The following is a 144,179-nucleotide window of genomic DNA, read 5'->3' as shown; positions in this document are numbered from 1 at the left end:
ACATTTTCATTGCTTCCAAGTGTTGGCTATGGTAAATATTGTTGGAGTGCAGGATTGCCAGGCTGTGACTTTTCGATTCTCATTTTCTCAGGTGATAGGCCCAGCAGTGGGTGTGATTGATTGACTGGTAGCACCGTGTTTCCCTTTTCAAAGCACCTTCTTTGTGTTTTCATTAGTGGCTCTTACCACGTCCCCCTTAGAATCCAGGGTACGCATTTCTCCACAATCGCTTCAGCATTTATTGTTTGCAGCATTTATGCTAATGGCCCTTCTGGCTGCTGTGAGCTGATAGGTTTTTGTAATTTGGGTTTGCATGTCTTTGAAAATTCGTAAAACTCATCATTTTTCTCCACCGTTTTCTTTTCTGTTAAAAAAAAGGAAACAATTGGGAGTACAATAGAACTCTTGAAATTGTGTTCTTGGAAGGTTGCCGTCTTTTGAAATTTTTGGTCGATTTTCCACCCCAGAATTTTTTTAGAAAACAGGTGTCTTTTAGCGAACTGCAAGTTTGGTGAATATTTAGTGACCTTTAGCAATGGGTTTAAATCTGCTGTTGTGGGAAGTGGCCTCAAGCAGGCAGCATATCTCCATTCCCATATCTGGGTACTAGGGCAGCAGAGCCTTTCTGGAGGTCGTGTTCCTAGTTTGTAAATTACATTGGAATGTGCATGGAGAAAGCCCCATAAGTTTATGTCTCATTATTTCTTCTTGGTTTTAAAATTTTTTTTAATTGGGGTAAAGCTTAGAATATTGTTTGTCCTAGGTGTACACCATCTGGTTCGTTTGTACATTATATATGTCTATTCAATTACAGATCCTCTTCCCATGTAAAATGTTACTGAGGGTTCCGCAGACCTCCCTTGTTATATGGTTGGTCTTTTTGAGATATGTATATAATATGTGTTTGTATACATATAGTAACACTAATCTTAATTTATCCATTCCCCCCACCTTTCCTTTTAGATGAGCATAGTTTGTTTTCTAAGTCTGTGAGTGTCTTTCTCTGTGGAAATATGTTCCTTTGTGTCAGTTATTAGATAACGCCTATAAGTGATATCATAGAATATAGGTCTTTTGCTTTCCTACTTACCTCATGTTTTGTGATTATCTCCAGACTCATTTGTGGTGCCTCAGAGAGCAGTGGTTCATTGTTTTCCATGGCTATTATTCCATTGTGTACATGGACCACTTCTTCTTTATCCATTTACATGTTGTTGGACATTTTGATTGCTTCACTGTCTTGGATATTGTGAATAAGGCTGCACTGCAACTTTTGCGGCCGGTGTCTTCTCGATTCTTGTCTTCTCAAGTGAGAGGTCCATTGGTGCGCCTGCTGGAGTGAATGGTACCTCCATTTTTACTTTTAAACACAGCTCCTTTCTGTTCTCATTATTGGCTGTTACCCCTTTACGTCTCACCAGCAGGTAGAGGGTACACAGTTCCCTAAAACCCCTTCAGCATTTATTGTTTGTAGACTTTTTGCTCATGGTCCGTCGACTGGTGTAAGTTGAAACTTTTTGTAGATTAGATTGCATGGGTCTAACACTCCCTGAGGTTGAGCTTTTATCCATTTTCCTTTTTTTTAAAAGAGCGTGAGTAAAACTTAACTCTTCATACTCTCTTCTTGAAACATTTGCCTGTTTTGAATTGTTTTGTCCATTCCTTCCTTCAGCACAATTTTTTAGGGCAGGTGTCCTTTACAGCCCTGAGTCCTTGGGAATGTTAAGTGACCATTAGCTGTGAGTTTAAAGCTGTTCTTGCAGGAAACGGCCACAAGGTGGCAGCATTTCCCCTTTACCATATTTGGTTACTAGGGAAACAGAGCCTTAATGGTAGTGCTGTTGTAGGTTGTAAATTAGAATGGAATGTGCCAGGGAAAAGCCCTTTAAGGTTATGTCTCTTTACTTCTTGTTCATATTTGTAGTTTACTTTTTATTTTTTATCCCAGTAAATATGATTACAATGGTTTGTTTGTTCTAGGTGTGCAAGATGTGGTTCTTTCACACATATACATGTATCTATTCTTCCTCGCATCCTTTTCCCATGTAGGTTATGACACAATGTTGAGTAGTCTTCTCCTGGTCTTCCGTACGTCTTTGGTGGTTATATATTTCACATGTTTTGTATATCTCTGTTAACCCCAATGTGGCAATGTATCCAATCCTCATCCCTTTCTATTTGGTGAACCATAAGTTTTTTAATGAATCTGTGATTGCCTTTCTCTGTGGCAATATATTCATTGGTATCAATTTTTAAATAACTCTTAAAAGTGATATGATAGGATATGTGTCTTTTGCTTTCTCACTTACTACACGTGGCGTGATTACGTCTAGACTCATCTATGGTGCTGCAAACGGCATTGTTTCATTTTTTTCACTAGCGAATATTCCATCTGTACATGGAGGAGTTCTTCTTTGTCCATCCATCTGTTGGTGGACTTTTCGGTTACTTCCATATCTTGGCTATTGTAATACTGTGCAGTGCAGATTTGCCTGCCTGTGTCTTTCCAATTCTCTCTTCTTAGGTTTTACGTCGAGGAGTGGGCCTGCTGGATCATATAGTAGCTCAATGTTTACCTTTTAAGGCACCTCCATTCTGTTCTCATTCGTGGCCCTTTCCAAGTTACGTCCCCTTTGAAGTTGAGGGTATGCATTTCTCCACAACACCTTCAGCATTTATTGTTTGTAGTTTTCTTGCTGATGGTTATTCTGACAAGTGTGAGCTGATACCTCTCTGTGGTTGAATTCGAATGTGCCACATAATCTGTTGAAATTGAGCTTTAAGGCATGTCCTTTTCTATGTTTCAAGCTGTGATTACCCCTTAGTTCTTCAAAGTGTTCTCTTTAAGTATGTGTCATATTTTGAAATGTTTTGGCCTTTACCTCCCTCAAGACATTTTGAGGGCCTGTTTCATTTACAGTTCTGCAGTACTTGTTCCTATGAAGTGACCATTAGCACAGGCTTTAAAGCTGCTTTTGCAGGTAACTGCCAGAGGGCGGCAGCCTTTCTAGGTCCCCCACCCTGGTAACTAGGGAAAAGCCCTTGCGGCCTGTGGTGTTTCTCGGTTATAAATTAGAGTGGAGTGTGCCCGGACAAACCCACACAAGCTGATGTCTCCTTACTTTTGTTGGATTTTTACATTTAATTTTTATTTTTTATTGGAGTAATTTTCCACTGTGTACGTGGACCACTTCTACTTTGTGCATTCCTCGGTTGATGGACATTTTCATTGCTTCCAAGTGTTGGCTATGGTAAATATTGTTGGAGTGCAGGATTGCCAGCCTGTGACTTTTTGATTCTCATTTTCTCAGGTGATAGGCCCAGCAGTGGGTGTGATTGATTGACTGGAAGCACCGTGTTACCCTTTTCAAAGCACCTTCTTTGTGTTTTCATTAGTGGCTCTTACCACGTCCCCCTTAGAATCCAGGGTACGCATTTCTCCACAATCGCTTCAGCATTTATTGTTTGCAGCATTTATGCTAATGGCCCTTCTGGCTGCTGTGAGCTGATAGGTTTTTGTAATTTGGGTTTGCATGTCTTTGAAAATTCGTAAAACTCATCATTTTTCTCCACCGTTTTCTTTTCTGTTAAAAAAAAGGAAACAATTGGGAGTACAATAGAACTCTTGAAATTGTGTTCTTGGAAGGTTGCCCTCTTTTGAAATTTTTGGTCGATTTTCCACCCCAGAATTTTTTTAGAAAGCAGGTGTCTTTTAGCGAACTGCAAGTTTGGTGAATATTTAGTGACCTTTAGCAATGGGTTTAAATCTGCTGTTGTGGGAAGTGGCCTCAAGCAGGCAGCATATCTCCATTCCCATATCTGGGTACTAGGGCAGCAGAGCCTTTCTGGAAGTCGTGTTCCTAGTTTGTAAATTACATTGGAATGTGCATGGAGAAAGCCCCATAAGTATATGTCTCATTATTTCTTCTTGGTTTTAAAATTTTTTTTTAATTGGGGTAAAGCTTAGAATATTGTTTGTCCTAGGTGTACACCATCTGGTTCGTTTGTACATTATAGATGTCTATTCAAGTACAGATCGTCTTCCCATGTAAAATGTTACTGACGGTTCCGCAGACCTCCCTTGCTATATGGTTGGTCTTTTTGAGATATGGATATAATATGTGTTTGTATACATATAGTAACACTAATCTTAATTTATCCATTCCCCCCACCTTTCCTTTTAGATGAGCATAGTTGGTTTTCTAAGTCTGTGAGTGTCTTTCTCTGTGGAAATATGTTCCTTTGTGTCAGTTATTAGATAACGCCTATAAGTGATATCATAGAATATAGGTCTTTTGCTTTCCGACTTACCTCATGTTTCGTGATTATCTCCAGACTCATTTGTGGTGCCTCAGAGAGCAGTGGTTCATTGTTTTCCATGGCTATTATTCCATTGTGTACATGAACCACTTCTTCTTTATCCATTCACCTGTTGTTGGACATTTTGATTGCTCCACTGTCTTGGCTATTGTGAATAAGGCTGCACTGCAGCTTTTGCGGCCTGTGTCTTCTCGATTCTTGTCTTCTCAGGTGAGAGGTCCAATGGTGCGCCTGCTTCATTGAATGGTGCCTGCAGTTATACTTTTAAACACAGCTCCTTTCTGTTCTCATTATTGGCTGTTACCCCTTGACGTCTCACCAGCAGGTAGAGTGTACACAGTTCTCTAAAACCCCTTCAGCATTTATTGTTTGTTGACTTTTTGCTGATGGTAAGTCAACTGGTGTAAGTTGAAACTTTTTGTAGATTAGATTGCATGGGTCTAACACTCCCTGAGGTTGAGCTTTTATCCATTTTCATTTTTTTTACAAGAGCATGAGTAAAACTTAACTCTTCATACTCGCTTCTTGAAACATTTGCCTGTTTTGAATTGTTTTGTCCATTCCTTCCTTCAGCACAATTTTTTAGGGCAGGTGTCCTTTACAGCCCTGAGTCCTTGGGAATGTTAAGTGACCATTAGCTGTGAGTTTAAAGCTGCTCTTGGAGGAAACGGCCACAAGGTGGCAGCATTGCCCCTTTACCATATTTGGTTACTAGGGAAACAGAGCCTTAATGGAAGTGGTGTTGTAGGTTGTAATTTAGAATGGAATGTGCCAGGGAAAAGCCCTTTAAGTTTATGTCTCATTACTTCTTGTTCATATTTGTAGTTTACTTTTTATTTTTTATCCCAGTAAATATGATTACAATGGTTTGTTTGTTCTATTTGTGCAAGATGTGGTTCTTTCACACATATACATGGAACTATTCTTCCTCGCATCCTTTTCCCATGTAGGTTATGACACAATGTTGAGTAGTCTTCTCCTGGTCTTCCGTACGTCTTTGGTGGTTATATATTTCACATGGTTTGTATATCTCTGTTAACCCCAATGTGGCAATGTATCCAATCCTCATCCCTTTCTATTTGGTGAACCATAAGTTTTTTAATGAATCTGTGATTGCCTTTCTCTGTGGAAATATCTTCATTGGTATCAATTTTTAAGTAACTCTTAAAAGTGATATGATAGGATATGTGTCTTTTGCTTTCTCACTTACTACACGTGGCGTGGTTATGTCTAGACTCATCTATGGTGCTGCAAACGGCATTGTTTCATTTTTTTCACTAGCGAATATTCCATCTGTACATGGAGGAGTTCTTCTTTGTCCATCCATCTGTTGGTGGACTTTTCGGTTACTTCCATATCTTGGCTATTGTAATACTGTGCAGTGCAGATTTGCCTGCCTGTGTCTTTCCAATTCTCTCTTCTTAGGTTTTACGTCGAGGAGTGGGCCTGCTGGATCATATAGTAGCTCAATGTTTACCTTTTAAAGCACCTGCATTCTGTTCTCATTCGTGGCCCTTTCCAGGTTACGTCCCCTTTGAAGTTGAGGGTATGCATTTCTCCACAACACCTTCAGCATTTAGTGTTTGTAGTTTTCTTGCTGATGGTTATTCTGACAAGTGTGAGCTGATACCTCTCTGTGGTTGAATTCGAATGTGCCACATAATCTGTTGAAATTGAGCTTTAAGGCATGTCCTTTTCTATTTTTCAAGCTGTGATTACCCCTTAGTTCTTCAAAGTGTTCTCTTTAAGTATGTGTCATATTTTGAAATGTTTTGGCCTTTACCTCCCTCAAGACATTTTGAGGGCCTGTTTCATTTACAGTTCTGCAGTACTTGTTCCTATGAAGTGACCATTAGCACAGGCTTTAAAGCTGCTTTTGCAGGTAACTGCCAGAGGGCGGCAGCCTTTCTAGGTCCCCCACCCTGGTAACTAGGGAAAAGCCCTTGCGGCCTGTGGTGTTTCTCGGTTATAAATTAGAGTGGAGTGTGCCCGGACAAACCCACACAAGCTGATGTCTCCTTACTTTTGTTGGATTTTTACATTTAATTTTTATTTTTTATTGGAGTAATTTTCCACTGTGTACGTGGACCACTTCTACTTTGTGCATTCCTCGGTTGATGGACATTTTCATTGCTTCCAAGTGTTGGCTATGGTAAATATTGTTGGAGTGCAGGATTGCCAGCCTGAGACTTTTCGATTCTCATTTTCTCAGGTGATAGGCCCAGCAGTGGGTTTGACTGATTGACTGGTAGCACCGTGTTTCCCTTTTCAAAGCACCTTCTTTGTGTTTTCATTAGTGGCTCTTACCACGTCCCCCTTAGAATCCAGGGTACGCATTTCTCCACAATCGCTTCAGCATTTATTGTTTGCAGCATTTATGCTAATGGCCCTTCTGGCTGCTGTGAGCTGATAGGTTTTTGTAATTTGGGTTTGCATGTCTTTGAAAATTCGTAAAACTCATCATTTTTCTCCACCGTTTTCTTTTCTGTTAAAAAAAAGGAAACAATTGGGAGTACAATAGAACTCTTGAAATTGTGTTCTTGGAAGGTTGCCCTCTTTTGAAATTTTTGGTCGATTTCCACCCCAGAATTTTTTTAGAAAGCAGGTGTCTTTTAGCGAACTGCAAGTTTGGTGAATATTTAGTGACCTTTAGCAATGGGTTTAAATCTGCTGTTGTGGGAAGTGGCCTCAAGCAGGCAGCATATCTCCATTCCCATATCTGGGTACTAGGGCAGCAGAGCCTTTCTGGAAGTCGTGTTCCTAGTTTGTAAATTACATTGGAATGTGCATGGAGAAAGCCCCATAAGTTTATGTCTCATTATTTCTTCTTGGTTTTAAATTTTTTTTTTTAATTGGGGTAAAGCTTAGAATATTGTTTGTCCTAGGTGTACACAATCTGGTTCGTTTGTACATTATATATGTCTTTTCAAGTACAGATCCTCTTCCCATGTAAAATGTTACTGAGGGTTCCGCAGACCTCCCTTGCTATATGGTTGGTCTTTTTGAGATATGTATATAATATGTGTTTGTATACATATAGTAACACTAATCTTAATTTATCCATTCCCCCCACCTTTCCTTTTAGATGAGCATAGTTGGTTTTCTAAGTCTGTGAGTGTCTATCTCTGTGGAAATATGTTCCTTTGTGTCAGTTATTAGAAAACGCCTATAAGTGATATCATAGAATATAGGTCTTTTGCTTTCCGACTTACCTCATGTTTTGTGATTATCTCCAGACTCATTTGTGGTGCCTCAGAGAGCAGTGGTTCATTGTTTTCCATGGCTATTATTCCATTGTGTACATGAACCACTTCTTCTTTATCCATTCACCTGTTGTTGGACATTTTGATTGCTCCACTGTCTTGGCTATTGTGAATAAGGCTGCACTGCAGCTTTTGCGGCCTGTGTCTTCTCGATTCTTGTCTTCTCAGGTGAGAGGTCCAATGGTGCGCCTGCTGCATTGAATGGTGCCTGCAGTTATACTTTTAAACACAGCTCCTTTCTGTTCTCATTATTGGCTGTTACCCCTTCACGTCTCACCAGCAGGTAGCGTGTACACAGTTCTCTAAAACCCCTTCAGCATTTATTGTTTGTTGACTTTTTGCTGATGGTAAGTCAACTGGTGTAAGTTGAAACTTTTTGTAGATTAGATTGCATGGGTCTAACACTCCCTGAGGTTGAGCTTTTATCCATTTTCCTTTTTTTATAAGAGCGTGAGTAAAACTTAACTCTTCATACTCGCTTCTTGAAACATTTGCCTGTTTTGAATTGTTTTGTCCATTCCTTCCTTCAGCACAATTTTTTAGGGCAGGTGTCCTTTACAGCCCTGAGTCCTTGGGAATGTTAAGTGACCATTAGCTGTGAGTTTAAAGCTGCTCTTGGAGGAAACGGCCACAAGGTGGCAGCATTGCCCCTTTACCATATTTGGTTACTAGGGAAACAGAGCCTTAATGGAAGTGGTGTTGTAGGTTGTAATTTAGAATGGAATGTGCCAGGGAAAAGCCCTTTAAGTTTATGTCTCATTACTTCTTGTTCATATTTGTAGTTTACTTTTTATTTTTTATCCCAGTAAATATGATTACAATGGTTTGTTTGTTCTATTTGTGCAAGATGTGGTTCTTTCACACATATACATGGAACTATTCTTCCTCGCATCCTTTTCCCATGTAGGTTATGACACAATGTTGAGTAGTCTTCTCCTGGTCTTCCGTACGTCTTTGGTGGTTATATATTTCACATGGTTTGTATATCTCTGTTAACCCCAATGTGGCAATGTATCCAATCCTCATCCCTTTCTATTTGGTGAACCATAAGTTTTTTAATGAATCTGTGATTGCCTTTCTCTGTGGAAATATCTTCACTGGTATCAATTTTTAAGTAACTCTTAAATATGATATGATAGGATATGTGTCTTTTGCTTTCTCACTTACTACACGTGGCGTGATTACGTCTAGACTCATCTATGGTGCTGCAAACGGCATTGTTTCATTTTTTTCACTAGCGAATATTCCATCTGTACATGGAGGAGTTCTTCTTTGTCCATCCATCTGTTGGTGGACTTTTCGGTTACTTCCATATCTTGGCTATTGTAATACTGTGCAGTGCAGATTTGCCTGCCTGTGTCTTTCCAATTCTCTCTTCTTAGGTTTTACGTCGAGGAGTGGGCCTGCTGGATCATATAGTAGCTCAATGTTTACCTTTTAAGGCACCTCCATTCTGTTCTCATTCGTGGCCCTTTCCAAGTTACGTCCCCTTTGAAGTTGAGGGTATGCATTTCTCCACAACACCTTCAGCATTTATTGTTTGTAGTTTTCTTGCTGATGGTTATTCTGACAAGTGTGAGCTGATACCTCTCTGTGGTTGAATTCGAATGTGCCACATAATCTGTTGAAATTGAGCTTTAAGGCATGTCCTTTTCTATGTTTCAAGCTGTGATTACCCCTTAGTTCTTCAAAGTGTTCTCTTTAAGTATGTGTCATATTTTGAAATGTTTTGGCCTTTACCTCCCTCAAGACATTTTGAGGGCCTGTTTCATTTACATTTCTGCAGTACTTGTTCCTATGAAGTGACCATTAGCACAGGCTTTAAAGCTGCTTTTGCAGGTAACTGCCAGAGGGCGGCAGCCTTTCTATGTCCCCCACCCTGGTAACTAGGGAAAAGCCCTTGCGGCCTGTGGTGTTTCTCGGTTATAAATTAGAGTGGAGTGTGCCCGGACAAACCCACACAAGCTGATGTCTCCTTACTTTTGTTGGATTTTTACATTTAATTTTTATTTTTTATTGGAGTAAGTTTCCACTGTGTACGTGGACCACTTCTACTTTGTGCATTCCTCGGTTGATGGACATTTTCATTGCTTCCAAGTGTTGGCTATGGTAAATATTGTTGGAGTGCAGGATTGCCAGCCTGTGACTTTTTGATTCTCATTTTCTCAGGTGATAGGCCCAGCAGTGGGTGTGATTGATTGACTGGAAGCACCGTGTTACCCTTTTCAAAGCACCTTCTTTGTGTTTTCATTAGTGGCTCTTACCACGTCCCCCTTAGAATCCAGGGTACGCATTTCTCCACAATCGCTTCAGCATTTATTGTTTGCAGCATTTATGCTAATGGCCCTTCTGGCTGCTGTGAGCTGATAGGTTTTTGTAATTTGGGTTTGCATGTCTTTGAAAATTCGTAAAACTCATCATTTTTCTCCACCGTTTTCTTTTCTGTTAAAAAAAAGGAAACAATTGGGAGTACAATAGAACTCTTGAAATTGTGTTCTTGGAAGGTTGCCCTCTTTTGAAATTTTTGGTCGATTTTCCACTCCAGAATTTTTTTAGAAAGCAGGTGTCTTTTAGCGAACTGCAAGTTTGGTGAATATTTAGTGACCTTTAGCAATGGGTTTAAATCTGCTGTTGTGGGAAGTGGCCTCAAGCAGGCAGCATATCTCCATTCCCATATCTGGGTACTAGGGCAGCAGAGCCTTTCTGGAAGTCGTGTTCCTAGTTTGTAAATTACATTGGAATGTGCATGGAGAAAGCCCCATAAGTATATGTCTCATTATTTCTTCTTGGTTTTAAAATTTTTTTTTAATTGGGGTAAAGCTTAGAATATTGTTTGTCCTAGGTGTACACCATCTGGTTCGTTTGTACATTATAGATGTCTATTCAAGTACAGATCGTCTTCCCATGTAAAATGTTACTGACGGTTCCGCAGACCTCCCTTGCTATATGGTTGGTCTTTTTGAGATATGGATATAATATGTGTTTGTATACATATAGTAACACTAATCTTAATTTATCCATTCCCCCCACCTTTCCTTTTAGATGAGCATAGTTGGTTTTCTAAGTCTGTGAGTGTCTTTCTCTGTGGAAATATGTTCCTTTGTGTCAGTTATTAGATAACGCCTATAAGTGATATCATAGAATATAGGTCTTTTGCTTTCCGACTTACCTCATGTTTCGTGATTATCTCCAGACTCATTTGTGGTGCCTCAGAGAGCAGTGGTTCATTGTTTTCCATGGCTATTATTCCATTGTGTACATGGACCACTTCTTCTTTATCCATTCACCTGTTGTTGGACATTTTGATTGCTCCACTGTCTTGGCTATTGTGAATAAGGCTGCACTGCAGCTTTTGCGGCCTGTGTCTTCTCGATTCTTGTCTTCTCAGGTGAGAGGTCCAATGGTGCGCCTGCTGCATTGAATGGTGCCTGCAGTTTTACTTTTAAACACAGCTCCTTTCTGTTCTCATTATTGGCTGTTACCCCTTCACGTCTCACCAGCAGGTAGCGTGTACACAGTTCTCTAAAACCCCTTCAGCATTTATTGTTTGTTGACTTTTTGCTGATGGTAAGTCAACTGGTGTAAGTTGAAACTTTTTGTAGATTAGATTGCATGGGTCTAACACTCCCTGAGGTTGAGCTTTTATCCATTTTCCTTTTTTTTTAAAAGAGCGTGAGTAAAACTTAACTCTTCATACTCTCTTCTTGAAACATTTGCCTGTTTTGAATTGTTTTGTCCATTCCCTCCTTCAGCACAATTTTTTTAGGGCAGGTGTCCTTTACAGCCCTGAGTCCTTGGGAATGTTAAGTGACCATTAGCTGTGAGTTTAAAGCTGTTCTTGCAGGAAACGGCCACAAGGTGGCAGCATTTCCCCTTTACCATATTTGGTTACTAGGGAAACAGAGCCTTAATGGAAGTGGTGTTGTAGGTTGTAAATTAGAATGGAATGTGCCAGGGAAAAGCCCTTTAAGTTTATGTCTCATTACTTCTTGTTCATATTTGTAGTTTACTTTTTATTTTTTATCCCAGTAAATATGATTACAATGGTTTGTTTGTTCTAGGTGTGCAAGATGTGGTTCTTTCACACATATACATGTAACTATTCTTCCTCGCATCCTTTTCCCATGTAGGTTATGACACAATGTTGAGTAGTCTTCTCCTGGTCTTCCGTACGTCTTTGGTGGTTATATATTTCACATGGTTTGTATATCTCTGTTAACCCCAATGTGGCAATGTATCCAATCCTCATCCCTTTCTATTTGGTGAACCATAAGTTTTTTAATGAATCTGTGATTGCCTTTCTCTGTGGAAATATCTTCACTGGTATCAATTTTTAAGTAACTCTTAAATATGATATGATAGGATATGTGTCTTTTGCTTTCTCACTTACTACACGTGGCGTGATTACGTCTAGACTCATCTATGGTGCTGCAAACGGCATTGTTTCATTTTTTTCACTAGCGAATATTCCATCTGTACATGGAGGAGTTCTTCTTTGTCCACCCATCTGTTGGTGGACTTTTTGGTTACTTCCATATCTTGGCTATTGTAATACTGTGCAGTGCAGATTTGCCTGCCTGTGTCTTTCCAATTCTCTCTTCTTAGGTTTTACGTCGAGGAGTGGGCCTGCTGGATCATATAGTAGCTCAATGTTTACCTTTTTAAGGCACCTCCATTCTGTTCTCATTCGTGGCCCTTTCCAAGTTATGTCCCCTTTGAAGTTGAGGGTATGCATTTCTCCACAACACTTTCAGCATTTACTGTTTGTAGTTTTCTTGCTGATGGTTATTCTGACAAGTGTGAGCTGATACCTCTCTGTGGTTGAATTCGAATGTGCCACATAATCTGTTGAAATTGAGCTTTAAGGCATGTCCTTTTCTATTTTTCAAGCTGTGATTACCCCTTAGTTCTTCAAAGTGTTCTCTTTAAGTATGTGTCATATTTTGAAATGTTTTGGCCTTTACCTCCCTCAAGACATTTTGAGGGCCTGTTTCATTTACAGTTCTGCAGTACTTGTTCCTATGAAGTGACCATTAGCACAGGCTTTAAAGCTGCTTTTGCAGGTAACTGCCAGAGGGCGGCAGCCTTTCTAGGTCCCCCACCCTGGTAACTAGGGAAAAGCCCTTGCGGCCTGTGGTGTTTCTCGGTTATAAATTAGAGTGGAGTGTGCCCGGACAAACCCACACCAGCTGATGTCTCCTTACTTTTGTTGGATTTTTACATTTAATTTTTATTTTTTATTGGAGTAATTTTCCACTGTGTACGTGGACCACTTCTACTTTGTGCATTCCTCGGTTGATGGACATTTTCTTTGCTTCCAAGTGTTGGCTATGGTAAATATTGTTGGAGTGCAGGATTGCCAGCCTGTGACTTTTCGATTCTCATTTTCTCAGGTGATAGGCCCAGCAGTGGGTGTGATTGATTGACTGGTAGCACCGTGTTTCCCTTTTCAAAGCACCTTCTTTGTGTTTTCATTAGTGGCTCTTACCACGTCCCCCTTAGAATCCAGGGTACGCATTTCTCCACAATCGCTTCAGCATTTATTGTTTGCAGCATTTATGCTAATGGCCCTTCTGGCTGCTGTGAGCTGATAGGTTTTTGTAATTTGGGTTTGCATGTCTTTGAAAATTCGTAAAACTCATCATTTTTCTCCACCGTTTTCTTTTCTGTTAAAAAAAAGGAAACAATTGGGAGTACAATAGAACTCTTGAAATTGTGTTCTTGGAAGGTTGCCCTCTTTTGAAATTTTTGGTCGATTTCCACCCCAGAATTTTTTTAGAAAGCAGGTGTCTTTTAGCGAACTGCAAGTTTGGTGAATATTTAGTGACCTTTAGCAATGGGTTTAAATCTGCTGTTGTGGGAAGTGGCCTCAAGCAGGCAGCATATCTCCATTCCCATATCTGGGTACTAGGGCAGCAGAGCCTTTCTGGAAGTCGTGTTCCTAGTTTGTAAATTACATTGGAATGTGCATGGAGAAAGCCCCATAAGTTTATGTCTCATTATTTCTTCTTGGTTTTAAATTTTTTTTTTTAATTGGGGTAAAGCTTAGAATATTGTTTGTCCTAGGTGTACACAATCTGGTTCGTTTGTACATTATATATGTCTCTTCAAGTACAGATCCTCTTCCCATGTAAAATGTTACTGAGGGTTCCGCAGACCTCCCTTGCTATATGGTTGGTCTTTTTGAGATATGTATATAATATGTGTTTGTATACATATAGTAACACTAATCTTAATTTATCCATTCCCCCCACCTTTCCTTTTAGATGAGCATAGTTGGTTTTCTAAGTCTGTGAGTGTCTTTCTCTGTGGAAATATGTTCCTTTGTGTCAGTTATTAGAAAACGCCTATAAGTGATATCATAGAATATAGGTCTTTTGCTTTCCGACTTACCTCATGTTTCGTGATTATCTCCAGACTCATTTGTGGTGCCTCAGAGAGCAGTGGTTCATTGTTTTCCATGGCTATTATTCCATTGTGTACATGAACCACTTCTTCTTTATCCATTCACCTGTTGTTGGACATTTTGATTGCTCCACTGTCTTGGCTATTGTGAATAAGGCTGCACTGCAGCTTTTGCGGCCTGTGTCTTCTCGATTCTTGTCTTCTCAGGTGAGAGGTCCAATGGTGCGCCTGCTGCATTGAATGGTGCCTGCAGTTATACTTTTAAACACAGCTCCTTTCTGTTCTCATTATTGGCTGTTACCCCTTCACGTCTCACCAGCAGGTAGCGTGTACACAGTTCTCTAAAACCCCTTCAGCATTTATTGTTTGTTGACTTTTTGCTGATGGTAAGTCAACTGGTGTAAGTTGAAACTTTTTGTAGATTAGATTGCATGGGTCTAACACTCCCTGAGGTTGAGCTTTTATCCATTTTCCTTTTTTTATAAGAGCGTGAGTAAAACTTAACTCTTCATACTCGCTTCTTGAAACATTTGCCTGTTTTGAATTGTTTTGTCCATTCCTTCCTTCAGCACAATTTTTTAGGGCAGGTGTCCTTTACAGCCCTGAGTCCTTGGGAATGTTAAGTGACCATTAGCTGTGAGTTTAAAGCTGCTCTTGGAGGAAACGGCCACAAGGTGGCAGCATTGCCCCTTTACCATATTTGGTTACTAGGGAAACAGAGCCTTAATGGAAGTGGTGTTGTAGGTTGTAATTTAGAATGGAATGTGCCAGGGAAAAGCCCTTTAAGTTTATGTCTCATTACTTCTTGTTCATATTTGTAGTTTACTTTTTATTTTTTATCCCAGTAAATATGATTACAATGGTTTGTTTGTTCTAGGTGTGCAAGATGTGGTTCTTTCACACATATACATGTAACTATTCTTCCTCGCATCCTTTTCCCATGTAGGTTATGACACAATGTTGAGTAGTCTTCTCCTGGTCTTCCGTACGTCTTTGGTGGTTATATATTTCACATGGTTTGTATATCTCTGTTAACCCCAATGTGGCAATGTATCCAATCCTCATCCCTTTCTATTTGGTGAACCATAAGTTTTTTAATGAATCTGTGATTGCCTTTCTCTGTGGAAATATCTTCACTGGTATCAATTTTTAAGTAACTCTTAAATATGATATGATAGGATATGTGTCTTTTGCTTTCTCACTTACTACACGTGGCGTGATTACGTCTAGACTCATCTATGGTGCTGCAAACGGCATTGTTTCATTTTTTTCACTAGCGAATATTCCATCTGTACATGGAGGAGTTCTTCTTTGTCCATCCATCTGTTGGTGGACTTTTCGGTTACTTCCATATCTTGGCTATTGTAATACTGTGCAGTGCAGATTTGCCTGCCTGTGTCTTTCCAATTCTCTCTTCTTAAGTTTTACGTCGAGGAGTGGGCCTGCTGGATCATATAGTAGCTCAATGTTTACCTTTTAAGGCACCTCCATTCTGTTCTCATTCGTGGCCCTTTCCAAGTTACGTCCCCTTTGAAGTTGAGGGTATGCATTTCTCCACAACACCTTCAGCATTTATTGTTTGTAGTTTTCTTGCTGATGGTTATTCTGACAAGTGTGAGCTGATACCTCTCTGTGGTTGAATTCGAATGTGCCACATAATCTGTTGAAATTGAGCTTTAAGGCATGTCCTTTTCTATGTTTCAAGCTGTGATTACCCCTTAGTTCTTCAAAGTGTTCTCTTTAAGTATGTGTCATATTTTGAAATGTTTTGGCCTTTACCTCCCTCAAGACATTTTGAGGGCCTGTTTCATTTACAGTTCTGCAGTACTTGTTCCTATGAAGTGACCATTAGCACAGGCTTTAAAGCTGCTTTTGCAGGTAACTGCCAGAGGGCGGCAGCCTTTCTAGGTCCCCCACCCTGGTAACTAGGGAAAAGCCCTTGCGGCCTGTGGTGTTTCTCGGTTATAAATTAGAGTGGAGTGTGCCCGGACAAACCCACACCAGCTGATGTCTCCTTACTTTTGTTGGATTTTTACATTTAATTTTTATTTTTTATTGGAGTAATTTTCCACTGTGTACGTGGACCACTTCTACTTTGTGCATTCCTCGGTTGATGGACATTTTCATTGCTTCCAAGTGTTGGCTATGGTAAATATTGTTGGAGTGCAGGATTGCCAGCCTGTGACTTTTCGATTCTCATTTTCTCAGGTGATAGGCCCAGCAGTGGGTGTGACTGATTGACTGGTAGCACCGTGTTTCCCTTTTCAAAGCACCTTCTTTGTGTTTTCATTAGTGGCTCTTACCACGTCCCCCTTAGAATCCAGGGTACGCATTTCTCCACAATCGCTTCAGCATTTATTGTTTGCAGCATTTATGCTAATGGCCCTTCTGGCTGCTGTGAGCTGATAGGTTTTTGTAATTTGGGTTTGCATGTCTTTGAAAATTCGTAAAACTCATCATTTTTCTCCACCGTTTTCTTTTCTGTTAAAAAAAAGGAAACAATTGGGAGTACAATAGAACTCTTGAAATTGTGTTCTTGGAAGGTTGCCCTCTTTTGAAATTTTTGGTCGATTTTCCACTCCAGAATTTTTTTAGAAAGCAGGTGTCTTTTAGCGAACTGCAAGTTTGGTGAATATTTAGTGACCTTTAGCAATGGGTTTAAATCTGCTGTTGTGGGAAGTGGCCTCAAGCAGGCAGCATATCTCCATTCCCATATCTGGGTACTAGGGCAGCAGAGCCTTTCTGGAAGTCGTGTTCCTAGTTTGTAAATTACATTGGAATGTGCATGGAGAAAGCCCCATAAGTATATGTCTCATTATTTCTTCTTGGTTTTAAAATTTTTTTTTAATTGGGGTAAAGCTTAGAATATTGTTTGTCCTAGGTGTACACCATCTGGTTCGTTTGTACATTATAGATGTCTATTCAAGTACAGATCGTCTTCCCATGTAAAATGTTACTGACGGTTCCGCAGACCTCCCTTGCTATATGGTTGGTCTTTTTGAGATATGGATATAATATGTGTTTGTATACATATAGTAACACTAATCTTAATTTATCCATTCCCCCCACCTTTCCTTTTAGATGAGCATAGTTGGTTTTCTAAGTCTGTGAGTGTCTTTCTCTGTGGAAATATGTTCCTTTGTGTCAGTTATTAGATAACGCCTATAAGTGATATCATAGAATATAGGTCTTTTGCTTTCCGACTTACCTCATGTTTCGTGATTATCTCCAGACTCATTTGTGGTGCCTCAGAGAGCAGTGGTTCATTGTTTTCCATGGCTATTATTCCATTGTGTACATGGACCACTTCTTCTTTATCCATTCACCTGTTGTTGGACATTTTGATTGCTCCACTGTCTTGGCTATTGTGAATAAGGCTGCACTGCAGCTTTTGCGGCCTGTGTCTTCTCGATTCTTGTCTTCTCAGGTGAGAGGTCCAATGGTGCGCCTGCTGCATTGAATGGTGCCTGCAGTTTTACTTTTAAACACAGCTCCTTTCTGTTCTCATTATTGGCTGTTACCCCTTCACGTCTCACCAGCAGGTAGCGTGTACACAGTTCTCTAAAACCCCTTCAGCATTTATTGTTTGTTGACTTTTTGCTGATGGTAAGTCAACTGGTGTAAGTTGAAACTTTTTGTAGATTAGATTGCATGGGTCTAACACTCCCTGAGGTTGAGCTTTTATCCATTTTCCTTTTTTTTTAAAAGAGCGTGAGTAAAACTTAACTCTTCATACTCTCTTCTTGAAACATTTGCCTGTTTTGAATTGTTTTGTCCATTCCCTCCTTCAGCACAATTTTTTTAGGGCAGGTGTCCTTTACAGCCCTGAGTCCTTGGGAATGTTAAGTGACCATTAGCTGTGAGTTTAAAGCTGTTCTTGCAGGAAACGGCCACAAGGTGGCAGCATTTCCCCTTTACCATATTTGGTTACTAGGGAAACAGAGCCTTAATGGAAGTGGTGTTGTAGGTTGTAAATTAGAATGGAATGTGCCAGGGAAAAGCCCTTTAAGTTTATGTCTCATTACTTCTTGTTCATATTTGTAGTTTACTTTTTATTTTTTATCCCAGTAAATATGATTACAATGGTTTGTTTGTTCTAGGTGTGCAAGATGTGGTTCTTTCACACATATACATGTAACTATTCTTCCTCGCATCCTTTTCCCATGTAGGTTATGACACAATGTTGAGTAGTCTTCTCCTGGTCTTCCGTACGTCTTTGGTGGTTATATATTTCACATGGTTTGTATATCTCTGTTAACCCCAATGTGGCAATGTATCCAATCCTCATCCCTTTCTATTTGGTGAACCATAAGTTTTTTAATGAATCTGTGATTGCCTTTCTCTGTGGAAATATCTTCACTGGTATCAATTTTTAAGTAACTCTTAAATATGATATGATAGGATATGTGTCTTTTGCTTTCTCACTTACTACACGTGGCGTGATTACGTCTAGACTCATCTATGGTGCTGCAAACGGCATTGTTTCATTTTTTTCACTAGCGAATATTCCATCTGTACATGGAGGAGTTCTTCTTTGTCCACCCATCTGTTGGTGGACTTTTTGGTTACTTCCATATCTTGGCTATTGTAATACTGTGCAGTGCAGATTTGCCTGCCTGTGTCTTTCCAATTCTCTCTTCTTAGGTTTTACGTCGAGGAGTGGGCCTGCTGGATCATATAGTAGCTCAATGTTTACCTTTTTAAGGCACCTCCATTCTGTTCTCATTCGTGGCCCTTTCCAAGTTACGTCCCCTTTGAAGTTGAGGGTATGCATTTCTCCACAACACTTTCAGCATTTACTGTTTGTAGTTTTCTTGCTGATGGTTATTCTGACAAGTGTGAGCTGATACCTCTCTGTGGTTGAATTCGAATGTGCCACATAATCTGTTGAAATTGAGCTTTAAGGCATGTCCTTTTCTATTTTTCAAGCTGTGATTACCCCTTAGTTCTTCAAAGTGTTCTCTTTAAGTATGTGTCATATTTTGAAATGTTTTGGCCTTTACCTCCCTCAAGACATTTTGAGGGCCTGTTTCATTTACAGTTCTGCAGTACTTGTTCCTATGAAGTGACCATTAGCACAGGCTTTAAAGCTGCTTTTGCAGGTAACTGCCAGAGGGCGGCAGCCTTTCTAGGTCCCCCACCCTGGTAACTAGGGAAAAGCCCTTGCGGCCTGTGGTGTTTCTCGGTTATAAATTAGAGTGGAGTGTGCCCGGACAAACCCACACAAGCTGATGTCTCCTTACTTTTGTTGGATTTTTACATTTAATTTTTATTTTTTATTGGAGTAATTTTCCACTGTGTACGTGGACCACTTCTACTTTGTGCATTCCTCGGTTGATGGACATTTTCATTGCTTCCAAGTGTTGGCTATGGTAAATATTGTTGGAGTGCAGGATTGCCAGCCTGTGACTTTTCGATTCTCATTTTCTCAGGTGATAGGCCCAGCAGTGGGTGTGACTGATTGACTGGTAGCACCGTGTTTCCCTTTTCAAAGCACCTTCTTTGTGTTTTCATTAGTGGCTCTTACCACGTCCCCCTTAGAATCCAGGGTACGCATTTCTCCACAATCGCCTCAGCATTTATTGTTTGCAGCATTTATGCTAATGGCCCTTCTGGCTGCTGTGAGCTGATAGGTTTTTGTAATTTGGGTTTGCATGTCTTTGAAAATTCGTAAAACTCATCATTTTTCTCCACCGTTTTCTTTTCTGTTAAAAAAAAGGAAACAATTGGGAGTACAATAGAACTCTTGAAATTGTGTTCTTGGAAGGTTGCCCTCTTTTGAAATTTTTGGTCGATTTCCACCCCAGAATTTTTTTAGAAAGCAGGTGTCTTTTAGCGAACTGCAAGTTTGGTGAATATTTAGTGACCTTTAGCAATGGGTTTAAATCTGCTGTTGTGGGAAGTGGCCTCAAGCAGGCAGCATATCTCCATTCCCATATCTGGGTACTAGGGCAGCAGAGCCTTTCTGGAAGTCGTGTTCCTAGTTTGTAAATTACATTGGAATGTGCATGGAGAAAGCCCCATAAGTTTATGTCTCATTATTTCTTCTTGGTTTTAAAATTTTTTTTTAATTGGGGTAAAGCTTAGAATATTGTTTGTCCTAGGTGTACACCATCTGGTTCGTTTGTACATTATAGATGTCTATTCAAGTACAGATCGTCTTCCCATGTAAAATGTTACTGACGGTTCCGCAGACCTCCCTTGCTATATGGTTGGTCTTTTTGAGATATGGATATAATATGTGTTTGTATACATATAGTAACACTAATCTTAATTTATCCATTACCCCCACCTTTCCTTTTAGATTAGCATAGTTGGTTTTCTAAGTCTGTGAGTGTCTTTCTCTGTGGAAATATGTTCCTTTGTGTCAGTTATTAGAAAACGCCTATAAGTGATATCATAGAATATAGGTCTTTTGCTTTCCGACTTACCTCATGTTTCGTGATTATCTCCAGACTCATTTGTGGTGCCTCAGAGAGCAGTGGTTCATTGTTTTCCATGGCTATTATTCCATTGTGTACATGAACCACTTCTTCTTTATCCATTCACCTGTTGTTGGACATTTTGATTGCTCCACTGTCTTGGCTATTGTGAATAAGGCTGCACTGCAGCTTTTGCGGCCTGTGTCTTCTCGATTCTTGTCTTCTCAGGTGAGAGGTCCAATGGTGCGCCTGCTGCATTGAATGGTGCCTGCAGTTATACTTTTAAACACAGCTCCTTTCTGTTCTCATTATTGGCTGTTACCCCTTCACGTCTCACCAGCAGGTAGCGTGTACACAGTTCTCTAAAACCCCTTCAGCATTTATTGTTTGTTGACTTTTTGCTGATGGTAAGTCAACTGGTGTAAGTTGAAACTTTTTGTAGATTAGATTGCATGGGTCTAACACTCCCTGAGGTTGAGCTTTTATCCATTTTCCTTTTTTTATAAGAGCGTGAGTAAAACTTAACTCTTCATACTCGCTTCTTGAAACATTTGCCTGTTTTGAATTGTTTTGTCCATTCCTTCCTTCAGCACAATTTTTTAGGGCAGGTGTCCTTTACAGCCCTGAGTCCTTGGGAATGTTAAGTGACCATTAGCTGTGAGTTTAAAGCTGCTCTTGGAGGAAACGGCCACAAGGTGGCAGCATTGCCCCTTTACCATATTTGGTTACTAGGGAAACAGAGCCTTAATGGAAGTGGTGTTGTAGGTTGTAATTTAGAATGGAATGTGCCAGGGAAAAGCCCTTTAAGTTTATGTCTCATTACTTCTTGTTCATATTTGTAGTTTACTTTTTATTTTTTATCCCAGTAAATATGATTACAATGGTTTGTTTGTTCTAGGTGTGCAAGATGTGGTTCTTTCACACATATACATGTAACTATTCTTCCTCGCATCCTTTTCCCATGTAGGTTATGACACAATGTTGAGTAGTCTTCTCCTGGTCTTCCGTACGTCTTTGGTGGTTATATATTTCACATGGTTTGTATATCTCTGTTAACCCCAATGTGGCAATGTATCCAATCCTCATCCCTTTCTATTTGGTGAACCATAAGTTTTTTAATGAATCTGTGATTGCCTTTCTCTGTGGAAATATCTTCACTGGTATCAATTTTTAAGTAACTCTTAAATATGATATGATAGGATATGTGTCTTTTGCTTTCTCACTTACTACACGTGGCGTGATTACGTCTAGACTCATCTATGGTGCTGCAAATGGCATTGTTTCATTTTTTTCACTAGCGAATATTCCATCTGTACATGGAGGAGTTCTTCTTTGTCCATCCATCTGTTGGTGGACTTTTCGGTTACTTCCATATCTTGGCTATTGTAATACTGTGCAGTGCAGATTTGCCTGCCTGTGTCTTTCCAATTCTCTCTTCTTAGGTTTTACGTCGAGGAGTGGGCCTGCTGGATCATATAGTAGCTCAATGTTTACCTTTTAAGGCACCTCCATTCTGTTCTCATTCGTGGCCCTTTCCAAGTTACGTCCCCTTTGAAGTTGAGGGTATGCATTTCTCCACAACACCTTCAGCATTTATTGTTTGTAGTTTTCTTGCTGATGGTTATTCTGACAAGTGTGAGCTGATACCTCTCTGTGGTTGAATTCGAATGTGCCACATAATCTGTTGAAATTGAGCTTTAAGGCATGTCCTTTTCTATGTTTCAAGCTGTGATTACCCCTTAGTTCTTCAAAGTGTTCTCTTTAAGTATGTGTCATATTTTGAAATGTTTTGGCCTTTACCTCCCTCAAGACATTTTGAGGGCCTGTTTCATTTACATTTCTGCAGTACTTGTTCCTATGAAGTGACCATTAGCACAGGCTTTAAAGCTGCTTTTGCAGGTAACTGCCAGAGGGCGGCAGCCTTTCTATGTCCCCCACCCTGGTAACTAGGGAAAAGCCCTTGCGGCCTGTGGTGTTTCTCGGTTATAAATTAGAGTGGAGTGTGCCCGGACAAACCCACACAAGCTGATGTCTCCTTACTTTTGTTGGATTTTTACATTTAATTTTTATTTTTTATTGGAGTAAGTTTCCACTGTGTACGTGGACCACTTCTACTTTGTGCATTCCTCGGTTGATGGACATTTTCATTGCTTCCAAGTGTTGGCTATGGTAAATATTGTTGGAGTGCAGGATTGCCAGCCTGTGACTTTTTGATTCTCATTTTCTCAGGTGATAGGCCCAGCAGTGGGTGTGATTGATTGACTGGAAGCACCGTGTTACCCTTTTCAAAGCACCTTCTTTGTGTTTTCATTAGTGGCTCTTACCACGTCCCCCTTAGAATCCAGGGTACGCATTTCTCCACAATCGCTTCAGCATTTATTGTTTGCAGCATTTATGCTAATGGCCCTTCTGGCTGCTGTGAGCTGATAGGTTTTTGTAATTTGGGTTTGCATGTCTTTGAAAATTCGTAAAACTCATCATTTTTCTCCACCGTTTTCTTTTCTGTTAAAAAAAAGGAAACAATTGGGAGTACAATAGAACTCTTGAAATTGTGTTCTTGGAAGGTTGCCCTCTTTTGAAATTTTTGGTCGATTTTCCACTCCAGAATTTTTTTAGAAAGCAGGTGTCTTTTAGCGAACTGCAAGTTTGGTGAATATTTAGTGACCTTTAGCAATGGGTTTAAATCTGCTGTTGTGGGAAGTGGCCTCAAGCAGGCAGCATATCTCCATTCCCATATCTGGGTACTAGGGCAGCAGAGCCTTTCTGGAAGTCGTGTTCCTAGTTTGTAAATTACATTGGAATGTGCATGGAGAAAGCCCCATAAGTATATGTCTCATTATTTCTTCTTGGTTTTAAAATTTTTTTTTAATTGGGGTAAAGCTTAGAATATTGTTTGTCCTAGGTGTACACCATCTGGTTCGTTTGTACATTATAGATGTCTATTCAAGTACAGATCGTCTTCCCATGTAAAATGTTACTGACGGTTCCGCAGACCTCCCTTGCTATATGGTTGGTCTTTTTGAGATATGGATATAATATGTGTTTGTATACATATAGTAACACTAATCTTAATTTATCCATTCCCCCCACCTTTCCTTTTAGATGAGCATAGTTGGTTTTCTAAGTCTGTGAGTGTCTTTCTCTGTGGAAATATGTTCCTTTGTGTCAGTTATTAGATAACGCCTATAAGTGATATCATAGAATATAGGTCTTTTGCTTTCCGACTTACCTCATGTTTCGTGATTATCTCCAGACTCATTTGTGGTGCCTCAGAGAGCAGTGGTTCATTGTTTTCCATGGCTATTATTCCATTGTGTACATGGACCACTTCTTCTTTATCCATTCACCTGTTGTTGGACATTTTGATTGCTCCACTGTCTTGGCTATTGTGAATAAGGCTGCACTGCAGCTTTTGCGGCCTGTGTCTTCTCGATTCTTGTCTTCTCAGGTGAGAGGTCCAATGGTGCGCCTGCTGCATTGAATGGTGCCTGCAGTTTTACTTTTAAACACAGCTCCTTTCTGTTCTCATTATTGGCTGTTACCCCTTCACGTCTCACCAGCAGGTAGCGTGTACACAGTTCTCTAAAACCCCTTCAGCATTTATTGTTTGTTGACTTTTTGCTGATGGTAAGTCAACTGGTGTAAGTTGAAACTTTTTGTAGATTAGATTGCATGGGTCTAACACTCCCTGAGGTTGAGCTTTTATCCATTTTCCTTTTTTTTTAAAAGAGCGTGAGTAAAACTTAACTCTTCATACTCTCTTCTTGAAACATTTGCCTGTTTTGAATTGTTTTGTCCATTCCCTCCTTCAGCACAATTTTTTTAGGGCAGGTGTCCTTTACAGCCCTGAGTCCTTGGGAATGTTAAGTGACCATTAGCTGTGAGTTTAAAGCTGTTCTTGCAGGAAACGGCCACAAGGTGGCAGCATTTCCCCTTTACCATATTTGGTTACTAGGGAAACAGAGCCTTAATGGAAGTGGTGTTGTAGGTTGTAATTTAGAATGGAATGTGCCAGGGAAAAGCCCTTTAAGTTTATGTCTCATTACTTCTTGTTCATATTTGTAGTTTACTTTTTATTTTTTATCCCAGTAAATATGATTACAATGGTTTGTTTGTTCTAGGTGTGCAAGATGTGGTTCTTTCACACATATACATGTAACTATTCTTCCTCGCATCCTTTTCCCATGTAGGTTATGACACAATGTTGAGTAGTCTTCTCCTGGTCTTCCGTACGTCTTTGGTGGTTATATATTTCACATGGTTTGTATATCTCTGTTAACCCCAATGTGGCAATGTATCCAATCCTCATCCCTTTCTATTTGGTGAACCATAAGTTTTTTAATGAATCTGTGATTGCCTTTCTCTGTGGAAATATCTTCACTGGTATCAATTTTTAAGTAACTCTTAAATATGATATGATAGGATATGTGTCTTTTGCTTTCTCACTTACTACACGTGGCGTGATTACGTCTAGACTCATCTATGGTGCTGCAAACGGCATTGTTTCATTTTTTTCACTAGCGAATATTCCATCTGTACATGGAGGAGTTCTTCTTTGTCCACCCATCTGTTGGTGGACTTTTTGGTTACTTCCATATCTTGGCTATTGTAATACTGTGCAGTGCAGATTTGCCTGCCTGTGTCTTTCCAATTCTCTCTTCTTAGGTTTTACGTCGAGGAGTGGGCCTGCTGGATCATATAGTAGCTCAATGTTTACCTTTTTAAGGCACCTCCATTCTGTTCTCATTCGTGGCCCTTTCCAAGTTATGTCCCCTTTGAAGTTGAGGGTATGCATTTCTCCACAACACTTTCAGCATTTACTGTTTGTAGTTTTCTTGCTGATGGTTATTCTGACAAGTGTGAGCTGATACCTCTCTGTGGTTGAATTCGAATGTGCCACATAATCTGTTGAAATTGAGCTTTAAGGCATGTCCTTTTCTATTTTTCAAGCTGTGATTACCCCTTAGTTCTTCAAAGTGTTCTCTTTAAGTATGTGTCATATTTTGAAATGTTTTGGCCTTTACCTCCCTCAAGACATTTTGAGGGCCTGTTTCATTTACAGTTCTGCAGTACTTGTTCCTATGAAGTGACCATTAGCACAGGCTTTAAAGCTGCTTTTGCAGGTAACTGCCAGAGGGCGGCAGCCTTTCTAGGTCCCCCACCCTGGTAACTAGGGAAAAGCCCTTGCGGCCTGTGGTGTTTCTCGGTTATAAATTAGAGTGGAGTGTGCCCGGACAAACCCACACCAGCTGATGTCTCCTTACTTTTGTTGGATTTTTACATTTAATTTTTATTTTTTATTGGAGTAATTTTCCACTGTGTACGTGGACCACTTCTACTTTGTGCATTCCTCGGTTGATGGACATTTTCTTTGCTTCCAAGTGTTGGCTATGGTAAATATTGTTGGAGTGCAGGATTGCCAGCCTGTGACTTTTCGATTCTCATTTTCTCAGGTGATAGGCCCAGCAGTGGGTGTGATTGATTGACTGGTAGCACCGTGTTTCCCTTTTCAAAGCACCTTCTTTGTGTTTTCATTAGTGGCTCTTACCACGTCCCCCTTAGAATCCAGGGTACGCATTTCTCCACAATCGCTTCAGCATTTATTGTTTGCAGCATTTATGCTAATGGCCCTTCTGGCTGCTGTGAGCTGATAGGTTTTTGTAATTTGGGTTTGCATGTCTTTGAAAATTCGTAAAACTCATCATTTTTCTCCACCGTTTTCTTTTCTGTTAAAAAAAAGGAAACAATTGGGAGTACAATAGAACTCTTGAAATTGTGTTCTTGGAAGGTTGCCCTCTTTTGAAATTTTTGGTCGATTTCCACCCCAGAATTTTTTTAGAAAGCAGGTGTCTTTTAGCGAACTGCAAGTTTGGTGAATATTTAGTGACCTTTAGCAATGGGTTTAAATCTGCTGTTGTGGGAAGTGGCCTCAAGCAGGCAGCATATCTCCATTCCCATATCTGGGTACTAGGGCAGCAGAGCCTTTCTGGAAGTCGTGTTCCTAGTTTGTAAATTACATTGGAATGTGCATGGAGAAAGCCCCATAAGTTTATGTCTCATTATTTCTTCTTGGTTTTAAATTTTTTTTTTTAATTGGGGTAAAGCTTAGAATATTGTTTGTCCTAGGTGTACACAATCTGGTTCGTTTGTACATTATATATGTCTCTTCAAGTACAGATCCTCTTCCCATGTAAAATGTTACTGAGGGTTCCGCAGACCTCCCTTGCTATATGGTTGGTCTTTTTGAGATATGTATATAATATGTGTTTGTATACATATAGTAACACTAATCTTAATTTATCCATTCCCCCCACCTTTCCTTTTAGATGAGCATAGTTGGTTTTCTAAGTCTGTGAGTGTCTTTCTCTGTGGAAATATGTTCCTTTGTGTCAGTTATTAGAAAACGCCTATAAGTGATATCATAGAATATAGGTCTTTTGCTTTCCGACTTACCTCATGTTTCGTGATTATCTCCAGACTCATTTGTGGTGCCTCAGAGAGCAGTGGTTCATTGTTTTCCATGCCTATTATTCCATTGTGTACATGAACCACTTCTTCTTTATCCATTCACCTGTTGTTGGACATTTTGATTGCTCCACTGTCTTGGCTATTGTGAATAAGGCTGCACTGCAGCTTTTGCGGCCTGTGTCTTCTCGATTCTTGTCTTCTCAGGTGAGAGGTCCAATGGTGCGCCTGCTGCATTGAATGGTGCCTGCAGTTATACTTTTAAACACAGCTCCTTTCTGTTCTCATTATTGGCTGTTACCCCTTCACGTCTCACCAGCAGGTAGCGTGTACACAGTTCTCTAAAACCCCTTCAGCATTTATTGTTTGTTGACTTTTTGCTGATGGTAAGTCAACTGGTGTAAGTTGAAACTTTTTGTAGATTAGATTGCATGGGTCTAACACTCCCTGAGGTTGAGCTTTTATCCATTTTCCTTTTTTTATAAGAGCGTGAGTAAAACTTAACTCTTCATACTCGCTTCTTGAAACATTTGCCTGTTTTGAATTGTTTTGTCCATTCCTTCCTTCAGCACAATTTTTTAGGGCAGGTGTCCTTTACAGCCCTGAGTCCTTGGGAATGTTAAGTGACCATTAGCTGTGAGTTTAAAGCTGCTCTTGGAGGAAACGGCCACAAGGTGGCAGCATTGCCCCTTTACCATATTTGGTTACTAGGGAAACAGAGCCTTAATGGAAGTGGTGTTGTAGGTTGTAATTTAGAATGGAATGTGCCAGGGAAAAGCCCTTTAAGTTTATGTCTCATTACTTCTTGTTCATATTTGTAGTTTACTTTTTATTTTTTATCCCAGTAAATATGATTACAATGGTTTGTTTGTTCTATTTGTGCAAGATGTGGTTCTTTCACACATATACATGGAACTATTCTTCCTCGCATCCTTTTCCCATGTAGGTTATGACACAATGTTGAGTAGTCTTCTCCTGGTCTTCCGTACGTCTTTGGTGGTTATATATTTCACATGGTTTGTATATCTCTGTTAACCCCAATGTGGCAATGTATCCAATCCTCATCCCTTTCTATTTGGTGAACCATAAGTTTTTTAATGAATCTGTGATTGCCTTTCTCTGTGGAAATATCTTCACTGGTATCAATTTTTAAGTAACTCTTAAATATGATATGATAGGATATGTGTCTTTTGCTTTCTCACTTACTACACGTGGCGTGATTACGTCTAGACTCATCTATGGTGCTGCAAACGGCATTGTTTCATTTTTTTCACTAGCGAATATTCCATCTGTACATGGAGGAGTTCTTCTTTGTCCATCCATCTGTTGGTGGACTTTTCGGTTACTTCCATATCTTGGCTATTGTAATACTGTGCAGTGCAGATTTGCCTGCCTGTGTCTTTCCAATTCTCTCTTCTTAAGTTTTACGTCGAGGAGTGGGCCTGCTGGATCATATAGTAGCTCAATGTTTACCTTTTAAGGCACCTCCATTCTGTTCTCATTCGTGGCCCTTTCCAAGTTACGTCCCCTTTGAAGTTGAGGGTATGCATTTCTCCACAACACCTTCAGCATTTATTGTTTGTAGTTTTCTTGCTGATGGTTATTCTGACAAGTGTGAGCTGATACCTCTCTGTGGTTGAATTCGAATGTGCCACATAATCTGTTGAAATTGAGCTTTAAGGCATGTCCTTTTCTATGTTTCAAGCTGTGATTACCCCTTAGTTCTTCAAAGTGTTCTCTTTAAGTATGTGTCATATTTTGAAATGTTTTGGCCTTTACCTCCCTCAAGACATTTTGAGGGCCTGTTTCATTTACAGTTCTGCAGTACTTGTTCCTATGAAGTGACCATTAGCACAGGCTTTAAAGCTGCTTTTGCAGGTAACTGCCAGAGGGCGGCAGCCTTTCTAGGTCCCCCACCCTGGTAACTAGGGAAAAGCCCTTGCGGCCTGTGGTGTTTCTCGGTTATAAATTAGAGTGGAGTGTGCCCGGACAAACCCACACCAGCTGATGTCTCCTTACTTTTGTTGGATTTTTACATTTAATTTTTATTTTTTATTGGAGTAATTTTCCACTGTGTACGTGGACCACTTCTACTTTGTGCATTCCTCGGTTGATGGACATTTTCATTGCTTCCAAGTGTTGGCTATGGTAAATATTGTTGGAGTGCAGGATTGCCAGCCTGTGACTTTTCGATTCTCATTTTCTCAGGTGATAGGCCCAGCAGTGGGTGTGACTGATTGACTGGTAGCACCGTGTTTCCCTTTTCAAAGCACCTTCTTTGTGTTTTCATTAGTGGCTCTTACCACGTCCCCCTTAGAATCCAGGGTACGCATTTCTCCACAATCGCTTCAGCATTTATTGTTTGCAGCATTTATGCTAATGGCCCTTCTGGCTGCTGTGAGCTGATAGGTTTTTGTAATTTGGGTTTGCATGTCTTTGAAAATTCGTAAAACTCATCATTTTTCTCCACCGTTTTCTTTTCTGTTAAAAAAAAGGAAACAATTGGGAGTACAATAGAACTCTTGAAATTGTGTTCTTGGAAGGTTGCCCTCTTTTGAAATTTTTGGTCGATTTCCACCCCAGAATTTTTTTAGAAAGCAGGTGTCTTTTAGCGAACTGCAAGTTTGGTGAATATTTAGTGACCTTTAGCAATGGGTTTAAATCTGCTGTTGTGGGAAGTGGCCTCAAGCAGGCAGCATATCTCCATTCCCATATCTGGGTACTAGGGCAGCAGAGCCTTTCTGGAAGTCGTGTTCCTAGTTTGTAAATTACATTGGAATGTGCATGGAGAAAGCCCCATAAGTTTATGTCTCATTATTTCTTCTTGGTTTTAAATTTTTTTTTTTAATTGGGGTAAAGCTTAGAATATTGTTTGTCCTAGGTGTACACAATCTGGTTCGTTTGTACATTATATATGTCTCTTCAAGTACAGATCCTCTTCCCATGTAAAATGTTACTGAGGGTTCCGCAGACCTCCCTTGCTATATGGTTGGTCTTTTTGAGATATGTATATAATATGTGTTTGTATACATATAGTAACACTAATCTTAATTTATCCATTCCCCCCACCTTTCCTTTTAGATGAGCATAGTTGGTTTTCTAAGTCTGTGAGTGTCTTTCTCTGTGGAAATATGTTCCTTTGTGTCAGTTATTAGAAAACGCCTATAAGTGATATCATAGAATATAGGTCTTTTGCTTTCCGACTTACCTCATGTTTCGTGATTATCTCCAGACTCATTTGTGGTGCCTCAGAGAGCAGTGGTTCATTGTTTTCCATGGCTATTATTCCATTGTGTACATGAACCACTTCTTCTTTATCCATTCACCTGTTGTTGGACATTTTGATTGCTCCACTGTCTTGGCTATTGTGAATAAGGCTGCACTGCAGCTTTTGCGGCCTGTGTCTTCTCGATTCTTGTCTTCTCAGGTGAGAGGTCCAATGGTGCGCCTGCTGCATTGAATGGTGCCTGCAGTTATACTTTTAAACACAGCTCCTTTCTGTTCTCATTATTGGCTGTTACCCCTTCACGTCTCACCAGCAGGTAGCGTGTACACAGTTCTCTAAAACCCCTTCAGCATTTATTGTTTGTTGACTTTTTGCTGATGGTAAGTCAACTGGTGTAAGTTGAAACTTTTTGTAGATTAGATTGCATGGGTCTAACACTCCCTGAGGTTGAGCTTTTATCCATTTTCCTTTTTTTATAAGAGCGTGAGTAAAACTTAACTCTTCATACTCGCTTCTTGAAACATTTGCCTGTTTTGAATTGTTTTGTCCATTCCTTCCTTCAGCACAATTTTTTAGGGCAGGTGTCCTTTACAGCCCTGAGTCCTTGGGAATGTTAAGTGACCATTAGCTGTGAGTTTAAAGCTGCTCTTGGAGGAAACGGCCACAAGGTGGCAGCATTGCCCCTTTACCATATTTGGTTACTAGGGAAACAGAGCCTTAATGGAAGTGGTGTTGTAGGTTGTAATTTAGAATGGAATGTGCCAGGGAAAAGCCCTTTAAGTTTATGTCTCATTACTTCTTGTTCATATTTGTAGTTTACTTTTTATTTTTTATCCCAGTAAATATGATTACAATGGTTTGTTTGTTCTATTTGTGCAAGATGTGGTTCTTTCACACATATACATGGAACTATTCTTCCTCGCATCCTTTTCCCATGTAGGTTATGACACAATGTTGAGTAGTCTTCTCCTGGTCTTCCGTACGTCTTTGGTGGTTATATATTTCACATGGTTTGTATATCTCTGTTAACCCCAATGTGGCAATGTATCCAATCCTCATCCCTTTCTATTTGGTGAACCATAAGTTTTTTAATGAATCTGTGATTGCCTTTCTCTGTGGAAATATCTTCACTGGTATCAATTTTTAAGTAACTCTTAAATATGATATGATAGGATATGTGTCTTTTGCTTTCTCACTTACTACACGTGGCGTGATTACGTCTAGACTCATCTATGGTGCTGCAAACGGCATTGTTTCATTTTTTTCACTAGCGAATATTCCATCTGTACATGGAGGAGTTCTTCTTTGTCCACCCATCTGTTGGTGGACTTTTTGGTTACTTCCATATCTTGGCTATTGTAATACTGTGCAGTGCAGATTTGCCTGCCTGTGTCTTTCCAATTCTCTCTTCTTAGGTTTTACGTCGAGGAGTGGGCCTGCTGGATCATATAGTAGCTCAATGTTTACCTTTTTAAGGCACCTCCATTCTGTTCTCATTCGTGGCCCTTTCCAAGTTACGTCCCCTTTGAAGTTGAGGGTATGCATTTCTCCACAACACTTTCAGCATTTACTGTTTGTAGTTTTCTTGCTGATGGTTATTCTGACAAGTGTGAGCTGATACCTCTCTGTGGTTGAATTCGAATGTGCCACATAATCTGTTGAAATTGAGCTTTAAGGCATGTCCTTTTCTATTTTTCAAGCTGTGATTACCCCTTAGTTCTTCAAAGTGTTCTCTTTAAGTATGTGTCATATTTTGAAATGTTTTGGCCTTTACCTCCCTCAAGACATTTTGAGGGCCTGTTTCATTTACAGTTCTGCAGTACTTGTTCCTATGAAGTGACCATTAGCACAGGCTTTAAAGCTGCTTTTGCAGGTAACTGCCAGAGGGCGGCAGCCTTTCTAGGTCCCCCACCCTGGTAACTAGGGAAAAGCCCTTGCGGCCTGTGGTGTTTCTCGGTTATAAATTAGAGTGGAGTGTGCCCGGACAAACCCACACAAGCTGATGTCTCCTTACTTTTGTTGGATTTTTACATTTAATTTTTATTTTTTATTGGAGTAATTTTCCACTGTGTACGTGGACCACTTCTACTTTGTGCATTCCTCGGTTGATGGACATTTTCATTGCTTCCAAGTGTTGGCTATGGTAAATATTGTTGGAGTGCAGGATTGCCAGCCTGTGACTTTTCGATTCTCATTTTCTCAGGTGATAGGCCCAGCAGTGGGTGTGACTGATTGACTGGTAGCACCGTGTTTCCCTTTTCAAAGCACCTTCTTTGTGTTTTCATTAGTGGCTCTTACCACGTCCCCCTTAGAATCCAGGGTACGCATTTCTCCACAATCGCCTCAGCATTTATTGTTTGCAGCATTTATGCTAATGGCCCTTCTGGCTGCTGTGAGCTGATAGGTTTTTGTAATTTGGGTTTGCATGTCTTTGAAAATTCGTAAAACTCATCATTTTTCTCCACCGTTTTCTTTTCTGTTAAAAAAAAGGAAACAATTGGGAGTACAATAGAACTCTTGAAATTGTGTTCTTGGAAGGTTGCCCTCTTTTGAAATTTTTGGTCGATTTCCACCCCAGAATTTTTTTAGAAAGCAGGTGTCTTTTAGCGAACTGCAAGTTTGGTGAATATTTAGTGACCTTTAGCAATGGGTTTAAATCTGCTGTTGTGGGAAGTGGCCTCAAGCAGGCAGCATATCTCCATTCCCATATCTGGGTACTAGGGCAGCAGAGCCTTTCTGGAAGTCGTGTTCCTAGTTTGTAAATTACATTGGAATGTGCATGGAGAAAGCCCCATAAGTTTATGTCTCATTATTTCTTCTTGGTTTTAAAATTTTTTTTTAATTGGGGTAAAGCTTAGAATATTGTTTGTCCTAGGTGTACACCATCTGGTTCGTTTGTACATTATAGATGTCTATTCAAGTACAGATCGTCTTCCCATGTAAAATGTTACTGACGGTTCCGCAGACCTCCCTTGCTATATGGTTGGTCTTTTTGAGATATGGATATAATATGTGTTTGTATACATATAGTAACACTAATCTTAATTTATCCATTACCCCCACCTTTCCTTTTAGATTAGCATAGTTGGTTTTCTAAGTCTGTGAGTGTCTTTCTCTGTGGAAATATGTTCCTTTGTGTCAGTTATTAGAAAACGCCTATAAGTGATATCATAGAATATAGGTCTTTTGCTTTCCGACTTACCTCATGTTTCGTGATTATCTCCAGACTCATTTGTGGTGCCTCAGAGAGCAGTGGTTCATTGTTTTCCATGGCTATTATTCCATTGTGTACATGAACCACTTCTTCTTTATCCATTCACCTGTTGTTGGACATTTTGATTGCTCCACTGTCTTGGCTATTGTGAATAAGGCTGCACTGCAGCTTTTGCGGCCTGTGTCTTCTCGATTCTTGTCTTCTCAGGTGAGAGGTCCAATGGTGCGCCTGCTGCATTGAATGGTGCCTGCAGTTATACTTTTAAACACAGCTCCTTTCTGTTCTCATTATTGGCTGTTACCCCTTCACGTCTCACCAGCAGGTAGCGTGTACACAGTTCTCTAAAACCCCTTCAGCATTTATTGTTTGTTGACTTTTTGCTGATGGTAAGTCAACTGGTGTAAGTTGAAACTTTTTGTAGATTAGATTGCATGGGTCTAACACTCCCTGAGGTTGAGCTTTTATCCATTTTCCTTTTTTTATAAGAGCGTGAGTAAAACTTAACTCTTCATACTCGCTTCTTGAAACATTTGCCTGTTTTGAATTGTTTTGTCCATTCCTTCCTTCAGCACAATTTTTTAGGGCAGGTGTCCTTTACAGCCCTGAGTCCTTGGGAATGTTAAGTGACCATTAGCTGTGAGTTTAAAGCTGCTCTTGGAGGAAACGGCCACAAGGTGGCAGCATTTCCCCTTTACCATATTTGGTTACTAGGGAAACAGAGCCTTAATGGAAGTGGTGTTGTAGGTTGTAATTTAGAATGGAATGTGCCAGGGAAAAGCCCTTTAAGTTTATGTCTCATTACTTCTTGTTCATATTTGTAGTTTACTTTTTATTTTTTATCCCAGTAAATATGATTACAATGGTTTGTTTGTTCTAGGTGTGCAAGATGTGGTTCTTTCACACATATACATGTAACTATTCTTCCTCGCATCCTTTTCCCATGTAGGTTATGACACAATGTTGAGTAGTCTTCTCCTGGTCTTCCGTACGTCTTTGGTGGTTATATATTTCACATGGTTTGTATATCTCTGTTAACCCCAATGTGGCAATGTATCCAATCCTCATCCCTTTCTATTTGGTGAACCATAAGTTTTTTAATGAATCTGTGATTGCCTTTCTCTGTGGAAATATCTTCACTGGTATCAATTTTTAAGTAACTCTTAAATATGATATGATAGGATATGTGTCTTTTGCTTTCTCACTTACTACACGTGGCGTGATTACGTCTAGACTCATCTATGGTGCTGCAAATGGCATTGTTTCATTTTTTTCACTAGCGAATATTCCATCTGTACATGGAGGAGTTCTTCTTTGTCCATCCATCTGTTGGTGGACTTTTCGGTTACTTCCATATCTTGGCTATTGTAATACTGTGCAGTGCAGATTTGCCTGCCTGTGTCTTTCCAATTCTCTCTTCTTAGGTTTTACGTCGAGGAGTGGGCCTGCTGGATCATATAGTAGCTCAATGTTTACCTTTTAAGGCACCTCCATTCTGTTCTCATTCGTGGCCCTTTCCAAGTTACGTCCCCTTTGAAGTTGAGGGTATGCATTTCTCCACAACACCTTCAGCATTTATTGTTTGTAGTTTTCTTGCTGATGGTTATTCTGACAAGTGTGAGCTGATACCTCTCTGTGGTTGAATTCGAATGTGCCACATAATCTGTTGAAATTGAGCTTTAAGGCATGTCCTTTTCTATGTTTCAAGCTGTGATTACCCCTTAGTTCTTCAAAGTGTTCTCTTTAAGTATGTGTCATATTTTGAAATGTTTTGGCCTTTACCTCCCTCAAGACATTTTGAGGGCCTGTTTCATTTACATTTCTGCAGTACTTGTTCCTATGAAGTGACCATTAGCACAGGCTTTAAAGCTGCTTTTGCAGGTAACTGCCAGAGGGCGGCAGCCTTTCTATGTCCCCCACCCTGGTAACTAGGGAAAAGCCCTTGCGGCCTGTGGTGTTTCTCGGTTATAAATTAGAGTGGAGTGTGCCCGGACAAACCCACACAAGCTGATGTCTCCTTACTTTTGTTGGATTTTTACATTTAATTTTTATTTTTTATTGGAGTAAGTTTCCACTGTGTACGTGGACCACTTCTACTTTGTGCATTCCTCGGTTGATGGACATTTTCATTGCTTCCAAGTGTTGGCTATGGTAAATATTGTTGGAGTGCAGGATTGCCAGCCTGTGACTTTTTGATTCTCATTTTCTCAGGTGATAGGCCCAGCAGTGGGTGTGATTGATTGACTGGAAGCACCGTGTTACCCTTTTCAAAGCACCTTCTTTGTGTTTTCATTAGTGGCTCTTACCACGTCCCCCTTAGAATCCAGGGTACGCATTTCTCCACAATCGCTTCAGCATTTATTGTTTGCAGCATTTATGCTAATGGCCCTTCTGGCTGCTGTGAGCTGATAGGTTTTTGTAATTTGGGTTTGCATGTCTTTGAAAATTCGTAAAACTCATCATTTTTCTCCACCGTTTTCTTTTCTGTTAAAAAAAAGGAAACAATTGGGAGTACAATAGAACTCTTGAAATTGTGTTCTTGGAAGGTTGCCCTCTTTTGAAATTTTTGGTCGATTTTCCACTCCAGAATTTTTTTAGAAAGCAGGTGTCTTTTAGCGAACTGCAAGTTTGGTGAATATTTAGTGACCTTTAGCAATGGGTTTAAATCTGCTGTTGTGGGAAGTGGCCTCAAGCAGGCAGCATATCTCCATTCCCATATCTGGGTACTAGGGCAGCAGAGCCTTTCTGGAAGTCGTGTTCCTAGTTTGTAAATTACATTGGAATGTGCATGGAGAAAGCCCCATAAGTATATGTCTCATTATTTCTTCTTGGTTTTAAAATTTTTTTTTAATTGGGGTAAAGCTTAGAATATTGTTTGTCCTAGGTGTACACCATCTGGTTCGTTTGTACATTATAGATGTCTATTCAAGTACAGATCGTCTTCCCATGTAAAATGTTACTGACGGTTCCGCAGACCTCCCTTGCTATATGGTTGGTCTTTTTGAGATATGGATATAATATGTGTTTGTATACATATAGTAACACTAATCTTAATTTATCCATTCCCCCCACCTTTCCTTTTAGATGAGCATAGTTGGTTTTCTAAGTCTGTGAGTGTCTTTCTCTGTGGAAATATGTTCCTTTGTGTCAGTTATTAGATAACGCCTATAAGTGATATCATAGAATATAGGTCTTTTGCTTTCCGACTTACCTCATGTTTCGTGATTATCTCCAGACTCATTTGTGGTGCCTCAGAGAGCAGTGGTTCATTGTTTTCCATGGCTATTATTCCATTGTGTACATGGACCACTTCTTCTTTATCCATTCACCTGTTGTTGGACATTTTGATTGCTCCACTGTCTTGGCTATTGTGAATAAGGCTGCACTGCAGCTTTTGCGGCCTGTGTCTTCTCGATTCTTGTCTTCTCAGGTGAGAGGTCCAATGGTGCGCCTGCTGCATTGAATGGTGCCTGCAGTTTTACTTTTAAACACAGCTCCTTTCTGTTCTCATTATTGGCTGTTACCCCTTCACGTCTCACCAGCAGGTAGCGTGTACACAGTTCTCTAAAACCCCTTCAGCATTTATTGTTTCTTGACTTTTTGCTGATGGTAAGTCAACTGGTGTAAGTTGAAACTTTTTGTAGATTAGATTGCATGGGTCTAACACTCCCTGAGGTTGAGCTTTTATCCATTTTCCTTTTTTTTTAAAAGAGCGTGAGTAAAACTTAACTCTTCATACTCTCTTCTTGAAACATTTGCCTGTTTTGAATTGTTTTGTCCATTCCCTCCTTCAGCACAATTTTTTTAGGGCAGGTGTCCTTTACAGCCCTGAGTCCTTGGGAATGTTAAGTGACCATTAGCTGTGAGTTTAAAGCTGTTCTTGCAGGAAACGGCCACAAGGTGGCAGCATTTCCCCTTTACCATATTTGGTTACTAGGGAAACAGAGCCTTAATGGAAGTGGTGTTGTAGGTTGTAAATTAGAATGGAATGTGCCAGGGAAAAGCCCTTTAAGTTTATGTCTCATTACTTCTTGTTCATATTTGTAGTTTACTTTTTATTTTTTATCCCAGTAAATATGATTACAATGGTTTGTTTGTTCTAGGTGTGCAAGATGTGGTTCTTTCACACATATACATGTAACTATTCTTCCTCGCATCCTTTTCCCATGTAGGTTATGACACAATGTTGAGTAGTCTTCTCCTGGTCTTCCGTACGTCTTTGGTGGTTATATATTTCACATGGTTTGTATATCTCTGTTAACCCCAATGTGGCAATGTATCCAATCCTCATCCCTTTCTATTTGGTGAACCATAAGTTTTTTAATGAATCTGTGATTGCCTTTCTCTGTGGAAATATCTTCACTGGTATCAATTTTTAAGTAACTCTTAAATATGATATGATAGGATATGTGTCTTTTGCTTTCTCACTTACTACACGTGGCGTGATTACGTCTAGACTCATCTATGGTGCTGCAAACGGCATTGTTTCATTTTTTTCACTAGCGAATATTCCATCTGTACATGGAGGAGTTCTTCTTTGTCCACCCATCTGTTGGTGGACTTTTTGGTTACTTCCATATCTTGGCTATTGTAATACTGTGCAGTGCAGATTTGCCTGCCTGTGTCTTTCCAATTCTCTCTTCTTAGGTTTTACGTCGAGGAGTGGGCCTGCTGGATCATATAGTAGCTCAATGTTTACCTTTTTAAGGCACCTCCATTCTGTTCTCATTCGTGGCCCTTTCCAAGTTACGTCCCCTTTGAAGTTGAGGGTATGCATTTCTCCACAACACTTTCAGCATTTACTGTTTGTAGTTTTCTTGCTGATGGTTATTCTGACAAGTGTGAGCTGATACCTCTCTGTGGTTGAATTCGAATGTGCCACATAATCTGTTGAAATTGAGCTTTAAGGCATGTCCTTTTCTATTTTTCAAGCTGTGATTACCCCTTAGTTCTTCAAAGTGTTCTCTTTAAGTATGTGTCATATTTTGAAATGTTTTGGCCTTTACCTCCCTCAAGACATTTTGAGGGCCTGTTTCATTTACAGTTCTGCAGTACTTGTTCCTATGAAGTGACCATTAGCACAGGCTTTAAAGCTGCTTTTGCAGGTAACTGCCAGAGGGCGGCAGCCTTTCTAGGTCCCCCACCCTGGTAACTAGGGAAAAGCCCTTGCGGCCTGTGGTGTTTCTCGGTTATAAATTAGAGTGGAGTGTGCCCGGACAAACCCACACAAGCTGATGTCTCCTTACTTTTGTTGGATTTTTACATTTAATTTTTATTTTTTATTGGAGTAATTTTCCACTGTGTACGTGGACCACTTCTACTTTGTGCATTCCTCGGTTGATGGACATTTTCATTGCTTCCAAGTGTTGGCTATGGTAAATATTGTTGGAGTGCAGGATTGCCAGCCTGTGACTTTTCGATTCTCATTTTCTCAGGTGATAGGCCCAGCAGTGGGTGTGACTGATTGACTGGTAGCACCGTGTTTCCCTTTTCAAAGCACCTTCTTTGTGTTTTCATTAGTGGCTCTTACCACGTCCCCCTTAGAATCCAGGGTACGCATTTCTCCACAATCGCTTCAGCATTTATTGTTTGCAGCATTTATGCTAATGGCCCTTCTGGCTGCTGTGAGCTGATAGGTTTTTGTAATTTGGGTTTGCATGTCTTTGAAAATTCGTAAAACTCATCATTTTTCTCCACCGTTTTCTTTTCTGTTAAAAAAAAGGAAACAATTGGGAGTACAATAGAACTCTTGAAATTGTGTTCTTGGAAGGTTGCCCTCTTTTGAAATTTTTGGTCGATTTCCACCCCAGAATTTTTTTAGAAAGCAGGTGTCTTTTAGCGAACTGCAAGTTTGGTGAATATTTAGTGACCTTTAGCAATGGGTTTAAATCTGCTGTTGTGGGAAGTGGCCTCAAGCAGGCAGCATATCTCCATTCCCATATCTGGGTACTAGGGCAGCAGAGCCTTTCTGGAAGTCGTGTTCCTAGTTTGTAAATTACATTGGAATGTGCATGGAGAAAGCCCCATAAGTTTATGTCTCATTATTTCTTCTTGGTTTTAAATTTTTTTTTTTAATTGGGGTAAAGCTTAGAATATTGTTTGTCCTAGGTGTACACAATCTGGTTCGTTTGTACATTATATATGTCTTTTCAAGTACAGATCCTCTTCCCATGTAAAATGTTACTGAGGGTTCCGCAGACCTCCCTTGCTATATGGTTGGTCTTTTTGAGATATGTATATATGTGTTTGTATACATATAGTAACACTAATCTTAATTTATCCATTCCCCCCACCTTTCCTTTTAGATTAGCATAGTTGGTTTTCTAAGTCTGTGAGTGTCTTTCTCTGTGGAAATATGTTCCTTTGTGTCAGTTATTAGAAAACGCCTATAAGTGATATCATAGAATATAGGTCTTTTGCTTTCCGACTTACCTCATGTTTCGTGATTATCTCCAGACTCATTTGTGGTGCCTCAGAGAGCAGTGGTTCATTGTTTTCCATGGCTATTATTCCATTGTGTACATGAACCACTTCTTCTTTATCCATTCACCTGTTGTTGGACATTTTGATTGCTCCACTGTCTTGGCTATTGTGAATAAGGCTGCACTGCAGGTTTTGCGGCCTGTGTCTTCTCGATTCTTGTCTTCTCAGGTGAGAGGTCCAATGGTGCGCCTGCTGCATTGAATGGTGCCTGCAGTTATACTTTTAAACACAGCTCCTTTCTGTTCTCATTATTGGCTGTTACCCCTTTACGTCTCACCAGCAGGTAGCGTGTACACAGTTCTCTAAAACCCCTTCAGCATTTATTGTTTGTTGACTTTTTGCTGATGGTAAGTCAACTGGTGTAAGTTGAAACTTTTTGTAGATTAGATTGCATGGGTCTAACACTCCCTGAGGTTGAGCTTTTATCCATTTTCCTTTTTTTATAAGAGCGTGAGTAAAACTTAACTCTTCATACTCGCTTCTTGAAACATTTGCCTGTTTTGAATTGTTTTGTCCATTCCTTCCTTCAGCACAATTTTTTAGGGCAGGTGTCCTTTACAGCCCTGAGTCCTTGGGAATGTTAAGTGACCATTAGCTGTGAGTTTAAAGCTGCTCTTGGAGGAAACGGCCACAAGGTGGCAGCATTGCCCCTTTACCATATTTGGTTACTAGGGAAACAGAGCCTTAATGGAAGTGGTGTTGTAGGTTGTAATTTAGAATGGAATGTGCCAGGGAAAAGCCCTTTAGGTTTATGTCTCATTACTTCTTGTTCATATTTGTAGTTTACTTTTTATTTTTTATCCCAGTAAATATGATTACAATGGTTTGTTTGTTCTAGGTGTGCAAGATGTGGTTCTTTCACACATATACATGTAACTATTCTTCCTCGCATCCTTTTCCCATATAGGTTATGACACAATGTTGAGTAGTCTTCTCCTGGTCTTCCGTACGTCTTTGGTGGTTATATATTTCACATGGTTTGTATATCTCTGTTAACCCCAATGTGGCAATGTATCCAATCCTCATCCCTTTCTATTTGGTGAACCATAAGTTTTTTAATGAATCTGTGATTGCCTTTCTCTGTGGAAATATCTTCACTGGTATCAATTTTTAAGTAACTCTTAAATATGATATGATAGGATATGTGTCTTTTGCTTTCTCACTTACTACACGTGGCGTGATTACGTCTAGACTCATCTATGGTGCTGCAAACGGCATTGTTTCATTTTTTTCACTAGCGAATATTCCATCTGTACATGGAGGAGTTCTTCTTTGTCCATCCATCTGTTGGTGGACTTTTCGGTTACTTCCATATCTTGGCTATTGTAATACTGTGCAGTGCAGATTTGCCTGCCTGTGTCTTTCCAATTCTCTCTTCTTAGGTTTTACGTCGAGGAGTGGGCCTGCTGGATCATATAGTAGCTCAATGTTTACCTTTTAAGGCACCTCCATTCTGTTCTCATTCGTGGCCCTTTCCAAGTTACGTCCCCTTTGAAGTTGAGGGTATGCATTTCTCCACAACACCTTCAGCATTTATTGTTTGTAGTTTTCTTGCTGATGGTTATTCTGACAAGTGTGAGCTGATACCTCTCTGTGGTTGAATTCGAATGTGCCACATAATCTGTTGAAATTGAGCTTTAAGGCATGTCCTTTTCTATGTTTCAAGCTGTGATTACCCCTTAGTTCTTCAAAGTGTTCTCTTTAAGTATGTGTCATATTTTGAAATGTTTGTGCCTTTACCTCCCTCAAGACATTTTGAGGGCCTGTTTCATTTACAGTTCTGCAGTACTTGTTCCTATGAAGTGACCATTAGCACAGGCTTAAAAGCTGCTTTTGCAGGTAACTGCCAGAGGGCGGCAGCCTTTCTATGTCCCCCACCCTGGTAACTAGGGAAAAGCCCTTGCGGCCTGTGGTGTTTCTCGGTTATAAATTAGAGTGGAGTGTGCCCGGACAAACCCACACAAGCTGATGTCTCCTTACTTTTGTTGGATTTTTACATTTAATTTTTATTTTTTATTGGAGTAATTTTCCACTGTGTACGTGGACCACTTCTACTTTGTGCATTCCTCGGTTGATGGACATTTTCATTGCTTCCAAGTGTTGGCTATGGTAAATATTGTTGGAGTGCAGGATTGCCAGCCTGTGACTTTTCGATTCTCATTTTCTCAGGTGATAGGCCCAGCAGTGGGTGTGACTGATTGACTGGTAGCACCGTGTTTCCCTTTTCAAAGCACCTTCTTTGTGTTTTCATTAGTGGCTCTTACCACGTCCCCCTTAGAATCCAGGGTACGCATTTCTCCACAATCGCTTCAGCATTTATTGTTTGCAGCATTTATGCTAATGGCCCTTCTGGCTGCTGTGAGCTGATAGGTTTTTGTAATTTGGGTTTGCATGTCTTTGAAAATTCGTAAAACTCATCATTTTTCTCCACCGTTTTCTTTTCTGTTAAAAAAAAGGAAACAATTGGGAGTACAATAGAACTCTTGAAATTGTGTTCTTGGAAGGTTGCCCTCTTTTGAAATTTTTGGTCGATTTCCACCCCAGAATTTTTTTAGAAAGCAGGTGTCTTTTAGCGAACTGCAAGTTTGGTGAATATTTAGTGACCTTTAGCAATGGGTTTAAATCTGCTGTTGTGGGAAGTGGCCTCAAGCAGGCAGCATATCTCCATTCCCATATCTGGGTACTAGGGCAGCAGAGCCTTTCTGGAAGTCGTGTTCCTAGTTTGTAAATTACATTGGAATGTGCATGGAGAAAGCCCCATAAGTTTATGTCTCATTATTTCTTCTTGGTTTTAAATTTTTTTTTTTAATTGGGGTAAAGCTTAGAATATTGTTTGTCCTAGGTGTACACAATCTGGTTCGTTTGTACATTATATATGTCTTTTCAAGTACAGATCCTCTTCCCATGTAAAATGTTACTGAGGGTTCCGCAGACCTCCCTTGCTATATGGTTGGTCTTTTTGAGATATGTATATAATATGTGTTTGTATACATATAGTAACACTAATCTTAATTTATCCATTACCCCCACCTTTCCTTTTAGATTAGCATAGTTGGTTTTCTAAGTCTGTGAGTGTCTTTCTCTGTGGAAATATGTTCCTTTGTGTCAGTTATTAGAAAACGCCTATAAGTGATATCATAGAATATAGGTCTTTTGCTTTCCGACTTACCTCATGTTTCGTGATTATCTCCAGACTCATTTGTGGTGCCTCAGAGAGCAGTGGTTCATTGTTTTCCATGGCTATTATTCCATTGTGTACATGAACCACTTCTTCTTTATCCATTCACCTGTTGTTGGACATTTTGATTGCTCCACTGTCTTGGCTATTGTGAATAAGGCTGCACTGCAGCTTTTGGGCCTGTGTCTTCTCGATTCTTGTCTTCTCAGGTGAGAGGTCCAATGGTGCGCCTGCTGCATTGAATGGTGCCTGCAGTTATACTTTTAAACACAGCTCCTTTCTGTTCTCATTATTGGCTGTTACCCCTTTACGTCTCACCAGCAGGTAGCGTGTACACAGTTCTCTAAAACCCCTTCAGCATTTATTGTTTGTTGACTTTTTGCTGATGGTAAGTCAACTGGTGTAAGTTGAAACTTTTTGTAGATTAGATTGCATGGGTCTAACACTCCCTGAGGTTGAGCTTTTATCCATTTTCCTTTTTTTATAAGAGCGTGAGTAAAACTTAACTCTTCATACTCGCTTCTTGAAACATTTGCCTGTTTTGAATTGTTTTGTCCATTCCTTCCTTCAGCACAATTTTTTAGGGCAGGTGTCCTTTACAGCCCTGAGTCCTTGGGAATGTTAAGTGACCATTAGCTGTGAGTTTAAAGCTGCTCTTGGAGGAAACGGCCACAAGGTGGCAGCATTGCCCCTTTACCATATTTGGTTACTAGGGAAACAGAGCCTTAATGGAAGTGGTGTTGTAGGTTGTAATTTAGAATGGAATGTGCCAGGGAAAAGCCCTTTAGGTTTATGTCTCATTACTTCTTGTTCATATTTGTAGTTTACTTTTTATTTTTTATCCCAGTAAATATGATTACAATGGTTTGTTTGTTCTAGGTGTGCAAGATGTGGTTCTTTCACACATATACATGTAACTATTCTTCCTCGCATCCTTTTCCCATGTAGGTTATGACACAATGTTGAGTAGTCTTCTCCTGGTCTTCCGTACGTCTTTGGTGGTTATATATTTCACATGGTTTGTATATCTCTGTTAACCCCAATGTGGCAATGTATCCAATCCTCATCCCTTTCTATTTGGTGAACCATAAGTTTTTTAATGAATCTGTGATTGCCTTTCTCTGTGGAAATATCTTCACTGGTATCAATTTTTAAGTAACTCTTAAATATGATATGATAGGATATGTGTCTTTTGCTTTCTCACTTACTACACGTGGCGTGATTACGTCTAGACTCATCTATGGTGCTGCAAACGGCATTGTTTCATTTTTTTCACTAGCGAATATTCCATCTGTACATGGAGGAGTTCTTCTTTGTCCATCCATCTGTTGGTGGACTTTTCGGTTACTTCCATATCTTGGCTATTGTAATACTGTGCAGTGCAGATTTGCCTGCCTGTGTCTTTCCAATTCTCTCTTCTTAGGTTTTACGTCGAGGAGTGGGCCTGCTGGATCATATAGTAGCTCAATGTTTACCTTTTAAGGCACCTCCATTCTGTTCTCATTCGTGGCCCTTTCCAAGTTACGTCCCCTTTGAAGTTGAGGGTATGCATTTCTCCACAACACCTTCAGCATTTATTGTTTGTAGTTTTCTTGCTGATGGTTATTCTGACAAGTGTGAGCTGATACCTCTCTGTGGTTGAATTCGAATGTGCCACATAATCTGTTGAAATTGAGCTTTAAGGCATGTCCTTTTCTATGTTTCAAGCTGTGATTACCCCTTAGTTCTTCAAAGTGTTCTCTTTAAGTATGTGTCATATTTTGAAATGTTTTGGCCTTTACCTCCCTCAAGACATTTTGAGGGCCTGTTTCATTTACATTTCTGCAGTACTTGTTCCTATGAAGTGACCATTAGCACAGGCTTTAAAGCTGCTTTTGCAGGTAACTGCCAGAGGGCGGCAGCCTTTCTATGTCCCCCACCCTGGTAACTAGGGAAAAGCCCTTGCGGCCTGTGGTGTTTCTCGGTTATAAATTAGAGTGGAGTGTGCCCGGACAAACCCACACCAGCTGATGTCTCCTTACTTTTGTTGGATTTTTACATTTAATTTTTATTTTTTATTGGAGTAAGTTTCCACTGTGTACGTGGACCACTTCTACTTTGTGCATTCCTCGGTTGATGGACATTTTCATTGCTTCCAAGTGTTGGCTATGGTAAATATTGTTGGAGTGCAGGATTGCCAGCCTGTGACTTTTTGATTCTCATTTTCTCAGGTGATAGGCCCAGCAGTGGGTGTGATTGATTGACTGGAAGCACCGTGTTACCCTTTTCAAAGCACCTTCTTTGTGTTTTCATTAGTGGCTCTTACCACGTCCCCCTTAGAATCCAGGGTACGCATTTCTCCACAATCGCTTCAGCATTTATTGTTTGCAGCATTTATGCTAATGGCCCTTCTGGCTGCTGTGAGCTGATAGGTTTTTGTAATTTGGGTTTGCATGTCTTTGAAAATTCGTAAAACTCATCATTTTTCTCCACCGTTTTCTTTTCTGTTAAAAAAAAGGAAACAATTGGGAGTACAATAGAACTCTTGAAATTGTGTTCTTGGAAGGTTGCCCTCTTTTGAAATTTTTGGTCGATTTTCCACTCCAGAATTTTTTTAGAAAGCAGGTGTCTTTTAGCGAACTGCAAGTTTGGTGAATATTTAGTGACCTTTAGCAATGGGTTTAAATCTGCTGTTGTGGGAAGTGGCCTCAAGCAGGCAGCATATCTCCATTCCCATATCTGGGTACTAGGGCAGCAGAGCCTTTCTGGAAGTCGTGTTCCTAGTTTGTAAATTACATTGGAATGTGCATGGAGAAAGCCCCATAAGTATATGTCTCATTATTTCTTCTTGGTTTTAAAATTTTTTTTTAATTGGGGTAAAGCTTAGAATATTGTTTGTCCTAGGTGTACACCATCTGGTTCGTTTGTACATTATAGATGTCTATTCAAGTACAGATCGTCTTCCCATGTAAAATGTTACTGACGGTTCCGCAGACCTCCCTTGCTATATGGTTGGTCTTTTTGAGATATGGATATAATATGTGTTTGTATACATATAGTAACACTAATCTTAATTTATCCATTCCCCCCACCTTTCCTTTTAGATGAGCATAGTTGGTTTTCTAAGTCTGTGAGTGTCTTTCTCTGTGGAAATATGTTCCTTTGTGTCAGTTATTAGATAACGCCTATAAGTGATATCATAGAATATAGGTCTTTTGCTTTCCGACTTACCTCATGTTTCGTGATTATCTCCAGACTCATTTGTGGTGCCTCAGAGAGCAGTGGTTCATTGTTTTCCATGGCTATTATTCCATTGTGTACATGGACCACTTCTTCTTTATCCATTCACCTGTTGTTGGACATTTTGATTGCTCCACTGTCTTGGCTATTGTGAATAAGGCTGCACTGCAGCTTTTGCGGCCTGTGTCTTCTCGATTCTTGTCTTCTCAGGTGAGAGGTCCAATGGTGCGCCTGCTGCATTGAATGGTGCCTGCAGTTTTACTTTTAAACACAGCTCCTTTCTGTTCTCATTATTGGCTGTTACCCCTTCACGTCTCACCAGCAGGTAGCGTGTACACAGTTCTCTAAAACCCCTTCAGCATTTATTGTTTCTTGACTTTTTGCTGATGGTAAGTCAACTGGTGTAAGTTGAAACTTTTTGTAGATTAGATTGCATGGGTCTAACACTCCCTGAGGTTGAGCTTTTATCCATTTTCCTTTTTTTATAAGAGCGTGAGTAAAACTTAACTCTTCATACTCGCTTCTTGAAACATTTGCCTGTTTTGAATTGTTTTGTCCATTCCTTCCTTCAGCACAATTTTTTAGGGCAGGTGTCCTTTACAGCCCTGAGTCCTTGGGAATGTTAAGTGACCATTAGCTGTGAGTTTCAAGCTGCTCTTGGAGGAAACGGCCACAAGGTGGCAGCATTGCCCCTTTACCATATTTGGTTACTAGGGAAACAGAGCCTTAATGGAAGTGGTGTTGTAGGTTGTAATTTAGAATGGAATGTGCCAGGGAAAAGCCCTTTAGGTTTATGTCTCATTACTTCTTGTTCATATTTGTAGTTTACTTTTTATTTTTTATCCCAGTAAATATGATTACAATGGTTTGTTTGTTCTAGGTGTGCAAGATGTGGTTCTTTCACACATATACATGTAACTATTCTTCCTCGCATCCTTTTCCCATGTAGGTTATGACACAATGTTGAGTAGTCTTCTCCTGGTCTTCCGTACGTCTTTGGTGGTTATATATTTCACATGGTTTGTATATCTCTGTTAACCCCAATGTGGCAATGTATCCAATCCTCATCCCTTTCTATTTGGTGAACCATAAGTTTTTTAATGAATCTGTGATTGCCTTTCTCTGTGGAAATATCTTCACTGGTATCAATTTTTAAGTAACTCTTAAATATGATATGATAGGATATGTGTCTTTTGCTTTCTCACTTACTACACGTGGCGTGATTACGTCTAGACTCATCTATGGTGCTGCAAACGGCATTGTTTCATTTTTTTCACTAGCGAATATTCCATCTGTACATGGAGGAGTTCTTCTTTGTCCATCCATCTGTTGGTGGACTTTTCGGTTACTTCCATATCTTGGCTATTGTAATACTGTGCAGTGCAGATTTGCCTGCCTGTGTCTTTCCAATTCTCTCTTCTTAGGTTTTACGTCGAGGAGTGGGCCTGCTGGATCATATAGTAGCTCAATGTTTACCTTTTAAGGCACCTCCATTCTGTTCTCATTCGTGGCCCTTTCCAAGTTACGTCCCCTTTGAAGTTGAGGGTATGCATTTCTCCACAACACCTTCAGCATTTATTGTTTGTAGTTTTCTTGCTGATGGTTATTCTGACAAGTGTGAGCTGATACCTCTCTGTGGTTGAATTCGAATGTGCCACATAATCTGTTGAAATTGAGCTTTAAGGCATGTCCTTTTCTATGTTTCAAGCTGTGATTACCCCTTAGTTCTTCAAAGTGTTCTCTTTAAGTATGTGTCATATTTTGAAATGTTTTGGCCTTTACCTCCCTCAAGACATTTTGAGGGCCTGTTTCATTTACATTTCTGCAGTACTTGTTCCTATGAAGTGACCATTAGCACAGGCTTTAAAGCTGCTTTTGCAGGTAACTGCCAGAGGGCGGCAGCCTTTCTAGGTCCCCCACCCTGGTAACTAGGGAAAAGCCCTTGCGGCCTGTGGTGTTTCTCGGTTATAAATTAGAGTGGAGTGTGCCCGGACAAACCCACACAAGCTGATGTCTCCTTACTTTTGTTGGATTTTTACATTTAATTTTTATTTTTTATTGGAGTAAGTTTCCACTGTGTACGTGGACCACTTCTACTTTGTGCATTCCTCGGTTGATGGACATTTTCATTGCTTCCAAGTGTTGGCTATGGTAAATATTGTTGGAGTGCAGGATTGCCAGCCTGTGACTTTTTGATTCTCATTTTCTCAGGTGATAGGCCCAGCAGTGGGTGTGATTGATTGACTGGAAGCACCGTGTTACCCTTTTCAAAGCACCTTCTTTGTGTTTTCATTAGTGGCTCTTACCACGTCCCCCTTAGAATCCAGGGTACGCATTTCTCCACAATCGCTTCAGCATTTATTGTTTGCAGCATTTATGCTAATGGCCCTTCTGGCTGCTGTGAGCTGATAGGTTTTTGTAATTTGGGTTTGCATGTCTTTGAAAATTCGTAAAACTCATCATTTTTCTCCACCGTTTTCTTTTCTGTTAAAAAAAAGGAAACAATTGGGAGTACAATAGAACTCTTGAAATTGTGTTCTTGGAAGGTTGCCCTCTTTTGAAATTTTTGGTCGATTTTCCACTCCAGAATTTTTTTAGAAAGCAGGTGTCTTTTAGCGAACTGCAAGTTTGGTGAATATTTAGTGACCTTTAGCAATGGGTTTAAATCTGCTGTTGTGGGAAGTGGCCTCAAGCAGGCAGCATATCTCCATTCCCATATCTGGGTACTAGGGCAGCAGAGCCTTTCTGGAAGTCGTGTTCCTAGTTTGTAAATTACATTGGAATGTGCATGGAGAAAGCCCCATAAGTATATGTCTCATTATTTCTTCTTGGTTTTAAAATTTTTTTTTAATTGGGGTAAAGCTTAGAATATTGTTTGTCCTAGGTGTACACCATCTGGTTCGTTTGTACATTATAGATGTCTATTCAAGTACAGATCGTCTTCCCATGTAAAATGTTACTGACGGTTCCGCAGACCTCCCTTGCTATATGGTTGGTCTTTTTGAGATATGGATATAATATGTGTTTGTATACATATAGTAACACTAATCTTAATTTATCCATTCCCCCCACCTTTCCTTTTAGATGAGCATAGTTGGTTTTCTAAGTCTGTGAGTGTCTTTCTCTGTGGAAATATGTTCCTTTGTGTCAGTTATTAGATAACGCCTATAAGTGATATCATAGAATATAGGTCTTTTGCTTTCCGACTTACCTCATGTTTCGTGATTATCTCCAGACTCATTTGTGGTGCCTCAGAGAGCAGTGGTTCATTGTTTTCCATGGCTATTATTCCATTGTGTACATGGACCACTTCTTCTTTATCCATTCACCTGTTGTTGGACATTTTGATTGCTCCACTGTCTTGGCTATTGTGAATAAGGCTGCACTGCAGCTTTTGCGGCCTGTGTCTTCTCGATTCTTGTCTTCTCAGGTGAGAGGTCCAATGGTGCGCCTGCTGCATTGAATGGTGCCTGCAGTTTTACTTTTAAACACAGCTCCTTTCTGTTCTCATTATTGGCTGTTACCCCTTCACGTCTCACCAGCAGGTAGCGTGTACACAGTTCTCTAAAACCCCTTCAGCATTTATTGTTTCTTGACTTTTTGCTGATGGTAAGTCAACTGGTGTAAGTTGAAACTTTTTGTAGATTAGATTGCATGGGTCTAACACTCCCTGAGGTTGAGCTTTTATCCATTTTCCTTTTTTTATAAGAGCGTGAGTAAAACTTAACTCTTCATACTCGCTTCTTGAAACATTTGCCTGTTTTGAATTGTTTTGTCCATTCCTTCCTTCAGCACAATTTTTTAGGGCAGGTGTCCTTTACAGCCCTGAGTCCTTGGGAATGTTAAGTGACCATTAGCTGTGAGTTTCAAGCTGCTCTTGGAGGAAACGGCCACAAGGTGGCAGCATTGCCCCTTTACCATATTTGGTTACTAGGGAAACAGAGCCTTAATGGAAGTGGTGTTGTAGGTTGTAATTTAGAATGGAATGTGCCAGGGAAAAGCCCTTTAGGTTTATGTCTCATTACTTCTTGTTCATATTTGTAGTTTACTTTTTATTTTTTATCCCAGTAAATATGATTACAATGGTTTGTTTGTTCTAGGTGTGCAAGATGTGGTTCTTTCACACATATACATGTAACTATTCTTCCTCGCATCCTTTTCCCATGTAGGTTATGACACAATGTTGAGTAGTCTTCTCCTGGTCTTCCGTACGTCTTTGGTGGTTATATATTTCACATGGTTTGTATATCTCTGTTAACCCCAATGTGGCAATGTATCCAATCCTCATCCCTTTCTATTTGGTGAACCATAAGTTTTTTAATGAATCTGTGATTGCCTTTCTCTGTGGAAATATCTTCACTGGTATCAATTTTTAAGTAACTCTTAAATATGATATGATAGGATATGTGTCTTTTGCTTTCTCACTTACTACACGTGGCGTGATTACGTCTAGACTCATCTATGGTGCTGCAAACGGCATTGTTTCATTTTTTTCACTAGCGAATATTCCATCTGTACATGGAGGAGTTCTTCTTTGTCCATCCATCTGTTGGTGGACTTTTCGGTTACTTCCATATCTTGGCTATTGTAATACTGTGCAGTGCAGATTTGCCTGCCTGTGTCTTTCCAATTCTCTCTTCTTAGGTTTTACGTCGAGGAGTGGGCCTGCTGGATCATATAGTAGCTCAATGTTTACCTTTTAAGGCACCTCCATTCTGTTCTCATTCGTGGCCCTTTCCAAGTTACGTCCCCTTTGAAGTTGAGGGTATGCATTTCTCCACAACACCTTCAGCATTTATTGTTTGTAGTTTTCTTGCTGATGGTTATTCTGACAAGTGTGAGCTGATACCTCTCTGTGGTTGAATTCGAATGTGCCACATAATCTGTTGAAATTGAGCTTTAAGGCATGTCCTTTTCTATGTTTCAAGCTGTGATTACCCCTTAGTTCTTCAAAGTGTTCTCTTTAAGTATGTGTCATATTTTGAAATGTTTTGGCCTTTACCTCCCTCAAGACATTTTGAGGGCCTGTTTCATTTACATTTCTGCAGTACTTGTTCCTATGAAGTGACCATTAGCACAGGCTTTAAAGCTGCTTTTGCAGGTAACTGCCAGAGGGCGGCAGCCTTTCTAGGTCCCCCACCCTGGTAACTAGGGAAAAGCCCTTGCGGCCTGTGGTGTTTCTCGGTTATAAATTAGAGTGGAGTGTGCCCGGACAAACCCACACAAGCTGATGTCTCCTTACTTTTGTTGGATTTTTACATTTAATTTTTATTTTTTATTGGAGTAAGTTTCCACTGTGTACGTGGACCACTTCTACTTTGTGCATTCCTCGGTTGATGGACATTTTCATTGCTTCCAAGTGTTGGCTATGGTAAATATTGTTGGAGTGCAGGATTGCCAGCCTGTGACTTTTTGATTCTCATTTTCTCAGGTGATAGGCCCAGCAGTGGGTGTGATTGATTGACTGGAAGCACCGTGTTACCCTTTTCAAAGCACCTTCTTTGTGTTTTCATTAGTGGCTCTTACCACGTCCCCCTTAGAATCCAGGGTACGCATTTCTCCACAATCGCTTCAGCATTTATTGTTTGCAGCATTTATGCTAATGGCCCTTCTGGCTGCTGTGAGCTGATAGGTTTTTGTAATTTGGGTTTGCATGTCTTTGAAAATTCGTAAAACTCATCATTTTTCTCCACCGTTTTCTTTTCTGTTAAAAAAAAGGAAACAATTGGGAGTACAATAGAACTCTTGAAATTGTGTTCTTGGAAGGTTGCCCTCTTTTGAAATTTTTGGTCGATTTTCCACTCCAGAATTTTTTTAGAAAGCAGGTGTCTTTTAGCGAACTGCAAGTTTGGTGAATATTTAGTGACCTTTAGCAATGGGTTTAAATCTGCTGTTGTGGGAAGTGGCCTCAAGCAGGCAGCATATCTCCATTCCCATATCTGGGTACTAGGGCAGCAGAGCCTTTCTGGAAGTCGTGTTCCTAGTTTGTAAATTACATTGGAATGTGCATGGAGAAAGCCCCATAAGTATATGTCTCATTATTTCTTCTTGGTTTTAAAATTTTTTTTTAATTGGGGTAAAGCTTAGAATATTGTTTGTCCTAGGTGTACACCATCTGGTTCGTTTGTACATTATAGATGTCTATTCAAGTACAGATCGTCTTCCCATGTAAAATGTTACTGACGGTTCCGCAGACCTCCCTTGCTATATGGTTGGTCTTTTTGAGATATGGATATAATATGTGTTTGTATACATATAGTAACACTAATCTTAATTTATCCATTCCCCCCACCTTTCCTTTTAGATGAGCATAGTTGGTTTTCTAAGTCTGTGAGTGTCTTTCTCTGTGGAAATATGTTCCTTTGTGTCAGTTATTAGATAACGCCTATAAGTGATATCATAGAATATAGGTCTTTTGCTTTCCGACTTACCTCATGTTTCGTGATTATCTCCAGACTCATTTGTGGTGCCTCAGAGAGCAGTGGTTCATTGTTTTCCATGGCTATTATTCCATTGTGTACATGGACCACTTCTTCTTTATCCATTCACCTGTTGTTGGACATTTTGATTGCTCCACTGTCTTGGCTATTGTGAATAAGGCTGCACTGCAGCTTTTGCGGCCTGTGTCTTCTCGATTCTTGTCTTCTCAGGTGAGAGGTCCAATGGTGCGCCTGCTGCATTGAATGGTGCCTGCAGTTTTACTTTTAAACACAGCTCCTTTCTGTTCTCATTATTGGCTGTTACCCCTTCACGTCTCACCAGCAGGTAGCGTGTACACAGTTCTCTAAAACCCCTTCAGCATTTATTGTTTCTTGACTTTTTGCTGATGGTAAGTCAACTGGTGTAAGTTGAAACTTTTTGTAGATTAGATTGCATGGGTCTAACACTCCCTGAGGTTGAGCTTTTATCCATTTTCCTTTTTTTTTAAAAGAGCGTGAGTAAAACTTAACTCTTCATACTCTCTTCTTGAAACATTTGCCTGTTTTGAATTGTTTTGTCCATTCCCTCCTTCAGCACAATTTTTTTAGGGCAGGTGTCCTTTACAGCCCTGAGTCCTTGGGAATGTTAAGTGACCATTAGCTGTGAGTTTAAAGCTGTTCTTGCAGGAAACGGCCACAAGGTGGCAGCATTTCCCCTTTACCATATTTGGTTACTAGGGAAACAGAGCCTTAATGGAAGTGGTGTTGTAGGTTGTAAATTAGAATGGAATGTGCCAGGGAAAAGCCCTTTAAGTTTATGTCTCATTACTTCTTGTTCATATTTGTAGTTTACTTTTTATTTTTTATCCCAGTAAATATGATTACAATGGTTTGTTTGTTCTAGGTGTGCAAGATGTGGTTCTTTCACACATATACATGTATCTATTCTTCCTCGCACCCTTTTCCCATGTAGGTTATGACACAATGTTGAGTAGTCTTCTCCTGGTCTTCCGTACGTCTTTGGTGGTTATATATTTCACATGGTTTGTATATCTCTGTTAACCCCAATGTGGCAATGTATCCAATCCTCATCCCTTTCTATTTGGTGAACCATAAGTTTTTTAATGAATCTGTGATTGCCTTTCTCTGTGGAAATATCTTCATTGGTATCAATTTTTAAGTAACTCTTAAAAGTGATATGATAGGATATGTGTCTTTTGCTTTCTCACTTACTACACGTGGCGTGATTACGTCTAGACTCATCTATGGTGCTGCAAACGGCATTGTTTCATTTTTTTCACTAGCGAATATTCCATCTGTACATGGAGGAGTTCTTCTTTGTCCACCCATCTGTTGGTGGACTTTTTGGTTACTTCCATATCTTGGCTATTGTAATACTGTGCAGTGCAGATTTGCCTGCCTGTGTCTTTCCAATTCTCTCTTCTTAGGTTTTACGTCGAGGAGTGGGCCTGCTGGATCATATAGTAGCTCAATGTTTACCTTTTTAAGGCACCTCCATTCTGTTCTCATTCGTGGCCCTTTCCAAGTTACGTCCCCTTTGAAGTTGAGGGTATGCATTTCTCCACAACACTTTCAGCATTTACTGTTTGTAGTTTTCTTGCTGATGGTTATTCTGACAAGTGTGAGCTGATACCTCTCTGTGGTTGAATTCGAATGTGCCACATAATCTGTTGAAATTGAGCTTTAAGGCATGTCCTTTGCTATTTTTCAAGCTGTGATTACCCCTTAGTTCTTCAAAGTGTTCTCTTTAAGTATGTGTCACATTTTGAAATGTTTTGGCCTTTACCTCCCTCAAGACATTTTGAGGGCCTGTTTCATTTACAGTTCTGCAGTACTTGTTCCTATGAAGTGACCATTAGCACAGGCTTTAAAGCTGCTTTTGCAGGTAACTGCCAGAGGGCGGCAGCCTTTCTAGGTCCCCCACCCTGGTAACTAGGGAAAAGCCCTTGCGGCCTGTGGTGTTTCTCGGTTATAAATTAGAGTGGAGTGTGCCCGGACAAACCCACACAAGCTGATGTCTCCTTACTTTTGTTGGATTTTTACATTTAATTTTTATTTTTTATTGGAGTAAGTTTCCACTGTGTACGTGGACCACTTCTACTTTGTGCATTCCTCGGTTGATGGACATTTTCATTGCTTCCAAGTGTTGGCTATGGTAAATATTGTTGGAGTGCAGGATTGCCAGGCTGTGACTTTTCGATTCTCATTTTCTCAGGTGATAGGCCCAGCAGTGGGTGTGATTGATTGACTGGTAGCACCGTGTTTCCCTTTACAAAGCACCTTCTTTGTGTTTTCATTAGTGGCTCTTACCACGTCCCCCTTAGAATCCAGGGTACGCATTTCTCCACAATCGCTTCAGCATTTATTGTTTGCAGCATTTATGCTAATGGCCCTTCTGGCTGCTGTGAGCTGATAGGTTTTTGTAATTTGGGTTTGCATGTCTTTGAAAATTCGTAAAACTCATCATTTTTCTCCACCGTTTTCTTTTCTGTTAAAAAAAAGGAAACAATTGGGAGTACAATAGAACTCTTGAAATTGTGTTCTTGGAAGGTTGCCCTCTTTTGAAATTTTTGGTCGATTTTCCACCCCAGAATTTTTTTAGAAAGCAGGTGTCTTTTAGCGAACTGCAAGTTTGGTGAATATTTAGTGACCTTTAGCAATGGGTTTAAAGCTGCTGTTGTAGGAAGTGGCCTCAAGCAGGCAGCATATCTCCATTCCCATATCTGGGTACTAGGGCAGCAGTGCCTTTCTGGAAGTCGTGTTCCTAGTTTGTAAATTACATTGGAATGTGCATGGAGAAAGCCCCATATGTTTATGTCTCATTATTTCTTCTTCGTTTTAAAATTTTTTTAAATTGGGGTAAAGCTTAGAATATTATTTGTCCTAGGTGTACACAATCTGGTTCGTTTGTACATTATAGATGTCTATTCAAGTACAGATACTCTTCTCATGTAAAATGTTACTGAGGGTTCCGCAGACCTCCCTTCTTATATGCTTGGTCTTTTTGAGATATGTATATAATATGTGTTTGCATACATATAGTAACACTAATCTTAATTTATCCATTCCCCCCACCTTTCCTTTTAGATGAGCATAGTTTGTTTTCTAAGTCTGTGAGTGTCTTTCTCTGTGGAAATATGTTCCTTTGTGTCAGTTATTAGATAACGCCTATAAGTGATATCATAGAATATAGGTCTTTTGCTTTCCGACTTACCTCATGTTTCGTGATTATCTCCAGACTCATTTGTGGTGCCTCAGAGAGCAGTGGTTCATTGTTTTCCATGGCTATTATTCCATTGTGTACATGGACCAGTTCTTCTTTATCCATTTACCGGTTGTTGGACATTTTGATTGCTTCACTGTCTTGGCTATTGTGAATAAGGCTGCACTGCAGCTTTTGCGGCCTGTGTCTTCTCGATTCTTGTCTCCTCAAGTGAGAGGTCCATTGGTGCGCCTGCTGGATTGAATGGTACCTCCATTTTTACTTTTAAACACAGCTCCTTTCTGTTCTCATTATTGGCTGTTACCCCTTTACGTCTCACCAGCAGGTAGAGGGTACACAGTTCCCTAAAACCCCTTCAGCATTTATTGTTTGTAGACTTTTTGCTCATGGTCAGTCGACTGGTGTAAGTTGAAACTTTTTGTAGATTAGATTGCATGGGTCTAACACTCCCTGAGGTTGAGCTTTTATCCATTTTCCTTTTTTTTTAAAAGAGCGTGAGTAAAACTTAACTCTTCACACTCTCTTCTTGAAACATTTGCCTGTTTTGAATTGTTTTGTCCATTCCCTCCTTCAGCACAATTTTTTTAGGGCAGGTGTCCTTTACAGCCCTGAGTCCTTGGGAATGTTAAGTGACCATTAGCTGTGAGTTTAAAGCTGTTCTTGCAGGAAACGGCCACAAGGTGGCAGCATTTCCCCTTTACCATATTTGGTTACTAGGGAAACAGAGCCTTAATGGAAGTGGTGTTGTAGGTTGTAAATTAGAATGGAATGTGCCAGGGAAAAGCCCTTTAAGTTTATGTCTCATTACTTCTTGTTCATATTTGTAGTTTACTTTTTATTTTTTATCCCAGCAAATATGATTACAATGGTTTGTTTGTTCTAGGTGTGCAAGATGTGGTTCTTTCCCACATATACATGTATCTATTCTTCCTCGCATCCTTTTCCCATGTAGGTTATGACACAATGTTGAGTAGTCTTCTCCTGGTCTTCCGTACGTCTTTGGTGGTTATATATTTCACATGGTTTGTATATCTCTGTTAACCCCAATGTGGCAATGTATCCAATCCTCATCCCTTTCTATTTGGTGAACCATAAGTTTTTTAATGAATCTGTGATTGCCTTTCTCTGTGGAAATATCTTCATTGGTATCAATTTTTAAGTAACTCTTAAAAGTGATATGATAGGATATGTGTCTTTTGCTTTCTCACTTACTACACGTGGCGTGATTACGTCTAGACTCATCTATGGTGCTGCAAACGGCATTGTTTCTTTTTTTTCACTAGCGAATATTCCATCTGTACATGGAGGAGTTCTTCTTTGTCCATCCATCTGTTGGTGGACTTTTTGGTTACTTCCATATCTTGGCTATTGTAATACTGTGCAGTGCAGATTTGCCTGCCTGTGTCTTTCCAATTCTCTCTTCTTAGGTTTTACGTCGAGGAGTGGGCCTGCTGGATCATATAGTAGCTCAATGTTTACCTTTTTAAGGCACCTCCATTCTGTTCTCATTCGTGGCCCTTTCCAAGTTACGTCCCCTTTGAAGTTGAGGGTATGCATTTCTCCACAACACCTTCAGCATTTATTGTTTGTAGTTTTCTTGCTGATGTTTATTCTGACAAGTGTGAGCTGATACCTCTCTGTGGTTGAATTCGAATGTGCCACATAATCTGTTGAAATTGAGCTTTAAGGCATGTCCTTTTCTATTTTTCAAGCTGTGATTACCCCTTAGTTCTTCAAAGTGTTCTCTTTAAGCATGTGTCATATTTTGAAATGTTTTGGCCTTTACCTCCCTCAAGACATTTTGAGGGCCTGTTTCATTTACAGTTCTGCAGTACTTGTTCCTATGAAGTGACCATTAGCACAGGCTTTAAAGCTGCTTTTGCAGGTAACTGCCAGAGGGCGGCAGCCTTTCTAGGTCCCCCACCCTGGTAACTAGGGAAAAGCCCTTGCGGCCTGTGGTGTTTCTCGGTTATAAATTAGAGTGGAGTGTGCCCGGACAAACCCACACAAGCTGATGTCTCCTTACTTTTGTTGGATTTTTACATTTAATTTTTATTTTTTATTGGAGTAAGTTTCCACTGTGTACGTGGACCACTTCTACTTTGTGCATTCCTCGGTTGATGGACATTTTCATTGCTTCCAAGTGTTGGCTATGGTAAATATTGTTGGAGTGCAGGATTGCCAGGCTGTGACTTTTCGATTCTCATTTTCTCAGGTGATAGGCCCAGCAGTGGGTGTGATTGATTGACTGGTAGCACCGTGTTTCCCTTTACAAAGCACCTTCTTTGTGTTTTCATTAGTGGCTCTTACCACGTCCCCCTTAGAATCCAGGGTACGCATTTCTCCACAATCGCTTCAGCATTTATTGTTTGCAGCATTTATGCTAATGGCCCTTCTGGCTGCTGTGAGCTGATAGGTTTTTGTAATTTGGGTTTGCATGTCTTTGAAAATTCGTAAAACTCATCATTTTTCTCCACCGTTTTCTTTTCTGTTAAAAAAAAGGAAACAATTGGGAGTACAATAGAACTCTTGAAATTGTGTTTTTGGAAGGTTGCCGTCTTTTGAAATTTTTGGTCGATTTTCCACCCCAGAATTTTTTTAGAAAGCAGGTGTCTTTTAGCGAACTGCAAGTTTGGTGAATATTTAGTGACCTTTAGCAATGGGTTTAAAGCTGCTGTTGTAGGAAGTGGCCTCAAGCAGGCAGCATATCTCCATTCCCATATCTGGGTACTAGGGCAGCAGTGCCTTTCTGGAAGTCGTGTTCCTAGTTTGTAAATTACATTGGAATGTGCATGGAGAAAGCCCCATAAGTTTATGTCTCATTATTTCTTCTTGGTTTTAAAATTTTTTTTTAATTGGGGTAAAGCTTAGAATATTGTTTGTCCTAGGTGTACACCATCTGGTTCGTTTGTACATTATAGATGTCTATTCAAGTACAGATCGTCTTCCCATGTAAAATGTTACTGACGGTTCCGCAGACCTCCCTTGCTATATGGTTGGTCTTTTTGAGATATGGATATAATATGTGTTTGTATACATATAGTAACACTAATCTTAATTTATCCATTCCCCCCACCTTTCCTTTTAGATGAGCATAGTTTGTTTTCTAAGTCTGTGAGTGTCTTTCTCTGTGGAAATATGTTCCTTTGTGTCAGTTATTAGATAACGCCTATAAGTGATATCATAGAATATAGGTCTTTTGCTTTCCGACTTACCTCATGTTTCGTGATTATCTCCAGACTCATTTGTGGTGCCTCAGAGAGCAGTGGTTCATTGTTTTCCATGGCTATTATTCCATTGTGTACATGGACCACTTCTTCTTTATCCATTCACCTGTTGTTGGACATTTTGATTGCTCCACTGTCTTGGCTATTGTGAATAAGGCTGCACTGCAGCTTTTGCGGCCTGTGTCTTCTCGATTCTTGTCTTCTCAGGTGAGAGGTCCAATGGTGCGCCTGCTGCATTGAATGGTGCCTGCAGTTATACTTTTAAACACAGCTCCTTTCTGTTCTCATTATTGGCTGTTACCCCTTCACGTCTCACCAGCAGGTAGCGTGTACACAGTTCTCTAAAACCCCTTCAGCATTTATTGTTTGTTGACTTTTTGCTGATGGTAAGTCAACTGGTGTAAGTTGAAACTTTTTGTAGATTAGATTGCATGGGTCTAACACTCCCTGAGGTTGAGCTTTTATCCATTTTCCTTTTTTTATAAGAGCGTGAGTAAAACTTAACTCTTCATACTCGCTTCTTGAAACATTTGCCTGTTTTGAATTGTTTTGTCCATTCCTTCCTTCAGCACAATTTTTTAGGGCAGGTGTCCTTTACAGCCCTGAGTCCTTGGGAATGTTAAGTGACCATTAGCTGTGAGTTTAAAGCTGCTCTTGGAGGAAACGGCCACAAGGTGGCAGCATTGCCCCTTTACCATATTTGGTTACTAGGGAAACAGAGCCTTAATGGAAGTGGTGTTGTAGGTTGTAATTTAGAATGGAATGTGCCAGGGAAAAGCCCTTTAAGTTTATGTCTCATTACTTCTTGTTCATATTTGTAGTTTACTTTTTATTTTTTATCCCAGTAAATATAATTACAATGGTTTGTTTGTTCTATTTGTGCAAGATGTGGTTCTTTCACACATATACATGTAACTATTCTTCCTCGCATCCTTTTCCCATGTAGGTTATGACACAATGTTGAGTAGTCTTCTCCTGGTCTTCCGTACGTCTTTGGTGGTTATATATTTCACATGGTTTGTATATCTCTGTTAACCCCAATGTGGCAATGTATCCAATCCTCATCCCTTTCTATTTGGTGAACCATAAGTTTTTTAATGAATCTGTGATTGCCTTTCTCTGTGGAAATATCTTCACTGGTATCAATTTTTAAGTAACTCTTAAATATGATATGATAGGATATGTGTCTTTTGCTTTCTCCCTTACTACACGTGGCGTGATTACGTCTAGACTCATCTATGGTGCTGCAAACGGCATTGTTTCATTTTTTTCACTAGCGAATATTCCATCTGTACATGGAGGAGTTCTTCTTTGTCCATCCATCTGTTGGTGGACTTTTCGGTTACTTCCATATCTTGGCTATTGTAATACTGTGCAGTGCAGATTTGCCTGCCTGTGTCTTTCCAATTCTCTCTTCTTAGGTTTTACGTCGAGGAGTGGGCCTGCTGGATCATATAGTAGCTCAATGTTTACCTTTTAAGGCACCTGCATTCTGTTCTCATTCGTGGCCCTTTCCAAGTTACGTCCCCTTTGAAGTTGAGGGTATGCATTTCTCCACAACACTTTCAGCATTTAGTGTTTGTAGTTTTCTTGCTGATGGTTATTCTGACAAGTGTGAGCTGATACCTCTCTGTGGTTGAATTCGAATGTGCCACATAATCTGTTGAAATTGAGCTTTAAGGCATGTCCTTTTCTATTTTTCAAGCTGTGATTACCCCTTAGTTCTTCAAAGTGTTCTCTTTAAGTATGTGTCATATTTTGAAATGTTTTGGCCTTTACCTCCCTCAAGACATTTTGAGGGCCTGTTTCATTTACAGTTCTGCAGTACTTGTTCCTATGAAGTGACCATTAGCACAGGCTTTAAAGCTGCTTTTGCAGGTAACTGCCAGAGGGCGGCAGCCTTTCTAGGTCCCCCACCCTGGTAACTAGGGAAAAGCCCTTGCGGCCTGTGGTGTTTCTCGGTTATAAATTAGAGTGGAGTGTGCCCGGACAAACCCACACAAGCTGATGTCTCCTTACTTTTGTTGGATTTTTACATTTAATTTTTATTTTTTATTGGAGTAATTTTCCACTGTGTACGTGGACCACTTCTACTTTGTGCATTCCTCGGTTGATGGACATTTTCATTGCTTCCAAGTGTTGGCTATGGTAAATATTGTTGGAGTGCAGGATTGCCAGCCTGTGACTTTTCGATTCTCATTTTCTCAGGTGATAGGCCCAGCAGTGGGTGTGACTGATTGACTGGTAGCACCGTGTTTCCCTTTTCAAAGCACCTTCTTTGTGTTTTCATTAGTGGCTCTTACCACGTCCCCCTTAGAATCCAGGGTACGCATTTCTCCACAATCGCTTCAGCATTTATTGTTTGCAGCATTTATGCTAATGGCCCTTCTGGCTGCTGTGAGCTGATAGGTTTTTGTAATTTGGGTTTGCATGTCTTTGAAAATTCGTAAAACTCATCATTTTTCTCCACCGTTTTCTTTTCTGTTAAAAAAAAGGAAACAATTGGGAGTACAATAGAACTCTTGAAATTGTGTTCTTGGAAGGTTGCCCTCTTTTGAAATTTTTGGTCGATTTTCCACCCCAGAATTTTTTTAGAAAGCAGGTGTCTTTTACCGAACTGCAAGTTTGGTGAATATTTAGTGACCTTTAGCAATGGGTTTAAAGCTGCTGTTGTAGGAAGTGGCCTCAAGCAGGCAGCATATCTCCATTCCCATATCTGGGTACTAGGGCAGCAGTGCCTTTCTGGAAGTCGTGTTCCTAGTTTGTAAATTACATTGGAATGTGCATGGAGAAAGCCCCATATGTTTATGTCTCATTATTTCTTCTTCGTTTTAAAATTTTTTTAAATTGGGGTAAAGCTTAGAATATTGTTTGTCCTAGGTGTACACAATCTGGTTCGTTTGTACATTATAGATGTCTATTCAAGTACAGATACTCTTCTCATGTAAAATGTTACTGAGGGTTCCGCAGACCTCCCTTCTTATATGCTTGGTCTTTTTGAGATATGTATATAATATGTGTTTGCATACATATAGTAACACTAATCTTAATTTATCCATTCCCCCCACCTTTCCTTTTAGATGAGCATAGTTTGTTTTCTAAGTCTGTGAGTGTCTTTCTCTGTGGAAATATGTTCCTTTGTGTCAGTTATTAGATAACGCCTATAAGTGATATCATAGAATATAGGTCTTTTGCTTTCCGACTTACCTCATGTTTCGTGATTATCTCCAGACTCATTTGTGGTGCCTCAGAGAGCAGTGGTTCATTGTTTTCCATGGCTATTATTCCATTGTGTACATGGACCAGTTCTTCTTTATCCATTTACCGGTTGTTGGACATTTTGATTGCTTCACTGTCTTGGCTATTGTGAATAAGGCTGCACTGCAGCTTTTGCGGCCTGTGTCTTCTCGATTCTTGTCTCCTCAAGTGAGAGGTCCATTGGTGCGCCTGCTGGATTGAATGGTACCTCCATTTTTACTTTTAAACACAGCTCCTTTCTGTTCTCATTATTGGCTGTTACCCCTTTACGTCTCACCAGCAGGTAGAGGGTACACAGTTCCCTAAAACCCCTTCAGCATTTATTGTTTGTAGACTTTTTGCTCATGGTCAGTCGACTGGTGTAAGTTGAAACTTTTTGTAGATTAGATTGCATGGGTCTAACACTCCCTGAGGTTGAGCTTTTATCCATTTTCCTTTTTTTTTAAAAGAGCGTGAGTAAAACTTAACTCTTCACACTCTCTTCTTGAAACATTTGCCTGTTTTGAATTGTTTTGTCCATTCCCTCCTTCAGCACAATTTTTTTAGGGCAGGTGTCCTTTACAGCCCTGAGTCCTTGGGAATGTTAAGTGACCATTAGCTGTGAGTTTAAAGCTGTTCTTGCAGGAAACGGCCACAAGGTGGCAGCATTTCCCCTTTACCATATTTGGTTACTAGGGAAACAGAGCCTTAATGGAAGTGGTGTTGTAGGTTGTAAATTAGAATGGAATGTGCCAGGGAAAAGCCCTTTAAGTTTATGTCTCATTACTTCTTGTTCATATTTGTAGTTTACTTTTTATTTTTTATCCCAGCAAATATGATTACAATGGTTTGTTTGTTCTAGGTGTGCAAGATGTGGTTCTTTCCCACATATACATGTATCTATTCTTCCTCGCATCCTTTTCCCATGTAGGTTATGACACAATGTTGAGTAGTCTTCTCCTGGTCTTCCGTACGTCTTTGGTGGTTATATATTTCACATGGTTTGTATATCTCTGTTAACCCCAATGTGGCAATGTATCCAATCCTCATCCCTTTCTATTTGGTGAACCATAAGTTTTTTAATGAATCTGTGATTGCCTTTCTCTGTGGAAATATCTTCATTGGTATCAATTTTTAAGTAACTCTTAAAAGTGATATGATAGGATATGTGTCTTTTGCTTTCTCACTTACTACACGTGGCGTGATTACGTCTAGACTCATCTATGGTGCTGCAAACGGCATTGTTTCTTTTTTTTCACTAGCGAATATTCCATCTGTACATGGAGGAGTTCTTCTTTGTCCATCCATCTGTTGGTGGACTTTTTGGTTACTTCCATATCTTGGCTATTGTAATACTGTGCAGTGCAGATTTGCCTGCCTGTGTCTTTCCAATTCTCTCTTCTTAGGTTTTACGTCGAGGAGTGGGCCTGCTGGATCATATAGTAGCTCAATGTTTACCTTTTTAAGGCACCTCCATTCTGTTCTCATTCGTGGCCCTTTCCAAGTTACGTCCCCTTTGAAGTTGAGGGTATGCATTTCTCCACAACACTTTCAGCATTTATTGTTTGTAGTTTTCTTGCTGATGGTTATTCTGACAAGTGTGAGCTGATACCTCTCTGTGGTTGAATTCGAATGTGCCACATAATCTGTTGAAATTGAGCTTTAAGGCATGTCCTTTTCTATTTTTCAAGCTGTGATTACCCCTTAGTTCTTCAAAGTGTTCTCTTTAAGCATGTGTCATATTTTGAAATGTTTTGGCCTTTACCTCCCTCAAGACATTTTGAGGGCCTGTTTCATTTACAGTTCTGCAGTACTTGTTCCTATGAAGTGACCATTAGCACAGGCTTTAAAGCTGCTTTTGCAGGTAACTGCCAGAGGGCGGCAGCCTTTCTAGGTCCCCCACCCTGGTAACTAGGGAAAAGCCCTTGCGGCCTGTGGTGTTTCTCGGTTATAAATTAGAGTGGAGTGTGCCCGGACAAACCCACACAAGCTGATGTCTCCTTACTTTTGTTGGATTTTTACATTTAATTTTTATTTTTTATTGGAGTAAGTTTCCACTGTGTACGTGGACCACTTCTACTTTGTGCATTCCTCGGTTGATGGACATTTTCATTGCTTCCAAGTGTTGGCTATGGTAAATATTGTTGGAGTGCAGGATTGCCAGGCTGTGACTTTTCGATTCTCATTTTCTCAGGTGATAGGCCCAGCAGTGGGTGTGATTGATTGACTGGTAGCACCGTGTTTCCCTTTACAAAGCACCTTCTTTGTGTTTTCATTAGTGGCTCTTACCACGTCCCCCTTAGAATCCAGGGTACGCATTTCTCCACAATCGCTTCAGCATTTATTGTTTGCAGCATTTATGCTAATGGCCCTTCTGGCTGCTGTGAGCTGATAGGTTTTTGTAATTTGGGTTTGCATGTCTTTGAAAATTCGTAAAACTCATCATTTTTCTCCACCGTTTTCTTTTCTGTTAAAAAAAAGGAAACAATTGGGAGTACAATAGAACTCTTGAAATTGTGTTTTTGGAAGGTTGCCGTCTTTTGAAATTTTTGGTCGATTTTCCACCCCAGAATTTTTTTAGAAAGCAGGTGTCTTTTAGCGAACTGCAAGTTTGGTGAATATTTAGTGACCTTTAGCAATGGGTTTAAAGCTGCTGTTGTAGGAAGTGGCCTCAAGCAGGCAGCATATCTCCATTCCCATATCTGGGTACTAGGGCAGCAGTGCCTTTCTGGAAGTCGTGTTCCTAGTTTGTAAATTACATTGGAATGTGCATGGAGAAAGCCCCATAAGTTTATGTCTCATTATTTCTTCTTGGTTTTAAAATTTTTTTTTAATTGGGGTAAAGCTTAGAATATTGTTTGTCCTAGGTGTACACCATCTGGTTCGTTTGTACATTATAGATGTCTATTCAAGTACAGATCGTCTTCCCATGTAAAATGTTACTGACGGTTCCGCAGACCTCCCTTGCTATATGGTTGGTCTTTTTGAGATATGGATATAATATGTGTTTGTATACATATAGTAACACTAATCTTAATTTATCCATTCCCCCCACCTTTCCTTTTAGATGAGCATAGTTTGTTTTCTAAGTCTGTGAGTGTCTTTCTCTGTGGAAATATGTTCCTTTGTGTCAGTTATTAGATAACGCCTATAAGTGATATCATAGAATATAGGTCTTTTGCTTTCCGACTTACCTCATGTTTCGTGATTATCTCCAGACTCATTTGTGGTGCCTCAGAGAGCAGTGGTTCATTGTTTTCCATGGCTATTATTCCATTGTGTACATGGACCACTTCTTCTTTATCCATTCACCTGTTGTTGGACATTTTGATTGCTCCACTGTCTTGGCTATTGTGAATAAGGCTGCACTGCAGCTTTTGCGGCCTGTGTCTTCTCGATTCTTGTCTTCTCAGGTGAGAGGTCCAATGGTGCGCCTGCTGCATTGAATGGTGCCTGCAGTTATACTTTTAAACACAGCTCCTTTCTGTTCTCATTATTGGCTGTTACCCCTTCACGTCTCACCAGCAGGTAGCGTGTACACAGTTCTCTAAAACCCCTTCAGCATTTATTGTTTGTTGACTTTTTGCTGATGGTAAGTCAACTGGTGTAAGTTGAAACTTTTTGTAGATTAGATTGCATGGGTCTAACACTCCCTGAGGTTGAGCTTTTATCCATTTTCCTTTTTTTATAAGAGCGTGAGTAAAACTTAACTCTTCATACTCGCTTCTTGAAACATTTGCCTGTTTTGAATTGTTTTGTCCATTCCTTCCTTCAGCACAATTTTTTAGGGCAGGTGTCCTTTACAGCCCTGAGTCCTTGGGAATGTTAAGTGACCATTAGCTGTGAGTTTAAAGCTGCTCTTGGAGGAAACGGCCACAAGGTGGCAGCATTGCCCCTTTACCATATTTGGTTACTAGGGAAACAGAGCCTTAATGGAAGTGGTGTTGTAGGTTGTAATTTAGAATGGAATGTGCCAGGGAAAAGCCCTTTAAGTTTATGTCTCATTACTTCTTGTTCATATTTGTAGTTTACTTTTTATTTTTTATCCCAGTAAATATAATTACAATGGTTTGTTTGTTCTATTTGTGCAAGATGTGGTTCTTTCACACATATACATGTAACTATTCTTCCTCGCATCCTTTTCCCATGTAGGTTATGACACAATGTTGAGTAGTCTTCTCCTGGTCTTCCGTACGTCTTTGGTGGTTATATATTTCACATGGTTTGTATATCTCTGTTAACCCCAATGTGGCAATGTATCCAATCCTCATCCCTTTCTATTTGGTGAACCATAAGTTTTTTAATGAATCTGTGATTGCCTTTCTCTGTGGAAATATCTTCACTGGTATCAATTTTTAAGTAACTCTTAAATATGATATGATAGGATATGTGTCTTTTGCTTTCTCACTTACTACACGTGGCGTGATTACGTCTAGACTCATCTATGGTGCTGCAAACGGCATTGTTTCATTTTTTTCACTAGCGAATATTCCATCTGTACATGGAGGAGTTCTTCTTTGTCCATCCATCTGTTGGTGGACTTTTCGGTTACTTCCATATCTTGGCTATTGTAATACTGTGCAGTGCAGATTTGCCTGCCTGTGTCTTTCCAATTCTCTCTTCTTAGGTTTTACGTCGAGGAGTGGGCCTGCTGGATCATATAGTAGCTCAATGTTTACCTTTTAAGGCACCTGCATTCTGTTCTCATTCGTGGCCCTTTCCAAGTTACGTCCCCTTTGAAGTTGAGGGTATGCATTTCTCCACAACACTTTCAGCATTTAGTGTTTGTAGTTTTCTTGCTGATGGTTATTCTGACAAGTGTGAGCTGATACCTCTCTGTGGTTGAATTCGAATGTGCCACATAATCTGTTGAAATTGAGCTTTAAGGCATGTCCTTTTCTATTTTTCAAGCTGTGATTACCCCTTAGTTCTTCAAAGTGTTCTCTTTAAGTATGTGTCATATTTTGAAATGTTTTGGCCTTTACCTCCCTCAAGACATTTTGAGGGCCTGTTTCATTTACAGTTCTGCAGTACTTGTTCCTATGAAGTGACCATTAGCACAGGCTTTAAAGCTGCTTTTGCAGGTAACTGCCAGAGGGCGGCAGCCTTTCTAGGTCCCCCACCCTGGTAACTAGGGAAAAGCCCTTGCGGCCTGTGGTGTTTCTCGGTTATAAATTAGAGTGGAGTGTGCCCGGACAAACCCACACAAGCTGATGTCTCCTTACTTTTGTTGGATTTTTACATTTAATTTTTATTTTTTATTGGAGTAATTTTCCACTGTGTACGTGGACCACTTCTACTTTGTGCATTCCTCGGTTGATGGACATTTTCATTGCTTCCAAGTGTTGGCTATGGTAAATATTGTTGGAGTGCAGGATTGCCAGCCTGTGACTTTTCGATTCTCATTTTCTCAGGTGATAGGCCCAGCAGTGGGTGTGACTGATTGACTGGTAGCACCGTGTTTCCCTTTTCAAAGCACCTTCTTTGTGTTTTCATTAGTGGCTCTTACCACGTCCCCCTTAGAATCCAGGGTACGCATTTCTCCACAATCGCTTCAGCATTTATTGTTTGCAGCATTTATGCTAATGGCCCTTCTGGCTGCTGTGAGCTGATAGGTTTTTGTAATTTGGGTTTGCATGTCTTTGAAAATTCGTAAAACTCATCATTTTTCTCCACCGTTTTCTTTTCTGTTAAAAAAAAGGAAACAATTGGGAGTACAATAGAACTCTTGAAATTGTGTTCTTGGAAGGTTGCCCTCTTTTGAAATTTTTGGTCGATTTTCCACCCCAGAATTTTTTTAGAAAGCAGGTGTCTTTTACCGAACTGCAAGTTTGGTGAATATTTAGTGACCTTTAGCAATGGGTTTAAAGCTGCTGTTGTAGGAAGTGGCCTCAAGCAGGCAGCATATCTCCATTCCCATATCTGGGTACTAGGGCAGCAGTGCCTTTCTGGAAGTCGTGTTCCTAGTTTGTAAATTACATTGGAATGTGCATGGAGAAAGCCCCATATGTTTATGTCTCATTATTTCTTCTTCGTTTTAAAATTTTTTTAAATTGGGGTAAAGCTTAGAATATTGTTTGTCCTAGGTGTACACAATCTGGTTCGTTTGTACATTATATATGTCTATTCAAGTACAGATACTCTTCTCATGTAAAATGTTACTGAGGGTTCCGCAGACCTCCCTTCTTATATGCTTGGTCTTTTTGAGATATGTATATAATATGTGTTTGCATACATATAGTAACACTAATCTTAATTTATCCATTCCCCCCACCTTTCCTTTTAGATGAGCATAGTTTGTTTTCTAAGTCTGTGAGTGTCTTTCTCTGTGGAAATATGTTCCTTTGTGTCAGTTATTAGATAACGCCTATAAGTGATATCATAGAATATAGGTCTTTTGCTTTCCGACTTACCTCATGTTTCGTGATTATCTCCAGACTCATTTGTGGTGCCTCAGAGAGCAGTGGTTCATTGTTTTCCATGGCTATTATTCCATTGTGTACATGGACCAGTTCTTCTTTATCCATTTACCGGTTGTTGGACATTTTGATTGCTTCACTGTCTTGGCTATTGTGAATAAGGCTGCACTGCAGCTTTTGCGGCCTGTGTCTTCTCGATTCTTGTCTCCTCAAGTGAGAGGTCCATTGGTGCGCCTGCTGGATTGAATGGTACCTCCATTTTTACTTTTAAACACAGCTCCTTTCTGTTCTCATTATTGGCTGTTACCCCTTTACGTCTCACCAGCAGGTAGAGGGTACACAGTTCCCTAAAACCCCTTCAGCATTTATTGTTTGTAGATTTTTTGCTCATGGTCAGTCGACTGGTGTAAGTTGAAACTTTTTGTAGATTAGATTGCATGGGTCTAACACTCCCTGAGGTTGAGCTTTTATCCATTTTCCTTTTTTTTTAAAAGAGCGTGAGTAAAACTTAACTCTTCACACTCTCTTCTTGAAACATTTGCCTGTTTTGAATTGTTTTGTCCATTCCCTCCTTCAGCACAATTTTTTTAGGGCAGGTGTCCTTTACAGCCCTGAGTCCTTGGGAATGTTAAGTGACCATTAGCTGTGAGTTTAAAGCTGTTCTTGCAGGAAACGGCCACAAGGTGGCAGCATTTCCCCTTTACCATATTTGGTTACTAGGGAAACAGAGCCTTAATGGAAGTGGTGTTGTAGGTTGTAAATTAGAATGGAATGTGCCAGGGAAAAGCCCTTTAAGTTTATGTCTCATTACTTCTTGTTCATATTTGTAGTTTACTTTTTATTTTTTATCCCAGCAAATATGATTACAATGGTTTGTTTGTTCTAGGTGTGCAAGATGTGGTTCTTTCCCACATATACATGTATCTATTCTTCCTCGCATCCTTTTCCCATGTAGGTTATGACACAATGTTGAGTAGTCTTCTCCTGGTCTTCCGTACGTCTTTGGTGGTTATATATTTCACATGGTTTGTATATCTCTGTTAACCCCAATGTGGCAATGTATCCAATCCTCATCCCTTTCTATTTGGTGAACCATAAGTTTTTTAATGAATCTGTGATTGCCTTTCTCTGTGGAAATATCTTCATTGGTATCAATTTTTAAGTAACTCTTAAAAGTGATATGATAGGATATGTGTCTTTTGCTTTCTCACTTACTACACGTGGCGTGATTACGTCTAGACTCATCTATGGTGCTGCAAACGGCATTGTTTCATTTTTTTCACTAGCGAATATTCCATCTGTACATGGAGGAGTTCTTCTTTGTCCATCCATCTGTTGGTGGACTTTTTGGTTACTTCCATATCTTGGCTATTGTAATACTGTGCAGTGCAGATTTGCCTGCCTGTGTCTTTCCAATTCTCTCTTCTTAGGTTTTACGTCGAGGAGTGGGCCTGCTGGATCATATAGTAGCTCAATGTTTACCTTTTTAAGGCACCTCCATTCTGTTCTCATTCGTGGCCCTTTCCAAGTTACGTCCCCTTTGAAGTTGAGGGTATGCATTTCTCCACAACACTTTCAGCATTTATTGTTTGTAGTTTTCTTGCTGATGGTTATTCTGACAAGTGTGAGCTGATACCTCTCTGTGGTTGAATTCGAATGTGCCACATAATCTGTTGAAATTGAGCTTTAAGGCATGTCCTTTTCTATGTTTCAAGCTGTGATTACCCCTTAGTTCTTCAAAGTGTTCTCTTTAAGTATGTGTCATATTTTGAAATGTTTTGGCCTTTACCTCCCTCAAGACATTTTGAGGGCCTGTTTCATTTACAGTTCTGCAGTACTTGTTCCTATGAAGTGACCATTAGCACAGGCTTTAAAGCTGCTTTTGCAGGTAACTGCCAGAGGGCGGCAGCCTTTCTAGGTCCCCCACCCTGGTAACTAGGGAAAAGCCCTTGCGGCCTGTGGTGTTTCTCGGTTATAAATTAGAGTGGAGTGTGCCCGGACAAACCCACACAAGCTGATGTCTCCTTACTTTTGTTGGATTTTTACATTTAATTTTTATTTTTTATTGGAGTAATTTTCCACTGTGTACGTGGACCACTTCTACTTTGTGCATTCCTCGGTTGATGGACATTTTCATTGCTTCCAAGTGTTGGCTATGGTAAATATTGTTGGAGTGCAGGATTGCCAGCCTGTGACTTTTCGATTCTCATTTTCTCAGGTGATAGGCCCAGCAGTGGGTGTGACTGATTGACTGGTAGCACCGTGTTTCCCTTTTCAAAGCACCTTCTTTGTGTTTTCATTAGTGGCTCTTACCACGTCCCCCTTAGAATCCAGGGTACGCATTTCTCCACAATCGCTTCAGCATTTATTGTTTGCAGCATTTATGCTAATGGCCCTTCTGGCTGCTGTGAGCTGATAGGTTTTTGTAATTTGGGTTTGCATGTCTTTGAAAATTCGTAAAACTCATCATTTTTCTCCACCGTTTTCTTTTCTGTTAAAAAAAAGGAAACAATTGGGAGTACAATAGAACTCTTGAAATTGTGTTCTTGGAAGGTTGCCCTCTTTTGAAATTTTTGGTCGATTTTCCACCCCAGAATTTTTTTAGAAAGCAGGTGTCTCTTACCGAACTGCAAGTTTGGTGAATATTTAGTGACCTTTAACAATGGGTTTAAAGCTGCTGTTGTAGGAAGTGGCCTCAAGCAGGAAGCATATCTCCTTTCCCATATCTGGGTACTAGGGCAGCAGAGCCTTTCTGGAAGTCGTGTTCCTAGTTTGTAAATTACATTGGAATGTGCATGGAGAAAGCCCGATAAGTTTATGTCTCATTATTTCTTCTTGGTTTTAAAATTTTTTTTAATTGGGGTAAAACTTAGAATATTGTTTGTCCTAGGTGTACACCATCTGGTTCGTTTGTACATTATATATGTCTATTCAAGTACAGATACTCTTCCCATGTAAAATGTTACTGAGGGTTCCGCAGACCTCCCTTGCTATATGGTTGGTCTTTTTGAGATATGGATATAATATGTGTTTGTATACATATAGTAACACTAATCTTAATTTATCCATTCCCCCCACCTTTCCTTTTAGATGAGCATAGTTTGTTTTCTAAGTCTGTGAGTGTCTTTCTCTGTGGAAATATGTTCCTTTGTGTCAGTTATTAGATAACGCCTATAAGTGATATCATAGAATATAGGTCTTTTGCTTTCCGACTTACCTCATGTTTCGTGATCATCTCCAGACTCATTTGTGGTGCCTCAGAGAGCAGTGGTTCATTGTTTTCCATGGCTATTATTCCATTGTGTACATGGACCACTTCTTCTTTATCCATTCACCTGTTGTTGGACATTTTGATTGCTCCACTGTCTTGGCTATTGTGAATAAGGCTGCACTGCAGCTTTTGCGGCCTGTGTCTTCTCGATTCTTGTCTTCTCAGGTGAAAGGTCCAATGGTGCGCCTGCTGCAGTGAATGGTGCCTGCAGTTTTACTTTTAAACACAGCTCCTTTCTGTTCTCATTATTGGCTGTTACCCCTTCACGTCTCACCAGCAGGTAGAGTGTACACAGTTCTCTAAAACCCATTCAGCATTTATTGTTTGTTGACTTTTTGCTGATAGTAAGTCAACTGGTGTAAGTTGAAACTTTTTGTAGATTAGATTGCATGGGTCTAACACTCCCTGAGGTTGAGCTTTTATCCATTTTCCTTTTTTTTAAAAGAACGTGAGTAAAACTTAACTCTTCATACTCTCTTCTGAAATATTTGCCTGTTTTGAATTGTTTTGTCCATTCCTTCCTTCAGCACAATTTTTTAGGGCAGGTGTCCTTTACAGCCCTGAGTCCTTGGGAATGTTAAGTGACCATGCGCTGTGAGTTTAAAGCTGTTCTTGCAGGAAACGGCCACAAGGTGGCAGCATTTCCCCTTTACCATATTTGGTTACTAGGGAAACAGAGCCTTAATGGAAGTGGTGTTGTAGGTTGTAAATTAGAATGGAATGTGCCAGGGAAAAGCCCTTTAAGTTTATGTCTCATTACTTCTTGTTCATATTTGTAATTTACTTTTTATTTTTTATCCCAGCAAATATGATTACAATGGTTTGTTTGTTCTAGGTGTGCAAGATGTGGTTCTTTCCCACATATACATGTATCTATTCTTCCTCGCATCCTTTTCCCATGTAGGTTATGACACAATGTTGAGTAGTCTTCTCCTGGTCTTCCGTACGTCTTTGGTGGTTATATATTTCACATGGTTTGTATATCTCTGTTAACCCCAATGTGGCAATGTATCCAATCCTCATCCCTTTCTATTTGGTGAACCATAAGTTTTTTAATGAATCTGTGATTGCCTTTCTCTGTGGAAATATCTTCATTGGTATCAATTTTTAAGTAACTCTTAAAAGTGATATGATAGGATATGTGTCTTTTGCTTTCTCACTTACTACACGTGGCGTGATTACGTCTAGACTCATCTATGGTGCTGCAAACGGCATTGTTTCATTTTTTTCACTAGCGAATATTCCATCTGTACATGGAGGAGTTCTTCTTTGTCCATCCATCTGTTGGTGGACTTTTTGGTTACTTCCATATCTTGGCTATTGTAATACTGTGCAGTGCAGATTTGCCTGCCTGTGTCTTTCCAATTCTCTCTTCTTAGGTTTTACGTCGAGGAGTGGGCCTGCTGGATCATATAGTAGCTCAATGTTTACCTTTTTAAGGCACCTCCATTCTGTTCTCATTCGTGGCCCTTTCCAAGTTACGTCCCCTTTGAAGTTGAGGGTATGCATTTCTCCACAACACTTTCAGCATTTATTGTTTGTAGTTTTCTTGCTGATGGTTATTCTGACAAGTGTGAGCTGATACCTCTCTGTGGTTGAATTCGAATGTGCCACATAATCTGTTGAAATTGAGCTTTAAGGCATGTCCTTTTCTATGTTTCAAGCTGTGATTACCCCTTAGTTCTTCAAAGTGTTCTCTTTAAGTATGTGTCATATTTTGAAATGTTTTGGCCTTTACCTCCCTCAAGACATTTTGAGGGCCTGTTTCATTTACAGTTCTGCAGTACTTGTTCCTATGAAGTGACCATTAGCACAGGCTTTAAAGCTGCTTTTGCAGGTAACTGCCAGAGGGCGGCAGCCTTTCTAGGTCCCCCACCCTGGTAACTAGGGAAAAGCCCTTGCGGCCTGTGGTGTTTCTCGGTTATAAATTAGAGTGGAGTGTGCCCGGACAAACCCACACAAGCTGATGTCTCCTTACTTTTGTTGGATTTTTACATTTAATTTTTATTTTTTATTGGAGTAATTTTCCACTGTGTACGTGGACCACTTCTACTTTGTGCATTCCTCGGTTGATGGACATTTTCATTGCTTCCAAGTGTTGGCTATGGTAAATATTGTTGGAGTGCAGGATTGCCAGCCTGTGACTTTTCGATTCTCATTTTCTCAGGTGATAGGCCCAGCAGTGGGTGTGACTGATTGACTGGTAGCACCGTGTTTCCCTTTTCAAAGCACCTTCTTTGTGTTTTCATTAGTGGCTCTTACCACGTCCCCCTTAGAATCCAGGGTACGCATTTCTCCACAATCGCTTCAGCATTTATTGTTTGCAGCATTTATGCTAATGGCCCTTCTGGCTGCTGTGAGCTGATAGGTTTTTGTAATTTGGGTTTGCATGTCTTTGAAAATTCGTAAAACTCATCATTTTTCTCCACCGTTTTCTTTTCTGTTAAAAAAAAGGAAACAATTGGGAGTACAATAGAACTCTTGAAATTGTGTTCTTGGAAGGTTGCCCTCTTTTGAAATTTTTGGTCGATTTTCCACCCCAGAATTTTTTTAGAAAGCAGGTGTCTCTTACCGAACTGCAAGTTTGGTGAATATTTAGTGACCTTTAACAATGGGTTTAAAGCTGCTGTTGTAGGAAGTGGCCTCAAGCAGGAAGCATATCTCCTTTCCCATATCTGGGTACTAGGGCAGCAGAGCCTTTCTGGAAGTCGTGTTCCTAGTTTGTAAATTACATTGGAATGTGCATGGAGAAAGCCCGATAAGTTTATGTCTCATTATTTCTTCTTGGTTTTAAAATTTTTTTTAATTGGGGTAAAACTTAGAATATTGTTTGTCCTAGGTGTACACCATCTGGTTCGTTTGTACATTATATATGTCTATTCAAGTACAGATACTCTTCCCATGTAAAATGTTACTGAGGGTTCCGCAGACCTCCCTTGCTATATGGTTGGTCTTTTTGAGATATGGATATAATATGTGTTTGTATACATATAGTAACACTAATCTTAATTTATCCATTCCCCCCACCTTTCCTTTTAGATGAGCATAGTTTGTTTTCTAAGTCTGTGAGTGTCTTTCTCTGTGGAAATATGTTCCTTTGTGTCAGTTATTAGATAACGCCTATAAGTGATATCATAGAATATAGGTCTTTTGCTTTCCGACTTACCTCATGTTTCGTGATCATCTCCAGACTCATTTGTGGTGCCTCAGAGAGCAGTGGTTCATTGTTTTCCATGGCTATTATTCCATTGTGTACATGGACCACTTCTTCTTTATCCATTCACCTGTTGTTGGACATTTTGATTGCTCCACTGTCTTGGCTATTGTGAATAAGGCTGCACTGCAGCTTTTGCGGCCTGTGTCTTCTCGATTCTTGTCTTCTCAGGTGAAAGGTCCAATGGTGCGCCTGCTGCAGTGAATGGTGCCTGCAGTTTTACTTTTAAACACAGCTCCTTTCTGTTCTCATTATTGGCTGTTACCCCTTCACGTCTCACCAGCAGGTAGAGTGTACACAGTTCTCTAAAACCCATTCAGCATTTATTGTTTGTTGACTTTTTGCTGATAGTAAGTCAACTGGTGTAAGTTGAAACTTTTTGTAGATTAGATTGCATGGGTCTAACACTCCCTGAGGTTGAGCTTTTATCCATTTTCCTTTTTTTTAAAAGAACGTGAGTAAAACTTAACTCTTCATACTCTCTTCTGAAATATTTGCCTGTTTTGAATTGTTTTGTCCATTCCTTCCTTCAGCACAATTTTTTAGGGCAGGTGTCCTTTACAGCCCTGAGTCCTTGGGAATGTTAAGTGACCATGCGCTGTGAGTTTAAAGCTGTTCTTGCAGGAAACGGCCACAAGGTGGCAGCATTTCCCCTTTACCATATTTGGTTACTAGGGAAACAGAGCCTTAATGGAAGTGGTGTTGTAGGTTGTAAATTAGAATGGAATGTGCCAGGGAAAAGCCCTTTAAGTTTATGTCTCATTACTTCTTGTTCATATTTGTAATTTACTTTTTATTTTTTATCCCAGCAAATATGATTACAATGGTTTGTTTGTTCTAGGTGTGCAAGATGTGGTTCTTTCCCACATATACATGTATCTATTCTTCCTCGCATCCTTTTCCCATGTAGGTTATGACACAATGTTGAGTAGTCTTCTCCTGGTCTTCCGTACGTCTTTGGTGGTTATATATTTCACATGGTTTGTATATCTCTGTTAACCCCAATGTGGCAATGTATCCAATCCTCATCCCTTTCTATTTGGTGAACCATAAGTTTTTTAATGAATCTGTGATTGCCTTTCTCTGTGGAAATATCTTCATTGGTATCAATTTTTAAGTAACTCTTAAAAGTGATATGATAGGATATGTGTCTTTTGCTTTCTCACTTACTACACGTGGCGTGATTACGTCTAGACTCATCTATGGTGCTGCAAACGGCATTGTTTCATTTTTTTCACTAGCGAATATTCCATCTGTACATGGAGGAGTTCTTCTTTGTCCATCCATCTGTTGGTGGACTTTTTGGTTACTTCCATATCTTGGCTATTGTAATACTGTGCAGTGCAGATTTGCCTGCCTGTGTCTTTCCAATTCTCTCTTCTTAGGTTTTACGTCGAGGAGTGGGCCTGCTGGATCATATAGTAGCTCAATGTTTACCTTTTTAAGGCACCTCCATTCTGTTCTCATTCGTGGCCCTTTCCAAGTTACGTCCCCTTTGAAGTTGAGGGTATGCATTTCTCCACAACACTTTCAGCATTTATTGTTTGTAGTTTTCTTGCTGATGGTTATTCTGACAAGTGTGAGCTGATACCTCTCTGTGGTTGAATTCGAATGTGCCACATAATCTGTTGAAATTGAGCTTTAAGGCATGTCCTTTTCTATGTTTCAAGCTGTGATTACCCCTTAGTTCTTCAAAGTGTTCTCTTTAAGTATGTGTCATATTTTGAAATGTTTTGGCCTTTACCTCCCTCAAGACATTTTGAGGGCCTGTTTCATTTACAGTTCTGCAGTACTTGTTCCTATGAAGTGACCATTAGCACAGGCTTTAAAGCTGCTTTTGCAGGTAACTGCCAGAGGGCGGCAGCCTTTCTAGGTCCCCCACCCTGGTAACTAGGGAAAAGCCCTTGCGGCCTGTGGTGTTTCTCGGTTATAAATTAGAGTGGAGTGTGCCCGGACAAACCCACACAAGCTGATGTCTCCTTACTTTTGTTGGATTTTTACATTTAATTTTTATTTTTTATTGGAGTAATTTTCCACTGTGTACGTGGACCACTTCTACTTTGTGCATTCCTCGGTTGATGGACATTTTCATTGCTTCCAAGTGTTGGCTATGGTAAATATTGTTGGAGTGCAGGATTGCCAGCCTGTGACTTTTCGATTCTCATTTTCTCAGGTGATAGGCCCAGCAGTGGGTGTGACTGATTGACTGGTAGCACCGTGTTTCCCTTTTCAAAGCACCTTCTTTGTGTTTTCATTAGTGGCTCTTACCACGTCCCCCTTAGAATCCAGGGTACGCATTTCTCCACAATCGCTTCAGCATTTATTGTTTGCAGCATTTATGCTAATGGCCCTTCTGGCTGCTGTGAGCTGATAGGTTTTTGTAATTTGGGTTTGCATGTCTTTGAAAATTCGTAAAACTCATCATTTTTCTCCACCGTTTTCTTTTCTGTTAAAAAAAAGGAAACAATTGGGAGTACAATAGAACTCTTGAAATTGTGTTCTTGGAAGGTTGCCCTCTTTTGAAATTTTTGGTCGATTTTCCACCCCAGAATTTTTTTAGAAAGCAGGTGTCTCTTACCGAACTGCAAGTTTGGTGAATATTTAGTGACCTTTAACAATGGGTTTAAAGCTGCTGTTGTAGGAAGTGGCCTCAAGCAGGAAGCATATCTCCTTTCCCATATCTGGGTACTAGGGCAGCAGAGCCTTTCTGGAAGTCGTGTTCCTAGTTTGTAAATTACATTGGAATGTGCATGGAGAAAGCCCGATAAGTTTATGTCTCATTATTTCTTCTTGGTTTTAAAATTTTTTTTAATTGGGGTAAAACTTAGAATATTGTTTGTCCTAGGTGTACACCATCTGGTTCGTTTGTACATTATATATGTCTATTCAAGTACAGATACTCTTCCCATGTAAAATGTTACTGAGGGTTCCGCAGACCTCCCTTGCTATATGGTTGGTCTTTTTGAGATATGGATATAATATGTGTTTGTATACATATAGTAACACTAATCTTAATTTATCCATTCCCCCCACCTTTCCTTTTAGATGAGCATAGTTTGTTTTCTAAGTCTGTGAGTGTCTTTCTCTGTGGAAATATGTTCCTTTGTGTCAGTTATTAGATAACGCCTATAAGTGATATCATAGAATATAGGTCTTTTGCTTTCCGACTTACCTCATGTTTCGTGATTATCTCCAGACTCATTTGTGGTGCCTCAGAGAGCAGTGGTTCATTGTTTTCCATGGCTATTATTCCATTGTGTACATGGACCACTTCTTCTTTATCCATTCACCTGTTGTTGGACATTTTGATTGCTCCACTGTCTTGGCTATTGTGAATAAGGCTGCACTGCAGCTTTTGCGGCCTGTGTCTTCTCGATTCTTGTCTTCTCAGGTGAAAGGTCCAATGGTGCGCCTGCTGCATTGAATGGTGCCTGCAGTTTTACTTTTAAACACAGCTCCTTTCTGTTCTCATTATTGGCTGTTACCCCTTCACGTCTCACCAGCAGGTAGAGTGTACACAGTTCTCTAAAACCCATTCAGCATTTATTGTTTGTTGACTTTTTGCTGATAGTAAGTCAACTGGTGTAAGTTGAAACTTTTTGTAGATTAGATTGCATGGGTCTAACACTCCCTGAGGTTGAGCTTTTATCCATTTTCCTTTTTTTTAAAAGAACGTGAGTAAAACTTAACTCTTCATACTCTCTTCTGAAATATTTGCCTGTTTTGAATTGTTTTGTCCATTCCTTCCTTCAGCACAATTTTTTAGGGCAGGTGTCCTTTACAGCCCTGAGTCCTTGGGAATATTAAGTGACCATGCGCTGTGAGTTTAAAGCTGTTCTTGCAGGAAACGGCCACAAGGTGGCAGCATTTCCCCTTTACCATATTTGGTTACTAGGGAAACAGAGCCTTAATGGAAGTGGTGTTGTAGGTTGTAAATTAGAATGGAATGTGCCAGGGAAAAGCCCTTTAAGTTTATGTCTCATTACTTCTTGTTCATATTTGTAATTTACTTTTTATTTTTTATCCCAGCAAATATGATTACAATGGTTTGTTTGTTCTAGGTGTGCAAGATGTGGTTCTTTCCCACATATACATGTATCTATTCTTCCTCGCACCCTTTTCCCATGTAGGTTATGACACAATGTTGAGTAGTCTTCTCCTGGTCTTCCGTACGTCTTTGGTGGTTATATATTTCACATGGTTTGTATATCTCTGTTAACCCCAATGTGGTAATGTATCCAATCCTCATCCCTTTCTATTTGGTGAACCATAAGTTTTTTAATGAATCTGTGATTGCCTTTCTCTGTGGAAATATCTTCATTGGTATCAATTTTTAAGTAACTCTTAAAAGTGATATGATAGGATATGTGTCTTTTGCTTTCTCACTTACTACACGTGGCGTGATTACGTCTAGACTCATCTATGGTGCTGCAAACGGCATTGTTTCATTTTTTTCACTAGCGAATATTCCATCTGTACATGGAGGAGTTCTTCTTTGTCCATCCATCTGTTGGTGGACTTTTTGGTTACTTCCATATCTTGGCTATTGTAATACTGTGCAGTGCAGATTTGCCTGCCTGTGTCTTTCCAATTCTCTCTTCTTAGGTTTTACGTCGAGGAGTGGGCCTGCTGGATCATATAGTAGCTCAATGTTTACCTTTTTAAGGCACCTCCATTCTGTTCTCATTCGTGGCCCTTTCCAAGTTACGTCCCCTTTGAAGTTGAGGGTATGCATTTCTCCACAACACCTTCAGCATTTATTGTTTGTAGTTTTCTTGCTGATGTTTATTCTGACAAGTGTGAGCTGATACCTCTCTGTGGTTGAATTCGAATGTGCCACATAATCTGTTGAAATTGAGCTTTAAGGCATGTCCTTTTCTATTTTTCAAGCTGTGATTACCCCTTAGTTCTTCAAAGTGTTCTCTTTAAGCATGTGTCATATTTTGAAATGTTTTGGCCTTTACCTCCCTCAAGACATTTTGAGGGCCTGTTTCATTTACAGTTCTGCAGTACTTGTTCCTATGAAGTGACCATTAGCACAGGCTTTAAAGCTGCTTTTGCAGGTAACTGCCAGAGGGCGGCAGCCTTTCTAGGTCCCCCACCCTGGTAACTAGGGAAAAGCCCTTGCGGCCTGTGGTGTTTCTCGGTTATAAATTAGAGTGGAGTGTGCCCGGACAAACCCACACAAGCTGATGTCTCCTTACTTTTGTTGGATTTTTACATTTAATTTTTATTTTTTATTGGAGTAATTTTCCACTGTGTACGTGGACCACTTCTACTTTGTGCATTCCTCGGTTGATGGACATTTTCATTGCTTCCAAGTGTTGGCTATGGTAAATATTGTTGGAGTGCAGGATTGCCAGCCTGTGACTTTTCGATTCTCATTTTCTCAGGTGATAGGCCCAGCAGTGGGTGTGACTGATTGACTGGTAGCACCGTGTTTCCCTTTTCAAAGCACCTTCTTTGTGTTTTCATTAGTGGCTCTTACCACGTCCCCCTTAGAATCCAGGGTACGCATTTCTCCACAATCGCTTCAGCATTTATTGTTTGCAGCATTTATGCTAATGGCCCTTCTGGCTGCTCTGAGCTGATAGGTTTTTGTAATTTGGGTTTGCATGTCTTTGAAAATTCGTAAAACTCATCATTTTTCTCCACCGTTTTCTTTTCTGTTAAAAAAAAGGAAACAATTGGGAGTACAATAGAACTCTTGAAATTGTGTTCTTGGAAGGTTGCCCTCTTTTGAAATTTTTGGTCGATTTTCCACCCCAGAATTTTTTTAGAAAGCAGGTGTCTCTTACCGAACTGCAAGTTTGGTGAATATTTAGTGACCTTTAACAATGGGTTTAAAGCTGCTGTTGTAGGAAGTGGCCTCAAGCAGGAAGCATATCTCCTTTCCCATATCTGGGTACTAGGGCAGCAGAGCCTTTCTGGAAGTCGTGTTCCTAGTTTGTAAATTACATTGGAATGTGCATGGAGAAAGCCCGATAAGTTTATGTCTCATTATTTCTTCTTGGTTTTAAAATTTTTTTTAATTGGGGTAAAACTTAGAATATTGTTTGTCCTAGGTGTACACCATCTGGTTCGTTTGTACATTATATATGTCTATTCAAGTACAGATACTCTTCCCATGTAAAATGTTACTGAGGGTTCCGCAGACCTCCCTTGCTATATGGTTGGTCTTTTTGAGATATGGATATAATATGTGTTTGTATACATATAGTAACACTAATCTTAATTTATCCATTCCCCCCACCTTTCCTTTTAGATGAGCATAGTTTGTTTTCTAAGTCTGTGAGTGTCTTTCTCTGTGGAAATATGTTCCTTTGTGTCAGTTATTAGATAACGCCTATAAGTGATATCATAGAATATAGGTCTTTTGCTTTCCGACTTACCTCATGTTTCGTGATCATCTCCAGACTCATTTGTGGTGCCTCAGAGAGCAGTGGTTCATTGTTTTCCATGGCTATTATTCCATTGTGTACATGGACCACTTCTTCTTTATCCATTCACCTGTTGTTGGACATTTTGATTGCTCCACTGTCTTGGCTATTGTGAATAAGGCTGCACTGCAGCTTTTGCGGCCTGTGTCTTCTCGATTCTTGTCTTCTCAGGTGAAAGGTCCAATGGTGCGCCTGCTGCAGTGAATGGTGCCTGCAGTTTTACTTTTAAACACAGCTCCTTTCTGTTCTCATTATTGGCTGTTACCCCTTCACGTCTCACCAGCAGGTAGAGTGTACACAGTTCTCTAAAACCCATTCAGCATTTATTGTTTGTTGACTTTTTGCTGATAGTAAGTCAACTGGTGTAAGTTGAAACTTTTTGTAGATTAGATTGCATGGGTCTAACACTCCCTGAGGTTGAGCTTTTATCCATTTTCCTTTTTTTTAAAAGAACGTGAGTAAAACTTAACTCTTCATACTCTCTTCTGAAATATTTGCCTGTTTTGAATTGTTTTGTCCATTCCTTCCTTCAGCACAATTTTTTAGGGCAGGTGTCCTTTACAGCCCTGAGTCCTTGGGAATGTTAAGTGACCATGCGCTGTGAGTTTAAAGCTGTTCTTGCAGGAAACGGCCACAAGGTGGCAGCATTTCCCCTTTACCATATTTGGTTACTAGGGAAACAGAGCCTTAATGGAAGTGGTGTTGTAGGTTGTAAATTAGAATGGAATGTGCCAGGGAAAAGCCCTTTAAGTTTATGTCTCATTACTTCTTGTTCATATTTGTAATTTACTTTTTATTTTTTATCCCAGCAAATATGATTACAATGGTTTGTTTGTTCTAGGTGTGCAAGATGTGGTTCTTTCCCACATATACATGTATCTATTCTTCCTCGCACCCTTTTCCCATGTAGGTTATGACACAATGTTGAGTAGTCTTCTCCTGGTCTTCCGTACGTCTTTGGTGGTTATATATTTCACATGGTTTGTATATCTCTGTTAACCCCAATGTGGTAATGTATCCAATCCTCATCCCTTTCTATTTGGTGAACCATAAGTTTTTTAATGAATCTGTGATTGCCTTTCTCTGTGGAAATATCTTCATTGGTATCAATTTTTAAGTAACTCTTAAAAGTGATATGATAGGATATGTGTCTTTTGCTTTCTCACTTACTACACGTGGCGTGATTACGTCTAGACTCATCTATGGTGCTGCAAACGGCATTGTTTCATTTTTTTCACTAGCGAATATTCCATCTGTACATGGAGGAGTTCTTCTTTGTCCATCCATCTGTTGGTGGACTTTTTGGTTACTTCCATATCTTGGCTATTGTAATACTGTGCAGTGCAGATTTGCCTGCCTGTGTCTTTCCAATTCTCTCTTCTTAGGTTTTACGTCGAGGAGTGGGCCTGCTGGATCATATAGTAGCTCAATGTTTACCTTTTTAAGGCACCTCCATTCTGTTCTCATTCGTGGCCCTTTCCAAGTTACGTCCCCTTTGAAGTTGAGGGTATGCATTTCTCCACAACACCTTCAGCATTTATTGTTTGTAGTTTTCTTGCTGATGTTTATTCTGACAAGTGTGACCTGATACCTCTCTGTGGTTGAATTCGAATGTGCCACATAATCTGTTGAAATTGAGCTTTAAGGCATGTCCTTTTCTATTTTTCAAGCTGTGATTACCCCTTAGTTCTTCAAAGTGTTCTCTTTAAGCATGTGTCATATTTTGAAATGTTTTGGCCTTTACCTCCCTCAAGACATTTTGAGGGCCTGTTTCATTTACAGTTCTGCAGTACTTGTTCCTATGAAGTGACCATTAGCACAGGCTTTAAAGCTGCTTTTGCAGGTAACTGCCAGAGGGCGGCAGCCTTTCTAGGTCCCCCACCCTGGTAACTAGGGAAAAGCCCTTGCGGCCTGTGGTGTTTCTCGGTTATAAATTAGAGTGGAGTGTGCCCGGACAAACCCACACAAGCTGATGTCTCCTTACTTTTGTTGGATTTTTACATTTAATTTTTATTTTTTATTGGAGTAATTTTCCACTGTGTACGTGGACCACTTCTACTTTGTGCATTCCTCGGTTGATGGACATTTTCATTGCTTCCAAGTGTTGGCTATGGTAAATATTGTTGGAGTGCAGGATTGCCAGCCTGTGACTTTTCGATTCTCATTTTCTCAGGTGATAGGCCCAGCAGTGGGTGTGACTGATTGACTGGTAGCACCGTGTTTCCCTTTTCAAAGCACCTTCTTTGTGTTTTCATTAGTGGCTCTTACCACGTCCCCCTTAGAATCCAGGGTACGCATTTCTCCACAATCGCTTCAGCATTTATTGTTTGCAGCATTTATGCTAATGGCCCTTCTGGCTGCTGTGAGCTGATAGGTTTTTGTAATTTGGGTTTGCATGTCTTTGAAAATTCGTAAAACTCATCATTTTTCTCCACCGTTTTCTTTTCTGTTAAAAAAAAGGAAACAATTGGGAGTACAATAGAACTCTTGAAATTGTGTTCTTGGAAGGTTGCCCTCTTTTGAAATTTTTGGTCGATTTTCCACCCCAGAATTTTTTTAGAAAGCAGGTGTCTCTTACCGAACTGCAAGTTTGGTGAATATTTAGTGACCTTTAACAATGGGTTTAAAGCTGCTGTTGTAGGAAGTGGCCTCAAGCAGGAAGCATATCTCCTTTCCCATATCTGGGTACTAGGGCAGCAGAGCCTTTCTGGAAGTCGTGTTCCTAGTTTGTAAATTACATTGGAATGTGCATGGAGAAAGCCCGATAAGTTTATGTCTCATTATTTCTTCTTGGTTTTAAAATTTTTTTTAATTGGGGTAAAACTTAGAATATTGTTTGTCCTAGGTGTACACCATCTGGTTCGTTTGTACATTATATATGTCTATTCAAGTACAGATACTCTTCCCATGTAAAATGTTACTGAGGGTTCCGCAGACCTCCCTTGCTATATGGTTGGTCTTTTTGAGATATGGATATAATATGTGTTTGTATACATATAGTAACACTAATCTTAATTTATCCATTCCCCCCACCTTTCCTTTTAGATGAGCATAGTTTGTTTTCTAAGTCTGTGAGTGTCTTTCTCTGTGGAAATATGTTCCTTTGTGTCAGTTATTAGATAACGCCTATAAGTGATATCATAGAATATAGGTCTTTTGCTTTCCGACTTACCTCATGTTTCGTGATTATCTCCAGACTCATTTGTGGTGCCTCAGAGAGCAGTGGTTCATTGTTTTCCATGGCTATTATTCCATTGTGTACATGGACCACTTCTTCTTTATCCATTCACCTGTTGTTGGACATTTTGATTGCTCCACTGTCTTGGCTATTGTGAATAAGGCTGCACTGCAGCTTTTGCGGCCTGTGTCTTCTCGATTCTTGTCTTCTCAGGTGAAAGGTCCAATGGTGCGCCTGCTGCATTGAATGGTGCCTGCAGTTTTACTTTTAAACACAGCTCCTTTCTGTTCTCATTATTGGCTGTTACCCCTTCACGTCTCACCAGCAGGTAGAGTGTACACAGTTCTCTAAAACCCATTCAGCATTTATTGTTTGTTGACTTTTTGCTGATAGTAAGTCAACTGGTGTAAGTTGAAACTTTTTGTAGATTAGATTGCATGGGTCTAACACTCCCTGAGGTTGAGCTTTTATCCATTTTCCTTTTTTTTAAAAGAACGTGAGTAAAACTTAACTCTTCATACTCTCTTCTGAAATATTTGCCTGTTTTGAATTTTTTTGTCCATTCCTTCCTTCAGCACAATTTTTTAGGGCAGGTGTCCTTTACAGCCCTGAGTCCTTGGGAATGTTAAGTGACCATGCGCTGTGAGTTTAAAGCTGTTCTTGCAGGAAACGGCCACAAGGTGGCAGCATTTCCCCTTTACCATATTTGGTTACTAGGGAAACAGAGCCTTAATGGAAGTGGTGTTGTAGGTTGTAAATTAGAATGGAATGTGCCAGGGAAAAGCCCTTTAAGTTTATGTCTCATTACTTCTTGTTCATATTTGTAATTTACTTTTTATTTTTTATCCCAGCAAATATGATTACAATGGTTTGTTTGTTCTAGGTGTGCAAGATGTGGTTCTTTCCCACATATACATGTATCTATTCTTCCTCGCACCCTTTTCCCATGTAGGTTATGACACAATGTTGAGTAGTCTTCTCCTGGTCTTCCGTACGTCTTTGGTGGTTATATATTTCACATGGTTTGTATATCTCTGTTAACCCCAATGTGGTAATGTATCCAATCCTCATCCCTTTCTATTTGGTGAACCATAAGTTTTTTAATGAATCTGTGATTGCCTTTCTCTGTGGAAATATCTTCATTGGTATCAATTTTTAAGTAACTCTTAAAAGTGATATGATAGGATATGTGTCTTTTGCTTTCTCACTTACTACACGTGGCGTGATTACGTCTAGACTCATCTATGGTGCTGCAAACGGCATTGTTTCATTTTTTTCACTAGCGAATATTCCATCTGTACATGGAGGAGTTCTTCTTTGTCCATCCATCTGTTGGTGGACTTTTTGGTTACTTCCATATCTTGGCTATTGTAATACTGTGCAGTGCAGATTTGCCTGCCTGTGTCTTTCCAATTCTCTCTTCTTAGGTTTTACGTCGAGGAGTGGGCCTGCTGGATCATATAGTAGCTCAATGTTTACCTTTTTAAGGCACCTCCATTCTGTTCTCATTCGTGGCCCTTTCCAAGTTACGTCCCCTTTGAAGTTGAGGGTATGCATTTCTCCACAACACCTTCAGCATTTATTGTTTGTAGTTTTCTTGCTGATGTTTATTCTGACAAGTGTGAGCTGATACCTCTCTGTGGTTGAATTCGAATGTGCCACATAATCTGTTGAAATTGAGCTTTAAGGCATGTCCTTTTCTATTTTTCAAGCTGTGATTACCCCTTAGTTCTTCAAAGTGTTCTCTTTAAGCATGTGTCATATTTTGAAATGTTTTGGCCTTTACCTCCCTCAAGACATTTTGAGGGCCTGTTTCATTTACAGTTCTGCAGTACTTGTTCCTATGAAGTGACCATTAGCACAGGCTTTAAAGCTGCTTTTGCAGGTAACTGCCAGAGGGCGGCAGCCTTTCTAGGTCCCCCACCCTGGTAACTAGGGAAAAGCCCTTGCGGCCTGTGGTGTTTCTCGGTTATAAATTAGAGTGGAGTGTGCCCGGACAAACCCACACAAGCTGATGTCTCCTTACTTTTGTTGGATTTTTACATTTAATTTTTATTTTTTATTGGAGTAATTTTCCACTGTGTACGTGGACCACTTCTACTTTGTGCATTCCTCGGTTGATGGACATTTTCATTGCTTCCAAGTGTTGGCTATGGTAAATATTGTTGGAGTGCAGGATTGCCAGCCTGTGACTTTTCGATTCTCATTTTCTCAGGTGATAGGCCCAGCAGTGGGTGTGACTGATTGACTGGTAGCACCGTGTTTCCCTTTTCAAAGCACCTTCTTTGTGTTTTCATTAGTGGCTCTTACCACGTCCCCCTTAGAATCCAGGGTACGCATTTCTCCACAATCGCTTCAGCATTTATTGTTTGCAGCATTTATGCTAATGGCCCTTCTGGCTGCTCTGAGCTGATAGGTTTTTGTAATTTGGGTTTGCATGTCTTTGAAAATTCGTAAAACTCATCATTTTTCTCCACCGTTTTCTTTTCTGTTAAAAAAAAGGAAACAATTGGGAGTACAATAGAACTCTTGAAATTGTGTTCTTGGAAGGTTGCCCTCTTTTGAAATTTTTGGTCGATTTTCCACCCCAGAATTTTTTTAGAAAGCAGGTGTCTCTTACCGAACTGCAAGTTTGGTGAATATTTAGTGACCTTTAACAATGGGTTTAAAGCTGCTGTTGTAGGAAGTGGCCTCAAGCAGGAAGCATATCTCCTTTCCCATATCTGGGTACTAGGGCAGCAGAGCCTTTCTGGAAGTCGTGTTCCTAGTTTGTAAATTACATTGGAATGTGCATGGAGAAAGCCCGATAAGTTTATGTCTCATTATTTCTTCTTGGTTTTAAATTTTTTTTTAATTGGGGTAAAACTTAGAATATTGTTTGTCCTAGGTGTACACCATCTGGTTCGTTTGTACATTATATATGTCTATTCAAGTACAGATACTCTTCCCATGTAAAATGTTACTGAGGGTTCCGCAGACCTCCCTTGCTATATGGTTGGTCTTTTTGAGATATGGATATAATATGTGTTTGTATACATATAGTAACACTAATCTTAATTTATCCATTCCCCCCACCTTTCCTTTTAGATGAGCATAGTTTGTTTTCTAAGTCTGTGAGTGTCTTTCTCTGTGGAAATATGTTCCTTTGTGTCAGTTATTAGATAACGCCTATAAGTGATATCATAGAATATAGGTCTTTTGCTTTCCGACTTACCTCATGTTTCGTGATTATCTCCAGACTCATTTGTGGTGCCTCAGAGAGCAGTGGTTCATTGTTTTCCATGGCTATTATTCCATTGTGTACATGGACCACTTCTTCTTTATCCATTCACCTGTTGTTGGACATTTTGATTGCTCCACTGTCTTGGCTATTGTGAATAAGGCTGCACTGCAGCTTTTGCGGCCTGTGTCTTCTCGATTCTTGTCTTCTCAGGTGAAAGGTCCAATGGTGCGCCTGCTGCATTGAATGGTGCCTGCAGTTTTACTTTTAAACACAGCTCCTTTCTGTTCTCATTATTGGCTGTTACCCCTTCACGTCTCACCAGCAGGTAGAGTGTACACAGTTCTCTAAAACCCCTTCAGCATTTATTGTTTGTTGACTTTTTGCTGATGGTAAGTCAACTGGTGTAAGTTGAAACTTTTTGTAGATTAGATTGCATGGGTCTAACACTCCCTGAGGTTGAGCTTTTATCCATTTTCCTTTTTTTTAAAAGAACGTGAGTAAAACTTAACTCTTCATACTCTCTTCTTGAAATATTTGCCTGTTTTGAATTTTTTTGTCCATTCCTTCCTTCAGCACAATTTTTTAGGGCAGGTGTCCTTTACAGCCCTGAGTCCTTGGGAATGTTAAGTGACCATGCGCTGTGAGTTTAAAGCTGTTCTTGCAGGAAACGGCCACAAGGTGGCAGCATTTCCCCTTTACCATATTTGGTTACTAGGGAAACAGAGCCTTAATGGAAGTGGTGTTGTAGGTTGTAAATTAGAATGGAATGTGCCAGGGAAAAGCCCTTTAAGTTTATGTCTCATTACTTCTTGTTCATATTTGTAATTTACTTTTTATTTTTTATCCCAGCAAATATGATTACAATGGTTTGTTTGTTCTAGGTGTGCAAGATGTGGTTCTTTCCCACATATACATGTATCTATTCTTCCTCGCACCCTTTTCCCATGTAGGTTATGACACAATGTTGAGTAGTCTTCTCCTGGTCTTCCGTACGTCTTTGGTGGTTATATATTTCACATGGTTTGTATATCTCTGTTAACCCCAATGTGGCAATGTATCCAATCCTCATCCCTTTCTATTTGGTGAACCATAAGTTTTTTAATGAATCTGTGATTGCCTTTCTCTGTGGAAATATCTTCATTGGTATCAATTTTTAAGTAACTCTTAAAAGTGATATGATAGGATATGTGTCTTTTGCTTTCTCACTTACTACACGTGGCGTGATTACGTCTAGACTCATCTATGGTGCTGCAAACGGCATTGTTTCATTTTTTTCACTAGCGAATATTCCATCTGTACATGGAGGAGTTCTTCTTTGTCCATCCATCTGTTGGTGGACTTTTTGGTTACTTCCATATCTTGGCTATTGTAATACTGTGCAGTGCAGATTTGCCTGCCTGTGTCTTTCCAATTCTCTCTTCTTAGGTTTTACGTCGAGGAGTGGGCCTGCTGGATCATATAGTAGCTCAATGTTTACCTTTTTAAGGCACCTCCATTCTGTTCTCATTCGTGGCCCTTTCCAAGTTACGTCCCCTTTGAAGTTGAGGGTATGCATTTCTCCACAACACTTTCAGCATTTATTGTTTGTAGTTTTCTTGCTGATGGTTATTCTGACAAGTGTGAGCTGATACCTCTCTGTGGTTGAATTCGAATGTGCCACATAATCTGTTGAAATTGAGCTTTAAGGCATGTCCTTTTCTATTTTTCAAGCTGTGATTACCCCTTAGTTCTTCAAAGTGTTCTCTTTAAGTATGTGTCACATTTTGAAATGTTTTGGCCTTTACCTCCCTCAAGACATTTTGAGGGCCTGTTTCATTTACAGTTCTGCAGTACTTGTTCCTATGAAGTGACCATTAGCACAGGCTTTAAAGCTGCTTTTGCAGGTAACTGCCAGAGGGCGGCAGCCTTTCTAGGTCCCCCACCCTGGTAACTAGGGAAAAGCCCTTGCGGCCTGTGGTGTTTCTCGGTTATAAATTAGAGTGGAGTGTGCCCGGACAAACCCACACAAGCTGATGTCTCCTTACTTTTGTTGGATTTTTACATTTAATTTTTATTTTTTATTGGAGTAATTTTCCACTGTGTACGTGGACCACTTCTACTTTGTGCATTCCTCGGTTGATGGACATTTTCATTGCTTCCAAGTGTTGGCTATGGTAAATATTGTTGGAGTGCAGGATTGCCAGGCTGTGACTTTTCGATTCTCATTTTCTCAGGTGATAGGCCCAGCAGTGGGTGTGACTGATTGACTGGTAGCACCGTGTTTCCCTTTTCAAAGCACCTTCTTTGTGTTTTCATTAGTGGCTCTTACCACGTCCCCCTTAGAATCCAGGGTACGCATTTCTCCACAATCGCTTCAGCATTTATTGTTTGCAGCATTTATGCTAATGGCCCTTCTGGCTGCTCTGAGCTGATAGGTTTTTGTAATTTGGGTTTGCATGTCTTTGAAAATTCGTAAAACTCATCATTTTTCTCCACCGTTTTCTTTTCTGTTAAAAAAAAGGAAACAATTGGGAGTACAATAGAACTCTTGAAATTCTGTTCTTGGAAGGTTGCCCTCTTTGGAAATTTTTGGTCGATTTTCCACCCCAGAATTTTTTTAGAAAGCAGGTGTCTCTTACCGAACTGCAAGTTTGGTGAATATTTAGTGACCTTTAACAATGGGTTTAAAGCTGCTGTTGTAGGAAGTGGCCTCAAGCAGGAAGCATATCTCCATTCCCATATCTGGGTACTAGGGCAGCAGAGCCTTTCTGGAAGTCGTGTTCCTAGTTTGTAAATTACATTGGAATGTGCATGGAGAAAGCCCGATAAGTTTATGTCTCATTATTTCTTCTTGGTTTTAAAATTTTTTTTAATTGGGGTAAAACTTAGAATATTGTTTGTCCTAGGTGTACACCATCTGGTTCGTTTGTACATTATATATGTCTATTCAAGTACAGATACTCTTCCCATGTAAAATGTTACTGAGGGTTCCGCAGACCTCCCTTGCTATATGGTTGGTCTTTTTGAGATATGTATATAATATGTGTTTGTATACATATAGTAACACTAATCTTAATTTATCCATTCCCCCCACCTTTCCTTTTAGATGAGCATAGTTTGTTTTCTAAGTCTGTGAGTGTCTTTCTCTGTGGAAATATGTTCCTTTGTGTCAGTTATTAGATAACGCCTATAAGTGATATCATAGAATATAGGTCTTTTGCTTTCCGACTTACCTCGTTTCGTGATTATCTCCAGACTCATTTGTGGTGCCTCAGAGAGCAGTGGTTCATTGTTTTCCATGGCTATTATTCCATTGTATACATGGATCACTTCTTCTTTATCCATTTACCGGTTGTTGGGCATTTTGATTGCTTCACTGTCTTGGCTATTGTGAATAAGGCTGCACTGCACCTTTTGCGGTCTGTGTCTTCTCGATTCTTGTCTTCTCAAGTGAGAGGTCCATTGGTGCGCCTGCTGGATTGAATGGTACCTCCATTTTTACTTTTAAACACAGCTCCTTTCTGTTCTCATTATTGGCTGTTACCCCTTTACGTCTCACCAGCAGGTAGAGGGTACACAGTTCCCTAAAACCCCATCAGCATTTATTGTTTGTAGACTTTTTGCTCATGGTCAGGCGACTGCTGTAAGTTGAAACTTTTTGTAGATTAGATTGCATGGGTCTAACACTCCCTGAGGTTGAGCTTTTATCCATTTTCCTTTTTTTTAAAAGAGCGTGAGTAAAACTTAACTCTTCATACTCTCTTCTTGAAACATTTACCTGTTTTGAATTGTTTTGTCCATTCCCTCCTTCAGCACAATTTTTTAGGGCAGGTGTCCTTTACAGCCCTGAGTCCTTGGGAATGTTAAGTGACCATTAGCTGTGAGTTTAAAGCTGTTCTTGCAGGAAACGGCCACAAGGTGGCAGCATTTCCCCTTTACCATATTTGGTTACTAGGGAAACAGAGCCTTAATGGAAGTGGTGTTGTAGGTTGTAAATTAGAATGGAATGTGCCAGGGAAAAGCCCTTTAAGTTTATGTCTCATTACTTCTTGTTCATATTTGTAATTTTATTTTTTATCCCAGCAAATATGATTAGAATGGTTTGTTTGTTATAGGTGTGCAAGATGTGGTTCTTTCACACATATACATGCATCTATTCTTCCTCGCATCCTTTTCCCATGTAGGTTATGACACAATGTTGAGTAGTCTTCTCCTGGTTTTCCGTACGTCTTTGGTGGTTATATATTTCACATGGTTTGTATATCTCTGTTAACCCCAATGTGGTAATGTATCCAATCCTCATCCCTTTCTATTTGGTGAACCATAAGTTTTTTAATGAATCTGTGATTGCCTTTCTCTGTGGAAATATCTTCATTGGTATCAATTTTTAAGTAACTCTTAAAAGTGATATGATAGGATATGTGTCTTTTGCTTTCTCACTTACTACACGTGGCGTGATTACGTCTAGACTCATCTATGGTGCTGCAAACGGCATTGTTTCATTTTTTTCACTAGCGAATATTCCATCTGTACATGGAGGAGTTCTTCTTTGTCCATCCATCTGTTGGTGGACTTTTTGGTTACTTCCATATCTTGGCTATTGTAATACTGTGCAGTGCAGATTTGCCTGCCTGTGTCTTTCCAATTCTCTCTTCTTAGGTTTTACGTCGAGGAGTGGGCCTGCTGGATCATATAGTAGCTCAATGTTTACCTTTTAAGGCACCTCCATTCTGTTCTCATTCGTGGCCCTTTCCAAGTTACGTCCCCTTTGAAGTTGAGGGTATGCATTTCTCCACAACACCTTCAGCATTTATTGTTTGTAGTTTTCTTGCTGATGGTTATTCTGACAAGTGTGAGCTGATACCTCTCTGTGGTTGAATTCGAATGTGCCACATAATCTGTTGAAATTGAGCTTTAAGGCATGTCCTTTGCTATTTTTCAAGCTGTGATTACCCCTTAGTTCTTCAAAGTGTTCTCTTTAAGTATGTGTCATATTTTGAAATGTTTTGGCCTTTACCTCCCTCAAGACATTTTGAGGGCCTGTTTCATTTACATTTCTGCAGTACTTGTTCCTATGAAGTGACCATTAGCACAGGCTTTAAAGCTGCTTTTGCAGGTAACTGCCAGAGGGCGGCAGCCTTTCTATGTCCCCCACCCTGGTAACTAGGGAAAAGCCCTTGCGGCCTGTGGTGTTTCTCGGTTATAAATTAGAGTGGAGTGTGCCCGGACAAACCCACACAAGCTGATGTCTCCTTACTTTTGTTGGATTTTTACATTTAATTTTTATTTTTTATTGGAGTAATTTTCCACTGTGTACGTGGACCACTTCTACTTTGTGCATTCCTCGGTTGATGGACATTTTCATTGCTTCCAAGTGTTGGCTATGGTAAATATTGTTGGAGTGCAGGATTGCCAGGCTGTGACTTTTCGATTCTCATTTTCTCAGGTGATAGGCCCAGCAGTGGGTGTGATTGATTGACTGGTAGCACCGTGTTTCCCTTTACAAAGCACCTTCTTTGTGTTTTCATTAGTGGCTCTTACCACGTCCCCCTTAGAATCCAGGGTACGCATTTCTCCACAATCGCTTCAGCATTTATTGTTTGCAGCATTTATGCTAATGGCCCTTCTGGCTGCTGTGAGCTGATAGGTTTTTGTAATTTGGGTTTGCATGTCTTTGAAAATTCGTAAAACTCATCATTTTTCTCCACCGTTTTCTTTTCTGTTAAAAAAAAGGAAACAATTGGGAGTACAATAGAACTCTTGAAATTGTGTTCTTGGAAGGTTGCCCTCTTTTGAAATTTTTGGTCGATTTTCCACCCCAGAATTTTTTTAGAAAGCAGGTGTCTCTTACCGAACTGCAAGTTTGGTGAATATTTAGTGACTTTTAGCAATGGGTTTAAAGCTGCTGTTGTAGGAAGTGGCCTCAAGCAGGAAGCATATCTCCATTCCCATATCTGGGTACTAGGGCAGCAGAGCCTTTCTGGAAGTCGTGTTCCTAGTTTGTAAATTACATTGGAATGTGCATGGAGAAAGCCCCATAAGTTTATGTCTCATTATTCCTTCTTGGTTTTAAAATTTTTTTTAATTGGGGTAAAACTTAGAATATTGTTTGTCCTAGGTGTACACCATCTGGTTCGTTTGTACATTATATATGTCTATTCAAGTACAGATACTCTTCCCATGTAAAATGTTACTGAGGGTTCCGCAGACCTCCCTTGTTATATGCTTGGTCTTTTTGAGATATGTATATAATATGTGTTTGTATACATATAGTAACACTAATCTTAATTTATCCATTCCCCCCACCTTTCCTTTTAGATGAGCATAGTTTGTTTTCTAAGTCTGTGAGTGTCTTTCTCTGTGGAAATATGTTCCTTTGTGTCAGTTATTAGATAACGCCTATAAGTGATATCATAGAATATAGGTCTTTTGCTTTCCGACTTACCTCGTTTCGTGATTATCTCCAGACTCATTTGTGGTGCCTCAGAGAGCAGTGGTTCATTGTTTTCCATGGCTATTATTCCATTGTGTACATGGACCACTTCTTCTTTATCCATTTACTGGTTGTTGGACATTTTGATTGCTTCACTGTTTTGGCTATTGTGAATAAGGCTGCACTGCAGCTTTTGCGGCCTGTGTCTTCTCGATTCTTGTCTTCTCAAGTGAGAGGTCCATTGGTGCGCCTGCTGGATTGAATGGTACCTCCATTTTTACTTTTAAACACAGCTCCTTTCTGTTCTCATTATTGGCTGTTACCCCTTTACGTCTCACCAGCAGGTAGAGGGTACACAGTTCCCTAAAACCCCTTCAGCATTTATTGTTTGTAGACTTTTTGCTCATGGTCAGTCGACTGGTGTAAGTTGAAACTTTTTGTAGATTAGATTGCATGGGTCTAACACTCCCTGAGGTTGAGCTTTTATCCATTTTCCTTTTTTTTTAAAAGAGCGTGAGTAAAACTTAACTCTTCACACTCTCTTCTTGAAACATTTGCCTGTTTTGAATTGTTTTGCCCATTCCCTCCTTCAGCACAATTTTTTTAGGGCAGGTGTCCTTTACAGCCCTGAGTCCTTGGGAATGTTAAGTGACCATTAGCTGTGAGTTTAAAGCTGTTCTTGCAGGAAACGGCCACAAGGTGGCAGCATTTCCCCTTTACCATATTTGGTTACTAGGGAAACAGAGCCTTAATGGAAGTGGTGTTGTAGGTTGTAAATTAGAATGGAATGTGCCAGGGAAAAGCCCTTTAAGTTTATGTCTCATTACTTCTTGTTCATATTTGTAGTTTACTTTTTATTTTTTATCCCAGTAAATATGATTACAATGGTTTGTTTGTTCTAGGTGTGCAAGATGTGGTTCTTTCACACATATACATGTATCTATTCTTCCTCGCATCCTTTTCCCATGTAGGTTATGACACAATGTTGAGTAGTCTTCTCCTGGTCTTCCGTACGTCTTTGGTGGTTATATATTTCACATGGTTTGTATATCTCTGTTAACCCCAATGTGGCAATGTATCCAATCCTCATCCCTTTCTATTTGGTGAACCATAAGTTTTTTAATGAATCTGTGATTGCCTTTCTCTGTGGAAATATCTTCATTGGTATCAATTTTTAAGTAACTCTTAAAAGTGATATGATAGGATATGTGTCTTTTGCTTTCTCACTTACTACACGTGGCGTGATTACGTCTAGACTCATCTATGGTGCTGCAAACGGCATTGTTTCATTTTTTTCACTAGCGAATATTCCATCTGTACATGGAGGAGTTCTTCTTTGTCCACCCATCTGTTGGTGGACTTTTTGGTTACTTCCATATCTTGGCTATTGTAATACTGTGCAGTGCAGATTTGCCTGCCTGTGTCTTTCCAATTCTCTCTTCTTAGGTTTTACGTCGAGGAGTGGGCCTGCTGGATCATATAGTAGCTCAATGTTTACCTTTTTAAGGCACCTCCATTCTGTTCTCATTCGTGGCCCTTTCCAAGTTACGTCCCCTTTGAAGTTGAGGGTATGCATTTCTCCACAACACTTTCAGCATTTATTGTTTGTAGTTTTCTTGCTGATGGTTATTCTGACAAGTGTGAGCTGATACCTCTCTGTGGTTGAATTCGAATGTGCCACATAATCTGTTGAAATTGAGCTTTAAGGCATGTCCTTTGCTATTTTTCAAGCTGTGATTACCCCTTAGTTCTTCAAAGTGTTCTCTTTAAGTATGTGTCACATTTTGAAATGTTTTGGCCTTTACCTCCCTCAAGACATTTTGAGGGCCTGTTTCATTTACAGTTCTGCAGTACTTGTTCCTATGAAGTGACCATTAGCACAGGCTTAAAAGCTGCTTTTGCAGGTAACTGCCAGAGGGCGGCAGCCTTTCTAGGTCCCCCACCCTGGTAACTAGGGAAAAGCCCTTGCGGCCTGTGGTGTTTCTCGGTTATAAATTAGAGTGGAGTGTGCCCGGACAAACCCACACAAGCTGATGTCTCCTTACTTTTGTTGGATTTTTACTTTTAATTTTTATTTTTTATTGGAGTAATTTTCCACTGTGTACGTGGACCACTTCTACTTTGTGCATTCCTCGGTTGATGGACATTTTCATTGCTTCCAAGTGTTGGCTATGGTAAATATTGTTGGAGTGCAGGATTGCCAGGCTGTGACTTTTCGATTCTCATTTTCTCAGGTGATAGGCCCAGCAGTGGGTGTGATTGATTGACTGGTAGCACCGTGTTTCCCTTTTCAAAGCACCTTCTTTGTGTTTTCATTAGTGGCTCTTACCACGTCCCCCTTAGAATCCAGGGTACGCATTTCTCCACAATCGCTTCAGCATTTATTGTTTGCAGCATTTATGCTAATGGCCCTTCTGGCTGCTGTGAGCTGATAGGTTTTTGTAATTTGGGTTTGCATGTCTTTGAAAATTCGTAAAACTCATCATTTTTCTCCACCGTTTTCTTTTCTGTTAAAAAAAAGGAAACAATTGGGAGTACAATAGAACTCTTGAAATTGTGTTCTTGGAAGGTTGCCCTCTTTGGAAATTTTTGGTCGATTTTCCACCCCAGAATTTTTTTAGAAAGCAGGTGTCTTTTACCGAACTGCAAGTTTGGTGAATATTTAGTGACCTTTAGCAATGGGTTTAAAGCTGCTGTTGTAGGAAGTGGCCCCAAGGAGGAAGCATGTCTCCATTCCCATATCTGGGTACTAGGGCAGCAGAGCCTTTCTGGAAGTCGTTTTACTAATTTGTAAATTACATTGGAATGTGCATGGAGAAAGCCCCATAAGTTTATGTCTCATTATTTCTTCTTGGTTTTAAATTTTTTTTTAATTGGGGTAAAGCTTAGAATATTGTTTGTCCTAGGTGTACACCATCTGGTTCGTTTGTACATTATATATGTCTATTCAAGTACAGATCGTCTTCCCATGTAAAATGTTACTGACGGTTCCGCAGACCTCCCTTGCTATATGGTTGGTCTTTTTGAGATATGGATATAATATGTGTTTGTATACATATAGTAACACTAATCTTAATTTATCCATTCCCCCCACCTTTCCTTTTAGATGAGCATAGTTTGTTTTCTAAGTCTGTGAGTGTCTTTCTCTGTGGAAATATGTTCCTTTGTGTCAGTTATTAGATAACGCCTATAAGTGATATCATAGAATATAGGTCTTTTGCTTTCCGACTTACCTCATGTTTTGTGATTATCTCCAGACTCATTTGTGGTGCCTCAGAGAGCAGTGGTTCATTGTTTTCCATGGCTATTATTCCATTGTATACATGGATCACTTCTTCTTTATCCATTTACCGGTTGTTGGGCATTTTGATTGCTTCACTGTCTTGGCTATTGTGAATAAGGCTGCACTGCAGCTTTTGCGGTCTGTGTCTTCTCGATTCTTGTCTTCTCAAGTGAGAGGTCCATTGGTGTGCCTGCTGGATTGAATGGTACCTCCATTTTTACTTTTAAACACAGCTCCTTTCTGTTCTCATTATTGGCTGTTACCCCTTGACGTCTCACCAGCAGGTAGAGTGTACACAGTTCCCTAAAACCCCATCAGCATTTATTGTTTGTAGACTTTTTGCTCATGGTCAGGCGACTGGTGTAAGTTGAAACTTTTTGTAGATTAGATTGCATGGGTCTAACACTCCCTGAGGTTGAGCTTTTATCCATTTTCCTTTTTTTTAAAAGAGCGTGAGTAAAACTTAACTCTTCATACTCTCTTCTTGAAACATTTGCCTGTTTTGAATTGTTTTGTCCATTCCCTCCTTCAGCACAATTTTTTAGGGCAGGTGTCCTTTACAGCCCTGAGTCCTTGGGAATGTTAAGTGACCATTAGCTGTGAGTTTAAAGCTGTTCTTGCAGGAAACGGCCACAAGGTGGCAGCATTTCCCCTTTACCATATTTGGTTACTAGGGAAACAGAGCCTTAATGGAAGTGGTGTTGTAGGTTGTAAATTAGAATGGAATGTGCCAGGGAAAAGCCCTTTAAGTTTATGTCTCATTACTTCTTGTTCATATTTGTAATTTTATTTTTTATCCCAGCAAATATGATTAGAATGGTTTGTTTGTTCTAGGTGTGCAAGATGTGGTTCTTTCACACATATACATGCATCTATTCTTCCTCGCACCCTTTTCCCATGTAGGTTATGACACAATGTTGAGTAGTCTTCTCCTGGTTTTCCGTACGTCTTTGGTGGTTATATATTTCACATGGTTTGTATATCTCTGTTAACCCCAATGTGGTAATGTATCCAATCCTCATCCCTTTCTATTTGGTGAACCATAAGTTTTTTAATGAATCTGTGATTGCCTTTCTCTGTGGAAATATCTTCATTGGTATCAATTTTTAAGTAACTCTTAAAAGTGATATGATAGGATATGTGTCTTTTGCTTTCTCACTTACTACACGTGGCGTGATTACGTCTAGACTCATCTATGGTGCTGCAAACGGCATTGTTTCATTTTTTTCACTAGCGAATATTCCATCTGTACATGGAGGAGTTCTTATTTGTCCATCCATCTGTTGGTGGACTTTTTGGTTACTTCCATATCTTGGCTATTGTAATACTGTGCAGTGCAGATTTGCCTGCCTGTGTCTTTCCAATTCTCTCTTCTTAGGTTTTACGTCGAGGAGTGGGCCTGCTGGATCATATAGTAGCTCAATGTTTACCTTTTTAAGGCACCTCCATTCTGTTCTCATTCGTGGCCCTTTCCAAGTTACGTCCCCTTTGAAGTTGAGGGTATGCATTTCTCCACAACACCTTCAGCATTTATTGTTTGTAGTTTTCCTGCTGATGTTTATTCTGACAAGTGTGAGCTGATACCTCTCTGTGGTTGAATTCGAATGTGCCACATAATCTGTTGAAATTGAGCTTTAAGGCATGTCCTTTTCTATTTTTCAAGCTGTGATTACCCCTTAGTTCTTCAAAGTGTTCTCTTTAAGTATGTGTCATATTTTGAAATGTTTTGGCCTTTACCTCCCTCAAGACATTTTGAGGGCCTGTTTCATTTACAGTTCTGCAGTACTTGTTCCTATGAAGTGACCATTAGCACAGGCTTAAAAGCTGCTTTTGCAGGTAACTGCCAGAGGGCGGCAGCCTTTCTAGGTCCCCCACCCTGGTAACTAGGGAAAAGCCCTTGCGGCCTGTGGTGTTTCTCGGTTATAAATTAGAGTGGAGTGTGCCCGGACAAACCCACACAAGCTGATGTCTCCTTACTTTTGTTGGATTTTTACATTTAATTTTTATTTTTTATTGGAGTAATTTTCCACTGTGTACGTGGACCACTTCTACTTTGTGCATTCCTCGGTTGATGGACATTTTCATTGCTTCCAAGTGTTGGCTATGGTAAATATTGTTGGAGTGCAGGATTGCCAGGCTGTGACTTTTCGATTCTCATTTTCTCAGGTGATAGGCCCAACAGTGGGTGTGATTGATTGACTGGTAGCACCGTGTTTCCCTTTTCAAAGCACCTTCTTTGTGTTTTCATTAGTGGCTCTTACCACGTCCCCCTTAGAATCCAGGGTACGCATTTCTCCACAATCGCTTCAGCATTTATTGTTTGCAGCATTTATGCTAATGGCCCTTCTGGCTGCTGTGAGCTGATAGGTTTTTGTAATTTGGGTTTGCATGTCTTTGAAAATTCGTAAAACTCATCATTTTTCTCCACCGTTTTCTTTTCTGTTAAAAAAAAAGGAAACAATTGGGAGTACAATAGAACTCTTGAAATTGTGTTCTTGGAAGGTTGCCCTCTTTTGAAATTTTTGGTCGATTTTCCACCCCAGAATTTTTTTAGAAAGCAGGTGTCTCTTACCGAACTGCAAGTTTGGTGAATATTTAGTGACCTTTAACAATGGGTTTAAAGCTGCTGTTGTAGGAAGTGGCCTCAAGCAGGAAGCATATCTCCATTCCCATATCTGGGTACTAGGGCAGCAGAGCCTTTCTGGAAGTCGTGTTCCTAGTTTGTAAATTACATTGGAATGTGCATGGAGAAAGCCCGATAAGTTTATGTCTCATTATTTCTTCTTGGTTTTAAAATTTTTTTTAATTGGGGTAAAACTTAGAATATTGTTTGTCCTAGGTGTACACCATCTGGTTCGTTTGTACATTATATATGTCTATTCAAGTACAGATACTCTTCCCATGTAAAATGTTACTGAGGGTTCCGCAGACCTCCCTTGCTATATGGTTGGTCTTTTTGAGATATGGATATAATATGTGTTTGTATACATATAGTAACACTAATCTTAATTTATCCATTCCCCCCACCTTTCCTTTTAGATGAGCATAGTTTGTTTTCTAAGTCTGTGAGTGTCTTTCTCTGTGGAAATATGTTCCTTTGTGTCAGTTATTAGATAACGCCTATAAGTGATATCATAGAATATAGGTCTTTTGCTTTCCGACTTACCTCATGTTTCGTGATTATCTCCAGACTCATTTGTGGTGCCTCAGAGAGCAGTGGTTCATTGTTTTCCATGGCTATTATTCCATTGTGTACATGGACCACTTCTTCTTTATCCATTCACCTGTTGTTGGACATTTTGATTGCTCCACTGTCTTGGCTATTGTGAATAAGGCTGCACTGCAGCTTTTGCGGCCTGTGTCTTCTCGATTCTTGTCTTCTCAGGTGAAAGGTCCAATGGTGCGCCTGCTGCATTGAATGGTGCCTGCAGTTTTACTTTTAAACACAGCTCCTTTCTGTTCTCATTATTGGCTGTTACCCCTTCACGTCTCACCAGCAGGTAGAGGGTACACAGTTCCCTAAAACCCCTTCAGCATTTATTGTTTGTAGACTTTTTGCTCATGGTCAGTCGACTGGTGTAAGTTGAAACTTTTTGTAGATTAGATTGCATGGGTCTAACACTCCCTGAGGTTGAGCTTTTATCCATTTTCCTTTTTTTTTAAAAGAGCGTGAGTAAAACTTAACTCTTCACACTCTCTTCTTGAAACATTTGCCTGTTTTGAATTGTTTTGCCCATTCCCTCCTTCAGCACAATTTTTTTAGGGCAGGTGTCCTTTACAGCCCTGAGTCCTTGGGAATGTTAAGTGACCATTAGCTGTGAGTTTAAAGCTGTTCTTGCAGGAAACGGCCACAAGGTGGCAGCATTTCCCCTTTACCATATTTGGTTACTAGGGAAACAGAGCCTTAATGGAAGTGGTGTTGTAGGTTGTAAATTAGAATGGAATGTGCCAGGGAAAAGCCCTTTAAGTTTATGTCTCATTACTTCTTGTTCATATTTGTAGTTTACTTTTTATTTTTTATCCCAGTAAATATGATTACAATGGTTTGTTTGTTCTAGGTGTGCAAGATGTGGTTCTTTCACACATATACATGTATCTATTCTTCCTCGCATCCTTTTCCCATGTAGGTTATGACACAATGTTGAGTAGTCTTCTCCTGGTCTTCCGTACGTCTTTGGTGGTTATATATTTCACATGGTTTGTATATCTCTGTTAACCCCAATGTGGCAATGTATCCAATCCTCATCCCTTTCTATTTGGTGAACCATAAGTTTTTTAATGAATCTGTGATTGCCTTTCTCTGTGGAAATATCTTCATTGGTATCAATTTTTAAGTAACTCTTAAAAGTGATATGATAGGATATGTGTCTTTTGCTTTCTCACTTACTACACGTGGCGTGATTACGTCTAGACTCATCTATGGTGCTGCAAACGGCATTGTTTCATTTTTTTCACTAGCGAATATTCCATCTGTACATGGAGGAGTTCTTCTTTGTCCACCCATCTGTTGGTGGACTTTTTGGTTACTTCCATATCTTGGCTATTGTAATACTGTGCAGTGCAGATTTGCCTGCCTGTGTCTTTCCAATTCTCTCTTCTTAGGTTTTACGTCGAGGAGTGGGCCTGCTGGATCATATAGTAGCTCAATGTTTACCTTTTTAAGGCACCTCCATTCTGTTCTCATTCGTGGCCCTTTCCAAGTTACGTCCCCTTTGAAGTTGAGGGTATGCATTTCTCCACAACACTTTCAGCATTTATTGTTTGTAGTTTTCTTGCTGATGGTTATTCTGACAAGTGTGAGCTGATACCTCTCTGTGGTTGAATTCGAATGTGCCACATAATCTGTTGAAATTGAGCTTTAAGGCATGTCCTTTGCTATTTTTCAAGCTGTGATTACCCCTTAGTTCTTCAAAGTGTTCTCTTTAAGTATGTGTCACATTTTGAAATGTTTTGGCCTTTACCTCCCTCAAGACATTTTGAGGGCCTGTTTCATTTACAGTTCTGCAGTACTTGTTCCTATGAAGTGACCATTAGCACAGGCTTAAAAGCTGCTTTTGCAGGTAACTGCCAGAGGGCGGCAGCCTTTCTATGTCCCCCACCCTGGTAACTAGGGAAAAGCCCTTGCGGCCTGTGGTGTTTCTCGGTTATAAATTAGAGTGGAGTGTGCCCGGACAAACCCACACAAGCTGATGTCTCCTTACTTTTGTTGGATTTTTACTTTTAATTTTTATTTTTTATTGGAGTAATTTTCCACTGTGTACGTGGACCACTTCTACTTTGTGCATTCCTCGGTTGATGGACATTTTCATTGCTTCCAAGTGTTGGCTATGGTAAATATTGTTGGAGTGCAGGATTGCCAGGCTGTGACTTTTCGATTCTCATTTTCTCAGGTGATAGGCCCAGCAGTGGGTGTGATTGATTGACTGGTAGCACCGTGTTTCCCTTTTCAAAGCACCTTCTTTGTGTTTTCATTAGTGGCTCTTACCACGTCCCCCTTAGAATCCAGGGTACGCATTTCTCCACAATCGCTTCAGCATTTATTGTTTGCAGCATTTATGCTAATGGCCCTTCTGGCTGCTGTGAGCTGATAGGTTTTTGTAATTTGGGTTTGCATGTCTTTGAAAATTCGTAAAACTCATCATTTTTCTCCACCGTTTTCTTTTCTGTTAAAAAAAAGGAAACAATTGGGAGTACAATAGAACTCTTGAAATTGTGTTCTTGGAAGGTTGCCCTCTTTTGAAATTTTTGGTCGATTTTTCACCCCAGAATTTTTTTAGAAAGCAGGTGTCTCTTACCGAACTGCAAGTTTGGTGAATATTTAGTGACCTTTAGCAATGGGTTTAAAGCTGCTGTTGTAGGAAGTGGCCTCAAGCAGGAAGCATATCTCCATTCCCATATCTGGGTACTAGGGCAGCAGAGCCTTTCTGGAAGTCGTGTTCCTAGTTTGTAAATTACATTGGAATGTGCATGGAGAAAGCCCCATAAGTTTATGTCTCATTATTCCTTCTTGGTTTTAAAATTTTTTTTAATTGGGGTAAAACTTAGAATATTGTTTGTCCTAGGTGTACACCATCTGGTTCGTTTGTACATTATATATGTCTATTCAAGTACAGATACTCTTCCCATGTAAAATGTTACTGAGGGTTCCGCAGACCTCCCTTGTTATATGCTTGGTCTTTTTGAGATATGTATATAATATGTGTTTGTATACATATAGTAACACTAATCTTAATTTATCCATTCCCCCCACCTTTCCTTTTAGATGAGCATAGTTTGTTTTCTAAGTCTGTGAGTGTCTTTCTCTGTGGAAATATGTTCCTTTGTGTCAGTTATTAGATAACGCCTATAAGTGATATCATAGAATATAGGTCTTTTGCTTTCCGACTTACCTCGTTTCGTGATTATCTCCAGACTCATTTGTGGTGCCTCAGAGAGCAGTGGTTCATTGTTTTCCATGGCTATTATTCCATTGTGTACATGGACCACTTCTTCTTTATCCATTTACTGGTTGTTGGACATTTTGATTGCTTCACTGTTTTGGCTATTGTGAATAAGGCTGCACTGCAGCTTTTGCGGCCTGTGTCTTCTCGATTCTTGTCTTCTCAAGTGAGAGGTCCATTGGTGCGCCTGCTGGATTGAATGGTACCTCCATTTTTACTTTTAAACACAGCTCCTTTCTGTTCTCATTATTGGCTGTTACCCCTTTACGTCTCACCAGCAGGTAGAGGGTACACAGTTCCCTAAAACCCCTTCAGCATTTATTGTTTGTAGACTTTTTGCTCATGGTCAGTCGACTGGTGTAAGTTGAAACTTTTTGTAGATTAGATTGCATGGGTCTAACACTCCCTGAGGTTGAGCTTTTATCCATTTTCCTTTTTTTTTAAAAGAGCGTGAGTAAAACTTAACTCTTCACACTCTCTTCTTGAAACATTTGCCTGTTTTGAATTGTTTTGCCCATTCCCTCCTTCAGCACAATTTTTTTAGGGCAGGTGTCCTTTACAGCCCTGAGTCCTTGGGAATGTTAAGTGACCATTAGCTGTGAGTTTAAAGCTGTTCTTGCAGGAAACGGCCACAAGGTGGCAGCATTTCCCCTTTACCATATTTGGTTACTAGGGAAACAGAGCCTTAATGGAAGTGGTGTTGTAGGTTGTAAATTAGAATGGAATGTGCCAGGGAAAAGCCCTTTAAGTTTATGTCTCATTACTTCTTGTTCATATTTGTAGTTTACTTTTTATTTTTTATCCCAGTAAATATGATTACAATGGTTTGTTTGTTCTAGGTGTGCAAGATGTGGTTCTTTCACACATATACATGTATCTATTCTTCCTCGCATCCTTTTCCCATGTAGGTTATGACACAATGTTGAGTAGTCTTCTCCTGGTCTTCCGTACGTCTTTGGTGGTTATATATTTCACATGGTTTGTATATCTCTGTTAACCCCAATGTGGCAATGTATCCAATCCTCATCCCTTTCTATTTGGTGAACCATAAGTTTTTTAATGAATCTGTGATTGCCTTTCTCTGTGGAAATATCTTCATTGGTATCAATTTTTAAGTAACTCTTAAAAGTGATATGATAGGATATGTGTCTTTTGCTTTCTCACTTACTACACGTGGCGTGATTACGTCTAGACTCATCTATGGTGCTGCAAACGGCATTGTTTCATTTTTTTCACTAGCGAATATTCCATCTGTACATGGAGGAGTTCTTCTTTGTCCACCCATCTGTTGGTGGACTTTTTGGTTACTTCCATATCTTGGCTATTGTAATACTGTGCAGTGCAGATTTGCCTGCCTGTGTCTTTCCAATTCTCTCTTCTTAGGTTTTACGTCGAGGAGTGGGCCTGCTGGATCATATAGTAGCTCAATGTTTACCTTTTTAAGGCACCTCCATTCTGTTCTCATTCGTGGCCCTTTCCAAGTTACGTCCCCTTTGAAGTTGAGGGTATGCATTTCTCCACAACACTTTCAGCATTTATTGTTTGTAGTTTTCTTGCTGATGGTTATTCTGACAAGTGTGAGCTGATACCTCTCTGTGGTTGAATTCGAATGTGCCACATAATCTGTTGAAATTGAGCTTTAAGGCATGTCCTTTGCTATTTTTCAAGCTGTGATTACCCCTTAGTTCTTCAAAGTGTTCTCTTTAAGTATGTGTCACATTTTGAAATGTTTTGGCCTTTACCTCCCTCAAGACATTTTGAGGGCCTGTTTCATTTACAGTTCTGCAGTACTTGTTCCTATGAAGTGACCATTAGCACAGGCTTAAAAGCTGCTTTTGCAGGTAACTGCCAGAGGGCGGCAGCCTTTCTATGTCCCCCACCCTGGTAACTAGGGAAAAGCCCTTGCGGCCTGTGGTGTTTCTCGGTTATAAATTAGAGTGGAGTGTGCCCGGACAAACCCACACAAGCTGATGTCTCCTTACTTTTGTTGGATTTTTACTTTTAATTTTTATTTTTTATTGGAGTAATTTTCCACTGTGTACGTGGACCACTTCTACTTTGTGCATTCCTCGGTTGATGGACATTTTCATTGCTTCCAAGTGTTGGCTATGGTAAATATTGTTGGAGTGCAGGATTGCCAGGCTGTGACTTTTCGATTCTCATTTTCTCAGGTGATAGGCCCAGCAGTGGGTGTGATTGATTGACTGGTAGCACCGTGTTTCCCTTTTCAAAGCACCTTCTTTGTGTTTTCATTAGTGGCTCTTACCACGTCCCCCTTAGAATCCAGGGTACGCATTTCTCCACAATCGCTTCAGCATTTATTGTTTGCAGCATTTATGCTAATGGCCCTTCTGGCTGCTGTGAGCTGATAGGTTTTTGTAATTTGGGTTTGCATGTCTTTGAAAATTCGTAAAACTCATCATTTTTCTCCACCGTTTTCTTTTCTGTTAAAAAAAAGGAAACAATTGGGAGTACAATAGAACTCTTGAAATTGTGTTCTTGGAAGGTTGCCCTCTTTTGAAATTTTTGGTCGATTTTCCACCCCAGAATTTTTTTAGAAAGCAGGTGTCTTTTACCGAACCGCAAGTTTGGTGAATATTTAGTGACCTTTAGCAATGGGTTTAAAGCTGCTGTTGTAGGAAGTGGCCCCAAGGAGGAAGCATGTCTCCATTCCCATATCTGGGTACTAGGGCAGCAGAGCCTTTCTGGAAGTCGTTTTCCTAATTTGTAAATTACATTGGAATGTGCATGGAGAAAGCCCCATAAGTTTATGTCTCATTATTTCTTCTTGGTTTTAAATTTTTTTTTAATTGGGGTAAAGCTTAGAATATTGTTTGTCCTAGGTGTACACCATCTGGTTCGTTTGTACATTATATATGTCTATTCAAGTACAGATCCTCTTCCCATGTAAAATGTTACTGACGGTTCCGCAGACCTCCCTTGCTATATGGTTGGTCTTTTTGAGATATGTATATAATATGTGTTTGTATACATATAGTAACACTAATCTTAATTTATCCATTCCCCCCACCTTTCCTTTTAGATGAGCATAGTTTGTTTTCTAAGTCTGTGAGTGTCTTTCTCTGTGGAAATATGTTCCTTTGTGTCAGTTATTAGATAACGCCTATAAGTGATATCATAGAATATAGGTCTTTTGCTTTCCGACTTACCTCATGTTTTGTGATTATCTCCAGACTCATTTGTGGTGCCTCAGAGAGCAGTGGTTCATTGTTTTCCATGGCTATTATTCCATTGTATACATGGATCACTTCTTCTTTATCCATTTACCGGTTGTTGGGCATTTTGATTGCTTCACTGTCTTGGCTATTGTGAATAAGGCTGCACTGCAGCTTTTGCGGTCTGTGTCTTCTCGATTCTTGTCTTCTCAAGTGAGAGGTCCATTGGTGCGCCTGCTGGATTGAATGGTACCTCCATTTTTACTTTTAAACACAGCTCCTTTCTGTTCTCATTATTGGCTGTTACCCCTTTACGTCTCACCAGCAGGTAGAGGGTACACAGTTCCCTAAAACCCCATCAGCATTTATTGTTTGTAGACTTTTTGCTCATGGTCAGGCGACTGCTGTAAGTTGAAACTTTTTGTAGATTAGATTGCATGGGTCTAACACTCCCTGAGGTTGAGCTTTTATCCATTTTCCTTTTTTTTAAAAGAGCGTGAGTAAAACTTAACTCTTCATACTCTCTTCTTGAAACATTTGCCTGTTTTGAATTGTTTTGTCCATTCCCTCCTTCAGCACAATTTTTTAGGGCAGGTGTCCTTTACAGCCCTGAGTCCTTGGGAATGTTAAGTGACCATTAGCTGTGAGTTTAAAGCTGTTCTTGCAGGAAACGGCCACAAGGTGGCAGCATTTCCCCTTTACCATATTTGGTTACTAGGGAAACAGAGCCTTAATGGAAGTGGTGTTGTAGGTTGTAAATTAGAATGGAATGTGCCAGGGAAAAGCCCTTTAAGTTTATGTCTCATTACTTCTTGTTCATATTTGTAATTTTATTTTTTATCCCAGCAAATATGATTAGAATGGTTTGTTTGTTCTAGGTGTGCAAGATGTGGTTCTTTCACACATATACATGCATCTATTCTTCCTCGCACCCTTTTCCCATGTAGGTTATGACACAATGTTGAGTAGTCTTCTCCTGGTTTTCCGTACGTCTTTGGTGGTTATATATTTCACATGGTTTGTATATCTCTGTTAACCCCAATGTGGTAATGTATCCAATCCTCATCCCTTTCTATTTGGTGAACCATAAGTTTTTTAATGAATCTGTGATTGCCTTTCTCTGTGGAAATATCTTCATTGGTATCAATTTTTAAGTAACTCTTAAAAGTGATATGATAGGATATGTGTCTTTTGCTTTCTCACTTACTACACGTGGCGTGATTACGTCTAGACTCATCTATGGTGCTGCAAACGGCATTGTTTCATTTTTTTCACTAGCGAATATTCCATCTGTACATGGAGGAGTTCTTCTTTGTCCATCCATCTGTTGGTGGACTTTTTGGTTACTTCCATATCTTGGCTATTGTAATACTGTGCAGTGCAGATTTGCCTGCCTGTGTCTTTCCAATTCTCTCTTCTTAGGTTTTACGTCGAGGAGTGGGCCTGCTGGATCATATAGTAGCTCAATGTTTACCTTTTTAAGGCACCTCCATTCTGTTCTCATTCGTGGCCCTTTCCAAGTTACGTCCCCTTTGAAGTTGAGGGTATGCATTTCTCCACAACACCTTCAGCATTTATTGTTTGTAGTTTTCTTGCTGATGTTTATTCTGACAAGTGTGAGCTGATACCTCTCTGTGGTTGAATTCGAATGTGCCACATAATCTGTTGAAATTGAGCTTTAAGGCATGTCCTTTTCTATTTTTCAAGCTGTGATTACCCCTTAGTTCTTCAAAGTGTTCTCTTTAAGTATGTGTCATATTTTGAAATGTTTTGGCCTTTACCTCCCTCAAGACATTTTGAGGGCCTGTTTCATTTACATTTCTGCAGTACTTGTTCCTATGAAGTGACCATTAGCACAGGCTTTAAAGCTGCTTTTGCAGGTAACTGCCAGAGGGCGGCAGCCTTTCTATGTCCCCCACCCTGGTAACTAGGGAAAAGCCCTTGCGGCCTGTGGTGTTTCTCGGTTATAAATTAGAGTGGAGTGTGCCCGGACAAACCCACACAAGCTGATGTCTCCTTACTTTTGTTGGATTTTTACATTTAATTTTTATTTTTTATTGGAGTAATTTTCCACTGTGTACGTGGACCACTTCTACTTTGTGCATTCCTCGGTTGATGGACATTTTCATTGCTTCCAAGTGTTGGCTATGGTAAATATTGTTGGAGTGCAGGATTGCCAGGCTGTGACTTTTCGATTCTCATTTTCTCAGGTGATAGGCCCAGCAGTGGGTGTGATTGATTGACTGGTAGCACCGTGTTTCCCTTTACAAAGCACCTTCTTTGTGTTTTCATTAGTGGCTCTTACCACGTCCCCCTTAGAATCCAGGGTACGCATTTCTCCACAATCGCTTCAGCATTTATTGTTTGCAGCATTTATGCTAATGGCCCTTCTGGCTGCTGTGAGCTGATAGGTTTTTGTAATTTGGGTTTGCATGTCTTTGAAAATTCGTAAAACTCATCATTTTTCTCCACCGTTTTCTTTTCTGTTAAAAAAAAGGAAACAATTGGGAGTACAATAGAACTCTTGAAATTGTGTTCTTGGAAGGTTGCCCTCTTTTGAAATTTTTGGTCGATTTTCCACCCCAGAATTTTTTTAGAAAGCAGGTGTCTCTTACCGAACTGCAAGTTTGGTGAATATTTAGTGACCTTTAGCAATGGGTTTAAAGCTGCTGTTGTAGGAAGTGGCCTCAAGCAGGCAGCATATCTCCATTCCCATATCTGGGTACTAGGGCAGCAGAGCCTTTCTGGAAGTCGTGTTCCTAGTTTGTAAATTACATTGGAATGTGCATGGAGAAAGCCCCATAAGTTTATGTCTCATTATTCCTTCTTGGTTTTAAAATTTTTTTTTAATTGGGGTAAAACTTAGAATATTGTTTGTCCTAGGTGTACACCATCTGGTTCGTTTGTACATTATATATGTCTATTCAAGTACAGATACTCTTCCCATGTAAAATGTTACTGAGGGTTCCGCAGACCTCCCTTGTTATATGCTTGGTCTTTTTGAGATATGGATATAATATGTGTTTGTATACATATAGTAACACTAATCTTAATTTATCCATTCCCCCCACCTTTCCTTTTAGATGAGCATAGTTTGTTTTCTAAGTCTGTGAGTGTCTTTCTCTGTGGAAATATGTTCCTTTGTGTCAGTTATTAGATAACGCCTATAAGTGATATCATAGAATATAGGTCTTTTGCTTTCCGACTTACCTCGTTTCGTGATTATCTCCAGACTCATTTGTGGTGCCTCAGAGAGCAGTGGTTCATTGTTTTCCATGGCTATTATTCCATTGTGTACATGGACCACTTCTTCTTTATCCATTTACTGGTTGTTGGACATTTTGATTGCTTCACTGTTTTGGCTATTGTGAATAAGGCTGCACTGCAGCTTTTGCGGCCTGTGTCTTCTCGATTCTTGTCTTCTCAAGTGAGAGGTCCATTGGTGCGCCTGCTGGATTGAATGGTACCTCCATTTTTACTTTTAAACACAGCTCCTTTCTGTTCTCATTATTGGCTGTTACCCCTTTACGTCTCACCAGCAGGTAGAGGGTACACAGTTCCCTAAAACCCCTTCAGCATTTATTGTTTGTAGACTTTTTGCTCATGGTCAGTCGACTGGTGTAAGTTGAAACTTTTTGTAGATTAGATTGCATGGGTCTAACACTCCCTGAGGTTGAGCTTTTATCCATTTTCCTTTTTTTTTAAAAGAGCGTGAGTAAAACTTAACTCTTCACACTCTCTTCTTGAAACATTTGCCTGTTTTGAATTGTTTTGCCCATTCCCTCCTTCAGCACAATTTTTTTAGGGCAGGTGTCCTTTACAGCCCTGAGTCCTTGGGAATGTTAAGTGACCATTAGCTGTGAGTTTAAAGCTGTTCTTGCAGGAAACGGCCACAAGGTGGCAGCATTTCCCCTTTACCATATTTGGTTACTAGGGAAACAGAGCCTTAATGGAAGTGGTGTTGTAGGTTGTAAATTAGAATGGAATGTGCCAGGGAAAAGCCCTTTAAGTTTATGTCTCATTACTTCTTGTTCATATTTGTAGTTTACTTTTTATTTTTTATCCCAGTAAATATGATTACAATGGTTTGTTTGTTCTAGGTGTGCAAGATGTGGTTCTTTCACACATATACATGTATCTATTCTTCCTCGCATCCTTTTCCCATGTAGGTTATGACACAATGTTGAGTAGTCTTCTCCTGGTCTTCCGTACGTCTTTGGTGGTTATATATTTCACATGGTTTGTATATCTCTGTTAACCCCAATGTGGCAATGTATCCAATCCTCATCCCTTTCTATTTGGTGAACCATAAGTTTTTTAATGAATCTGTGATTGCCTTTCTCTGTGGAAATATCTTCATTGGTATCAATTTTTAAGTAACTCTTAAAAGTGATATGATAGGATATGTGTCTTTTGCTTTCTCACTTACTACACGTGGCGTGATTACGTCTAGACTCATCTATGGTGCTGCAAACGGCATTGTTTCATTTTTTTCACTAGCGAATATTCCATCTGTACATGGAGGAGTTCTTCTTTGTCCACCCATCTGTTGGTGGACTTTTTGGTTACTTCCATATCTTGGCTATTGTAATACTGTGCAGTGCAGATTTGCCTGCCTGTGTCTTTCCAATTCTCTCTTCTTAGGTTTTACGTCGAGGAGTGGGCCTGCTGGATCATATAGTAGCTCAATGTTTACCTTTTTAAGGCACCTCCATTCTGTTCTCATTCGTGGCCCTTTCCAAGTTACGTCCCCTTTGAAGTTGAGGGTATGCATTTCTCCACAACACTTTCAGCATTTATTGTTTGTAGTTTTCTTGCTGATGGTTATTCTGACAAGTGTGAGCTGATACCTCTCTGTGGTTGAATTCGAATGTGCCACATAATCTGTTGAAATTGAGCTTTAAGGCATGTCCTTTGCTATTTTTCAAGCTGTGATTACCCCTTAGTTCTTCAAAGTGTTCTCTTTAAGTATGTGTCACATTTTGAAATGTTTTGGCCTTTACCTCCCTCAAGACATTTTGAGGGCCTGTTTCATTTACAGTTCTGCAGTACTTGTTCCTATGAAGTGACCATTAGCACAGGCTTAAAAGCTGCTTTTGCAGGTAACTGCCAGAGGGCGGCAGCCTTTCTATGTCCCCCACCCTGGTAACTAGGGAAAAGCCCTTGCGGCCTGTGGTGTTTCTCGGTTATAAATTAGAGTGGAGTGTGCCCGGACAAACCCACACAAGCTGATGTCTCCTTACTTTTGTTGGATTTTTACATTTAATTTTTATTTTTTATTGGAGTAATTTTCCACTGTGTACGTGGACCACTTCTACTTTGTGCATTCCTCGGTTGATGGACATTTTCATTGCTTCCAAGTGTTGGCTATGGTAAATATTGTTGGAGTGCAGGATTGCCAGGCTGTGACTTTTCGATTCTCATTTTCTCAGGTGATAGGCCCAGCAGTGGGTGTGATTGATTGACTGGTAGCACCGTGTTTCCCTTTACAAAGCACCTTCTTTGTGTTTTCATTAGTGGCTCTTACCACGTCCCCCTTAGAATCCAGGGTACGCATTTCTCCACAATCGCTTCAGCATTTATTGTTTGCAGCATTTATGCTAATGGCCCTTCTGGCTGCTGTGAGCTGATAGGTTTTTGTAATTTGGGTTTGCATGTCTTTGAAAATTCGTAAAACTCATCATTTTTTTCCACCGTTTTCTTTTCTGTTAAAAAAAAGGAAACAATTGGGAGTACAATAGAACTCTTGAAATTGTGTTCTTGGAAGGTTGCCGTCTTTTGAAATTTTTGGTCGATTTTTCACCCCAGAATTTTTTTAGAAAGCAGGTGTCTTTTAGCGAACTGCAAGTTTGGTGAATATTTAGTGACCTTTAGCAATGGGTTTAAAGCTGCTGTTGTAGGAAGTGGCCTCAAGCAGGCAGCATATCTCCATTCCCATATCTGGGTACTAGGGCAGCAGTGCCTTTCTGGAAGTCGTGTTCCTAGTTTGTAAATTACATTGGAATGTGCATGGAGAAAGCCCCATAAGTTTATGTCTCATTATTTCTTCTTGGTTTTAAAATTTTTTTAAATTGGGGTAAAGCTTAGAATATTGTTTGTCCTAGGTGTACACAATCTGGTTCGTTTGTACATTATATATGTCTATTCAAGTACAGATACTCTTCTCATGTAAAATGTTACTGAGGGTTCTGCAGACCTCCCTTGTTATATGCTTGGTCTTTTTGAGATATGTATATAATATGTGTTTGCATACATATAGTAACACTAATCTTAATTTATCCATTCCCCCCACCTTTCCTTTTAGATGAGCATAGTTTGTTTTCTAAGTCTGTGAGTGTCTTTCTCTGTGGAAATATGTTCCTTTGTGTCAGTTATTAGATAACGCCTATAAGTGATATCATAGAATATAGGTCTTTTGCTTTCCGACTTACCTCGTTTCGTGATTATCTCCAGACTCATTTGTGGTGCCTCAGAGAGCAGTGGTTCATTGTTTTCCATGGCTATTATTCCATTGTGTACATGGACCACTTCTTCTTTATCCATTTACTGGTTGTTGGACATTTTGATTGCTTCACTGTTTTGGCTATTGTGAATAAGGCTGCACTGCAGCTTTTGCGGCCTGTGTCTTCTCGATTCTTGTCTTCTCAAGTGAGAGGTCCATTGGTGCGCCTGCTGGATTGAATGGTACCTCCATTTTTACTTTTAAACACAGCTCCTTTCTGTTCTCATTATTGGCTGTTACCCCTTTACGTCTCACCAGCAGGTAGAGGGTACACAGTTCCCTAAAACCCCTTCAGCATTTATTGTTTGTAGACTTTTTGCTCATGGTCAGTCGACTGGTGTAAGTTGAAACTTTTTGTAGATTAGATTGCATGGGTCTAACACTCCCTGAGGTTGAGCTTTTATCCATTTTCCTTTTTTTTTAAAAGAGCGTGAGTAAAACTTAACTCTTCACACTCTCTTCTTGAAACATTTGCCTGTTTTGAATTGTTTTGCCCATTCCCTCCTTCAGCACAATTTTTTTAGGGCAGGTGTCCTTTACAGCCCTGAGTCCTTGGGAATGTTAAGTGACCATTAGCTGTGAGTTTAAAGCTGTTCTTGCAGGAAACGGCCACAAGGTGGCAGCATTTCCCCTTTACCATATTTGGTTACTAGGGAAACAGAGCCTTAATGGAAGTGGTGTTGTAGGTTGTAAATTAGAATGGAATGTGCCAGGGAAAAGCCCTTTAAGTTTATGTCTCATTACTTCTTGTTCATATTTGTAGTTTACTTTTTATTTTTTATCCCAGTAAATATGATTACAATGGTTTGTTTGTTCTAGGTGTGCAAGATGTGGTTCTTTCCCACATATACATGTATCTATTCTTCCTCGCATCCTTTTCCCATGTAGGTTATGACACAATGTTGAGTAGTCTTCTCCTGGTCTTCCGTACGTCTTTGGTGGTTATATATTTCACATGGTTTGTATATCTCTGTTAACCCCAATGTGGCAATGTATCCAATCCTCATCCCTTTCTATTTGGTGAACCATAAGTTTTTTAATGAATCTGTGATTGCCTTTCTCTGTGGAAATATCTTCATTGGTATCAATTTTTAAGTAACTCTTAAAAGTGATATGATAGGATATGTGTCTTTTGCTTTCTCACTTACTACACGTGGCGTGGTTATGTCTAGACTCATCTATGGTGCTGCAAATGGCATTGTTTCATTTTTTTCACAAGCGAATATTCCATCTGTACATGGAGGAGTTCTTCTTTGTCCATCCATCTGTTGGTGGACTTTTTGGTTACTTCCATATCTTGGCTATTGTAATACTGTGCAGTGCAGATTTGCCTGCCTGTGTCTTTCCAATTCTCTCTTCTTAGGTTTTACGTCGAGGAGTGGGCCTGCTGGATCATATAGTAGCTCAATGTTTACCTTTTTAAGGCACCTCCATTCTGTTCTCATTCGTGGCCCTTTCCAAGTTACGTCCCCTTTGAAGTTGAGGGTATGCATTTCTCCACAACACCTTCAGCATTTATTGTTTGTAGTTTTCTTGCTGATGGTTATTCTGACAAGTGTGAGCTGATACCTCTCTGTGGTTGAATTCGAATGTGCCACATAATCTGTTGAAATTGAGCTTTAAGGCATGTCCTTTGCTATTTTTCAAGCTGTGATTACCCCTTAGTTCTTCAAAGTGTTCTCTTTAAGTATGTGTCACATTTTGAAATGTTTTGGCCTTTACCTCCCTCAAGACATTTTGAGGGCCTGTTTCATTTACAGTTCTGCAGTACTTGTTCCTATGAAGTGACCATTAGCACAGGCTTAAAAGCTGCTTTTGCAGGTAACTGCCAGAGGGCGGCAGCCTTTCTATGTCCCCCACCCTGGTAACTAGGGAAAAGCCCTTGCGGCCTGTGGTGTTTCTCGGTTATAAATTAGAGTGGAGTGTGCCCGGACAAACCCACACAAGCTGATGTCTCCTTACTTTTGTTGGATTTTTACATTTAATTTTTATTTTTTATTGGAGTAATTTTCCACTGTGTACGTGGACCACTTCTACTTTGTGCATTCCTCGGTTGATGGACATTTTCATTGCTTCCAAGTGTTGGCTATGGTAAATATTGTTGGAGTGCAGGATTGCCAGGCTGTGACTTTTCGATTCTCATTTTCTCAGGTGATAGGCCCAGCAGTGGGTGTGATTGATTGACTGGTAGCACCGTGTTTCCCTTTACAAAGCACCTTCTTTGTGTTTTCATTAGTGGCTCTTACCACGTCCCCCTTAGAATCCAGGGTACGCATTTCTCCACAATCGCTTCAGCATTTATTGTTTGCAGCATTTATGCTAATGGCCCTTCTGGCTGCTGTGAGCTGATAGGTTTTTGTAATTTGGGTTTGCATGTCTTTGAAAATTCGTAAAACTCATCATTTTTTTCCACCGTTTTCTTTTCTGTTAAAAAAAAGGAAACAATTGGGAGTACAATAGAACTCTTGAAATTGTGTTCTTGGAAGGTTGCCGTCTTTTGAAATTTTTGGTCGATTTTTCACCCCAGAATTTTTTTAGAAAGCAGGTGTCTTTTAGCGAACTGCAAGTTTGGTGAATATTTAGTGACCTTTAGCAATGGGTTTAAAGCTGCTGTTGTAGGAAGTGGCCTCAAGCAGGCAGCATATCTCCATTCCCATATCTGGGTACTAGGGCAGCAGTGCCTTTCTGGAAGTCGTGTTCCTAGTTTGTAAATTACATTGGAATGTGCATGGAGAAAGCCCCATAAGTTTATGTCTCATTATTTCTTCTTGGTTTTAAAATTTTTTTAAATTGGGGTAAAGCTTAGAATATTGTTTGTCCTAGGTGTACACAATCTGGTTCGTTTGTACATTATATATGTCTATTCAAGTACAGATACTCTTCTCATGTAAAATGTTACTGAGGGTTCTGCAGACCTCCCTTGTTATATGCTTGGTCTTTTTGAGATATGTATATAATATGTGTTTGCATACATATAGTAACACTAATCTTAATTTATCCATTCCCCCCACCTTTCCTTTTAGATGAGCATAGTTTGTTTTCTAAGTCTGTGAGTGTCTTTCTCTGTGGAAATATGTTCCTTTGTGTCAGTTATTAGATAACGCCTATAAGTGATATCATAGAATATAGGTCTTTTGCTTTCCGACTTACCTCGTTTCGTGATTATCTCCAGACTCATTTGTGGTGCCTCAGAGAGCAGTGGTTCATTGTTTTCCATGGCTATTATTCCATTGTGTACATGGACCACTTCTTCTTTATCCATTTACTGGTTGTTGGACATTTTGATTGCTTCACTGTTTTGGCTATTGTGAATAAGGCTGCACTGCAGCTTTTGCGGCCTGTGTCTTCTCGATTCTTGTCTTCTCAAGTGAGAGGTCCATTGGTGCGCCTGCTGGATTGAATGGTACCTCCATTTTTACTTTTAAACACAGCTCCTTTCTGTTCTCATTATTGGCTGTTACCCCTTTACGTCTCACCAGCAGGTAGAGGGTACACAGTTCCCTAAAACCCCTTCAGCATTTATTGTTTGTAGACTTTTTGCTCATGGTCAGTCGACTGGTGTAAGTTGAAACTTTTTGTAGATTAGATTGCATGGGTCTAACACTCCCTGAGGTTGAGCTTTTATCCATTTTCCTTTTTTTTTAAAAGAGCGTGAGTAAAACTTAACTCTTCACACTCTCTTCTTGAAACATTTGCCTGTTTTGAATTGTTTTGCCCATTCCCTCCTTCAGCACAATTTTTTTAGGGCAGGTGTCCTTTACAGCCCTGAGTCCTTGGGAATGTTAAGTGACCATTAGCTGTGAGTTTAAAGCTGTTCTTGCAGGAAACGGCCACAAGGTGGCAGCATTTCCCCTTTACCATATTTGGTTACTAGGGAAACAGAGCCTTAATGGAAGTGGTGTTGTAGGTTGTAAATTAGAATGGAATGTGCCAGGGAAAAGCCCTTTAAGTTTATGTCTCATTACTTCTTGTTCATATTTGTAGTTTACTTTTTATTTTTTATCCCAGTAAATATGATTACAATGGTTTGTTTGTTCTAGGTGTGCAAGATGTGGTTCTTTCCCACATATACATGTATCTATTCTTCCTCGCATCCTTTTCCCATGTAGGTTATGACACAATGTTGAGTAGTCTTCTCCTGGTCTTCCGTACGTCTTTGGTGGTTATATATTTCACATGGTTTGTATATCTCTGTTAACCCCAATGTGGCAATGTATCCAATCCTCATCCCTTTCTATTTGGTGAACCATAAGTTTTTTAATGAATCTGTGATTGCCTTTCTCTGTGGAAATATCTTCATTGGTATCAATTTTTAAGTAACTCTTAAAAGTGATATGATAGGATATGTGTCTTTTGCTTTCTCACTTACTACACGTGGCGTGGTTATGTCTAGACTCATCTATGGTGCTGCAAATGGCATTGTTTCATTTTTTTCACAAGCGAATATTCCATCTGTACATGGAGGAGTTCTTCTTTGTCCATCCATCTGTTGGTGGACTTTTTGGTTACTTCCATATCTTGGCTATTGTAATACTGTGCAGTGCAGATTTGCCTGCCTGTGTCTTTCCAATTCTCTCTTCTTAGGTTTTACGTCGAGGAGTGGGCCTGCTGGATCATATAGTAGCTCAATGTTTACCTTTTTAAGGCACCTCCATTCTGTTCTCATTCGTGGCCCTTTCCAAGTTACGTCCCCTTTGAAGTTGAGGGTATGCATTTCTCCACAACACTTTCAGCATTTATTGTTTGTAGTTTTCTTGCTGATGGTTATTCTGACAAGTGTGAGCTGATACCTCTCTGTGGTTGAATTCGAATGTGCCACATAATCTGTTGAAATTGAGCTTTAAGGCATGTCCTTTGCTATTTTTCAAGCTGTGATTACCCCTTAGTTCTTCAAAGTGTTCTCTTTAAGTATGTGTCACATTTTGAAATGTTTTGGCCTTTACCTCCCTCAAGACATTTTGAGGGCCTGTTTCATTTACAGTTCTGCAGTACTTGTTCCTATGAAGTGACCATTAGCACAGGCTTAAAAGCTGCTTTTGCAGGTAACTGCCAGAGGGCGGCAGCCTTTCTATGTCCCCCACCCTGGTAACTAGGGAAAAGCCCTTGCGGCCTGTGGTGTTTCTCGGTTATAAATTAGAGTGGAGTGTGCCCGGACAAACCCACACAAGCTGATGTCTCCTTACTTTTGTTGGATTTTTACATTTAATTTTTATTTTTTATTGGAGTAATTTTCCACTGTGTACGTGGACCACTTCTACTTTGTGCATTCCTCGGTTGATGGACATTTTCATTGCTTCCAAGTGTTGGCTATGGTAAATATTGTTGGAGTGCAGGATTGCCAGGCTGTGACTTTTCGATTCTCATTTTCTCAGGTGATAGGCCCAGCAGTGGGTGTGATTGATTGACTGGTAGCACCGTGTTTCCCTTTTCAAAGCACCTTCTTTGTGTTTTCATTAGTGGCTCTTACCACGTCCCCCTTAGAATCCAGGGTACGCATTTCTCCACAATCGCTTCAGCATTTATTGTTTGCAGCATTTATGCTAATGGCCCTTCTGGCTGCTGTGAGCTGATAGGTTTTTGTAATTTGGGTTTGCATGTCTTTGAAAATTCGTAAAACTCATCATTTTTCTCCACCGTTTTCTTTTCTGTTTAAAAAAAAGGAAACAATTGGGAGTACAATAGAACTCTTGAAATTGTGTTCTTGGAAGGTTGCCCTCTTTGGAAATTTTTGGTCGATTTTCCACCCCAGAATTTTTTTAGAAAGCAGGTGTCTTTTACCGAACTGCAAGTTTGGTGAATATTTAGTGACCTTTAGCAATGGGTTTAAAGCTGCTGTTGTAGGAAGTGGCCTCAAGCAGGAAGCATGTCTCCATTCCCATATCTGGGTACTAGGGCAGCAGAGCCTTTCTGGAAGTCGTTTTCCAAATTTGTAAATTACATTGGAATGTGCATGGAGAAAGCCCCATAAGTTTATGTCTCATTATTTCTTCTTGGTTTTAAATTTTTTTTTAATTGGGGTAAAGCTTAGAATATTGTTTGTCCTAGGTGTACACCATCTGGTTCGTTTGTACATTATATATGTCTATTCAAGTACAGATCCTCTTCCCATGTAAAATGTTACTGAGGGTTCCGCAGACCTCCCTTGCTATATGGTTGGTCTTTTTGAGATATGGATATAATATGTGTTTGTATACATATAGTAACACTAATCTTAATTTATCCATTCCCCCCACCTTTCCTTTTAGATGAGCATAGTTTGTTTTCTAAGTCTGTGAGTGTCTTTCTCTGTGGAAATATGTTCCTTTGTGTCAGTTATTAGATAACGCCTATAAGTGATATCATAGAATATAGGTCTTTTGCTTTCCGACTTACCTCGTTTCGTGATTATCTCCAGACTCATTTGTGGTGCCTCAGAGAGCAGTGGTTCATTGTTTTCCATGGCTATTATTCCATTGTGTACATGGACCACTTCTTCTTTATCCATTTACCGGTTGTTGGACATTTTGATTGCTTCACTGTCTTGGCTATTGTGAATAAGGCTGCACTGCAGCTTTTGCGGCCTGTGCCTTCTCGATTCTTGTCTTCTCAAGTGAGAGGTCCATTGGTGCGCCTGCTGGATTGAATGGTACCTCCATTTTTACTTTTAAACACAGCTCCTTTCTGTTCTCATTATTGGCTGTTACCCCTTTACGTCTCACCAGCAGGTAGAGGGTACACAGTTCCCTAAAACCCCTTCAGCATTTATTGTTTGTAGACTTTTTGCTCATGTTCTGTCGAATGGTGTAAGTTGAAACTTTTTGTAGATTAGATTGCATGGGTCTAACACTCCCTGAGGTTGAGCTTTTATCCATTTTCCTTTTTTTTAAAAGAACGTGAGTAAAACTTAACTCTTCATACTCTCTTCTTGAAATATTTGCCTGTTTTGAATTTTTTTCTCCATTCCTTCCTTCAGCACAATTTTTTAGGGCAGGTGTCCTTTACTGCCCTGAGTCCTTGGGAATGTTAAGTGACCATTAGCTGTGATTTTAAAGCTGTTCTTGCAGGAAACAGCCTCAAGGTGGCAGCATTTCCCCTTTACCATATTTGGTTACTAGGGAAACAGAGCCTTAATGGAAGTGGTGTTGTAGGTTGTAAATTAGAATGGAATGTGCCAGGGAAAAGCCCTTTAAGTTTATGTCTCATTACTTCTTGTTCATATTTGTAATTTACTTTTTATTTTTTATCCCAGCAAATATGATTACAATGGTTTGTTTGTTCTAGGTGTGCAAGATGTGGTTCTTTCCCACATATACATGTATCTATTCTTCCTCGCACCCTTTTCCCATGTAGGTTATGACACAATGTTGAGTAGTCTTCTCCTGGTCTTCCGTACGTCTTTGGTGGTTATATATTTCACATGGTTTGTATATCTCTGTTAACCCCAATGTGGTAATGTATCCAATCCTCATCCCTTTCTATTTGGTGAACCATAAGTTTTTTAATGAATCTGTGATTGCCTTTCTCTGTGGAAATATCTTCATTGGTATCAATTTTTAAGTAACTCTTAAAAGTGATATGATAGGATATGTGTCTTTTGCTTTCTCACTTACTACACGTGGCGTGATTACGTCTAGACTCATCTATGGTGCTGCAAACGGCATTGTTTCATTTTTTTCACTAGCGAATATTCCATCTGTACATGGAGGAGTTCTTCTTTGTCCATCCATCTGTTGGTGGACTTTTTGGTTACTTCCATATCTTGGCTATTGTAATACTGTGCAGTGCAGATTTGCCTGCCTGTGTCTTTCCAATTCTCTCTTCTTAGGTTTTACGTCGAGGAGTGGGCCTGCTGGATCATATAGTAGCTCAATGTTTACCTTTTCAAGGCACCTCCATTCTGTTCTCATTCGTGGCCCTTTCCAAGTTACGTCCCCTTTGAAGTTGAGGGTATGCCTTTCTCCACAACAGCTTCAGCATTTATTGTTTGTAGTTTTCTTGCTGATGTTTATTCTGACAAGTGTGAGCTGATACCTCTCTGTGGTTGAATTCGAATGTGCCACATAATCTGTTGAAATTGAGCTTTAAGGCATGTCCTTTTCTATTTTTCAAGCTGTGATTACCCCTTAGTTCTTCAAAGTGTTCTCTTTAAGTATGTGTCATATTTTGAAATGTTTTGGCCTTTACCTCCCTCAAGACATTTTGAGGGCCTGTTTCATTTACAGTGCTGCAGTACTTGTTCCTATGAAGTGACCATTAGCACAGGCTTTAAAGCTGCTTTTGCAGGTAACTACCAGAGGGCGGCAGCCTTTCTATGTCCCCCACCCTGGTAACTAGGGAAAAGCCCTTGCGGCCTGTGGTGTTTCTCGGTTATAAATTAGAGTGGAGTGTGCCCGGACAAACCCACACAAGCTGATGTCTCCTTACTTTTGTTGGATTTTTACATTTAATTTTTATTTTTTATTGGAGTAATTTTCCACTGTGTACGTGGACCACTTCTACTTTGTGCATTCCTCGGTTGATGGACATTTTCATTGCTTCCAAGTGTTGGCTATGGTAAATATTGTTGGAGTGCAGGATTGCCAGGCTGTGACTTTTCGATTCTCATTTTCTCAGGTGATAGGCGCAGCAGTGGGTGTGATTGATTGACTGGTAGCACCGTGTTTCCCTTTTCAAAGCACTTTCTTTGTGTTTTCATTAGTGGCTCTTACCACGTCCCCCTTAGAATCCAGGGTACGCATTTCTCCACAATCGCTTCAGCATTTATTGTTTGCAGCATTTATGCTAATGGCCCTTCTGGCTGCTCTGAGCTGATAGGTTTTTGTAATTTGGGTTTGCATGTCTTTGAAAATTCGTAAAACTCATCATTTTTCTCCACCGTTTTCTTTTCTGTTAAAAAAAAGGAAACAATTGGGAGTACAATAGAACTCTTGAAATTGTGTTCTTGGAAGGTTGCCCTCTTTGGAAATTTTTGGTCGATTTTCCACCCCAGAATTTTTTTAGAAAGCAGGTGTCTCTTACCGAACTGCAAGTTTGGTGAATATTTAGTGACCTTTAACAATGGGTTTAAAGCTGCTGTTGTAGGAAGTGGCCTCAAGCAGGAAGCATATCTCCATTCCCATATCTGGGTACTAGGGGAGCAGAGCCTTTCTGGAAGTCGTGTTCCTAGTTTGTAAATTACATTGGAATGTGCATGGAGAAAGCCCGATAAGTTTATGTCTCATTATTTCTTCTTGGTTTTAAAATTTTTTTTAATTGGGGTAAAACTTAGAATATTGTTTGTCCTAGGTGTACACCATCTGGTTCGTTTGTACATTATATATGTCTATTCAAGTACAGATACTCTTCCCATGTAAAATGTTACTGAGGGTTCCGCAGACCTCCCTTGCTATATGGTTGGTCTTTTTGAGATATGTATATAATATGTGTTTGTATACATATAGTAACACTAATCTTAATTTATCCATTCCCCCCACCTTTCCTTTTAGATGAGCATAGTTTGTTTTCTAAGTCTGTGAGTGTCTTTCTCTGTGGAAATATGTTCCTTTGTGTCAGTTATTAGATAACGCCTATAAGGGATATCATAGAATATAGGTCTTTTGCTTTCCGACTTACCTCATGTTTTGTGATTATCTCCAGACTCATTTGTGGTGCCTCAGAGAGCAGTGGTTCATTGTTTTCCATGGCTATTATTCCATTGTGTACATGGACCACTTCTTCTTTATCCATTTACCGGTTGTTGGGCATTTTGATTGCTTCACTGTCTTGGCTATTGTGAATAAGGCTGCACTGCAGCTTTTGCGGTCTGTGTCTTCTCGATTCTTGTCTTCTCAAGTGAGAGGTCCATTGGTGCGCCTGCTGGATTGAATGGTACCTCCATTTTTACTTTTAAACACAGCTCCTTTCTGTTCTCATTATTGGCTGTTACCCCTTTACGTCTCACCAGCAGGTAGAGGGTACACAGTTCCCTAAAACCCCATCAGCATTTATTGTTTGTAGACTTTTTGCTCATGGTCAGGCGACTGCTGTAAGTTGAAACTTTTTGTAGATTAGATTGCATGGGTCTAACACTCCCTGAGGTTGAGCTTTTATCCATTTTCCTTTTTTTTAAAAGAGCGTGAGTAAAACTTAACTCTTCATACTCTCTTCTTGAAACATTTGCCTGTTTTGAATTGTTTTGTCCATTCCCTCCTTCAGCACAATTTTTTAGGGCAGGTGTCCTTTACAGCCCTGAGTCCTTGGGAATGTTAAGTGACCATTAGCTGTGAGTTTAAAGCTGTTCTTGCAGGAAACGGCCACAAGGTGGCAGCATTTCCCCTTTACCATATTTGGTTACTAGGGAAACAGAGCCTTAATGGAAGTGGTGTTGTAGGTTGTAAATTAGAATGGAATGTGCCAGGGAAAAGCCCTTTAAGTTTATGTCTCATTACTTCTTGTTCATATTTGTAATTTTATTTTTTATCCCAGCAAATATGATTAGAATGGTTTGTTTGTTCTAGGTGTGCAAGATGTGGTTCTTTCACACATATACATGCATCTATTCTTCCTCGCACCCTTTTCCCATGTAGGTTATGACACAATGTTGAGTAGTCTTCTCCTGGTTTTCCGTACGTCTTTGGTGGTTATATATTTCACATGGTTTGTATATCTCTGTTAACCCCAATGTGGTAATGTATCCAATCCTCATCCCTTTCTATTTGGTGAACCATAAGTTTTTTAATGAATCTGTGATTGCCTTTCTCTGTGGAAATATCTTCATTGGTATCAATTTTTAAGTAACTCTTAAAAGTGATATGATAGGATATGTGTCTTTTGCTTTCTCACTTACTACACGTGGCGTGATTACGTCTAGACTCATCTATGGTGCTGCAAACGGCATTGTTTCATTTTTTTCACTAGCGAATATTCCATCTGTACATGGAGGAGTTCTTCTTTGTCCATCCATCTGTTGGTGGACTTTTTGGTTACTTCCATATCTTGGCTATTGTAATACTGTGCAGTGCAGATTTGCCTGCCTGTGTCTTTCCAATTCTCTCTTCTTAGGTTTTACGTCGAGGAGTGGGCCTGCTGGATCATATAGTAGCTCAATGTTTACCTTTTTAAGGCACCTCCATTCTGTTCTCATTCGTGGCCCTTTCCAAGTTACGTCCCCTTTGAAGTTGAGGGTATGCATTTCTCCACAACACCTTCAGCATTTATTGTTTGTAGTTTTCTTGCTGATGTTTATTCTGACAAGTGTGAGCTGATACCTCTCTGTGGTTGAATTCGAATGTGCCACATAATCTGTTGAAATTGAGTTTTAAGGCATGTCCTTTTCTATTTTTCAAGCTGTGATTACCCCTTAGTTCTTCAAAGTGTTCTCTTTAAGTATGTGTCATATTTTGAAATGTTTTGGCCTTTACCTCCCTCAAGACATTTTGAGGGCCTGTTTCATTTACATTTCTGCAGTACTTGTTCCTATGAAGTGACCATTAGCACAGGCTTTAAAGCTGCTTTTGCAGGTAACTGCCAGAGGGCGGCAGCCTTTCTATGTCCCCCACCCTGGTAACTAGGGAAAAGCCCTTGCGGCCTGTGGTGTTTCTCGGTTATAAATTAGAGTGGAGTGTGCCCGGACAAACCCACACAAGCTGATGTCTCCTTACTTTTGTTGGATTTTTACATTTAATTTTTATTTTTTATTGGAGTAATTTTCCACTGTGTACGTGGACCACTTCTACTTTGTGCATTCCTCGGTTGATGGACATTTTCATTGCTTCCAAGTGTTGGCTATGGTAAATATTGTTGGAGTGCAGGATTGCCAGGCTGTGACTTTTCGATTCTCATTTTCTCAGGTGATAGGCCCAGCAGTGGGTGTGATTGATTGACTGGTAGCACCGTGTTTCCCTTTACAAAGCACCTTCTTTGTGTTTTCATTAGTGGCTCTTACCATGTCCCCCTTAGAATCCAGGGTACGCATTTCTCCACAATCGCTTCAGCATTTATTGTTTGCAGCATTTATGCTAATGGCCCTTCTGGCTGCTGTGAGCTGATAGGTTTTTGTAATTTGGGTTTGCATGTCTTTGAAAATTCGTAAAACTCATCATTTTTCTCCACCGTTTTCTTTTCTGTTAAAAAAAAGGAAACAATTGGGAGTACAATAGAACTCTTGAAATTGTGTTCTTGGAAGGTTGCCCTCTTTTGAAATTTTTGGTCGATTTTCCACCCCAGAATTTTTTTAGAAAGCAGGTGTCTCTTACCGAACTGCAAGTTTGGTGAATATTTAGTGACCTTTAGCAATGGGTTTAAAGCTGCTGTTGTAGGAAGTGGCCTCAAGCAGGCAGCATATCTCCATTCCCATATCTGGGTACTAGGGCAGCAGAGCCTTTCTGGAAGTCGTGTTCCTAGTTTGTAAATTACATTGGAATGTGCATGGAGAAAGCCCCATAAGTTTATGTCTCATTATTCCTTCTTGGTTTTAAAATTTTTTTTAATTGGGGTAAAACTTAGAATATTGTTTGTCCTAGGTGTACACCATCTGGTTCGTTTGTATATTATAGATGTCTATTCAAGTACAGATCCTCTTCCCATGTAAAATGTTACTGACGGTTCCGCAGACCTCCCTTGCTATATGGTTGGTCTTTTTGAGATATGGATATAATATGTGTTTGTATACATATAGTAACACTAATCTTAATTTATCCATTCCCCCCACCTTTCCTTTTAGATGAGCATAGTTTGTTTTCTAAGTCTGTGAGTGTCTTTCTCTGTGGAAATATGTTCCTTTGTGTCAGTTATTAGATAACGCCTATAAGTGATATCATAGAATATAGGTCTTTTGCTTTCCGACTTACCTCGTTTCGTGATTATCTCCAGACTCATTTGTGGTGCCTCAGAGAGCAGTGGTTCATTGTTTTCCATGGCTATTATTCCATTGTGTACATGGACCACTTCTTCTTTATCCATTTACTGGTTGTTGGACATTTTGATTGCTTCACTGTCTTGGCTATTGTGAATAAGGCTGCACTGCAGCTTTTGCGGCCTGTGTCTTCTCGATTCTTGTCTTCTCAAGTGAGAGGTCCATTGGTGCGCCTGCTGGATTGAATGGTACCTCCATTTTTACTTTTAAACACAGCTCCTTTCTGTTCTCATTATTGGCTGTTACCCCTTTACGTCTCACCAGCAGGTAGAGGGTACACAGTTCCCTAAAACCCCTTCAGCATTTATTGTTTGTAGACTTTTTGCTCATGTTCTGTCGAATGGTGTAAGTTGAAACTTTTTGTAGATTAGATTGCATGGGTCTAACACTCCCTGAGGTTGAGCTTTTATCCATTTTCCTTTTTTTTAAAAGAACGTGAGTAAAACTTAACTCTTCATACTCTCTTCTTGAAATATTTGCCTGTTTTGAATTGTTTTGCCCATTCCCTCCTTCAGCACAATTTTTTTAGGGCAGGTGTCCTTTACTGCCCTGAGTCCTTGGGAATGTTAAGTGACCATTAGCTGTGAGTTTAAAGCTGTTCTTGCAGGAAACGGCCACAAGGTGGCAGCATTTCCCCTTTACCATATTTGGTTACTAGGGAAACAGAGCCTTAATGGAAGTGGTGTTGTAGGTTGTAAATTAGAATGGAATGTGCCAGGGAAAAGCCCTTTAAGTTTATGTCTCATTACTTCTTGTTCATATTTGTAGTTTACTTTTTATTTTTTATCCCAGTAAATATGATTACAATGGTTTGTTTGTTCTAGGTGTGCAAGATGTGGTTCTTTCCCACATATACATGTATCTATTCTTCCTCGCATCCTTTTGCCATGTAGGTTATGACACAATGTTGAGTAGTCTTCTCCTGGTCTTCCGTACGTCTTTGGTGGTTATATATTTCACATGGTTTGTATATCTCTGTTAACCCCAATGTGGCAATGTATCCAATCCTCATCCCTTTCTATTTGGTGAACCATAAGTTTTTTAATGAATCTGTGATTGCCTTTCTCTGTGGAAATATCTTCATTGGTATCAATTTTTAAGTAACTCTTAAAAGTGATATGATAGGATATGTGTCTTTTGCTTTCTCACTTACTACACGTGGCGTGATTACGTCTAGACTCATCTATGGTGCTGCAAACGGCATTGTTTCATTTTTTTCACTAGCGAATATTCCATCTGTACATGGAGGAGTTCTTCTTTGTCCACCCATCTGTTGGTGGACTTTTTGGTTACTTCCATATCTTGGCTATTGTAATACTGTGCAGTGCAGATTTGCCTGCCTGTGTCTTTCCAATTCTCTCTTCTTAGGTTTTACGTCGAGGAGTGGGCCTGCTGGATCATATAGTAGCTCAATGTTTACCTTTTTAAGGCACCTCCATTCTGTTCTCATTCGTGGCCCTTTCCAAGTTACGTCCCCTTTGAAGTTGAGGGTATGCATTTCTCCACAACACCTTCAGCATTTATTGTTTGTAGTTTTCTTGCTGATGGTTATTCTGACAAGTGTGAGCTGATACCTCTCTGTGGTTGAATTCGAATGTGCCACATAATCTGTTGAAATTGAGCTTTAAGGCATGTCCTTTTCTATTTTTCAAGCTGTGATTACCCCTTAGTTCTTCAAAGTGTTCTCTTTAAGTATGTGTCACATTTTGAAATGTTTTGGCCTTTACCTCCCTCAAGACATTTTGAGGGCCTGTTTCATTTACAGTTCTGCAGTACTTGTTCCTATGAAGTGACCATTAGCACAGGCTTAAAAGCTGCTTTTGCAGGTAACTGCCAGAGGGCGGCAGCCTTTCTATGTCCCCCACCCTGGTAACTAGGGAAAAGCCCTTGCGGCCTGTGGTGTTTCTCGGTTATAAATTAGAGTGGAGTGTGCCCGGACAAACCCACACAAGCTGATGTCTCCTTACTTTTGTTGGATTTTTACATTTAATTTTTATTTTTTATTGGAGTAATTTTCCACTGTGTACGTGGACCACTTCTACTTTGTGCATTCCTCGGTTGATGGACATTTTCATTGCTTCCAAGTGTTGGCTATGGTAAATATTGTTGGAGTGCAGGATTGCCAGGCTGTGACTTTTCGATTCTCATTTTCTCAGGTGATAGGCCCAGCAGTGGGTGTGATTGATTGACTGGTAGCACCGTGTTTCCCTTTTCAAAGCACCTTCTTTGTGTTTTGATTAGTGGCTCTTACCACGTCCCCCTTAGAATCCAGGGTACGCATTTCTCCACAATCGCTTCAGCATTTATTGTTTGCAGCATTTATGCTAATGGCCCTTCTGGCTGCTGTGAGCTGATAGGTTTTTGTAATTTGGGTTTGCATGTCTTTGAAAATTCGTAAAACTCATCATTTTTCTCCACCGTTTTCTTTTCTGTTAAAAAAAAGGAAACAATTGGGAGTACAATAGAACTCTTGAAATTGTGTTCTTGGAAGGTTGCCCTCTTTGGAAATTTTTGGTCGATTTTCCACCCCAGAATTTTTTTAGAAAGCAGGTGTCTCTTACCGAACTGCAAGTTTGGTGAATATTTAGTGACCTTTAGCAATGGGTTTAAAGCTGCTGTTGTAGGAAGTGGCCTCAAGCAGGAAGCATATCTCCATTCCCATATCTGGGTACTAGGGCAGCAGAGCCTTTCTGGAAGTCGTGTTCCTAGTTTGTAAATTACATTGGAATGTGCATGGAGAAAGCCCCATAAGTTTATGTCTCATTATTTCTTCTTGGTTTTAAAATTTTTTTTAATTGGGGTAAAGCTTAGAATATTGTTTGTCCTAGGTGTACACCATCTGGTTCGTTTGTACATTATATATGTCTATTCAAGTACAGATCCTCTTCCCATGTAAAATGTTACTGAGGGTTCCGCAGACCTCCCTTGTTATATGCTTGGTCTTTTTGAGATATGTATATAATATGTGTTTGTATACATATAGTAACACTAATCTTAATTTATCCATTCCCCCCACCTTTCCTTTTAGATGATCATAGTTTGTTTTCTAAGTCTGTGAGTGTCTTTCTCTGTGGAAATATGTTCCTTTGTGTCAGTTATTAGATAACGCCTATAAGTGATATCATAGAATATAGGTCTTTTGCTTTCCGACTTACCTCGTTTCGTGATTATCTCCAGACTCATTTGTGGTGCCTCAGAGAGCAGTGGTTCATTGTTTTCCATGGCTATTATTCCATTGTGTACATGGACCACTTCTTCTTTATCCATTTACTGGTTGTTGGACATTTTGATTGCTTCACTGTTTTGGCTATTGTGAATAAGGCTGCACTGCAGCTTTTGCGGCCTGTGTCTTCTCGATTCTTGTCTTCTCAAGTGAGAGGTCCATTGGTGCGCCTGCTGGATTGAATGGTACCTCCATTTTTACTTTTAAACACAGCTCCTTTCTGTTCTCATTATTGGCTGTTACCCCTTTACGTCTCACCAGCAGGTAGAGGGTACACAGTTCCCTAAAACCCCTTCAGCATTTATTGTTTGTAGACTTTTTGCTCATGGTCAGTCGACTGGTGTAAGTTGAAACTTTTTGTAGATTAGATTGCATGGGTCTAACACTCCCTGAGGTTGAGCTTTTATCCATTTTCCTTTTTTTTTAAAAGAGCGTGAGTAAAACTTAACTCTTCACACTCTCTTCTTGAAACATTTGCCTGTTTTGAATTGTTTTGCCCATTCCCTCCTTCAGCACAATTTTTTTAGGGCAGGTGTCCTTTACAGCCCTGAGTCCTTGGGAATGTTAAGTGACCATTAGCTGTGAGTTTAAAGCTGTTCTTGCAGGAAACGGCCACAAGGTGGCAGCATTTCCCCTTTACCATATTTGGTTACTAGGGAAACAGAGCCTTAATGGAAGTGGTGTTGTAGGTTGTAAATTAGAATGGAATGTGCCAGGGAAAAGCCCTTTAAGTTTATGTCTCATTACTTCTTGTTCATATTTGTAGTTTACTTTTTATTTTTTATCCCAGTAAATATGATTACAATGGTTTGTTTGTTCTAGGTGTGCAAGATGTGGTTCTTTCCCACATATACATGTATCTATTCTTCCTCGCATCCTTTTCCCATGTAGGTTATGACACAATGTTGAGTAGTCTTCTCCTGGTCTTCCGTACGTCTTTGGTGGTTATATATTTCACATGGTTTGTATATCTCTGTTAACCCCAATGTGGCAATGTATCCAATCCTCATCCCTTTCTATTTGGTGAACCATAAGTTTTTTAATGAATCTGTGATTGCCTTTCTCTGTGGAAATATCTTCATTGGTATCAATTTTTAAGTAACTCTTAAAAGTGATATGATAGGATATGTGTCTTTTGCTTTCTCACTTACTACACGTGGCGTGATTACGTCTAGACTCATCTATGGTGCTGCAAACGGCATTGTTTCATTTTTTTCACTAGCGAATATTCCATCTGTACATGGAGGAGTTCTTCTTTGTCCACCCATCTGTTGGTGGACTTTTTGGTTACTTCCATATCTTGGCTATTGTAATACTGTGCAGTGCAGATTTGCCTGCCTGTGTCTTTCCAATTCTCTCTTCTTAGGTTTTACGTCGAGGAGTGGGCCTGCTGGATCATATAGTAGCTCAATGTTTACCTTTTTAAGGCACCTCCATTCTGTTCTCATTCGTGGCCCTTTCCAAGTTACGTCCCCTTTGAAGTTGAGGGTATGCATTTCTCCACAACACTTTCAGCATTTATTGTTTGTAGTTTTCTTGCTGATGGTTATTCTGACAAGTGTGAGCTGATACCTCTCTGTGGTTGAATTCGAATGTGCCACATAATCTGTTGAAATTGAGCTTTAAGGCATGTCCTTTGCTATTTTTCAAGCTGTGATTACCCCTTAGTTCTTCAAAGTGTTCTCTTTAAGTATGTGTCACATTTTGAAATGTTTTGGCCTTTACCTCCCTCAAGACATTTTGAGGGCCTGTTTCATTTACAGTTCTGCAGTACTTGTTCCTATGAAGTGACCATTAGCACAGGCTTAAAAGCTGCTTTTGCAGGTAACTGCCAGAGGGCGGCAGCCTTTCTATGTCCCCCACCCTGGTAACTAGGGAAAAGCCCTTGCGGCCTGTGGTGTTTCTCGGTTATAAATTAGAGTGGAGTGTGCCCGGACAAACCCACACAAGCTGATGTCTCCTTACTTTTGTTGGATTTTTACATTTAATTTTTATTTTTTATTGGAGTAATTTTCCACTGTGTACGTGGACCACTTCTACTTTGTGCATTCCTCGGTTGATGGACATTTTCATTGCTTCCAAGTGTTGGCTATGGTAAATATTGTTGGAGTGCAGGATTGCCAGGCTGTGACTTTTCGATTCTCATTTTCTCAGGTGATAGGCCCAGCAGTGGGTGTGATTGATTGACTGGTAGCACCGTGTTTCCCTTTTCAAAGCACCTTCTTTGTGTTTTCATTAGTGGCTCTTACCACGTCCCCCTTAGAATCCAGGGTACGCATTTCTCCACAATCGCTTCAGCATTTATTGTTTGCAGCATTTATGCTAATGGCCCTTCTGGCTGCTGTGAGCTGATAGGTTTTTGTAATTTGGGTTTGCATGTCTTTGAAAATTCGTAAAACTCATCATTTTTCTCCACCGTTTTCTTTTCTGTTTAAAAAAAAGGAAACAATTGGGAGTACAATAGAACTCTTGAAATTGTGTTCTTGGAAGGTTGCCCTCTTTGGAAATTTTTGGTCGATTTTCCACCCCAGAATTTTTTTAGAAAGCAGGTGTCTTTTACCGAACTGCAAGTTTGGTGAATATTTAGTGACCTTTAGCAATGGGTTTAAAGCTGCTGTTGTAGGAAGTGGCCTCAAGCAGGAAGCATGTCTCCATTCCCATATCTGGGTACTAGGGCAGCAGAGCCTTTCTGGAAGTCGTTTTCCAAATTTGTAAATTACATTGGAATGTGCATGGAGAAAGCCCCATAAGTTTATGTCTCATTATTTCTTCTTGGTTTTAAATTTTTTTTTAATTGGGGTAAAGCTTAGAATATTGTTTGTCCTAGGTGTACACCATCTGGTTCGTTTGTACATTATATATGTCTATTCAAGTACAGATCCTCTTCCCATGTAAAATGTTACTGACGGTTCCGCAGACCTCCCTTGCTATATGGTTGGTCTTTTTGAGATATGGATATAATATGTGTTTGTATACATATAGTAACACTAATCTTAATTTATCCATTCCCCCCACCTTTCCTTTTAGATGAGCATAGTTTGTTTTCTAAGTCTGTGAGTGTCTTTCTCTGTGGAAATATGTTCCTTTGTGTCAGTTATTAGATAACGCCTATAAGTGATATCATAGAATATAGGTCTTTTGCTTTCCGACTTACCTCGTTTCGTGATTATCTCCAGACTCATTTGTGGTGCCTCAGAGAGCAGTGGTTCATTGTTTTCCATGGCTATTATTCCATTGTGTACATGGACCACTTCTTCTTTATCCATTTACCGGTTGTTGGACATTTTGATTGCTTCACTGTCTTGGCTATTGTGAATAAGGCTGCACTGCAGCTTTTGCGGCCTGTGCCTTCTCGATTCTTGTCTTCTCAAGTGAGAGGTCCATTGGTGCGCCTGCTGGATTGAATGGTACCTCCATTTTTACTTTTAAACACAGCTCCTTTCTGTTCTCATTATTGGCTGTTACCCCTTTACGTCTCACCAGCAGGTAGAGGGTACACAGTTCCCTAAAACCCCTTCAGCATTTATTGTTTGTAGACTTTTTGCTCATGTTCTGTCGAATGGTGTAAGTTGAAACTTTTTGTAGATTAGATTGCATGGGTCTAACACTCCCTGAGGTTGAGCTTTTATCCATTTTCCTTTTTTTTAAAAGAACGTGAGTAAAACTTAACTCTTCATACTCTCTTCTTGAAATATTTGCCTGTTTTGAATTTTTTTCTCCATTCCTTCCTTCAGCACAATTTTTTAGGGCAGGTGTCCTTTACTGCCCTGAGTCCTTGGGAATGTTAAGTGACCATTAGCTGTGATTTTAAAGCTGTTCTTGCAGGAAACAGCCTCAAGGTGGCAGCATTTCCCCTTTACCATATTTGGTTACTAGGGAAACAGAGCCTTAATGGAAGTGGTGTTGTAGGTTGTAAATTAGAATGGAATGTGCCAGGGAAAAGCCCTTTAAGTTTATGTCTCATTACTTCTTGTTCATATTTGTAATTTACTTTTTATTTTTTATCCCAGCAAATATGATTACAATGGTTTGTTTGTTCTAGGTGTGCAAGATGTGGTTCTTTCCCACATATACATGTATCTATTCTTCCTCGCACCCTTTTCCCATGTAGGTTATGACACAATGTTGAGTAGTCTTCTCCTGGTCTTCCGGACGTCTTTGGTGGTTATATATTTCACATGGTTTGTATATCTCTGTTAACCCCAATGTGGTAATGTATCCAATCCTCATCCCTTTCTATTTGGTGAACCATAAGTTTTTTAATGAATCTGTGATTGCCTTTCTCTGTGGAAATATCTTCATTGGTATCAATTTTTAAGTAACTCTTAAAAGTGATATGATAGGATATGTGTCTTTTGCTTTCTCACTTACTACACGTGGCGTGATTACGTCTAGACTCATCTATGGTGCTGCAAACGGCATTGTTTCATTTTTTTCACTAGCGAATATTCCATCTGTACATGGAGGAGTTCTTCTTTGTCCATCCATCTGTTGGTGGACTTTTTGGTTACTTCCATATCTTGGCTATTGTAATACTGTGCAGTGCAGATTTGCCTGCCTGTGTCTTTCCAATTCTCTCTTCTTAGGTTTTACGTCGAGGAGTGGGCCTGCTGGATCATATAGTAGCTCAATTTTTACCTTTTTAAGGCACCTCCATTCTGTTCTCATTCGTGGCCCTTTCCAAGTTACGTCCCCTTTGAAGTTGAGGGTATGCCTTTCTCCACAACAGCTTCAGCATTTATTGTTTGTAGTTTTCTTGCTGATGTTTATTCTGACAAGTGTGAGCTGATACCTCTCTGTGGTTGAATTCGAATGTGCCACATAATCTGTTGAAATTGAGCTTTAAGGCATGTCCTTTTCTATTTTTCAAGCTGTGATTACCCCTTAGTTCTTCAAAGTGTTCTCTTTAAGTATGTGTCATATTTTGAAATGTTTTGGCCTTTACCTCCCTCAAGACATTTTGAGGGCCTGTTTCATTTACAGTTCTGCAGTACTTGTTCCTATGAAGTGACCATTAGCACAGGCTTTAAAGCTGCTTTTGCAGGTAACTACCAGAGGGCGGCAGCCTTTCTATGTCCCCCACCCTGGTAACTAGGGAAAAGCCCTTGCGGCCTGTGGTGTTTCTCGGTTATAAATTAGAGTGGAGTGTGCCCGGACAAACCCACACAAGCTGATGTCTCCTTACTTTTGTTGGATTGTTACATTTAATTTTTATTTTTTATTGGAGTAATTTTCCACTGTGTACGTGGACCACTTCTACTTTGTGCATTCCTCGGTTGATGGACATTTTCATTGCTTCCAAGTGTTGGCTATGGTAAATATTGTTGGAGTGCAGGATTGCCAGGCTGTGACTTTTCGATTCTCATTTTCTCAGGTGATAGGCGCAGCAGTGGGTGTGATTGATTGACTGGTAGCACCGTGTTTCCCTTTTCAAAGCACTTTCTTTGTGTTTTCATTAGTGGCTCTTACCACGTCCCCCTTAGAATCCAGGGTACGCATTTCTCCACAATCGCTTCAGCATTTATTGTTTGCAGCATTTATGCTAATGGCCCTTCTGGCTGCTCTGAGCTGATAGGTTTTTGTAATTTGGGTTTGCATGTCTTTGAAAATTCGTAAAACTCATCATTTTTCTCCACCGTTTTCTTTTCTGTTAAAAAAAAGGAAACAATTGGGAGTACAATAGAACTCTTGAAATTGTGTTCTTGGAAGGTTGCCCTCTTTGGAAATTTTTGGTCGATTTTCCACCCCAGAATTTTTTTAGAAAGCAGGTGTCTCTTACCGAACTGCAAGTTTGGTGAATATTTAGTGACCTTTAACAATGGGTTTAAAGCTGCTGTTGTAGGAAGTGGCCTCAAGCAGGAAGCATATCTCCATTCCCATATCTGGGTACTAGGGGAGCAGAGCCTTTCTGGAAGTCGTGTTCCTAGTTTGTAAATTACATTGGAATGTGCATGGAGAAAGCCCGATAAGTTTATGTCTCATTATTTCTTCTTGGTTTTAAAATTTTTTTTAATTGGGGTAAAACTTAGAATATTGTTTGTCCTAGGTGTACACCATCTGGTTCGTTTGTACATTATATATGTCTATTCAAGTACAGATACTCTTCCCATGTAAAATGTTACTGAGGGTTCCGCAGACCTCCCTTGCTATATGGTTGGTCTTTTTGAGATATGTATATAATATGTGTTTGTATACATATAGTAACACTAATCTTAATTTATCCATTCCCCCCACCTTTCCTTTTAGATGAGCATAGTTTGTTTTCTAAGTCTGTGAGTGTCTTTCTCTGTGGAAATATGTTCCTTTGTGTCAGTTATTAGATAACGCCTATAAGGTATATCATAGAATATAGGTCTTTTGCTTTCCGACTTACCTCATGTTTTGTGATTATCTCCAGACTCATTTGTGGTGCCTCAGAGAGCAGTGGTTCATTGTTTTCCATGGCTATTATTCCATTGTGTACATGGACCACTTCTTCTTTATCCATTTACCGGTTGTTGGGCATTTTGATTGCTTCACTGTCTTGGCTATTGTGAATAAGGCTGCACTGCAGCTTTTGCGGTCTGTGTCTTCTCGATTCTTGTCTTCTCAAGTGAGAGGTCCATTGGTGCGCCTGCTGGATTGAATGGTACCTCCATTTTTACTTTTAAACACAGCTCCTTTCTGTTCTCATTATTGGCTGTTACCCCTTTACGTCTCACCAGCAGGTAGAGGGTACACAGTTCCCTAAAACCCCATCAGCATTTATTGTTTGTAGACTTTTTGCTCATGGTCAGGCGACTGCTGTAAGTTGAAACTTTTTGTAGATTAGATTGCATGGGTCTAACACTCCCTGAGGTTGAGCTTTTATCCATTTTCCTTTTTTTTAAAAGAGCGTGAGTAAAACTTAACTCTTCATACTCTCTTCTTGAAACATTTGCCTGTTTTGAATTGTTTTGTCCATTCCCTCCTTCAGCACAATTTTTTAGGGCAGGTGTCCTTTACAGCCCTGAGTCCTTGGGAATGTTAAGTGACCATTAGCTGTGAGTTTAAAGCTGTTCTTGCAGGAAACGGCCACAAGGTGGCAGCATTTCCCCTTTACCATATTTGGTTACTAGGGAAACAGAGCCTTAATGGAAGTGGTGTTGTAGGTTGTAAATTAGAATGGAATGTGCCAGGGAAAAGCCCTTTAAGTTTATGTCTCATTACTTCTTGTTCATATTTGTAATTTTATTTTTTATCCCAGCAAATATGATTAGAATGGTTTGTTTGTTCTAGGTGTGCAAGATGTGGTTCTTTCACACATATACATGCATCTATTCTTCCTCGCACCCTTTTCCCATGTAGGTTATGACACAATGTTGAGTAGTCTTCTCCTGGTTTTCCGTACGTCTTTGGTGGTTATATATTTCACATGGTTTGTATATCTCTGTTAACCCCAATGTGGTAATGTATCCAATCCTCATCCCTTTCTATTTGGTGAACCATAAGTTTTTTAATGAATCTGTGATTGCCTTTCTCTGTGGAAATATCTTCATTGGTATCAATTTTTAAGTAACTCTTAAAAGTGATATGATAGGATATGTGTCTTTTGCTTTCTCACTTACTACACGTGGCGTGATTACGTCTAGACTCATCTATGGTGCTGCAAACGGCATTGTTTCATTTTTTTCACTAGCGAATATTCCATCTGTACATGGAGGAGTTCTTCTTTGTCCATCCATCTGTTGGTGGACTTTTTGGTTACTTCCATATCTTGGCTATTGTAATACTGTGCAGTGCAGATTTGCCTGCCTGTGTCTTTCCAATTCTCTCTTCTTAGGTTTTACGTCGAGGAGTGGGCCTGCTGGATCATATAGTAGCTCAATGTTTACCTTTTTAAGGCACCTCCATTCTGTTCTCATTCGTGGCCCTTTCCAAGTTACGTCCCCTTTGAAGTTGAGGGTATGCATTTCTCCACAACACCTTCAGCATTTATTGTTTGTAGTTTTCTTGCTGATGTTTATTCTGACAAGTGTGAGCTGATACCTCTCTGTGGTTGAATTCGAATGTGCCACATAATCTGTTGAAATTGAGTTTTAAGGCATGTCCTTTTCTATTTTTCAAGCTGTGATTACCCCTTAGTTCTTCAAAGTGTTCTCTTTAAGTATGTGTCATATTTTGAAATGTTTTGGCCTTTACCTCCCTCAAGACATTTTGAGGGCCTGTTTCATTTACATTTCTGCAGTACTTGTTCCTATGAAGTGACCATTAGCACAGGCTTTAAAGCTGCTTTTGCAGGTAACTGCCAGAGGGCGGCAGCCTTTCTATGTCCCCCACCCTGGTAACTAGGGAAAAGCCCTTGCGGCCTGTGGTGTTTCTCGGTTATAAATTAGAGTGGAGTGTGCCCGGACAAACCCACACAAGCTGATGTCTCCTTACTTTTGTTGGATTTTTACATTTAATTTTTATTTTTTATTGGAGTAATTTTCCACTGTGTACGTGGACCACTTCTACTTTGTGCATTCCTCGGTTGATGGACATTTTCATTGCTTCCAAGTGTTGGCTATGGTAAATATTGTTGGAGTGCAGGATTGCCAGGCTGTGACTTTTCGATTCTCATTTTCTCAGGTGATAGGCCCAGCAGTGGGTGTGATTGATTGACTGGTAGCACCGTGTTTCCCTTTACAAAGCACCTTCTTTGTGTTTTCATTAGTGGCTCTTACCATGTCCCCCTTAGAATCCAGGGTACGCATTTCTCCACAATCGCTTCAGCATTTATTGTTTGCAGCATTTATGCTAATGGCCCTTCTGGCTGCTGTGAGCTGATAGGTTTTTGTAATTTGGGTTTGCATGTCTTTGAAAATTCGTAAAACTCATCATTTTTCTCCACGGTTTTCTTTTCTGTTAAAAAAAAGGAAACAATTGGGAGTACAATAGAACTCTTGAAATTGTGTTCTTGGAAGGTTGCCCTCTTTTGAAATTTTTGGTCGATTTTCCACCCCAGAATTTTTTTAGAAAGCAGGTGTCTCTTACCGAACTGCAAGTTTGGTGAATATTTAGTGACCTTTAGCAATGGGTTTAAAGCTGCTGTTGTAGGAAGTGGCCTCAAGCAGGCAGCATATCTCCATTCCCATATCTGGGTACTAGGGCAGCAGAGCCTTTCTGGAAGTCGTGTTCCTAGTTTGTAAATTACATTGGAATGTGCATGGAGAAAGCCCCATAAGTTTATGTCTCATTATTCCTTCTTGGTTTTAAAATTTTTTTTAATTGGGGTAAAACTTAGAATATTGTTTGTCCTAGGTGTACACCATCTGGTTCGTTTGTACATTATATATGTCTATTCAAGTACAGATACTCTTCCCATGTAAAATGTTACTGAGGGTTCCGCAGACCTCCCTTGTTATATGCTTGGTCTTTTTGAGATATGGATATAATATGTGTTTGTATACATATAGTAACACTAATCTTAATTTATCCATTCCCCCCACCTTTCCTTTTAGATGAGCATAGTTTGTTTTCTAAGTCTGTGAGTGTCTTTCTCTGTGGAAATATGTTCCTTTGTGTCAGTTATTAGATAACGCCTATAAGTGATATCATAGAATATAGGTCTTTTGCTTTCCGACTTACCTCGTTTCGTGATTATCTCCAGACTCATTTGTGGTGCCTCAGAGAGCAGTGGTTCATTGTTTTCCATGGCTATTATTCCATTGTGTACATGGACCACTTCTTCTTTATCCATTTACTGGTTGTTGGACATTTTGATTGCTTCACTGTTTTGGCTATTGTGAATAAGGCTGCACTGCAGCTTTTGCGGCCTGTGTCTTCTCGATTCTTGTCTTCTCAAGTGAGAGGTCCATTGGTGCGCCTGCTGGATTGAATGGTACCTCCATTTTTACTTTTAAACACAGCTCCTTTCTGTTCTCATTATTGGCTGTTACCCCTTTACGTCTCACCAGCAGGTAGAGGGTACACAGTTCCCTAAAACCCCTTCAGCATTTATTGTTTGTAGACTTTTTGCTCATGGTCAGTCGACTGGTGTAAGTTGAAACTTTTTGTAGATTAGATTGCATGGGTCTAACACTCCCTGAGGTTGAGCTTTTATCCATTTTCCTTTTTTTTTTAAAAGAGCGTGAGTAAAACTTAACTCTTCACACTCTCTTCTTGAAACATTTGCCTGTTTTGAATTGTTTTGCCCATTCCCTCCTTCAGCACAATTTTTTTAGGGCAGGTGTCCTTTACAGCCCTGAGTCCTTGGGAATGTTAAGTGACCATTAGCTGTGAGTTTAAAGCTGTTCTTGCAGGAAACGGCCACAAGGTGGCAGCATTTCCCCTTTACCATATTTGGTTACTAGGGAAACAGAGCCTTAATGGAAGTGGTGTTGTAGGTTGTAAATTAGAATGGAATGTGCCAGGGAAAAGCCCTTTAAGTTTATGTCTCATTACTTCTTGTTCATATTTGTAGTTTACTTTTTATTTTTTATCCCAGTAAATATGATTACAATGGTTTGTTTGTTCTAGGTGTGCAAGATGTGGTTCTTTCACACATATACATGTATCTATTCTTCCTCGCATCCTTTTGCCATGTAGGTTATGACACAATGTTGAGTAGTCTTCTCCTGGTCTTCCGTACGTCTTTGGTGGTTATATATTTCACATGGTTTGTATATCTCTGTTAACCCCAATGTGGCAATGTATCCAATCCTCATCCCTTTCTATTTGGTGAACCATAAGTTTTTTAATGAATCTGTGATTGCCTTTCTCTGTGGAAATATCTTCATTGGTATCAATTTTTAAGTAACTCTTAAAAGTGATATGATAGGATATGTGTCTTTTGCTTTCTCACTTACTACACGTGGCGTGATTACGTCTAGACTCATCTATGGTGCTGCAAACGGCATTGTTTCATTTTTTTCACTAGCGAATATTCCATCTGTACATGGAGGAGTTCTTCTTTGTCCACCCATCTGTTGGTGGACTTTTTGGTTACTTCCATATCTTGGCTATTGTAATACTGTGCAGTGCAGATTTGCCTGCCTGTGTCTTTCCAATTCTCTCTTCTTAGGTTTTACGTCGAGGAGTGGGCCTGCTGGATCATATAGTAGCTCAATGTTTACCTTTTTAAGGCACCTCCATTCTGTTCTCATTCGTGGCCCTTTCCAAGTTACGTCCCCTTTGAAGTTGAGGGTATGCATTTCTCCACAACACTTTCAGCATTTATTGTTTGTAGTTTTCTTGCTGATGGTTATTCTGACAAGTGTGAGCTGATACCTCTCTGTGGTTGAATTCGAATGTGCCACATAATCTGTTGAAATTGAGCTTTAAGGCATGTCCTTTGCTATTTTTCAAGCTGTGATTACCCCTTAGTTCTTCAAAGTGTTCTCTTTAAGTATGTGTCACATTTTGAAATGTTTTGGCCTTTACCTCCCTCAAGACATTTTGAGGGCCTGTTTCATTTACAGTTCTGCAGTACTTGTTCCTATGAAGTGACCATTAGCACAGGCTTAAAAGCTGCTTTTGCAGGTAACTGCCAGAGGGCGGCAGCCTTTCTATGTCCCCCACCCTGGTAACTAGGGAAAAGCCCTTGCGGCCTGTGGTGTTTCTCGGTTATAAATTAGAGTGGAGTGTGCCCGGACAAACCCACACAAGCTGATGTCTCCTTACTTTTGTTGGATTTTTACATTTAATTTTTATTTTTTATTGGAGTAATTTTCCACTGTGTACGTGGACCACTTCTACTTTGTGCATTCCTCGGTTGATGGACATTTTCATTGCTTCCAAGTGTTGGCTATGGTAAATATTGTTGGAGTGCAGGATTGCCAGGCTGTGACTTTTCGATTCTCATTTTCTCAGGTGATAGGCCCAGCAGTGGGTGTGATTGATTGACTGGTAGCACCGTGTTTCCCTTTTCAAAGCACCTTCTTTGTGTTTTCATTAGTGGCTCTTACCACGTCCCCCTTAGAATCCAGGGTACGCATTTCTCCACAATCGCTTCAGCATTTATTGTTTGCAGCATTTATGCTAATGGCCCTTCTGGCTGCTGTGAGCTGATAGGTTTTTGTAATTTGGGTTTGCATGTCTTTGAAAATTCGTAAAACTCATCATTTTTCTCCACCGTTTTCTTTTCTGTTTAAAAAAAAGGAAACAATTGGGAGTACAATAGAACTCTTGAAATTGTGTTCTTGGAAGGTTGCCCTCTTTGGAAATTTTTGGTCGATTTTCCACCCCAGAATTTTTTTAGAAAGCAGGTGTCTTTTACCGAACTGCAAGTTTGGTGAATATTTAGTGACCTTTAGCAATGGGTTTAAAGCTGCTGTTGTAGGAAGTGGCCTCAAGCAGGAAGCATGTCTCCATTCCCATATCTGGGTACTAGGGCAGCAGAGCCTTTCTGGAAGTCGTTTTCCAAATTTGTAAATTACATTGGAATGTGCATGGAGAAAGCCCCATAAGTTTATGTCTCATTATTTCTTCTTGGTTTTAAATTTTTTTTTAATTGGGGTAAAGCTTAGAATATTGTTTATCCTAGGTGTACACCATCTGGTTCGTTTGTACATTATATATGTCTATTCAATTACAGACACTCTTCCCATGTAAAATGTTACTGAGGGTTCCGCAGACCTCCCTTGTTATATGGTTGGTCTTTTTGAGATATGTATATAATATGTGTTTGTATACATATAGTAACACTAATCTTAATTTATCCATTCCCCCCACCTTTCCTTTTAGATGAGCATAGTTTGTTTTCTAAGTCTGTGAGTGTCTTTCTCTGTGGAAATATGTTCCTTTGTGTCAGTTATTAGATAACGCCTATAAGTGATATCATAGAATATAGGTCTTTTGCTTTCCGACTTACCTCATGTTTCGTGATTATCTCCAGACTCATTTGTGGTGCCTCAGAGAGCAGTGGTTCATTGTTTTCCATGGCTATTATTCCATTGTGTACATGGACCACTTCTTCTTTATCCATTTACCGGTTGTTGGACATTTTGATTGCTTCACTGTCTTGGCTATTGTGAATAAGGCTGCACTGCAGCTTTTGCGGCCTGTGCCTTCTCGATTCTTGTCTTCTCAAGTGAGAGGTCCATTGGTGCGCCTGCTGGATTGAATGGTACCTCCATTTTTACTTTTAAACACAGCTCCTTTCTGTTCTCATTATTGGCTGTTACCCCTTTACGTCTCACCAGCAGGTAGAGGGTACACAGTTCCCTAAAACCCCTTCAGCATTTATTGTTTGTAGACTTTTTGCTCATGTTCTGTCGAATGGTGTAAGTTGAAACTTTTTGTAGATTAGATTGCATGGGTCTAACACTCCCTGAGGTTGAGCTTTTATCCATTTTCCTTTTTTTTAAAAGAACGTGAGTAAAACTTAACTCTTCATACTCTCTTCTTGAAATATTTGCCTGTTTTGAATTTTTTTCTCCATTCCTTCCTTCAGCACAATTTTTTAGGGCAGGTGTCCTTTACTGCCCTGAGTCCTTGGGAATGTTAAGTGACCATTAGCTGTGATTTTAAAGCTGTTCTTGCAGGAAACAGCCTCAAGGTGGCAGCATTTCCCCTTTACCATATTTGGTTACTAGGGAAACAGAGCCTTAATGGAAGTGGTGTTGTAGGTTGTAAATTAGAATGGAATGTGCCAGGGAAAAGCCCTTTAATTTTATGTCTCATTACTTCTTGTTCATATTTGTAATTTACTTTTTATTTTTTATCCCAGCAAATATGATTACAATGGTTTGTTTGTTCTAGGTGTGCAAGATGTGGTTCTTTCCCACATATACATGTATCTATTCTTCCTCGCACCCTTTTCCCATGTAGGTTATGACACAATGTTGAGTAGTCTTCTCCTGGTCTTCCGGACGTCTTTGGTGGTTATATATTTCACATGGTTTGTATATCTCTGTTAACCCCAATGTGGTAATGTATCCAATCCTCATCCCTTTCTATTTGGTGAACCATAAGTTTTTTAATGAATCTGTGATTGCCTTTCTCTGTGGAAATATCTTCATTGGTATCAATTTTTAAGTAACTCTTAAAAGTGATATGATAGGATATGTGTCTTTTGCTTTCTCACTTACTACACGTGGCGTGATTACGTCTAGACTCATCTATGGTGCTGCAAACGGCATTGTTTCATTTTTTTCACTAGCGAATATTCCATCTGTACATGGAGGAGTTCTTCTTTGTCCATCCATCTGTTGGTGGACTTTTTGGTTACTTCCATATCTTGGCTATTGTAATACTGTGCAGTGCAGA

This window comes from Balaenoptera borealis (genome assembly GCF_965194805.1).
Source record: "Balaenoptera borealis genome assembly, chromosome: 7".
NCBI classification, from domain to species: domain Eukaryota; kingdom Metazoa; phylum Chordata; class Mammalia; order Artiodactyla; family Balaenopteridae; genus Balaenoptera; species Balaenoptera borealis.
This window is presented reverse-complemented; position numbering follows the sequence as displayed.